This window comes from Aotus nancymaae, unplaced genomic scaffold, assembly GCF_030222135.1.
Source record: "Aotus nancymaae isolate 86718 unplaced genomic scaffold, 86718_ANA_hifiasm-v0.15.2.pri h1tg000065l, whole genome shotgun sequence".
In the NCBI taxonomy this organism is placed as follows: domain Eukaryota; kingdom Metazoa; phylum Chordata; class Mammalia; order Primates; family Aotidae; genus Aotus; species Aotus nancymaae.
This window is the reverse complement of record NW_026988480.1, coordinates 4,961,090-5,105,268: the sequence shown is the minus strand read 5'-3', so window position 1 is coordinate 5,105,268 and position 144,179 is coordinate 4,961,090. Positions and strand designations below refer to the sequence as shown.

Here is a 144,179-nt window from a genome sequence, read left to right as displayed (position 1 = left end):
CTGTAAGCAAAACAGAGACATGTTTTCAGCTGCCACCTGTCATGTCAGAAGCCAGGATGGTTCACTACGGAATAAGGAAGAAAAGGCCACCTAGTTGGAACCATGACTGACAGTTGCTTCTCTCCTACTCCTGTGCCCCTGCAGTCTCTCCTTTCATCCAGAACCCCTCTTCCCTTTTGCACCTGCCTACCTCCTTATTTAAGACTCAGCTGAGGGCCTGAAATGCACACTTTCCCCTGTAACCTCTTCCTGACTTTCCTCTGGCTTACAGGCCCCTGCACTGCACTGCCACAGCCTGTGGTCTGAGCCCCCAGAGGACAGAGCAATGTCTGCCCCCCATGTCTGGAGCCAGCAAAGAGTCTGGCAGCAGGAGGCACTCAGGGGATGCTCCTCAGCTTGAAGTCAGAAAGACCCTGGTCTGCTTCAGCTACCTGGTTGCAGAACAGTTAAAGAAGGAATATCTAGATCAGAGGTAGCCAGCTGAGGCCAGAGGTAGACTCTGCAGCCACCACCTTTAGGCCTGCCTGAGGCTGCAGTGAGCACCTCAGCTGACCACATTCAGCCTTCCTGACAGCAAGACTGGAGAGGCCAGCATGCCTTTGCAGCTGCCAATCAATTGTCCAGGGTAGGCACCCCTCCCAAGGCAGTGCCCCCAGTTTACGAGGCCTCTGCACTCTGTGACTTCTCCATTCTCACCGTGCGCTGTTACATGGGCAGCGATTAGCCACAATGCTCAGATGAGGAAACTGAGGTTCGAAGAGGTTACACCACACACTCAAGATCACATAACTCATAAAGACCAGACATATGAACGTATGAATGTTGATAAATCCAAGTCACTATGTTTTCGGTTGTTTTCTTTTCCCTAGCCACCCACTAAGCCTGGTGGCAGGAGCAGCTTTATGGGCCTGTGAGCAGTGCAGTCTCTCAGGGTTTTGCAGTTAATGCTCTGTGGTTGCAGTCTTGAAAGTGTGAATAAATTTATCTTGAATTTGTGTTTTGTCCATGAAGTCTGATGAACAATGGAGTATGCACTGGGGACTCAGAGTCTCTGCTCATGTGGGGCTCCCTTCCAGCCGCCTCCCCCTCCTGGGGATGGATTCCCAGCCACCTGCCCCAGCACCCCCCTCAGCAACCACTGCCATCTACTGGGAGGGGACCCAAGCATGTGCATGGGAATACTTGGGTCTCCACAGTTGTGAACAGACCCCTGGGTACCTGTGAGTTTCTGCAATCTCCCCATGAAATTTCCTCTGTCCAAGGGATATGACATTAAATAGCAAGTCAAAAACACCATGACAACTTAAGAGAGAGACCTGGAAAGGAGGAAAAACTGTTTTTCCTGCTATTTGAACAAGGAGTCCCCTAATTTCAGTTTGCACTGGACCCTATAAATTATGTAGCAGCCCTGTCTGGCAGAGGTGTGCCAGGTAACCCTGTATGTCCACTACCTGGCAAGATGGATGGTGGGGGATTGGCCCTTCCAGTGTCCCACAGGGTCTGGTATCTTAGATGATAGTCTTAAGGAATAGGGTAAAAGGAGGAACAGCAGCAGATGCCACCTTCATGATATGCTCTGGAGACTGACCTCCTTCCATCTCTCTCTCTCGAAACTCATGCTCTGCTAAGCCAAGGGCCTCAACCTGGCCAGCAAGTTGAGTTCAGGCCACCTCCCGCTCTAAGAAGAGGATAAAAAGTATTGTTGAATATCTAAGAGTTACATTTTTAACACTTGTGTCTAAAACAAGGTCACAATTTTGCATCTGCAATAATTTATGCCTGGAAATAAGGAAGTGAAATTCCCACCTACTGGAAAGACAGTTAGGAGGGCTGTTCCGTGGGGCAAGTGTGGCTTAGAGCTGTGCAAACACACATAGCAGGTGCAGGGAGACTCAGGAGCCATGAACAAGCAGCTGCCATGAGCACTACTGCTGGGTACAGACAGGGACCAGCCTTCTTTCCTCATTTGAAATGCAGGAAAGGGCAGGAGCACATACTTCACAGGCGGCAGGCAAGGTTTGAAGGAGACTAAGCCAGAGCAGGATTTGTCTGTGTGAGATGTGTGTCCCCACAGGGGCAGTCTGCACTGCCTGGCATCCCGTCCCAGGATTCTCACTGCCTGTTAAGATACTTGCAATCCTCCCCTGTTAGACTTTACATAAAATTGTGTAGCTTCTTTCTGTCCTACTCATTCTGGGTTCCTCTACTCGGCATCCTCATGTACTGTTCAGCCTTCATCTCCGCTGGAATTTCTTTCAGAAAACTCTGAGCTGAGATGATTGATACTGACTCCACCACTAGCTTAGGAGTGGCAGTGAGGGCTGATGCCCATCCTGGTGTCATACTATCTTGGTCTGGACAGAAATGGAATCTAATCAGAGCAAAATATATTTGCTGGGGCCTTGGAGAAAATGAAGCTTTGTCTTGTGGGGGAATTTTAAGCGTAAACGTCATCCATTTCTCTGAACGGTAAGGCATGAGAATACAAGGTCTGGATGTGAGGGCTACGATGATCCAAGGTCCACCAAGTGAAGTCCACCAGGCTGGCACTGTAGAAGGCAGATCACAAAAGTAGAGAGAAACTGAGCCATTCGTTTCACTGCCGATCCATTCACCTGATCCTGCCCCCTGGCATCTGCTCTCAACTTTTAAAATTGGAGCCGATACTTTCTCATATTGTTTAGACAAATTTCAGGTTTTATTAAATTTAAAAATGTTTACTCACATCATAGACATTAAATTATATGATGTTCAATTTGCATTTTCATACAGTAGTGATGTTAACTCGTAATTTTACCTCTTCTTGACCACATGGCACATGTTCGATTTGCATTTTCATAAAGTAGTGATGTTAACTCTTAATTTTATCTCTTTTTGATCACATGGCACATGGGGGTGCATCAATCACCCAGTCCATAGAGTAATCCCAGTGACCCTCATCCTTGTATGATCTCCTCCCCTTGGGTGTGAGCAGAATCTGTTGAATGTGTTGAGATAGCCACTGCTGCTCTTATGTTATGGTTCATGGCAAATGGGGTTTGCAGATAGAATTAAGGTTAATAACCAGTTGACTTTGAGTTAATCAAGTGAGATGTTATCTTGTTGAACAAGAGCCCTTTTCATCCATCTCTAGAGGTCAAAGATTGGAAGTGAGACACTCAAAGCATGAGAGAGATAAGACATGAGGGTGATTCTCCACAGCTGGCTTTGAACATGGAGGGGACCACCTGGCAAGGAATGTGGGCAGCAGTGGGAGCTGACAGCAGTCCCTGCTGAGGGCCAACAAAAAAAATGGGCTCAGTCTTACAACCCAGAGGAACTGAATCTACCAATAACCTGAATGACCTGAGAAGGTGGTTCTTTCCCAGAGCTTCCAGATGAGGACTCAGCACAGCCAGCATCTCAATTTCAACCTCAGGAAACCGAGCAGAAAGCCCACTCATGCTGTGACCAGCCTTCTACCCCTAGAATTGTGAGGTGGTAACTGGGAATTGTTTGAAGCCCCTAATTTAATGATAATTTGTTATGCATCAATAGGAAAGTAACACAGAGGGACAGACCCCAGCAACCTATCTGAAGTTTCATCCAGAGCTACAAGGCTATTTGTACCCTGGCTGTCACAGTTATTTGAAGAAATAGAGTCCTTTTTTGCCTAAGTTTATTGAAATTCAATTTCCATTCTTGGTGACCAAAAGTCCCCCAGTACAGTTCTTCAGTTCTTATAATCTTTTTTAATTTATATTTTATGATATGCTACAAATAATAAGGCAACCTGGACCAGAGATATTCAGATTTTTAGAAAACTTGCTGAGAATTTTTCATTGTTTTCCAAAAAAGTTATGTCAATATGTCCTGCCACCAAAAACAAAACAAAACTATCAATATACCAACAGCAGCATTAATCTACCATTATCACTGCTCTTGCATTATTTGGTTAAAAGGTGGTATTTATTTGTACCTGCATTTTGTTTTGTTTTTCAGCTTTCAAACTTAACATGTGCAATCAATTTGTGTGAACTCTCCATTCATTAATTATGCCCAACTTTCTACTGGGGTGCAGATTTTTTTTCTTACCATTTTTCAATGAGAATACTTATTAAATTTCTGTCATATGTAAACCATTTCTCAGTTTGTTTTCTTTGAATTTTATTTCTATTAAGTATATTATATTTGTTTAGTAGAAGTCTCTTATTTTATGTTTCATATCTGTTGTTTCCTTTAAGATTTCTTATATTGGCTCAAAATGTTGGAATCTTGAAAACTTCCTGATATGTACTTTACTTCTATATTCATTTCCAGGATTTGTCTATGTCATTTAGTTCTTCAAAGATTCATGTCTTAGATTTATTTATCTATTTTGTTTTTGTGTGTTTTCCATTTTTTTCTTTTATCACATTTTTAAGGTGACTTCAGTTGCCAGATACAGAAACTCAATTCAAATAGGCATGAACAACACTTGATGATTTATTTACAAGATGTTTGGGTAGTTGACAGATTCAAAGGCCAAGATGAAGAGTGACAAGGGTGGAGGAGGCCTGAAAGAGAAAACTCTCTGCCTCCTTCTCTGTTTCTCTCTTAACTACAGGAGTTCAGACTGTTTTTTTTCCATTGGCCAAAATTTAGCTCTGCTGAAGAAAACAGGGCATCTCAGGCCCGAAGCCCTGCATCTCCATTATTCAAGGCAATGATTAGCCCTCTGCCAGAAGCACCCAGTAAATTCCAGGGAAGGGCCCAACTGGCTCAGCTTGGGACACCTGCTGGCCCAGCAAATGGAATCAAATAATCACTGGTGAGTGTTGCCTCTTGAAGGCACTTCTTCATTCTCACCTAGTGAGAAGGCATCAAAACTCACCATTAGGTTTGAGCTCTTCATTGTATAAAGCCTCCTAGAAGTCTGAACCAGGCAACAGGCTGACGTCCAAAGTTAGGGAGAGGTCTCATTATTAAGAGGCTCTGGGAGGCCACGCCCTGCGTTCTCCTGGGAATGACCATGGGCACCTGCTACTGCTGTAGAGCAGGGATTTCCCAGGCTGCTGTAGGATGCAGGCTCCCAGGGAATCCCACATCTACCATTCATCCTTGGAAAGAGATTCTCTAAATTTGGACTCCTTGGTTTTATTTGGCCAAATTGAAAAGCTTTTGGATCAAGCTTTCTTTTGTTATTTTAACAAGAGCATGAAGACCAGGAAAGCAGTATTCTTTACACAATACTCTGCTTTGCCTGAATATCATGGTCTGCTCATGCTATTTACTACATAATAATTATTTAACAAATACCCTAGGCTCCCTTCTTAAATAAGTCCACTTCTTCAGTAATTCACTCCTCATGGGATGCCACATTGCAATACCTAATGATAACTTTTAAGACACATTTCTGGGAGGGGAGGATAACAAGCTTCTCTCTGCTCTCTTATGTACTTCTGTTTCTCCAGTTCATGTTGGTTAATTTTCTTTGCATCATTTGGGGTTTGATTTTAGTCAGCACTATTAATAATTTACTCTTTGACTTAATGGGGCTGCTGAGGGGATGAGACAGGTCTGGTTGAAGCAGTGTGAGCTCCCTGGTACGGACAGCTATGGGCACCGTGTGTGTTGCCAAGTGCATTACAGAGTAATAAATGTATAACGAGCTGGGCCGTCTGTGTGTGCTAAAAATGAACTCTGAGTTAAGTAAGAGAAGCATTTCCATTGTGCTGTCTGTGCTGGTAAGGAGCCCTTTCTGTGCACTGTCGTGAGCTAGAGACTTGTTCAGAATCCACTTCTGAGAATGGGCACAGTGTGTATAAATGGCTAGCCTTCATGCCTGTAAACCTTGAATTATTTTAGAAGTTGCTTCTAATTATTTAGAACTGTGTCTAAATAAGTTGCTTGAATCAGGAGAGACCCATACCCCTGTTCCTAACCATGCACCATGGAACAGATCTTTAGGTGTTACTAAAAATTTCTCCTTTCATTCATTTAGTTAGATGTGGTCTAAACTGCACCAGCGTAGCTCATGGGTGTGAAATGGTTAAACAGCAAAACTTCAAATGTGTGCAGCTGTGGGGTGGGAGGGCTGGGGTCTTCACCAGCTGGACACAGTCAATGTGGGAGAGAGAACCACATTCACAATGGGGGATAATTTATTGTCTATACTCTAGACAACTCTGGTTCCCCTCACACTAAATCCAGAGTAGTCTTCAGATCGGAGGGGGAAAACTCGTGTCCAGGTAACAATGCAGAACATTCTAGAAAGACTAAGCTAGAGAAAAGACTCTCCCTCATATTCAGTGGCAACCAAATAGATTTAAACACAGGAGCGGGTGACTGTCCTTAAGATATGAGTGCTGATCAGCTGTAGGGAGAGGCTGAGAATCTTTTCAGTTGGGGTGAAAAACTCCAGGCGAGAAAGAGCCCCCTTGTCATGGACAAGGTGTGGAGCAGGAGTAGGGGTCCTCCAAGGGGACTCAACAATGATGAAGACCTGAGAACTCCAGACACTGACAGAAAATAGGGCCAATATCATTCCTTTCACTGCACTCAGCTGAGAGCTTCACCAGCAGAGGGGGAGTGAAGGCTAATGTCAGACACACTAGTTATTTTTATACACACAATCATAAGAACCCCTGAGTTATGGTCATCTATCACAATCCAAATCTGGTAGGCCATCACCAGAAACCCAGTGTGCATGGAGTGCCCTGATGTCATACTTAATGACAACTTTTAGACACATTTTTTCCTAATCAACCTTTTTTTGATTATTTCAGTGAGAGTAAGGAGATCAGGAAAGCAGGTTTCTTTGAAGAATTTTGTCTGAATGTCACTGTCTGTTATTTAATTTACTACAGAGATATATTACAGGATTTCCAAATTTTAAAAAAAGGTGAAGCAGAATTAACTTTGCATTAAATTGTCTGCTATTTCAATATACTTCTGGGATTTCATTGTATTCAACACAGTGCTTCTCCAGCAGGCAGGAAGGAAAGGGACATTCAGCCCAGCCCTCTCAGCTCTCTGCTGTTGACTAACTCCATCCCTTACAGTGGGAATAGGTCGCATCTTCAATGCAGTTTGCTCAGGAGGAAGTGGGCAGGAAGATCAGTCACCCTCCAGCTATCCCCTCAGCAGTAAGGCAGGAGTTCTCCTCTGGCCACAAACCCTGTGGACGCTGAAGAACGGCAGCCCTCTTCACGATGTGGGGCCACGGAGACAAGATCAACCCGTGGGACCCTCATGCTGATGCTCCCACAAAGGGGTCCAAGTGGCAGCCTCTGAGTGCCAAGGACAGAATTAGCCACCATCCTGGAATAGGGACCCAATCTTTGTTTGCTCATCCAGTCAACATGTATTGAGTGCCTGTCCTGAATCTAGATCCAGAAGGAGGCTCTAGATCCAGGAGGAGGCTCTAGGTCCTTCTCTTGAAATCTCACACATCATGTTCACCAAAATCCTGGGCTTGTAAAGAAAGGGTAGGGAGGAGATCTAAGCAGCTCCATCTTGGAAGGACGATGGGGTCCCCGAAGGGGCTTTCTGAAACTTACTCTTCTCCTCCTGCAGAGTAAAGTTTAAACATTTGTCTTCAGAGACAGAGAAAACAAGCATAGCTGTGCAGAATAAACCCATTAAGTTCTTACAGAACAATCTATTTAATTAAGTGCTTGACATGTGCCAGGTATCATTCTAATCACTCTACACAACCGTTTAATCATCACTTTATACTGCCTTTGTACCAGGCATATTTCTGTGTACTTTAATAATATGAAATCATTCAATTCTCTAAGCAATCTTATGAAGGGTACTGTTATTATCCCCATTTTACAGATGAAAAAATTGAGAAGCTAAATAATTTGCCCAGGGACACACAGCAAGTAAGAAGAGCCAGGATTCAAACACAGGCAATCTCACTGTGGACTCCATGCTCCTAACCCCAGAGCCTAATCCCAGGTAGAGAAGCAGTGAGTGTCAGGCACAGAAGCAAGACTGAAGGTGTCTGTTTCAGTAAGAACCCATCCCTATTACCAGATGTACAAACAAGGAGACGGTTGTAGTACCTTCCACTGGGCTGTGGGGATGAGGAGAGAGTTTCTCATCGGAAAGGGAAAGTAAATTCATAACAGACATGGGAGTCAAGTCTTAGCTTCACAAACTACCAGCTGTTCTGAGCCTCAGTTTTACCCATCTGCAAAATGGGGATTATGATATGTGCCTTGTAGAGGTATGATGAGAATTCAGTGATGCATAAATAACTATTCACACAGTGCCTAGCAAAAATTTGGTGAGTAGAAAATATTCTCACTTCTATAGGCCAGATCATGCCTTCCTAGTTGGAGATTTACTGTGAAGTCAGATCAGGCAACACTCCTTCCTCAAGTGTCCCCAGCACATCTGTGGCACCTGAAAAGCTGCTGCTAACAGCTTCTGCTGAACACACAGACACAGAGGCTGTTCAGATCACAGTGATGTGACCAGGTAACATCTGAGGCTCCTTCTGGTTCAAACAACTCCAGGAATCAATATTATCATATTTATCCATAATTATCCACTTGTCATTATCATTGACAAGCTAATCAACAATCATAGAATAAAAATACATCTACATTGGAAAATCAGTTGAAGACTATCTTGGGCAAACTTCCTTTGCTTTATATATAATATATTAACAGGAAACCAATATTCTGAATGCAATATACTTGTTTAAATACAAGGAAAAATGAGTTATTACTCAATTCCAATAAAGTCCAGAAATAACTTGTGAAAAATGTGGTAGTGATGTTGGGGAAAGGAGAATCTTATTTGTTTAATGTCACCTTGTGAGATTGAAATTTTTACAAAATGAAGTAGAAGATTTAATACATTTTCAGAATGTCTAAACAGAAAACTTTTCTTTTAGTATTTTCTTTCTGTATAAAACTAAAAAAAAAGAAAAGTTTTAGCAGAAAAAAAATACATTGCTGCTGTCCAGATAGTGACAAATGATGTCAAATGTTAATACGTAGCAGCTGGTTATCATTACATATAAAACGGCTTTAATAGTCACTATGGAAGATTATATAAGTAAAGTGATTGGGAGAGGAGGAAGAAAAGAAAGAGAAAGGGAAGGTGAGGCAAGAGTTGATACGTTTTTCTAATCTGATTTTACAATGGCTCAATTACTCTCTTTTACACTTCATTTACTCTGTGCTTCTAAATTTATACAGCTCATGAATGGGCCCCACCTCCCAGGAATATTGCCCATCAGGCTCCATATCTTAAAACCCCACTCCTGCCAGAGCTCCTGACCCTCTTTAGTGGTCGGGCTGATTGATCTCTCATTAATTGGCAAAAATCTATTTATTTCTTCTCTAATAAATACTTCTTATTAATTCAATTAATCTCCTTCCTAGAACATATGCTAAATTTAGAGAAGGTCCTTCAACTGCAGAGGTACCATGATGCAGGAATATTTCTATAATAGCAAATTCGTTCTTTCCAGAACATTAGCCCAGAATTTTTAATAACCTTTCGGGAGCCATCAGCTTTGCACATTACGACAATGGCTAAGTCTCCAGCCCAATTTATCCTCTTACTCAGATACCCACTTTAACTAATTCACATGCTAGAAATGTATCCATTTTAAATTGGGAATTTAGAGGTCTCCTTGATAGAAAGCAGTAAAATAGTATGCTCTAATTTCAGGCATGTGTAATGGAAATCTTGTTCCTAAACTGTTATTAAATTACTGGAATATTGTGCTTGTAGCTTCTGTGACCCATTACATGTGGCAACATCTCTATTTAAATGTCATCTTGGGGCCATCTTTTCAAAGACACATCAAAAAATATAACAGAGTTATCACTAATAAAGAAACACATTTCCAAATAGTTCTCAATCAAATAAATTCTTTCCTTACTAGATGGTCACAAATTAAAACAAATAAGTGTTCATTAAGCATCATAGGGGTAGGAGGGCCTTTTTGCTCCAATCAACTCACCCTTGCCCTCCTTGCAGAAATGGATTGAAAAAGAATTTCATACCTCCTCTTCCTTTCTCATCTTTTTGTTTGTATATCTAATCCCTGGCTCCTGCCTTGTCTAATTACGCTCAATAACCATACAGAAAATGCAACTCCTGAGTTTTTCAGGAAAAAAAAAAACATACTAAATTGCTTATAACAGAATTCCATGTAAGAGAAATTTACATCTGGGCAGTGACTGGGTAGTAATAGAAGTTTTAGCAAGACTGAAGGACCCACTACTAGGGGGTAAGGGGCACACAGAAAGTCTTCGGTGTTTTAGAATCAGCCTGAATTCTGGAAGAAGATTCAGCCTCACAGAATGACTACTCACTCCTCTCCTATCTCACCCTCTGCCTTCTGTTTCTTTCCCTCTCCTTTTCTCTTGCATATTAGTTTAGCTGGCTGCTTTCTGGGCTCATCTTTGACCACATCAATGTCCTTAGCATCAAATGTTTACATGGGTTTGCTTGTTTTGTTAAACAAATGCACTTTCTTTCTTTTATTTTTTTAATTATTAAGATGCCTCAAAATTTTGTTGCATGAGAATAGCCAAAATTAAGAAAGAAAACTCTTAAATTTGTATCAACAGGGAAATAATTAAGTCAAAAATGATGTATCCATATGATGTCATGCTGTGCATTTTTTAAATGATGATATGGAATTGTGTGTTTGAAGTTCAAAAATTATTCATGTCGCTATAATTTCTTTTTTAATTACTGAGTAGACACAATATTATAAAATATACATAAAGTATAATGATTAGTCATCCAACAGTGATGAACTCACTTAGCACTTGAGAAAATACTCATCATCCTTACTTCGAGGCCCTGTGGGTGCCTCTAATCTCATTCCCTTCTGTACCTACTCACAGAAAATCATTATCCTGAATTTTAGGTTTATTTCCTTCTGTTCTTCAGAAAATTATTATTATTATTCCAACATCTATTAGACAATATTATTTATTATCTAAAAACATATTATTTTTCCAACATCTATTAGATAATTTTTGGCTTTTATATCTTTGGACTTCATAGGAATAGAAGTATAACTTTTTTCAGACTGCAGTGGCATGATCTCGGCTCACTGCAACCTTTGGCTCCCAGGTTCTAGCAATTCTCCTGCCTCAACCTCCCGAGTAGCTGGGACTACAGGCACACTTCACCACACCCAGCTAATGGAAGTATAACTTTCATAGTCTTTTGTGATTTGCTTTTTCCACTCAGGGCTAAGTTCCTGACATTCATCTGTATTGATGTATAGCATAGAGTCAGCTCACTTCACCTGTTTTGTAGCCTCCCATTGAAAGCATACATCACAATTTTTTAAAATATTCACCTCCCAGTGGACCTTCTGGTTTCTTAAAGCATTTGTTATTATGAAGAGTGCTACTAGAAATAATATTCTTGAATATTTTAATTTTTACTAATTTGGTGAGATACTCTAATACAGTTTTAATTTGCATTTCCCTAATTATGAATGAGATTGAACATCTTTTTATGTGCTTATGAATCATTTATGCTTCTCCTGGACCCCTTCCTTACACCTTATACAAAAATTAACTCAAGATGGCTTAAAGACTTAAATGTAAAACCCAAAACCATAAAAACCCTAGAAGAAAATGCAGGCAATATCGCATAGGCAAAGACTTCATGACTAAAACACCAAAAGCAACTTCAACAAAAGCCAAAATTGACAAATGGGACCTAATCAAATTAAAGAGCTTCTGCACAGCAAAAGAAATTATCATCAGAGTGAACAGGCAACCTACAAAATGGGAGAAAATTTTTGCAAGCTACCTGTCTGACAAAGGTATAATATCCAGAATCTACAAGGAACTTAAACAAATTTACAAGAAGAAAGCAAACAACTCCATTAAAAAGTGGGTGAAGGACATGAACAGACACTTCTCAAAAGAAGACATGCAGCCAACAAACAAATGAAAAAAAGCCATCATCACTGATCATTAGAGAAATGCAAATCAAAACCACAATGAGATGCCATCTCATACCAGTTAGAATGGTGATTATTAAAAAGTCAGGAAACAACAGATACTGGAAAGGCTGTGGAGAAATAGGAACGCTTTTACACTGTTGGTAGTAGTGTAAATAAGTTCAATCACTGTGGAAGACAGTGTGGTGACTCCTCAAGGATCTAGAACCAGAAATACCATTTGATTCAGCAATCCCGTTACTGGGTAGATGCCAAAGGATTATAAATTATTCTACTATAAAGAAATATATACCGTATGTTTACTACAGCACTATTTACAATAGCAAAGATTTGGAACAAACCCAAATCCCCAATGATGACAGACTGGATAAAGAAAATGTGGCCCATATACATCATGGAATACTATGCAGCCATTAAAAAGAATGAGTTCATGTCCTTTGCAGGGACTTGGATGAAGCTAAAAGCCATCCTTCTCAGCAAACTAACACAGGAACAGAAAACCAGACAATGGATGTACTCATTCATAAGTGGGAGTTGACAACTGAGAACACATGGACACAGGGAGGGGAACACCACACACTGGGGCCTGTTGTGGGGTAGAGGGCAGGGGGAGGGAGAGCATCATGACAAATACGTAACGCATGTGGGGCTTAAAACCTAGATGATGAGTTGATAGGTGCAGCAAACCACCATGGCACATGTATTCCTACATAGCAAACCTGCACATTCTGTACATGTATCCCCAGAACATAAAGTAAAATTAAAAAATAATAAGTAATTTATGTTCCTTTTTTTTGTGTCTATTCAAGCCTTTTGTCCATTTTGCTATTATTTTTATTATCAGTTTTAAAAATCTGACTTGGAGGGTAGATTTTCTTCTAAAGCAAATGCTTAGTAGTTTACAATTTTATCTGTATTGATTTTATTTTAGAGAAATGGACCAAGAAAAGGTTTAATTTTCATTTCTTTCCTATGTGGATAACAAATTAGTTATACCATATAGGTATAAGTGTGTTTCTGGGGTCTCTATTCTGTTCCATTGATCAGTTTGCCTAATTCCAATACCAATCATTATGTTATCCATACTTCTTGTGGACTGTTAAGGCATATAGCCCCACATTTTTGCTTAGGATTTTCTTAGCTATTCTTAACTCTTGGAGCTCCTAATATAAATATTAAAATTATCTTGTCAAATTCTTTAAAAAGAGGGAGTTTGATTGGGATTGCACTGAATTTCTAAATCAATTTGAAAAATTAGCATATTTAAAATATCGAGCTATTTGTTCTATGAACATGGTATACCTATTTAAGTGTGTGATAGTACCTTTACCTATATTTGCATCTAGACTTGTGTGTCCTTTTCTGTTTCTATATTATGAGGCTATTTCTTAGCGTAAAAGCTTGGAATAATTATATTTTTCTGATGAGGCCTTAACGACTCTCTTATTTTTTCATAATATCCTTTACCTTAGAGTCTCTTTTGTTTAGTAGGAATATACTGCACCTGTTTTTGTTTCTTTGTTTATTTGTTTTTGATTTTTATTATTTTGGTCTCTATTTGGCTATGATATCTTTTCCCACAGTTTGACTGTTAATCCTTCTGATAACTTGTGTTATATGTCTGTTGTAAAAAGTACATCACTTGCTTTGTCTTTAAAATCCACTCTGCAAATCTGGTTCAGTCTCAACTACAGAATTTGGCCTATTGAAACTTCTTTCAAGTAAGAACATATTCTAATTTATTTCTTTCACCTTATTTTTGTTTTCTATTTGTATTCCTTTTTATTTTTTTACTCTTTTCTTGCTTCCTTTTGCATTTAGTGTTTTCTTACTGGATTGGAAGTTATCTACCTTATTCCTACTTTTTAGTGGTCACCATAGAAGTGTTAACATGCATACATAATATGAAAAGTTAATAAATATTTTTATCTCAATTCAAATCATGCCAAGACCTGAGAACACCTCAGCTTCAGACCTTTTTCTCCTAATCCTGACATGCTATTGCCATAGTTGCAACTCAACAAAGGCTGGCCCGTGCCTTAGATTTCATCTAGATGGTACTTTTTCTGAAGCTGAAATTTATTTCCATATTGGCACTGCCTCACCTCTCTCCTCCCAGGATCTCCATTACCAACTTTGGATGGAACTAGATGGAGTTTATCCTCAGGCTTTGGTGAAATCAGAGAAAGTGAGAGGAGGAAACTGCTACTTGACTGCATCTTTGCCAGGATGAAGATGACCAGGGAATATTCTTGTACCCTATCTGCCCATCACTGAATGCAGTCCATGTGGGCTTAGACTGTAGAAATTAAGAGTTGTGTCAATTACATATTCTGTGCTCTTGAGCTCTATTTCTGGTTGTAAGAATATTCTAAGGTTCTTTTTAGAGAGGGGAACTTTGAAGCTCTAAGAGAGGAAGTGACTGAGGTCAACCAGGAGTCAGTTGGCAGAACCAAAAATAGACCCCAGGTCTCATTCTCAGTTCAGACAAGGCAGCATGTTCTGCTCTGATGCTGAGAGAGAACGAGAGGGGGAGAATTTTCAACAGACCGTATGTGTGAAGTGGAAGCAAGGGAATTATCTTCCTTAGAACATATGTTTCTTCTCTTCTTCCCCTCAAGCCCGTCTGAAAATCCTCTGCTAACTGGCTTGAGCACTTGGAATATTCCAGATGTAAGAAACACAGATTGGCAAGAGTGGCAGCCACCCTTCCCACAGCTGCAGCCCAGGTCTTGTGATTTCCGCCAGGCTCAAGCTTGGCCTCTTGGTTTCTCCTTGCCCCGTGTGCTGAGTGTGGGAAAATTCTGCGTGGACACGTCTTTCCTTCAGCACTCTAGGAGTTTGCCGCACTGGCCTCTCCCTCCCGAGGACGACAGCAGGCATGCACATCTGCTTAGGGGCAGAGCTGGCTGTTTCAGACCACCCTGGAAGCTGCAGTGAGAAGATCCAGTTCACTCTGAGCTTCCCTCTCATGCAGTTCTGAAGTCCCCAAGGTTAGGGCCTTTGAGAACAGAGAAAGTGTGGAGTGTTCTGCTCCCAAATTCATTGGGAGAAGAGGTTTCATTGTCTTTGGTTTCTTCTGTTTGTAAAACTTTTCTTCACTGGTGGAGTTGTTTGAGGCTCTCCGTGTGGTCTTTCAAAAAAGAGACCGAGGTTCACTCAGTGTGAGAGGAGAGAAATGAGCACAAGCTAAACGCAGTCCCTTCTAATGGTCTCTCTTTCCCAGAAATAAGAGGTTATAGAGAAAACACAAATGGAATCTAAATCTGGTAAGATTTGCAGAACCTCAGGGTTTCGCTGGGTCAGGAACAGGGTAAAAATAGTCTCTGAGGATGAATCCTGGCCAGGAAAATAGAGACAAGTGAAGGACAGGGAAATACATTGTAAAATTTCACTTTTTCCAGCTTCCTATTTGGTTTCACTCTGAATTTTCTCTGAATGATTTATTTCTCCCACCGCCTTCATAGCACCATGAGGAGCTGGCTACAGTACCAGAATCCAGAAGATGGAGGCATGGGGGCTTTTCAAATGTCCATTGGTAAAAGGTGTAGTAAAAATAGATCCCAGAAGAAGGAAACATGCCCACAAAGCTGGCCAGACAAAGTCCTGGGATGCAGGAACCCAGCCACTCAGCACAAAAGATAGCCATGGGGCTCGCAGTGCAGACTCGAGGGCCCCGAGAAGAGGAACAACCAAAGGTCACCTCGTTTTTGGAATGCTTCCAGCTATCCCAAACAAGCAAATGACGATCACATTTCTGAAAATCCTCACCATGGGGGCATTCCTGCTTCCCCTGATGGCTGGTTCCTTTCCTCTGGGCAGTTGTTTCAGACACTTACGTTAATTTTCCTGGGGGCAAGCCTGTTCCATTTCATCTAGTTCCTCATTCTCTCCAGATGGCCCCATTATGTGCTAGGGTCACAGAGCCAAACAGATGGACTTGAAGATACCATTCCTCTGCCATTATGATCATAATCATCTTTTTTAAAGGACTGCCCAAAGAACTTCAGCTGCGAAGGTCAGCGATAGCAACAATAACTCACAGTTCAACAATTCTCCCTTTGGATAATTAGGCAGGTGGAGAGTAACAGAGACCCATTCAGCTACCTAAAGTAAAAATTTGTGTTTGGTTTTATTCTCTTTGTTTCTTTCCAGAATGAGGTGAGTCCCATGGTGTCAAAGGGCAGAGAGGCACCCGAGGCCTTTTCAGAAGTTAGAATGAGAAACAAGAAAGTCCCAGTGAGCTCAGCAGAACCTCGGCCCCTCTCCTGCCTCCATCAGGCCTTAACAGAGTCTTCTCTCTTCCTCTCTAGGGCCTTTCATTCCTATAACTCTGCAAAAGGCACGTGCCTGCTGTGTTAAATATATGAACACATATGAAAGCCCAAATCTCTGTTTCACAGCCTTCCTTGGCTATCAATCAGCATGTGAGGTATTAATGCCAAATTCCTGGGGGTGAAAATCTAACTGACCCATTGGAGTTAGGGGGACAGCCCCAGGTCCAATAAACAAAGTTCAGAAGGTGTGAGGCTGCTGGATGAAATAGAGATACCTGCCCATTTTTTAGTGAGAACTATGTGGACTCCCAAAACCTATCCATTGCAGAGATTGGCTAAGAACTTTCACAGACTCAAAGTAGTTATAAACTACTACTTTGTCTATCCTTCTCTGTATAAGAAAATACCATCTTACACCAGTTAGAATGGCGATCATTAAAAAGTCAGAAGACAATTGATGCTGGAGAGGATGTGGAGAAATAAGAACACTTTAACACTGTTGGTGGGAGTGTAAATTAGTTCAACCATTGTGGAAGACAGTGTGGCGATTCCTCAAGGATCTAGAAACAGAAATACCATTTGACCCAGCAATCCCATTACTGGGTAGACACCCAAAGGATTGTAAATCATTCTATTCTAAAGACACATGCACACGTATGTTTATTGTGGCACTGTTCACAATAGCAAAGACTTGGAACCAACCCAAATGCCCATCAACGATAGTCTAGATAAAGAAAATGTGACACATACACACCATGGAATACTATGCAGCCATAAAAAAGGATGAGTTCATGTCCTTTGCAGGGACATGGAAACTATCAATCTCAACAAACTAACACAAGAACAGACAACCAAACACTGCATGTTCTCACTCATAAGTGGAAGTTGAACAATGAGAACACATGGACACAGGGAGGGGAACATCACACACTGGGGCCTGTCAGGGATGGGGAGCTAGGGGAGGGATAGCGTTAGGAGAAATTCCTAATGTAGATGATGAGGTGATAGATGCAGACAACCACCATGGCACGTGTATACCTATGCAACAAACCTGCACATTCTGCACATGTGCCCCAGAACTTAAAGTATAATATTTTTTTTTTAATGGCAGCTCCAGAACCTTGGAAGAGAGGTTACTTGAGCACTTAGATGCTTCCCTGGCACTCTTTATTTTTGCTAGGATTAAGCCTCAATAGGTGAGAAAGTTTTGAGTGGGTCTGAGCCCTCCCTGGGTGTAATCAGTGGTAGCCCACATCCTGTCTGCTGAGCAGATCAATGTGTTAATGGGCCATGGATCAGTTCACTTACGGATCAGTTAGTAGTAGGCTGGTCCTTTGCACAGGTTTGTCCCCAGTATTAACTCATTCCCGCTGTGCTGCTGGCCATAGGAATGTGTGGGCCAGTCAGTTTGGACAGCCAGCCTCCATCTGTCACTTGTCAGAAGGAAATTGCAAAGCCCAAGCACTCTGTATCATCTTGGTAAAGATGAAACAAGGAACTGAATTATTACTTGGAGGATAGAAGACAGGTAGAATACAAAGCCATGACGATGTCCAGATTTCAATAATCTCTTAATTCACCAAATGATTTATAAAGAAGCCCCTGACTTGCATATATCTCCTCTTCTGCATAGCATTTAACACCCTGAGTGCCATTTGATCTCACTTCTGTCTTCCTCAACAAGCACTGGTGTTCTTGAATAAAAGCAGTGTATTATAGCCTCTTGCAGGCTTAGGGGCCCAGCCCAGGACCTGGTATGTCACTATAAACAGTTAACAGTGGATGGATGAAGAAATGATGAATGGAGGGAAGCATTTAGGGATTAAAGGTTAGAAAGAAAATAGGAAGGGACTGATGGGGAAGGAAGGAGGGATGGAGGAAAGAAGGAAGGAAGGAAGGAGGGAAGGAAGGAAGGAGGGAAGGGAAGGAAGGAAGGGAAAGGAGGGAAGGAAGGAAGGGAGGGAGGAAGGGAAGGAAGGAAGGGAAGGAACGGAAGGGAGGGAGGAAGGGAAGGAAGGAAGGGAAGGAAGGGAAGGAAGGGAAGGAAGGGAAGGAAGGGAAGGAAGGGAAGGAAGGGAAGGAAGGGAAAGAGGGAAGGAGGGAAGGAGGGAGGGAGGAAGGGCATTCAGTAGGAAGTATAACACTCCCAGTGAGCACTGGGGTCATGCATCCTGAGATGCAGTGCCGCACACAGATGAGTTCCACCTCCTGGATCAAACCTCCCGGACAAACACGGAGCTGGGACTGGGCTTCACTCAAGAAGCAAATGAGTTTGACCCAAGGCTAAAAGATCTCAGTCTTCAGAGGAATCCTTCCTTGCCTCCTCTTTGTGTGCCCTTTCCTTCCACTCAGGCGGCAGTGCTCTTCTGGCATCCTCCCCAAATCAGAAGGGAAGTCACTGCCACTGGCCATTTGCTCTTATTGATGGATTACACTGCAGTGTAATATGTTTTATCAACTTTAGCCCAGTGGTTCTTAATCTTTTTTGGCAGAAGAAGAGAGAAGTTGGCTGGGTGCATCACAGACCTGCCCTGACATCTTGATAAAAGATATGGATCCTCTCCTCAGGGAAACCCACCTCCTACCACCCCTTAAATGCACAAGCTCAGTTTCAGGGGTTCCCAACTTGAGATCTGTTATCAGGGTCTCCTAGACCCTGTATTATTTGGCTCTGTATTTTTTTTTTTTCAGTTTTAAGCTTCTGATCTCTAATTTTGCAAGTCCCTTACTCAGAGGATTATCAGGAACCAATAACCAGATAGGGAGGAAGACATTACTCTGGTCAGAGTCAGACTTCAAAGTGCACAAATGGAATTCTGTTAGACGTCTGGGTAACAGAGAAGCAGTAAGGTAGCAGGGTGACGTAGGAGCACTTCTCCTGTACTCTGGGATCTCACTGGCCCTGTGCGCACTCTCTTTCTCTCTCACACATGCTAGCCACTGGATGGAAGTCCCAGAATATTAAAGCCCCTGGGAAGCCGCCCTCCATTAATGATTGATGTGTCACTGGTTAGCAGCCTTGCTTCCTAATTTTCTAGAATTATATACCTTTGGCCTTCCAGGACGACTATCACATACATAATTTTTAATAGATTTTTTTTTTCTTTTTGAGATGGAGTCTTGCTCTGTTGTCTAGGCTGTAGCGCAGTGGCACAATCTCGGCTCACTCCAACCTCCACCTCCTGGGTTCAAGCAATTCTCCTGCCTCAGCTTCCCAAGTAGCTGGAATTACAGATGCCCACCACCACGCCTGCTAATTTTTGTGTTTTTAGTAGAGACAGGATTTCACCATGTTGGCCAGGCTTGTCTCAAACTCCTGATCTCAACTGATCCACCCACCTCAGCCTCCCAAAGTGCTGGGATTACAGGAGTAAGCCATTGCACCCGGCCTGCACAGATTTTTTTAAAGACAGGGTCTCACTCTGTTGCTCAGGCTGGAGTGTAGTGGCACGACCACAGCTTGACCTTCTGCTGCGCTGAGTGTGTGTGTGTGTGTGAGTGTGTGTGCGTGTGTGTGTGTGCAGATGGGGTTTTGCCATGTTGCCCAGGATGGTTGCAAACTTCTGAGTTCAAGCGATCTTCCTGCCTTAGACTTCCAAAGTGCTGGGAGTCACTGTGCTCAGCTGGCTTTATTTTTTAGAGCAGTTTTAGGTTTACAGCAAAGTTGAGCAGAAGGTACACACTTGTTACAATTGATGAGCCTACACTAACATGTCATTATCACCCAAAGTCCATAGCTTACATTAGAGTTCGTGCTTGACGATGTAAATTCTATGGGTTATGACAAATATAGAAAGACACATATCCACCATTATTGTATCATACACATCGTTCCACTGCCCTAAAAGTCTCCTGTGCCCTCCTAATTCATCCCTCCCTCCTTGCTACCCCCAACACCTGGCAACCATTCATCTCTGTGCTGTCTCCATAATTTTACCTTTTCCAGACTATCATAGAATGGAAATCATACAGTATGTAGCCTTTTCAAACTGTCTTTTTTCACTTAATAATATGCCCTTAAGATTCCTCCATGTGTTTTCATGACTTGATAGATCATTTATTGTTAGCACCGAGTAATACTCCATTGTCTGGATATACCAGTTTATTTACCCATTCACCTACTGAAGGACATCTGCTTGCTCCCAAGTTCAGGCAGTTAAAAATAAAGCTGCTATAAATACTTATGTACAGGTTTTTGTGTGGACACCAGTTTTCAGTTCTTTTGGGTGAATATCAAGTGTGTGATTACTGAACTGTGTTTGGTAAGAGTATGTTTAAGTTTGTGGGAAACTGCCAGCTGAATTCCACGGTGGCTGAACCATTTTGCATTCTCCCCAGCAATGAGTGAGACGCCCTATTGCTCCACATCTCACACCTTTGCTGTTGTCAATACTGTGGATTTCCATCATTCTAATAGGTGTGTAGTATTATCTCATTGTTTTAATTTGCATCTCCTTAATGGCATATGATGTTGAGTACCTTTCATGTGCTAATGTGTCACCTGCATATCTTCTTTGGTGAGGCGTCTGTACTTCCACGCTGTTTATTCTACTGATAATGAAGTTTCTTACAGCAAATACTATAACCTTGTTTCTCATGAAATCGTTGTAACCCTTCTTTGTTTGCTTTTATTTTAGATCAATTTTCTCCAAATCTAAATTATGTCCCAATTTTATAAAATGAAAACCAAAATTAATTTAAGTATTTGGTTTGTCACCAGTTACTACTTTTACAGTTTATGAATTGAAACTACCTTATCATTTTTAGAATCATCCAGAATCTCTTTTTAAAGTTGATGACACTTTTTTTATTTCCTCTCTTCAATGAAGAAGTAATGGCTCAGCAGATAACTCCTTCCAATTCCTTGGGTATCAGGGAATGTAAGCCATGGGGTCCAATTGCAATGAACAAATTCAGCTTCACAGGTACTTTCTGGTCACTTTCTTTCCAATTCTAGTATACATTTCGTCTCCCCACATAAAGGCTTCTAGCTTTTAGGTCACAATTTTTTTTAAGAAAATAAAAATCATAAAATATCCATACTTTCCTAATTTTATCTTAAAGCTCTAAGTTCACCAAACAGGTTAAGAATATGCATTTTTAACAAGAACAAACTAAAAACAGACACTTTAATTTGAAATCTTTTGGGGAAAAATATTTAAGTAAATAATCATAAATTATAAAACATGCTGAGGATTCTGTTATCAAAACATTTGAATACTCAAAAATGCAGTTAAAATGACATTAAAATATGACATGGAAAGCACATCCAACAAAATAAAAAAATATATAAACAGAACTTCATCAAAATTAAAACCTGGGCTGGGCACAGTGGCGCATGCCTATAATCCCAGCACTTTGGAAGGCCAAAGTGGGCAGATCACCTGAGGTCGGCAATTCGAGACCAGCCTGACCAACATGGAGAAACCGTGTCTCTACTAAAAATACAAAATTAGCCAGGCATGGTGGCACATGCCTATAATTCCAGCTACTTGGGAGGCTGAGGCAGGAGAATCGCTTGAACCCAGGATGGGGAGGTTGGTGTGAGCCGAGATCGTGCCATTGCACTCCAGCCTAGGCAAGAAGAGTGAAACTCTGTCAAAAAAAAAAAAAACAAATAATTAAAACGTGTAGTGCATTGAGGCTACTATCAAGAGAGTGAAAAGACAGCCCACAGAACTGGAGAAAATATTTGCAAACCAGGTATCTGATATGATTCTCTATACTAGAATATATAAAGTCAAGTATATATTCAGAAGATATAAAGTATCCAGAGTATATAAAGAAACTTACAACTCAACAACAAAATGACAAAAAAACCCAGTTAAAACTGTGCAAAAGACTTGCTCATCATTTCTTTCAAGATATACAAGTGACCAATGAGCACATTAAAAGATGCTCCATGACATTAGTTATTAGGGAAATGTAAATTAAAACCACTTTACAGCCACTAGAATGGTTATAATTCAAAAAAAAAGAAAAGAAAGAATGGGCTTTGATAAGGATACGGAGAAACTGGAACACTATATATTGCTGGAAGGAATTAAAATGAATTACAATGTGGTCCTGCAATTCAACTCCTAGGTATGTACCCAAAAGAATTCAAAACAGGTGTTCAAGCAAAAACTTGTACATGAATGTTTATAACAGCTCTATTCACAATAGCCAAAAGGTAGAACCAACCTAAATGTTCATCAACAGATGAACAGATAAACCAAATGTGATGTATTCTTATAGTGGAATTTGCCCCACTCCACTATAAAACAGAATGGAATACTGATATGTGCTATAACATAGGTTAATTTCAAAAACATTATGCTAAGTAAAAGAAGCCACAGACAAAAGGCCACATAGTATATGCTCCCATTTGTATAAAATATCCAGAACAGGCAAATTAATAGAGACAGAAAACAGACTAGTTGCTGCCAGGGGCTGAGGGCAGCAGAAAATGGGAGTGACTGCTTAATGCGTATTGGAATGAAAAAGTTGTGGAAATAATAGATAGCAGCAATGGTTGCACAATACTGTGAATGTACTTAATGCCACTGAATTGCATACTATAAAATGGTTATGATGGTAAGCTCTATGTTATGTGTATTTTACCACAATAAAAGAGACAATAAATGTTTCAAAGGCATGATTTAAATTAGTTTTACTAGTGCATTTTGTTTCAGAAACTGGTGTTTACATTTTATAAAGATAGAGCTAATCCATGTTTTAAGCCTTTGTTCTAAATGGAGGAGAGAGAATGTTGAAATGTTTTTCACCTTCACCCTGTGTTCTTGGCATATTGGCTGCAAATGTACATTATTTTTTTCTCTAACTTAATTTGGCCTCCACAGTGATGCGTTATAGTTTGAAGTTCAAGATATAGGAGAGTTTCATCATAAATGCTTTTGGAATCATATTTATGAATTTTTCTAAACTTTGTATATGTCTGAGTTGTAGTTACTGTTTTACAGTAAACCCGGTCTTTCACTTTTCCGGTAAAGTTTATAACTATCAAAATCATTGGACTCATTTATCTCTTAGATTTAATTAAATTTTATGTATTTTCCTTCTCCTTCAAAAATGAATCAATTATTAGTTTCCAACATATTTTTGACCAAATTGAAGTTCTTGTTAATACTTCTTTAATTCTATAAAGCAAGTCAAGTGAGTTATCTCAACTATATTTTCATAACGTATGTAGACTTATTGATAATATTAAGTATTACTGCAATGGTTAATGTTATATGTCAACTTGACTGGGCTAAAGGATGCCCAGATGGCCGGGAAAGAATGATTTCTGGGTGTGTCTATGAGGGTGTTTCTGGAAGGAATCAGCACCTGAACCAGTGGACTGAGTAAAGATCAGCCTCACTGACGTGGGTAGCACCCATTCAATCTATTGAGGGCCCAAATAGGACAAAAAGGTAGAGGAAGGGCAAATTCTCTCCATACTCTCTCTCTCTCTCTGCTTAAGCTGGGACATCCATCCTCTCCTGCCCTCAGATATTGGCATGCTCCTGGTTCTCAGGCCTTGGACTGGCATCTACACCACCAGGTTTTCTTGGGCCCCAGCATGCAGATGGCAGATCATAGTGCTTCTCAGTCTCCATAATCATGTGAACCAATTACCTCATAATAAATCTCTTTAGATCTATGTCAGTATCTACACCTGGATGTATTCTATTGGTTCTGTTCTCTGGAGACCTGTTGATATGGTTTGGCTGTGTCCCCCCCGCACCCTGCAACCCAATCTCATCTTTAATTGTAATTCCCATAACCCCCACATGTGAGAGGGACCTCATGGAAGGTCATTTAATTATGGGAGCAGTTACCCTCATGCTGTTCTCATAGTAGTGAGTGAGTTCTTGCAAGATCTGTTGGTCTGGCTTTTCCCCTTTTGCTCATTCTTCTCTCTCCTGCTGTTATGTGAAGTCAGACTTGTTTGCTTCCCTTTCTGCCATGATTGTAAGTTTCCTGAGGTCTTCCCAGCCATGCTGAACTGTGAGTGAATTAAACCTCTTTCCTTTATAAATTATCCAGTCTCAGGTAAGTCTTTATTAGCAGCATGAGAACTAACTAATACACCTATAATGCAATTACTAATAAATGATAATGTAGTACAGTCAAGGAATATAGAAAATTATTAAGAGGAAAATATAAATCACTCAAGAACCTCTTACTCGCTGTTAACGTTAATATTTTAGTGAATAGCCTTCAGATATATATATGAGAGATATATAAAATGCTTAAAACAATCCTGCAATTTTCATTTTCACTCTACTATACATAGTAGATATCATTTCATCTTAGAAAATAGACATAAGTCATCTACTAATAGCTCAAAAATATTCATTTGTGGGAATAAATCAAATATGATTTCATTTGGGATGAGCATTCAGTTTTCAATTCTTGCTTCTGTGAACTTCATTCTAGTGAATGTTAAACACCCACACATGTATTTCCATATACAATCAGTTATCTTTGCAGGTATTTCTTGAGGTTATGAAGTAAAAGGCCTCATGCCTTCTATAGTTTGAATCCTATTGATATATAATGCTAACTTTCCTCTGATCTGCCCTAGGAATCCCAACACCAGACCCCAATCTCCATAACCTAAAGACAATCTTTTCATTGTAAATTAACAAATTACAGTTGTATATATTTATGAGGTACAAAGTGAGATTATGCTTTACAAGTAGATTGTAGAAAAACTAAATCAAGGTAATTAATATATCCATTACCTCAAATACCTTTCATTCTTTTGTGGTGAGAATGTTTATTCTTAGGGATTCTGAAAAGGTCCAATACACTATCACTAATTATATTCACCACACTGTACAACAGATCTCAGAAACCACCCTTATTTCTCTTGTCTAATTGAAGCATCATCTAACAGTTTATTTTAGTTTCTATCTTTTAACCCCTACTAAAGTTGAACATGTTTTTGCTTTCAGTGGTCTTTTGTATTTTTTTATAAATTATATAATCATGTTCTTCACCCACTGCTTATTGAGTTATTTCTTTTTTATTAATTTGCAAGAGCTCTTTGTATATTAGGAAATGTAACTCTTCTTTCATATTCATTGCAAATATTATCTCAAAATACCATTAGTATCTAATAATGGTCTTCTGGTCTTTTTCTTTCATAAAAATACTTTATCTCTGAAATTTTCAAATACATACATAGAGATAATTACATATGGAATCTCCATATAGCTATTACTCAGCTTCAATAATAATTGAAACTACTACCAATCCAGTTTTATCTGTCAACCACTCTTTTTCTTTGTTGTTTTAAACCAAGCTCATGCTACCCATAAATACATCTGTAGGCATCTCTAATTAATGTGAACATTTGGACTCATAACCATGTACCATGTTCCCAACTTGTCCACATGTAATACGATGGAAATTTCACCAACTCATGTAAAACCCTTTTGGATAGCATATACCCATTTCAAAACTTCTTACACCTATCCATACTGCTTCTCCTGGTCCGTCTCCTGAAGCTGTTTGGCCTATTAAATCAGAAACTATTTCATCCATCTACTTGTCATAGGTTCTTGAACAAATTTTCATAATGTTTATCAGATTCACTTTTTCCACAAAGGTTTTTTTCTTCATTCAGATGTTCTCCCCACATTGTTCACTTTCTCTTTTCTGTGCATCAGATGTTTGCAGGCTTTTGAACCTAAAGGCAGTTGTAATTCCTATATTCACTGCCTCTCCTCAATTGCAGCTCAATATTTTCAATTTAAGTGATAGTGTATGCTGAGATGGCAAGCTCTTCCTGTTAATTTTCCATGTTGTAGGCATTTACATAGGCATTTGGGGAAGTTAAGGGTTTTCCCCAAAGCATTTCCCACTTACCACAACTGTCCAACTCACAGCAGACTTTAGGATTTCCCCCAGATCAATACACTTATTTTAGTCTCATATTAACTCATCTTCATTAAATCTCCCTTTGCCTATGCAGCAAGCAGCCTGCCCCCAGAGTCCCAGTCTTCACCAGGTGTCTCTCCTCTTTTACTCAGGAGGACTTTCCGAGGAAAACCATGCCACTAGCCAAAACACACACACACACACACACACACACAAAAGGAAAACGTAAAACTTTTCTGTGAGGGATCTTTATCCCTAGAATGCTTCTGTTTTTTATTTCTTCTTCAGATTAGGAGAATTTGTGACTTCTTCACTCCTATTTACACAGTCCTGAAGTCAAACCATCCAAGTTTGACCGGGGGGTTAGTCAATATAGGTTAGCAGGTGATGGAGTTAGTGATTGTGTTTGTGCATATCTGAGGGTGTGATACGCTCTGGCTGGTTTTAGCACAGTTAGCTCTCGGTGCTTGGGTCCTTCTGGAATAGAATGGCATAAAAGCCAGGGAGGCCAGGTCCACTTAGCGATGATGGGGCAAGAACTTGCAAAGGTTTTCTCTAAATCTGTTCTCAGTTCCATATCAGCCTCCTAGAAATATGTTACCAAGGCCAAACTGAAGTCATAGAGTATCAGTTAGGGGGTTTCATAGTGATCATCTTGTCAACCTCTATCATCTAATGAATAAAACCAAAACTTAGGAAGGTGAACTGAATGACTTGCCCATAGTTGGAGAAAGAATCATGACCCAGACCAGGTCTCCTGAATCCTCCATCCACCAAACCAAACCAGACCATCTTTGGTGACACCCTCTGGCTACTGTGCTTTCTACTCAAGCACACAAGGCCACTGTTGACTCTACAAAGCATCACTTGTTACAGCAGAGCCTCAAACAACCTCCGTGGGACTAATTGCCGTAATCGAATTAACTCCAAGGGAATGAAACATACTTTCTCAATCTGGGGTCTCATCTGTCGCAATTCTAGAATCCCTCATGATGGACATCAGGGAAATGGAATTTAGTACAGCCCTGTTGGATGAACTAAAGTCTACTAAACAAAAGGGAATAGGGAGCATGGGACTAAGAAGAAAAATAGACTTCAAAGGAGAACAGATGATGAGCTTTGGTGCCTGCAGGAAGCCCCAGGACAAAGCTTCAGTCCCATCCTACCCTTGACCGGCCTCAGACCTTAAGGTAGTTGGTCTTTTGTCTGTAAAAAGACAACAGGATTGGGTCTCTAAGTGAAGAAATAAATAGTAAGTAGTTCTCCAGGTTTTCTGCAGCTATGTCTCATATTTGACAATCTTACACTCACCGACTTGACAGTCTGCTTTCACTAATCCATATGCATATAAGGTGTATATTACCCCCATGTCTACGAGATTCTCACTTAGCCAACGACATCTGTCTTTGAACTGTCACGAAATGCTAGAATGATTCTTTTTCTTTTGTGGTGTCAATTCCTCTTTCTGTCATTATTAACCTTGTTAAATACCCTCTTCCCTCCCCTTCTGAAAGGCATGAACTGAGTGCTAAGTTTCAAACATACCCCCTTAACACATCCAGATGGGGGGAAAAAAGCACATCTAGCTATCTACTTAATCAAACATCTACTTTCACTCCATCAACGGGGAGTAGGCCCTTTTGTACATTTAACAAATTCAAGCAATTTAGCAACTGGGTTAAAGTCTATGTAAAGTACTTCAACAACATGGGAAATGAAGACACTGGTCTTCTGTCTTAGAATTGGTTAATGGAAGACATGAAGTCTCAAAACGCGCACAACAGTGGGTTCTTACGGAGCTGCCTAATGCACTGCTGGGAAAACCTTGAGAAGTTTTCCATCACGGGGGGAGGGGAGTTGACAGTTTTTGCCTTTGCTGTCAGTTCCACTGCGGGATGCTCCTAAATTTATTATACCTGGGAAATGATTCTAGTGCAAACCCATCCTGAAAGAAGCCAAAGAGGTGAGGCATGCAGAACGCCCTTCTACAGGTAATATTGGTTCCTACCCCAAGTTACAGAGGCCGAGTGAAGGCGACTCCATGGGCCACGACCATGGGGCACTTTATCTAACTTAATCAAGGTGGAGCACAGCAAGAAATTGATCCTATTTGCCTTTCTACATCAATCAGTTTTCCAAGGCTTAACTGAAAAAAAAAAAAATGTTCAGCTCATAAAACAGAATTGTCACAGTGGAGTGGTGGTGTTTTCCATCAGCCACAATGTCTATAAACCATCCTTTCTATTGACTATCCAAAATGCTCAATGCCACCTGTTAGAAGCTCACATGTCAAACATTAGTTTTGGGTCATCAAGAAGCAGCTGTATTTCTTTAAAAAAAAAATTAAAAATAACTCTCCTTACTTTGGGGGACTCCTTTACCTCAGTTTCCTCACCCACAAAATAAGAATAATAATGTGGTCCAACTTCCTGGGGAGGAGAAGATTGATAAGTGCTTTTTGCTGATGAGCTCAAAAGCCACGCAAATATAAATCACTGAGTACTGCATGCATTGCCACACTGCTACGGAGGTGCTGGGAGCTTTCAATGAAATGAGCAGGAGCTCCAGGAATGCAGAAGAAATACGTACTGGGAGAGATGGGTCCAGAGCATTTTGGTGGTGCTTATTGAAGCACAGTGTTGTAGTAAAGGGGCAGCTGCTAAGTGTATGATTATCGACCGCTGCATTTGGATTTGCTCTGAGAACTCTGCTACATCAGGTAGTCCGGCTCAAAGGACATCCATCATTTGGTGCAACACTCCGTGTCTTATGGACTTAATGGCCTTTGAATCCGAAGGGCCAAAAGCTGCCCTCTGAAGTGAGCAAAGCGCTCTTCAAAGTCTGGAGGAATACAAGGAGGATGAACTGACTTTTGATTCACAAATAATAAAGAACCTAATAATAAAGTAATTAAAGTAGCATGCAGGTTCTGACCTTCAAAGGATCAATAAAAAAGTGCATATCTGTGCTCTACTCTTTAGCCCTGGAACCAAATCCCTGGGTTCTACCCTCAGCTGAGTCCCCCCGCTTAGTCATCTTTTAATGGCTGTGAAATGTATCCCCAACTACAGTCAACTATCTTACAAACACATATATGTCCTGTATTTCTGTTTGTACAAAGAATTGGCTCTTCATCCTGCATATTCTCTTTTCAAAAGTAGCCTTCGCTTATCATCGATAAATAAAAACAACATTATTCTTTCTTCCAAAATGCAGGGTCATTCAATACAACTTGTTGGAAATATCCTGCTTGGCTGAAAATATTTATGAGCTATAATCATGGAAAATAAAGGGATACTATAATGAGAAGTCAATCTTTCAGTTTAATTGCAGAACACTTTTTAAGCTAAAGAAAATTGTGAATTTGAGCTCTGAAGTGGAAATAAAGTTGCCAGCTTCAGACTGCATATCACAGAAAATGAGTTCTTTTTCTTCATTAGAAAAACATATCTGCAAGTAATAAGATATTATGAGTAAATATTAAAAGAATACATTGCACTGGGCTGTGTGTAGCTATAGAATACATTATATCTTTAAATTATTTCTAAATCACCAATTTAGAGAAAGTCTGCTCCTGGCCTTACTAAATTATAATCTGTATTCTTATCCGAAATAAAGAGGTATCACTCACTTAGGATAATTGCCTGCTACAACCAGAACAGGATTAGGGAAAATTCATTATGGTAGTGAAGTCTTGTATTTTGAAATTATTCTTTTCTTCCTTTTGGAAAAATAGCTTGAAAATGAGCAGAATAATGCACGTACATGGAAAGTGTGAACCAAAGTGTCAACTTTTAGTTGAAGGAAGGAAATTTGGAATATTCTGTACTGAAGCCTTTCCTGCTAAGAGAGCATTAAAAAGGTGAAGCAGAAACACGGCTAGTGCGTGATGTTGAGCCCCAGACAGGACAGAAGTTTGGGAAGGGAAGGGGGGACTTTCAGCTCTCAGGAGAGGAAAACACAGTCCCTCTGCATATTGGAAAACAAATGTGCCAACTCCTTGCCATGTTATGTAAACAAAAATGTTTTTCCCGAGTTACAAAAGTAAGATAAACCATTCAAAAGTAGCCCCATGAAATGGAACTATCTGTTGAGTATCTGCTCACTGTTCCAGGAACTGAGGAAACAGACAGAAGCCGAATCTCTACTTTCATGGAGAGCAAACAATAAAGGACACCAGTGAAAACCAGAGAGAAGGCAGGAGGAAAGGTGAGGCTTGGGAGGATCAAGGTTGCTCCCTTTCATGGAGAACAGACAATGACAACTCAACCACAATGACAATTGAGAAAACACTTGAAGCCAGCAAGAGGTAAGAAATCCAGGGGAGGACCTTCTAAGAGAGAGCAGTGAGTGCAAGGCAATGAGCCGGTCTGGAGCATTTGAGGACTACAAGGTAGGGCCCGGTGGCCAAATACGGGCAAGTGATCGGGAGAGTAGCCAGGCCCGCGTCGCGTCGTCAGGAGGGAGGAGTGAGAAAGGAGGGAAATCACACGCCCTCCTAGCACTTTGGCTTGGACTGGGGGAGGGGTCTGGTGTGCATTCCACACAGAAGCACCTCGATCTGACTCTGCTCTTCATCAAGCTCTCTCTGGATTCTGTGAGCGACAAGGGTGGAAGTAGAGAGACCCCTGAGGAGGCTGCTGCTATCTGCAGGTGAGAAGTGACCAGCCGGTCTACAATGGAGGGAGAGGAGGTTGGACCATGGATACCTGTTACATGCAGAGCTGGCGAGATCCCCCCATGGACTGGATGGCGAGGGAGACAGAGAGGCATCAAGAATGACTCCTAGGGTTTGGCCTCAGCAATTGCTAGTTGCTATTCAATGAGGTGAAGGAGTCTCAGTGAAGCAGGTGAGAGAGGAAGATCAGGGATTCAGCTGGGAGGTAGTAAATATGAGTTGCCTATTAGGCTTCCAAGTAAAGGCGTCAAGGAGGTGGGAGAGTTCAAACGGAGGTCTGAACAGCAGGTATAAATTTTTGGAGTAAGGGTACAGAGATGACACTGCAAATTGATTCTGGAGATGTTCCTTCAAGGAACTGACTGTGAAGGGAAACATGTCCAGGGTCTCCTCTGGAGAGCTGCATTCGTTTAGGAAAGAGACGGGAGAAAACAGCCAAGAATAGCATAGGAGAAAAGCTTGGCCAGTGGGGTGTCCTGAAGATCTACCTCACTAATATCAGGGTTCAATGAAGTGTTGGTGCAAGTTTTTGGTAAATTTTAAAATGCTAGATAAATGCTGACTTACTACTCTTGGGACCAGCTGGACTTTGCTCTATCCATTGAGATCATTCTTCCCAGCTCTTCTTAGATTTTAAAACAAAAAATCTACTTGCAACTTAGCCAAGGTTAGTTTCAGCTGAGAATCTGGAGACACATTCCCGGGAATCAGAGCTGCTGCCTTCTTTTGACTTGTTAGATAGCACTTTCTAAGAATCTTTACAGCCACCCATATGCAGGGGAAGGGGAGAAGGGTGAGCGGATAATGATTACTAGATATTACAATTGAAGATTTATGTTCATCCTTTTGTTTAATCCTAACCACAATTCCGCAAAGCAGGATTCATTTTCCCTGTTGCAGAAATGCAAATGTGATCCTCAGAGAAGGTGACATAACTCAGCTGAGTTCATGGAATGCCCTCGCCATGTACCTGTGGTCTAAGCTACATGGGAGGCTGAGGTGGACGGATCCCTTGAGCCCAGGAGGGGAGGTTGCAATGAGCCCAGATCATGCCACTGCACTCCAGCCTGGGTGATGGAGTGAGATCTTGTCTCAAAAAAAAAAAAAAGAAAGAAAGAAAAGAAAGGAAAAGAGAGTTGCTGTAATTCAAAAATAACTAGACTAAATTTCAGTGTACTTGATTGGCTGGAAAGGCTGTTCACATACCTTAATCTTTCCTGGACAGGTATATCCCATCCCACCCCTCTACCAAGACTGCTGTTTCTAAGATTGACAATTCGGCCTTAGGGGAAATAAAAAATTTTAAGAGAACTGGAGAAAAATGCTTCACCAGTTGGAGAAAGGTGTCTTTAACCAGCAGTCCCAACCTTTTTAGCACCAGGAACTGGTTTCAGGGAAGACAATTTTTTTTCACAGAGGTCAGGAAGGGATGGTTTGGGGATGATTCAAGAGCATTACATTTATTGTGTACCTTAGTTCTATTATTATTAAGTTGTAATATGTAATGAAATAACAACTAACCATAATGTAGAATCAGTGGGAACCCTGAACTTGTTTTCCCACAGCTAGATTGTCCCATCTAGGGGTGATGGGAGACAGTGACAGATTATCAGGCATTAGATTCTCATAAGGAGCATGCAACCTAGATCCCTCACATGCATAGTTCACAATAGGACTTGCGCTCCTAAGAGAATCTAATGCCACATTGATCTGATGGGAGGTGGAGCTCAGGCAGTAATGCAAGTGTTGGGGAGTGGCTGTAAATACAGATGAAGCTTTGCTTGCTCACCCACCGCTCATCTCCTGCTGTGCAGTCCTGTATCGGTCCACGGACATGAGGTTGGGAATTCCTGTCTTACAGGAATCAGTCCTTGGAGAGATCTCATTTCTGTGCTGGGAACTGTGGCATAAGCAGGAAGAAAGAACACAAGGATGGAGCCAGAGGAGGAGCCAGCATGATTCACAAGGTAATTTGAAAAGAGAGGGCAGAGGCATGGCTGAAGTATTACAACTGGGCAAGATTTGTATCCCAGCCTGGTCACATAAAAACTGAATGCTTCAAAGTCCTGAACACTTACCCAGTGCATGATATCTGCCAGGGAGCCATCGAAGTGTCCTTAATGTGCACTAACTCGTTTAGATCTCAAACATTTTCAAGGATGTTTGTGCCACAGTGATATTCCCATTTTACAGAAGAGGAAACTAAGGCACAGAGAAGCCTAGTCACTTTCAGAGCTAACTCCAATAGTTTGGCTCCAGAGTTTGTCACTTCACAGCCAGGCTCTGGGCTTTCCGTCAGCCCCTGGCGAGTCACCTGCCCTGAGCTTCAGTGTCCTCATGCGAAATGGGGACCACAGTGTTGGCTTTGCTGCATCATTAGATGGGAGATAATGCCTGAATGCCTGTCACAGAGCTGGGCTCAGGGCGGGGTGATTGGTACAATACTATTATTAATCTTTGGTTAAGCCTCTCTTTTGAGAGGGATGTTTCTAAGTACCCCACCCCCACCAGCCAGGTGTGAAGCAGAAAAGCATTTGCTCAGACCTCCTGAATGATCTCTCCTCCCCACTTCCCTCCTTGTGTTCATGAAGCCTCTTCCACCTCTGGCAACTCTTTAGTGCTGTCCTTTGTGTTCCATAAGGCTCATGTCAGAATTTATCGTGACATATTTTGCATGAGAATGAAACTATTAATTGTCCACGGACTTTACTAGATTGTGAGCTCCTTAAGGGACAAATCCTACCTTCTGCTTTCTTGTGACTACCTGCATCTCAAGTCTACCTGCAATGGTACACTCTCAATAAATGCAGGCTTTCTGAATACATAAATGAATACATGCCACCAGAATGTTTATGCTTTCAGAAATCCTGCTCCAATCCTATTCCTATCCAAAGAATCAACTAGGAGTGACACACAGCTCTGTTTTTCTTTGTTCTGATCTGTTCAGGTCAGATGAATATGTTATTTTTTATTACTCATCAAAAACATCTTCAGAAAGTTTTTTATATAAACCTACCTATCTCCTCCAAATCACTATATCTGACTCAGTGTGTTTTTTAATTTCTTCTAACCAAATGATATTGATAGAAATTTGTTGGTTTTGAGAACGTAAGTGTATTTCTCTTAAAATTTCAAAGGGAATACAGTGAAAGTATTATCAGGAAGTGGGAAGAATTCATATGTCAGCTGCAGCCCATCCTTGATTCAAAACCTACAGGCAGAGATGTGAGTGGTCAGTAGTGCTAAAGGATTTCTGTGGTTCCTGCAAACCAGGAGCCACTGAGGAACCAAGATAGGGCCTTACAGATGTTTCAGGAAACTGAGCGCCCAGAGGAGTGTCTTGCAGGGCTCACCAGGTGCTTCCTACCCAGGCACTGCCAGCAGGATAGCCCCAGCTCTGCACCAGCCCCCTGTCTCTCCTCTGCGTCCTGCTCCTTCACCTCCAGCAGCAGGTGGGAGCCAGTAGACTGTTCTTAGAAACGGCCAAACCAACGAGGGAGCCCAAGAAAAAAGATTGAGGACCTCGCCCTGTGTCAATGATCATTAGTTTTTAAAAACAGCAAAAGCAGAAGCTGGAGGTCATGAAAATTGGGAAAAAGAAAGCAAAGAAGCAGTGTCTTTGTTGCAACCATTTCATCCAAGTCCTGGGTCTTTCTTCTCCTGCTCCCTCCTCCTGTTCCTTTTCAGATGAAACTAAATGAGTTCTCTTAGCTTAACACTGTAGTAAGACAACTGGCTTTTATTTTTTAGCAAAAAGCAAAACAAAACAAAAACTTCTGCTGTAATTTAAAAATATTCTTGCTGTTTTACAACCATCAGAGGAAACATTCTCTTTATATTGCTGTTAACAGATTTTTTAATTGATGTAAAACACAATTGTAATAACTACTTCCATATATTATTTTATTTAATTTCACCTAATTCTATCAAGACCATTGTGAAGTAGATATGCTCTGCAGATAAGAAACTGAAGCTCAGGCTTTAACTTGCCAAACACAGTTAGAAACAAAACTATTAACCATATCATATCACTTGAGTCATCCTTTTACTTTCCTTTGAAAGTAAAAAACTCAATCTCCTTTGAAAATCCCATCCAGGCTTTACCTGGACAAAAGTGCCTAGCTACCTCTCTTTCCATAGTGAGCTCTGAATAAGTAGCCTTTGATTAATCCTATAGGTGGTCTCTATTCTTTCGATAATACAACCTCAAAAGAAGAAAAATTGGTGATTTAGCAATTATTTCCTGAATAAATTAAAGTGTTTTATTTAACACTCTAACATTATGAAGAGGGCAATACATAAATAAAATAAAATGACTTTAGACATAAAATGTCTACAAAACAGTTTTACATGTTTCAATTTCTCCCTATATGTTTTCCCATCCATTGTGTATTTTCCTGTTTTCCTAAAGGTTTGAACATTTGATTTATGTCACCTCTCTGATCCCTCTGAGTCTATCCATAGACCCCAGGTTACAATAATACAAGCTTGAGTTCCTTCAACTCCACCTGCTTGGGGGCAAGGGTAAGGTGTGGTGCCTGCAGCCAGCGACTGCTATTTTGGTTTTGAGACAGGGTCTTGCTCTGTCACCCAAGCTGGAGTGCAGTGGTGCCAATAATGGCTTACTGTAACCTCAAACTTCTGGGCTCAAGGGATCCTCCTGCCTCAGCCACCTACGTAGGTTGTTGGAACTGCAGGTGCATACCATGACGCCTAATTTTTAAATTTTTAATTAAAATGGGGTTTGATTTTTAAAGTTTAACTTTTTTTGTACAAACAGGGTCTTGCTTTGCTGCCCAGGCTCGTCTGGAACTCTTGGCTTGAAGTGATCTTCCTACCTTGGCCTCTAAATGCAGGTGTTAGTCACTGTACCCAGCCAAGAAGCCTCAGTCTTCACAGTACACTCCTCATCTCATTGGGAAATTGGTTGTGTTAGCAGGGAATAAATGTTCCTACTTGGAGTGTACTCCTCTCTGTCAAGCATGTGACAAGGTATTCCATATGTGATCTACTTAACCCACAAACAACTCCACCAGTAAGCTTATATTAACACCATCAATTTGCAGATGGGGAAAGGACCTCATTTTTGAGAGAAGAAGGACCTCAGTCAGAGTCATAAGCCCAAACTATCTGGGCTCATAGCCCCATGCGCTCCTGCTTCAGTGGGCTACATACACCTCGGTGAGATGCCTGCTTCGGTCCACCAGTCCACTCCTGAGGACCAGGGCACATATTTAGAGAGACGTAACAGCGGCTAAAGGTACTTCCGCATCCGAGAACTAGAGGAGTCCTGTGTCCCCTTCACAGCATTGCTGGCCTCCCTCTGGGCCTTGTACCTTATGTATATTGCCTCATTTAATCCAAGCAAGGACTCTTTAGGATTAGGGGCATGTATTCTTTTTATAGACAAGATGACACCCAGGAGTTTGAATAACCTGCCCAAGGGTCACGCAGTGGAGGAGAGGACTAGAAGGTAAATCAATGGACCTTTCACTACCCTCCCCTTCTCCCGGCTGCAGCAGTGAGTTAACTGGTTCAGGCTTGCCCAGCGGATTGTCCTTCAGGACACACTGAGTACTGTATTAAGAGCTATATAAGTGCCCAGGAAAAATGTGGCCAGACGCTGTGATTCACCAGTAGACGGGCCTTCTCCCAGGGGCAACAGAGGCAGATCCCTGTCTCTGCTGTGCCCGGGGCCTCAACTTGGCAGCGTCTTGGGCCAGGCCACAGCATTCCCAGGCGGCGACGGTCTCCAGCCACACTGAACTGCCCTGAAGGGACATTTCCTGCTTATTCCCTCGCCTGGCTGTGCCCTCTACCCGGAAGGCCTTGCCTTCTTCCCTTGCATGTCCGGCCCTTGGGAGGCTCCTTGGTCTTTCTTCAGGCCTTCCCGAGCCACTGCGCCCAAGCAGGAGCCCGCCCTAGGCCCCCTTCCCAGGGCGCTCCTCCTCACAGTGGTCCCCAGGATTTTTATTCTGTGCCTTCCTAGTGGCTCCTAAAAGTCTGGAAGGGCAGGAGCCGCATCTCACTCCTCTGGGTCCCCTCCCCTAGCGCCCGGCGGGATCCCAGGCTGCATTTGTGGAATTCATGACTTTTTCCCTCCTGCTCAAGCTGAACACACTGCTGGCTCCTGCTCGGTTGGAGCCGGGCTAATCAGAGTGAGGGGCTCCCCGTAGGGCGAAAGGGTGCGCTGTCAGAGGTGGCATTCCCGTTTTACGGAGACACACGGCTTCTTACACGCCAGGGAGAGGTCTGAGGCGCAAAGAGCCGTCGAGCGGACTGCGGGATTGCTCCGCTGTCATCTCTGCCTGCAGCCGCCCTTCCTCACGCACTTGCGTGTGCACCCAGGCCAACATGGAAGGCGCCATCCTAACTTCTGCCGTGAGCAGGTGGGAGGGAAGAGAGACGAGAGGTATTCCATTGGTTGTCTGGGAAAATGAATTGCACCTTCCCCTCCCTTACGGAGGATCAACTTTTCCCACCCCCTCGGGTGGGCACTCTCATCCTGGGGCCGGAGCCCGAACCCGGGAGCCAAGGGGCCCCAATTCCAGGGACGTGAAGCTGAGCGTGCAGCGGGCGCTCCCAGACACTGGGGAAAGTGCTTTATGGTGTCCCGAGTCCCTCGAGTAGTCGCCAGCTGGGCGAGCGTGCGGGTGCCCCGACCGGCTAGCGGCCCCGGGTGCAGGGTGGCGGGCCCGGCGGCGCGCGTCCCCCTCCCCTCCTCCTCCCGGCGGCCCGCACGTGTAGCCCGTGCCGCGCCCCCACGGGTTACGCGCGGGTCCCGCAGCGCCGCGGCCGAGCTGGGCTGCCCGGCCGTGGGCACAGCGCGGGCTGCCGCATCCCGTGCGGGACCGCGGCGCGATGCTGCGCTGGAATGAGGAAGCGCGGCGGCGAGGGGAGGGCCCGGGCGCGCTGCGCGCGGGGGTGGCGGCGGCGCGCCGAGCGGGCCCGGCGCGGGCGAGCGGGCTGCAGCCGGCGGCGGCGCCAGCAGGTACGGCCCGCGCCCGCCGCCGCCCCGGCGGCCTTTGGGGGCTGAGCCGGAGCCCGGCGCGGTTGCAAAGTTTGCGCGCGCGGCCCCGCTGGCCCGGAGTTGCGGCTGAGACGGGCGCCGCGCGAGCCGGGGGAGCCGGCGACGGGGCGGGGACGGGACGGCGCGCCCTCTCCGTGTCCCGCTCTGCGCCCCCCTGCGCTCCCCGCTCAGTGTACCAGAGCTGCGAGCCGGGCGACGGCCGAGCCGTACGCGCGGGGCCAAGCGGGCTGCGGGGCAAGTCGAGCAGGGACGGCCAGCGTGCGTCACCCCAAAGTTTGCGGAGCGCGGGGCGGCGGGGCGCGCGCTCGGGCCACCCGCCGCTCTGGGCGGCAGCAGGTGGCGACGCGAGGGCGCGGCGGGGGCGGCCGGCACGGAGAGGGCCAGGTACGCGGCCCGCGGGCGGCGCTGTGCGCGCGGGGCAGCCGGTCGGCCGGGAGCGCGAAAGCCGGGTCGGAGCCGGCTGGGGGCGGGGAGTGTGGCGGAGAAATGGGGAACAATGCGAGTGAGCAACTTCAGGAAGTCATTGTGAAAGAAAGCTGGGAAGAGCTCCGCGGCCAAGTTAGCAGGACACTCTAACAAGTGCCTGCGCGGCCCTCGCCCGGGGCGGTAACTGCGGCGACCCCCCTGGGTCCCCGCGCAGCGCAGCCGAGCCCGGACGGGACGCTCGGCCGCGGCGAGGCGGGCGAGCCCGGCAGGGCAGAGGGAGCCTCGGCTCCGAGGTTGCTCTTCGCACCCGAGGATCAGTCTTGGCCCCAAAGCGCGACGCACAAATCCACGTGAGTGTTTTCAAATTAAATTTCAATAGGAAAACTTGGGGTAACTGGTGAATTAAAATAAATGTAAAGAAAGGCGGTAAGATTGGTAATCCCTGGTGTCGCTCAGATCCGCCTCTTCTTTCTGAGGACAGTGAGAGCGTTGACTTCTGTCAAGGGTCTGCCGCTCTGCACTGTGCCCGCAGGTGCAGGACCAGGCCGGCATGGGACACTTCTGAGCAGCCCCGCTGTCACCAGAGGAGGAGGATCTAGCGCCCAGCCATATTTAAATTTATAGACCTACATAAACCCACAGAAGTCAGCCTTTGTAAAGTCATGTGTAAACAGTTTTCCTTATATTTGAGCCGAGAGCTTTCTTTTTATACTATAAAAATAATGAGATCGAGTCTGAACTTGATTTCTGAAAAAGAGGAATTATCCCGGCTTTGAAAAGTTAGTCCTTTTGCTGACTGCAGGTTTGGCTCTCAAGTCACCAAACCTTCTCAGGAAAACACTTAGTAATATTAAGGCATCAGGTTACTTGCGGTTACATTTGAAATGTATTTTAAATATTTGTCAAACATCGCTGGTGATGCCTAAGGAACCTCGTGAGGGCTTGATTGTTTTTCCTTCTAATTTGGAGGCACAGTGTAAGGCATCTAATGACCGAAAACCCTAGGGATTCCATAGGGTCTGACCAGGCACAGCTTTCAAATGCAGCTTCCCTCTTTCTAGGGGCTGCAGCCCACCCAGACTGAATTTCAATGCGGCACTTTCTGCTTGGGTTTCCCACTCACAATTTCCCACTGTGCTTCAGGCAGTATAATTCAGCTTTGAGATACCTTGCTTTAAACTTCCAGACAAAATAGTGTTGAAGAAATATCTTCTTATTAGTTCCATCAGCTTCTGTTAAAAAAGGAAAATCTATGGAAGTTGAAAATACTTCGTATGATATTTAAGCCTTCATAGAAATTCAGATGCTTTTAAGGACTGGTTCACTTTGGTTATGAGATGAGGAGGGAGAGAAACCCACAAAAAAATGTCCCAGGTCCTCCTGAATTTATTTATTTGTTTGAAGATGTTTGTTCAACCAGATTTATTGTACTCATCTTTTATATGGGGTTTTAAAAAGTAACGGTTTTAAAAATTAACAGTTTCAGTATTATTTATATTAGAATGTGTAAGAATTGTTTCTGTGACAAATCAGATCGTTTGGGCTGTGGCTTAAAATGTACACAAGGCGGGTATTTATGACAGGAAGGTTCACCAACTTAAACTGGCATCTTGTAAAACGCAGAACATGTTAAAGAAGTAATGTGTACACATACATATAAATAATGATGTCACATTAAAAATGCTATACGATTCTTGCTTGATTGAATGTATCTGATTTTAAATTTCACCATGAAGATATTTCATACCTTTTTTACATGAAGAAAAAATGTGCTTCTCAGTCTCACAGTCCACCAGAGCTGATGACCAGAACACTTTATTGAACTAAGTGGTCATGTTTTCTTCCCCTTTTGTTTCATGGTGAGAGTTGAAGGAAGGAGTTTAGGAACTCTCCAGTACTTTAATTCATCAGTGTTCTAATCAGAGTGCTACCTCTTGGAAAACTACATATCCCCATAATGCAGAACCATCTTAGCAATAATCGCCCACCCTTGGGGTCTTCAGGAGACCGCAAGGGCTACAGATAAAAGTGTGGATGTGTTAGGTTTGACCCTTTTGAAGAGTTTTACGCAGGCTCCTAAAGAGAAGATCAGCTGTGGCCATTTGCAGCCATTTCCCTTGTTGAAAAACTAAGATCGCAGTGAATGTATTGGCCAAGAGGTCTAAAGCCCCTTTGTGCCGCAGGCCAGTCTTCCTTGTTTGACTGGAGGCTTGGAGTTTGAAAACAGTGGTTCTTTGGTTTGGATACATTTTTGTTCTTGATTTGGATGTATGTGTTTCATGCATGGTTAATGTAGCATATTTTCAATATAAACATCAAAGATTTTGAAATTGGGAAGAACTCTATATACATTAATATACGTACACACACACACACTTCAAGATGATGCATATATTAACAGATACATGAAATAAAGAAATTCTATGTGCATATGCGTGTACACAGAGCATGCATATAGCGTGGAGTGAGAGGCATGGGGCAATGTGAAAGAATTTTAACGTCAGACTGACATGAAATTAGTATTAAAGGCCCCCTTTATTTTTAATCTTTTACTAAAACAAAATGGATTTCCCTATATTATATAATAGTAAGTTTTAGGCATAAATAACATTTTTTGAGTGTTTGCATAATGTTATGTAGTAATGTAATGTAACTGCAATTAACTAAGAATTCATCAAGGATAGCACTGTTTTGTGGCATTTTTTCCCTCCTCTAATCTTTGGAATTGTGAAATAATTTCATCATGATATAAGTGTTGGTTCTTGTGATATTCTAAGGCAGATTGATGTAAGTGGCTTCACTCCAGCTTACAGAAGGTAAACCTTTTTGTGTTCTCTGAAAACGCTTGCCTTCTGATGCCTCTGTTTCTAAGACTGACAAGCACTCTGGGGCACTGCAAGCCTGCTTCTAGCGGCAGAATTGCTGCAGCTCCTGCCCTGGCTGTGAACATTGTTCTCCGTCTGGTGTCTCTACGTTCATATTTACAGAGACTTCAGATCTATTCCATTTCATATTTGTGCTGAATAATCATTCCATTTTATGGGAGAAAACACAAGATGTAAAAGCAACAAGTGACCCATCCTTTGAAGCTTACAAGAGAAGAAATACGAATCTATTTCACATCTTAAAAACAGATCAGTTTTATTTTGCTCAAAAAGGGCACATGTACATTTTGACCTAGGTTTTAGAAACGTAGAGTTTCAAAGGATCAGCATTATACACACTGTCACTCGTACACGCACACTTAAAATTCAGATGAGGAACAAGATAGAAATGAAGTTTTATTAGGGACGTAGGGCACGTAAAACCAAAGGATCGCAATAGTAACAAAACCGTTCTACTGTGGTGCTCACTGAACACTCAGGCTTTCTTATATCTCTTTGCAGTTTAATAAATGACTTCATACCTAAGGTTACCTTTCCACATCTCCTGGAATATATGTTTATGTTCTTAGAGTTTCAGTGTCATCACTTTAGTAGCTTTAGTTTGAGTTTTTAAATGTTTGGTGATATTCCAACAAATATTTTTGAAGACCTTGTGAAACCTTATGAAGTGCTGCATATTACAAGTGAGATGCAACAGCAAACAAAAGAAGATTTGCAGAAGGTTTTTAAGTGGCGAAGCACGGGCCTGCCCATTTTGGTGTCTCCTTGGTGGTTACTCCTGAGAAGGCCTGGAGGAAGAGCAACTGAGGCCTAATCCCCAGGCAACTGCCAAACTGTTTCAGTTGGCGATTTTTCCCTCTCATGTTTGACGGTGATAAATAGGTAGATGCCAGAGGAGTCTTCAGCCAACCACTTGGTAATAAACTGTTAAAAGTGGTGCAAACCCCAGCTCACAGGTATGGGGGCCATGTGTCTTGTCTGTTAACAGGCCTGGCCCTAATTCTTTTCTCCCATGGCCATTTCTGCCTTTGGGGAACTCACAATTCCTGTTGACTAAAAGAGCGCCCTTTTCCACCACAAGCTTGACAAATCAGACGTCCACATAATTTCTGAACTCGTTTTGGTTAGGGCAGGAAGCACAGGCTCCCTTCCTGTCTGTGTTTTCCTAAGAGAAAACGGTCTTCCCTCCTTTTTTGCATATTTGGCAAGCAGTTCCACCTTTCTCTGCACCCTGGTGGAGTGTGAAGGCAGCGGTGGAAGCTTTTGGAGCAGGAGGAGGACACAGAGGCCCTGTAGCCAGGCACCAAGATCCCTCCCAGGTGGCTGAGTCTGAGGGGAATTCCGAGCAGCCCTGGGTCCTCAAAGTCTGGATTTGTGTGGAAAAGGCAGCTCTCACTTGGCCTTGGCCGGGACTCGGTTGGTTGGTGAGTGCCACATGGTTTCTTTGTGTGCTTGCCTGGATTGGAATAGCCAGTGTGTTCTTCCCTCTTCCCTGCTGGTGTTTCCGCAGTGGGTGGTCTGAGCCCAAAGCAGCCCCCCATACCCCTGTGCGGGCCGCCTGTCTTGGGTGATGGAGAGTATCATTAATGCTCCCTCTGCACACTCTGCTTTCGGATGGCCCCATGCTCCACCTCCTGATAGCTCATGGCGCAGGGCCACGGCTTAACGAATGGCTGGAAATGGGTCCTAATTAGTGGAAAAGTGCTTTCTTCATATTTTCTCACTCAAGTGTGCAGTGATTCATTTTTCTTCTGCAATCAGCTTATTGCTAAAGGAAATCTGACTCTCTTCCCGCCATTTCACACCAAAAGTTAAGTCTAATTGGTAGGAGGTTGGGCTTCTGGAGAGAGCAGTGCAGTAGGAAGAGGGGACCCAGCATGGGCTTGTCTGTCTGGTCTTCTTTTCTTCCTTTTTTCCTCCCTTCTCTTCTCTCTCTCCCTTCCCTCGACTTCCCTTTCCTTTCCTGTCCTTCCCTTCCCTCCCTGTTTTCTTTCTATAATTGGTGGGGGTTTGTACAGACTGTTGAAACACCAAGAACTGCATAAAGTGTTTTTGAATGACATTACACATATTGAACTAGATTTTTATGCTCCATTTTTGAGATCACACACTGAAACCTACACCTTTAAAGCATTTTCTGTTAGTTTGAATCTATTTGAAAATGAACAGTATGGTTTATAGTCCTGTTCTGAAGCTAGTAGTTCCACTATGAATATTGATTGATCAGTTTTTGATAAATGTTTGTTGTTATACCAGATTTTCACTGGCAAACCTAGAACAAGTAGAATTCCACATGAGATACTTCCCTAGACCTAATGGGAAAAATGTTTAATTTAGAGTCTTTAGGAGAAATGAGAATGAGGAATTGACCTTTTGTAAGCTTACTTCTCCGGCACTCTGAAGTGTGTTCCAGTGCTGTTAATGGAAACTAGGGAGAGCCAGCAACCCCCTAGTGTGAGCCCCACTTTTAACCTGAAAAAGTGACCTTTTCCTCTTCCTTTGTGCTGAGTTATGTGTAGGGCAGAAAATTAAGCTGATATTCAGAGACTCACTGCAAAAACATATTGATAAATTGTATATTCTATTTTATTAAATTAAAACCATACTGCTAATTATCTCAGGTTGTTAAAGATAAGGCAATTAATTATCATTTTAAAAATTGGTAGGAAATTGTGAGTACTTTTGCAGTACCAGTGTTTTCCCGTTCTAATATGAGGTTGTGTATGTTTCCTTGAATTGAAAGAATTTTCACTTTAAGAGCAGACAATGTTTTTGCTAAAGAAATGAAATTTGCTAAAAAGGAACATATAAAGTAAAACATTAAAATAAATAATTTCAATGTACCTAAGGGCTGCAGAAAAATGTGACTGCAGTGTTTAAAATGAGTTTTCCCGCATTTTCCTCTCTGATGGACAGGAGCACTTTCCGTCAGGTTATAAATAAAAGACATGCCCATTTTTGTAGTCCTACAAATGAGGAAGTTGTAAACTCTCTGAGGTTTTACTGATGAGCGCCCTCTCCCTGGCTGTGCATGAAGAGATCGTAGGCCACAAGCGAAGGACTATAGAATGGGGTCTAAACTATCCTGGTGGGGCCTGATACCCATGTTTTGCATGGACCTTGCAATGCGATGCATGGCTTTGGCACGAGTGTCTTAAGAACTCTTCCAGATTCGGGTTGTAGGACAGCCAGCGCTGAGCTCCCTATTGCAGAACAAAATAGGAATCTAGAACTTTCTTGCAAACAGGATCCACCTAAAACACCAAGTTAGATTCTCAAGTGATGTTCTTTTCTGTCATTATTTGATTGTTGTCAGTAGCAGTTATTGATACTAAGTCATTGATGCATTTCTTCTTCCCTTTGCCCTTTGAGACACGGCTTATTTTGACTTCAGTGGAACCCCTGAAGGTGGGGTAAGCAAGGTGAATTTCCAAAGTAATGCTACTAAGAGATCAAACTGCAATATAAGGAGATTTTTGAATCAACTTTAGTGTGTGATCTCATATACTATGAGCATAGTTCAAAAATGTTAGCATAGATTAATTTCTTATAGTTATGAAAAAAATCTCATTTTAATTGATGATAGCTGATAATTTTATGGATGTCCTAAACACAACAGAGCTCAGAATTCAGTCCCTTTGGAGAAATTTTTGATTAGTCTGGAAACCAAGTGGCCTCCCCTGGTTTGAAGACAGCAATCAGGATGTCTGCACCTTTTCATCCTCTCTGGAGCAAAGACTAAATACCCATTATTGTCTACGTGTTAGGCCAAAGCAGCTTTTTATATCACGTAGAGTAAGAGGTAAATAAATAGGTACCTGTGCACCAATGAACCCCTGACGTGTTCACTCTAGAACACATGTTCTCTCTGTTTATATGTAGATTTTGTAGATCTTGTCTTACCACCTGCTAATGGTAAATACTATATCTAAATAAAATGAAGAAAATTTATAGTACCTAGGAATGTGTCCTCAGTGGGCAAATCAATCAGTAATGACTCCCAGTTATTTTTAATAAATATGCACCTAGTGGGTTCATAAACAATGGGATATTCCTATGAAGATTTAAATAATTTTAATTCTTTGGGACTAAATAGAATATAGCTCTTACCAAATAAGCTCACACAAACACTTATTTTAATAGAAGTCAGATGGCTTTGCAGAAACTTCAATGTTACAGGTACCTTGTTTGAGATGTTATGGGTATGCAAGTGGATTTCTCTATTATGTGTAGTGTTAAGTTTGAGTTTTAAAATATCCACCTGAAATGATTTACTTGTACATTAAGATAATTTCACTGCTGAGAAGGCACGATAAAGCCTTCTTTGTGACACCATATGGCCTTGCTGAGGAAAAAACTTACTGTTATAACTCTGTGTTTATCGCTCTTTAAAAAATGAAAAAAAAAAAGAACTTTGAAAATAATGGAAACACAATTGTTCCTGGTCTCCTCCTCTATATTTTGTCTTCTTAATACGAATTTTAAAAAAGTCAAGACCTGGGGCATATCTGTGTAGACTCTTCTTTGGAGGCAGTTTCTGTGTTTTGTAAAGCTGTAGGTTTTATTTTCATTGCATTTCATTTTGTTGCACAGCCCCTGGCCATGCATGAAGGTCTTCTGAAATCAGTAAGAGGACAGAAGAAAATGATTCTAAATTTAGATTTTTTAACTTAAGTGATGAAGTGTGAAACACCATTTATATTTGAGGAAGCTACCTAGGAAGTGGCTGATGTCGATGGCCAAAATCAGGAGAGGGCCTGTAAAAGCCTCTGTCAGTTTTGACTGTGTATGCCTCTCCCATGGCTGCCCAATAAACAGCGGTAGTAGTTTGAGAGCAGATGGTACAGTAGTATAGACAGGAAGTCTCTCCTCTCCATGTGAACCGTGCACTCCTATGAGAGGGTAGAAACAATGCAATACACCTGTAACGTCAAGACAGACAGCCACAGCCAGCCAGCCAGCTCCAACTCCAGCTCTGGGCTTCTTGCAGCAACAAACGTAAACACAGAAGTCGGTCTCCAACTCCACTTTCTCTGTTTTTAAAACAACCTTTCGAATACAGTATCTGCCATCTTTTCTTATACCTCAGTTTGAGACAGGTGGCTCCGCTGTGGCATTTAAAATGTTCCGTTTCTTTTCCCTCTGTATCACATACCTCTTTACAAAGAAAACATTCAAACAGCATAGTTTTAAACTGTATTTTAAAAGGTTTCCTTAGTTCCCTTTGACCCTTCCTCTTTTGCATATCAGTTCCTGGCCGTAAAAATAAATAAATAAATAAATAAAATGCCAGGACAGAATCGCACATCTGGGCTGATTCGCCCTCAAAAAGAAGGTTCACAGTGGAACGAACCGCAGGAGGAGTTTTCTGTGGCTCAGTTAAATGTCGGGGGAGGGCGGTGTGAAAGCCAAATTGGATTCCTGCTTTCCTGTTTAAATCTTGTTTTTCATTGTTATTTGTACCAGCAACAGTCTGTGGAATAATCATGAAAATGTGTAGATTGGCAGCTAATTTTTGAAAAATGAAAAGAATCAGAAATGAAATAAGGTGCTCAGAAGTTTTTATGCTCTCTCAACCTATTTTGTCAAATTGTTACGAAAACCTGTAAGGTCTCTTTGACTAGATACAAAGACTTTGCATATTGCCTTAGCTTTCTCTTAAAGCATTTCCTTTTTTTAAAATACAGTGTAATTCACAGCGATAGGATAGATTTGCAAAAGCAAAATCTACCAGTCTGAAGATGAAAGGACTTGTCTCTTAGCAGGAATAATGGGTTTTATTAAAGAAGTCTCTGACCTAAGGCATTTTAAATAAATTAGAGGCTTGGTCCATGTCCCCCCATGTATCTACTCCCTTCAATATAAGCATCGTTGAGTATTTAAGGAAATAACCCAAAATGTAACTCTCGTGTAGCTTCACTTGTCAGGGAGGAAAAAGTAAATAGCATACATTTGGTCAAATAACCAGAACTTTACTGTGCTATAGAAGTTTAATGATGAAGTTTGCCTTTATTGCAGAGTATTACAAAGATCATGTTTGGTTTGTGGCAATATATAAGTAGCATCCATCCTCATCTGTCATACATTTGGAGTGCGTGACCCCTGCACTTGGCTGTGACATTCTGATGGGCAAGACTGCTAGGGAGAAAGAAGCATCACCGTCAGACTGAACGGGTTCGAGTCTCAGCTCTGTTGTTGATTAGCTATATGACCTGGGGAAAGCTATTTCTCTTAGCCTTGGTTCTCTTATCTATAAAATGGAGATGGTAATGCAGATGCCTTGGGTTTAATTGGGAGAGTTAAAGACACATTTACATATTTAGCAAATAGGTGGTGAATTTCAGCTCTACGTTGGACGCTATGCCAGGTGTTCAAATAAGCAAGTGGACAAGACAGACAATGCCCACGGTCTTACGAGGTTTAACCATTTGCCTCTTAAAAGAAACTTAGTAGGTTGCTTGGATAAAGCCAGTGGGTACCAGTATCCTTTGCTTTGCAACCTTTTCCTGGCATACTCAAAGTATTAATAAATGTTACAAAATATCACTGGACAAAGAATCCTCCATGGAGTACCAGTGGAGAAGGAAGGCATTTGCTTAAAAACAAATTAACAGAAAGACACTGTTAGACAGCTGTTTAAGTCTCAGAGAACTACAATTATTTTAAAGCTTGTAGAAGTACTGTGGGCTACCAACAGGCTAATTTTGAGTCACCCTCAGTACTTTGTACGATAACTTTGGGATGCTGTGTACTTAGTGGTTTTTTTAACAGCCGTAAATTTGGGCTGTTAGGAAAGCAGTACAGTTGTGATTCTTGACAGGCATCTGCATTTTCATTTTTACCTCATTTGTCTAGACTCGGCTTGTCAGAATTATGGAAGAGACTCCTTGTGTCACTGTGAAGAGAGGTATTCACTGTCAGAAAGCAGAGAGGAGCTGGAGGCAGCTCAGAGGCCTGAGATCACCCTCCACAGGGGCCCCAGCAGGCTCGACAGAGCTCTGACCAGATTCTCCTCTGGGGTGCTGCAGTTAGAATGAGTTCACTTCCCAGCCAGGCTTGCCAAGGCTCCTCACCTGGAAGCAGCAACTGCCCAGGGCTGTTGGATGTTTCTCCCCAGGACACAGCCAGGTCCCAGTCCCGCCTCAGTGTGGTAGGAGGAAAGGTAGGGTCCAGGAAGCTGTTTCAGGACAGGCCTGAGGTCCCCCAGGGACACCTCGCAGGGTCAGCGGGGGCTGTAAGTCAGCACCGCCCACGCGGCCTGGAAGAGGCCCCTGTGCTGTTGGCTTGCCTGGCTCCTAGTCTGGCTTCTGCTCCTCCTTTGTAAAGTTATGGGTGTGCTATCAGTTTCCAACTGAAACTAGGAAAGTAAGTCCTGTTTGGTCAGAAAGAGGGAGAGAAAGGAGAAGGACAGAGAGAGACTGAGAGAGAGACAGTCTCTCTCAGACAAAGGGAGACAGAGGGAGGGAGGGAGGGAGAGAAAGAGAAAGAGATGGGAGGTGGGTGTAGTAGGAGGGAGAGATGCAGAAGACAGAGGAAAGACAGAGATTTGGACCTCCCAAGTCAGTGGGCAATCCGGAGTGGGAGCGGGGGGTGGTGGCTTGTGACTGCAGAATCTGCTCCCCGCTCCTTGAGGCGCAGCCATGGACAGCTTCTGTCACGTTGGTCCTACACTTATCTCTGCATCTATTTCCCCTTGTGCATGATTCAGAACTGCGTGCTCCTAGAAAACAATAATAGCATTCATGTTCATAAGAACTGTGCAGGTGAAAGGTAGTTTGCTGATATTGTTGTATTTTCTACTATTGATTCTTTTAGCTCTTGCCTGAAATTGTTTGGATTTCCCAGGCAAAGTAGAAAACTGTGGTCTGTTTCTGTGAAATAATTATTCCTTCTGGCATCTCCCTTTACAGACCTACTGATTTGAGTTTTTCATTTAGGTGAAAGTTTGTGAAACCACGCCATTAGTTTGCTTTTGTGATTAACTCCTTTTACTGAATGTAAGCACTTTTAAGCTGAGGCCATATCAATCTTAAATTCCATGTTTTACTTTACACTGTGTTTCTTCCGTGTGGGAGAAGAAGGGCTGCGTTAAGTGCTTGTAAATTACACAGCCAAAGTGCTGCACGTGCTGACAAGGGAGCATGGTGGGACTTCAGTGCCCTTCGGAACACTTCAGGCTTCCCTTTGTAAGCTGTCTTGGAAGAGGCCACGTTTTCTTTCCCTCAAACACTTTCCCATTGCTTGATTATTCCTTTAGCCTTTCTCTGGAAGCAAAGCCACTTTTACGGAAAAAGTCACTGCTTTTTCATCTTAAGAGATGCAAGTTTGGAGTCTGGGAAAGTTTTCGGGAGCTCATCAGCTCATCCCTTATGATGTCAGATGAGTCAGGCCACAGAATTCATAGGGCCCAGTGCGGACTGAAAACTTGAGGCCCCTTATTCAGAAATCATTCAGAATTTTGGTGAACATCACCCCAAGCAAAGAGACCCCCTAAGCACCAGCCCCCAAGCAACTGTACTGACAAGCCCATGAAGCCCCTTGCCATCAGAAGCAGTGTGGTTGAGATTGTGTATGAACTTGGAAGTGAGGTGGATTATGAAACACAGGTCTCCATGCTGGGGCAGGAGGTGGGGATAGGGCATCTAGTGGAAATGCCCACCCAGCAGGCCCATGTGCGGAAACACAGAGCTCTCTGGCTCTGCAGACTTGGCTGCTGACACTGAACTTGCTCCAGGAAGGTGCTCACTGTGGTGTGATCTGCTGCCCACCCTCAGCTCCCTCCAGGAGACTGGTGCCTGTACTATTTGCAAATGACTACAAAAGGAAGGAGGTTCCTACAGAGCAGAGCTTGATCTGGGGACCAGCCGAGGGCAGTTTGTCAGGATTCCTGCTTGAAACTGTTCTCACATCTCAGCCCCTGAAAGGATCAGTGTGTCCAGAGGACTCAGCATCGATCACCTCTGTCTCCATGCAGGAAACCCAGGGGTTCAGGCCACATTCTACTACTAGAAGGGCATTTGCCCATGGTGCTTAGATGGAAGAGCCTTGACTGTGCCTTAGGAAATATATTTTTTTTAATTTTAATTGAAAATAACGAGTATGCAACAATAGGGCATTGGTTGTATAAATGAGTTGAGTAGTGTGTAGCCAATAAAATGCTGCTGCTGATGTATATTTGTTAAATAAAAAGATATATATAGTATTAAGTTAAAAAATATTTTAAAGCAGTGTATTTGTAATCTGTTTAGTGTCCTCTTTTTATAAAGTACAGATAAATACATATACAGAAAAGAAATTAGTAGTCCTAAGTGGTAGAAATTATGAGCATTTTCTTGCCTTTAAAAGAGGTTGTAAAAAATGATATCATTTATGTAGCAAAAAGTTTAAAGTCACCATTCTAAAAATTTCCTGTTGGTATAGTTGCTGTGACAAGATTTAACTTCTGCATGCTTCACCAATCAATATAGAGGCATTTAAGACCTGGCGTGTGATAGGCCACATTAAAATACCATACATGTCTTCAGAAAACTAAAGCACTAAGTTCTAACTTCTTCTACTAGTGCGGCATGGTGATTAGAAAGATTTTTCTCATTTGAGTCTATCTTGTTTCTTTATCATTGTTTTGACAGTTTCAGAAGCATCATGGCTTTTCCCTTTTTTAACAGTAAAGGTATTTGAGACTCTCGATGTATTGCTTTTTTGGTAGTGCTTGTGCTGGTCACATGCTTGTGTCTGGGCTAGTGTGTCTGGCTTCCGTGTGCTGGAGGATGCTTACTCTCGTTTCTGAAACACATTTTCTGTACGGTGGCCGCTGGCTGTGCTCCTAAGCCACACACCCACCTTGAAAATTCGTGCCACTTTTAGAAATAGATAAAAACCCTCCCATCCAGAAAAAGTGACTATCATGTATATCCTCATCATGACTAATACTGATATTCCTGAAATTGAAAATACATATTCCATATGTACCATAAAAGGTATTAAAGATATGTGGAGTGATAGACGTATTATATATAACACTTCTACCCACACAGTTTTCAGCCTAATTGAGAGAGTAAGGTCCCTGAATCATACATCAGTTTTCAGGTCTCTGCTGAAAGCAGGCCTCAGCTCAGATCCGCACATCTGAACCAAAGAGATAGAGGTGGCCAAGAAAAAAAGGGGAACTGGGTAACAACCTGGTTTAAAGTCAACACATAGACTCAGTTTTCTGATTAGCAAAGGAGCTCTTCGGAAAATCATTTACCAGAGCATAAATGAGTAGTTTCCTTGAGGTCACCTTCTGCTGGCCACAGCTTTCTTATCCATGGAGCTGCCAGCTGGCATCCACTTTGGGGCACCTGAGACTGCCGAGTGGTAGGCCAGGACCCCAAGTGTGAAACACACAGCACACCTTTTTGTTTCTACTCCACTGATGCTGGGGTTCTCTCCCTGGTGTCTATGGCTCGTAGTGCACTTTGTGGAACATTCACTGTGACCACCGAAGGACAGCATCTTCCAGTTGTTTTTTTTTTAATTTAAACCAATCTGAGAAGTCAGCCATCTGTCAGCAAAACAGGAAGGCTTGGGCCCTCTCCTGGGCTCATTTTGCTGCCGTAGTGAGCTTCACTTCTCCCCGTGTAAGAGCGCTAGCGAAGGCTGAGGCAAGGGCCCAGAAAGATTGAGGGACAAAGACAGGAGCGCCCGTATTGCCCATCTGCCAGGCTGGAGGTGTATTCATTATTGATGGAGGTAGTGCAGTTGCTGCTCAGATATGCAGCCCTGCCTGGGTAAATGAGACATTCTTCAGCAAATTGCTTCGTTTTTTGATTGCTGATTGTACGCGTGTCACCAAGCTGACTCAAGGTTCATCGATGCATGCTCAGTAAATTAGAAAGAACATAACTATGGATCAGCCAAGAGAATGAATTCTGTGCCTACAATGACCCAGGGCCATTTAATTTTCTGCTTAATTTTGTTGCAGTCAGTTTGCATTTTGGGTTATTATGCAGTAGGAAATTAACAATAAATAACAAATTTGGTCCTCCTGTGCTTGTAATGATATTTTTATAAATCTTTGTAATGCTGTTTTTAAAAGGATCAAGGTCTGTGCCAGTCTGATACTCCGGCAAGTATGTGAGGAAAAAAATGCATTATTCTTGCTAGATAACCTTGTTGTTAAATAGCATAGGAGTTCTTTATATCTCTCTCTCTCTTTCTCATATCTTATTAGTATTTTTGCTTTTAACTAAAATCCCTTCCTCTCTTTCTCAGATAACCTGAGGACAATGGATGCTGATGAGGGTCAAGACATGTCCCAAGTTTCAGGTGAGACCTTAAGAGATACCTGTGTGGGGAGTTCATGAGAAAAGCTTCCCAGGGGCCAGAAGTCAGGATGCTTGGTGTGCTCATGGGGGAGGAATAGGGGCTATTCTGCAAAAGAAAAGACCATGATAGAACTTGCCTGAGTGTTTCATTCACCTGTTACAAATTATCCAACTTTGAGAAGCTGAACAGAAAGTTTTAAGAAGAAATTAGTTTTACTATTAAACCTCAGGAAACAAAAATGGAAAGAGCTAAATACATATTTGTACTGTTGGAAGGAGAAATGGCTGATTGATCTGCCCTAAAACCCAAACACATGCCGATGATGGTACTTAAAAAGAGAGAGAGAGGAAGAGGAAGAAGGAGAGAGAGAGAAGGAGAAAGTAGCTTGAAAAACATAACTGTTGGGCATGGTCATGACTTTTTGTTCATTAAGTGTGGATACAATATTGCTCCCCTTTGCCATATATCTTTTCAAGTCATATTGGACATAGCTTTTCTCATCCAGGAGACTCAGGAAGTGGAGAAGTCTGTAGTGGGAAAAACCTAAGGGTGGGTCACAGACTGACCATTTGGCAGTACTGAGAATGGATCGCCAGCCATTCCAGCAAAACTGCACAGTTCCCCAGTGCATGGACAGAGGAAGATAGCTTTCTGTCTGGCCCTGTATCCAGAGGCATCAGCCCCAGTAGCAGCTTCCATGGACTTTGGGGTTTTTGGTATTTCATATTTTCGTGCCTCATGGGGTCACAGCCAGCCGCAGAGGCTGCCCTCTATTCAAGAAAAGTCTCTCAGTGGCATCTCGCCTTGGCTGAGTGCCCTCGTGTTTTGAAGTTTCTATGGGATTCCACATGTCAGTGCTCCTGATGAAGATCAGGACCAGTGTGTGGCTGCTCCCCTGCTTGCTGGCCTCCCTGGAGAAGGTGAAGGAGAGAATCTTCTGAGTTCCATGGAAATGAAGATAGATCTACCAATCACAGACCTCCCTCTCCATTGCTCCTTCAGCCACTCTATTCATGTTTTAGGTTTTGGACTTTTAACTCTCCCAGATGCGAAGAACAAACAAAGGCTAGATTATTTTTCTCTTAGAGTTAGGGTTCATATTTATTACAATATAATTTTCATATTCTTTATGTAATTCTCATATTCTGTATCTTAAGTGTAACTCACATATGAGAATTATGTAATTCTCTTTGTATATCATTGAATATTTTCACTTAATTTTTAAATTTTTTAAATCGACATAAAATAATTGTGTACCTGGAAAATAATTGGGCACTTAGTGATGTTGAGATACATACAATGTATAGTAATCGGATCAGGTAAATCAGCATATACATCGTCTCAAACATGTATCTTTGTGTTGGGGACATTCAACATCTTCCTTCTAGCTGTTTGAAACTATATATTATTGTTAACTACAGTCATCCTGCAACGGTGTAGAACTCTAGAACTTATTCCTCCTATCTAGCTGTAATTTTATCTCCTTTAACAAATCTCTCCCTATCTTCCCCTCCTCCCACCCTTCCCAGCCTCTAGTAGCCTCTGTCCTACTTTTTACTTTGATGACAGCAGCATTTGTTAGCTTCCACATATGAGTGAGAACATGTGGCTTTTGAACTTTTAGAATGTGGTGTTCAGGCACTTCGTGGTACAGTTGGTAGAAGTGGAAATGTGTCCAAAAGTTTGTGATTATCTGTATAAACTAAAATTGTATAAATCCAACAATCTATCAACTTTGCATTGAAGAACTTACCTTAGAGGTATAGTCTCACAAGTGCACAGAACATTTAAGCATTTGTTCATTGCAGCAGTTATCAATATTTTAAAACTATGGTACATACGTGTACTACCACATACAGCTCTTAAAAATAAGGAGGATGTGAATGAACTAGTATGAAAGGAAGTCCAAAATACACGTGAAAGTGACAAAAGCATGGTTCTTGATGGTATGCAAAGTGTGATCCCATTCTTTAAAAAGGAAATAAATTACATACACATACACATTTTCCATATGCTTGCACATATGCTTAGGACAATTCTGGACTTCCTCTTGGAAGATTGGTGGTAGAAGGAAGTGGGTGAGTTAGGGAAGAGGAGGAGGAGAAGGAAAACTTTGCTTTTCATCTTCTACCTTTTAGCATTATTTGAATTTATTTTCCTTAAGCACATACTTTGTTTTTTAAACAAAAAAGCACAACGACAAAAAACTAGTTAAATGGGGGAGCAAAAAGCAGTTTAACTCTCTGTTGGCTTCGCCAACCTCTCATGCAGCCTAGGAGAGCTGGTCTAGGAAACATTGGTGCATGAGGACTATGATCCTCACTCATGCAAGAGGGTCTCATTCACTGGGTTTTCTGACTGTGACTAGAAGTGATAGAGTCAGAAAACCCAAAGATATTACAAATTTCCAGAGGCAAAAAGATGCTTTCATCGTTTCTGCTCTTCTGCTTTTCCCTGTCACTTTCACTTTGGGTAGCTTCTAATTGGTATTTTGCATGGCGCATTTGAAGAAAATGAAACCCCTTTGGCCAATGCAGGGCTCTACACTCTGATATTCTAGAGTCAAAGCTGAATGCTGACGCCTAGGGATTCATCTCTAGAATGTTTCTATAAGGAATAGCCACTCAATATTCTGATCTCAGGTCTTAGTAACAAAACTAACAAAAGCCTGATTTTCCTCTGGTGGTTTTCTGGTCCCTACTACTATACAAAATAAGTGATTTGTTCTGCACTCTGACTGTTTAAAGGATAGAGTAGCTGGGGGTGGGGATAAGAATGGGGGCCTTATTACACAAGACTTCCTGAAAAAGGAGACTCTTTTTTTGTTGGAAATGATTTGGTCTGAAATTTAGTTTGTATACACTTACCAAAGGAATTCCTATTTCTAAAACACTCATGGTACTTTTGATTTCTGTTAGCCTTTGAGTACTCTACATAGTGATGAGAGCACTCAAAGAGTCATGTCACTTTTAGAAAGAATTAAAGGATACTTTTTCTACTTCTTGGAGTTTCGTCTCTGCTTCTCCAGTTAAAACCAGTATTTGTTTTTCATTTCTAAAATCGGAATAAGGATGTACATTTAACCAAATAGGAGTTGACATTCTTGATAAGAAATCTCAGGAATATGTTACTGAATCATCCTCTTTTCCCATAAAGTATTTAAGTATCAGCAATTTCATAGGATTCAACCTAATATATGTGAAATGCTTGATAAACAGATAAAGACTTAATATCTGTTTTTTGTTGTTGTTGTTTTTCTTTTTAAGCGCTGAGTTCTTTGTTCCTTGAGATTTATCCTAAATGTGGGCTGTGTCCTGGCTTACTGTGTCTTGCAGATGTGTAGTAGTAGACACTCCATAAGTGTTTAGTGACTTGAATCCACAGGGTATTGAGAAAATGCTATTGATAGACTTGGAGGAGAGCATATCTAAAGCAGGGTACCCTTTAGGGCACAGCTCATAATTTTTGGGTAAAGCATATTTTTCCTTTCTTTGTGTTTTTGGCCATCTTTCCAAAATATGTGTTATAACTCTGCATTATTTTTTGGTTTGGTTTCTAAAGAAAGAGTCAGCCAGTGGGAAAGTGAAGTATATGGGAGCTGAGAGACTTGCATCAGCATCCCATCTCTGCCTCCCACGATGGGAACTGAGACAGTTATCTTTGCCTCCTGGACCACTGTAGTATTATCTATAACAGGAGGGACTTGAGCCAGTTGATCTCTAAGGTTCCTCTGGCACCTCTGACCCTAAATACATATTGGATTTTTACTTAATGCTATTTGTAGTTTTGTTGGGATATGGAAACCAGAAGTACACCCTTAGATATATATAATCTGCTTAGGTAAAGAATGTTTGTATATATTACAGTGTTAATGGCAATATTTGATCTAGTTAAGCATAGTAAATCACATTGATTGAATGCTTTGTATTTACCAAACTTACACGAAGTTCTCATTTCAAACTCACAAAGTCCCACAGAAGAAAACACAGTTATCATCTCCAACTTGCAGGGAACTGAGACCCAGAGAATTTAAGTAACTGACCACAAGTCCAGTAGGGAGTCAGAGATGACTCTGGGGTGTGATCCCTACTTGGACCCTAGAGTTCAAGCTCCTCCACTACTTATAGAGTTGAGATTCTATGTTTTGAGCTTATATTTACCCAGGGAATTGTGCCCCCTTGGGCAATTGTATATAATAAATCCGAATGCATTTGGGTGGGGGGGATCACAGAACTTTGTGGAGTGAATTATAATTTACTTGATAAATTATTTGCTTACAGTTTATAAGCTAATTGTGCAATATCTCACTCAGTTTTCCCAAAACACTTCTCATAGGTAATGCTTTATTTGAAACATAGGCCATAGGTAAGTTAAACATAAATTTTTATTTTTGTAATTTAGCCAGAAGGTTATTTCATTTTTCTAAATAAGTGAATTGTATGGCATCTTCTAAATTATTCTGTTTAAACACTTGATGTCTTGCTATCTCCGTCTCTGTGTGTTTGCTGGGAGCTTGGTGAAATACATGCCTTATGTTTCTGTGTGCACATAGTTTACCAAATAATGCCATAAGCTTACTTAGCATATTAGAGTCCATGCACATTATTTTTATTTTATCTTTACCGCAACCATGTGAGATAGACCAAAATCATGTTTTTCAGTCTCCTTTTTCCACTTGAGGAAATGAGTCTTAAAAAGGTGACCAGTCTCATGTTCCCATTGGTCTTACAACTAATTGGTGAAGGCAAAAAGCCAAAATTATGTCCTGGGTCAACTAACGTGTAGTCACTGTGTGTTAGTATTTGAGATGTGTTGGCTTGATTTAATCACTTATTTTTTAGTGTTTTTTAACCTTTGCATAATTTTACATTCTAAATGGTTAACCAGACAAATTCATTTAAAGTCAATGCATAAAAATACTGTGCCTGTTATGACAGGTTTCATGAAGTGATAACTTTTCATCATGGAGATCCTCAGCTGTCACAGACGATGAGGGGCCCTGGGTACAGAGGCTCACATGAGGGATGAAAGTCTCAGCAGCCTGGACTCACACTTTGGGGCTTTTAGGCAAATCAGACAACCTCTTAAGAACTATCACGGAGTTGAGGCAAGGCGAGCTTGAATTAACGCAGCGCCCTTGGTGAGCATGTGAATATATCTCACTTCACGCCCATCCAGTTCTGACTCTTTACTAGATGCCCCTATATGTACCAAGGCTGATTGTTTATTCTCCCTTCTCCCCATGTGGTTTCTTCTGCATAGAGAGTTTCTATTGATCAGGCTGACCCATGGTATTTTGGAATTGCGATCCCTACTGTTTCATTATTCCTTTTCCTCCCCCATGTTGAAAAAAATAAATGTCCTGAGATGCAAGATCAGGGACAGCGGAGCACTGACATTTAGTTCAGTGCAGGAACTGAAGGCAGATGTAATTCTTAAGAAGCACACCTGTTATTATGAACCATCCTCAACAAATTGTAGGGGATCCTCTTCTCTCATAGACACAGCATTTAATTCTTTTGGAAAAAGTAGGAGTTATTTGGATGTATTTTAGCGTGCACTGAGCAGAAAGGATGGTGTTCCTTCACTGAGTAACTCCTGATTCTTTATGATCCTCTTTTGGTTCCAGGGCGCCATGCACCTAAGGGCGTCTCAGAGCATCTTTCAGTGCTCCAGCGTGATCACAAGGAAAAGCCATAGGAGGAAAAGAGTCAATAAAGTTTAGTTTCCCAACCTCCCACCCCCACCCATAACGATGACAGCTAGTTAATCATGAAACACGTGCACACCGGACACGCTCTGTACACATTTACTCATTGGGATAGCATGTCAGGCCTGGAGGCTCCATGGTCATTTCTATGAAGGTACTTTAGCAGGTCTTCAAGAAGGGAAATGCCGTAGGTTCCTGCCTCCCCAAATTGCAAGGTCCCCACTTTACACAGAAGACCTGTTGTGTATATATTAAAGTTCTGTGTAAGATTATTTTGTTATTCTTACCCCCTGCCCCCCGCCCCACAGAAAAAAGCTTCCTCTTCCTGAAGTCCTGGAAGTTTGAACATCATTGCTCTAGGAAGACATCTTACACAAAAATAAGAGTTGTCAGGTGGTTCATTTACCTCCTGTGTTCTCCTATGTGGAGTTTTTCCCCATTTATGAAAGAGGTGAAAACACTAAGATATTTAGCAATTGTCACTTTAAAATTTTTCTATTTATAGCATGAAAATAGTAATGACTTAATGTACATTTCCAAGGCTTTAACATAACATGAGGACATTCAATCAATGTCTCTCTTGCGTTTGTTTTTCCTTGGGAAATTCTTATAATCCTGCTCCATCTTTAACTATTCATTTTGTATTGGCTATCCAAATATACCGAATAATGCTCTTTCTGAAAATATGCCAATTGTGGTAATTACAGTTAAGCTGGAATATTAAATTGTGATGTCTGTTTTCTAGAGAGTGAAGTAGTATTCCCCAGAGCATAGGCTTGGTGCCTGTGCAGGTTCTATTTTAAATATTCCAGTAAGGGTTGTTTTATATACTGAGGATGATTTTACTGGTCTTGCCAGTCAACTGAAATGCTGGTGTTACTCTTCTGGGAGGTTTATTCAAACAAGCAAGAACATTGCACACAGTACCTACTCATATTTTTCAGACATTTTAATACTTGGTTTATCATTTGCACACACTCTTAAAAATCTAGCTTTGTCTCTGTGTTCATGTCATTTTGCCTGTTGCTAGCTCAGTCAGCAGACACACACTGCCAGGCTGTTGCCATTTCATTAGACTTCTTCAGGACCTTCATCTAAAACAGTCTTCCACACCTAGCTATACAGCATTAGTTCACATCATCTGTTTCTTGCATGTGGGTTGTGTCTCACCTCAAGTTTAAGTTAGATTGGAATGGCAGAAGCTATAGGAGTTGCAGCTTCAATGGAAAAAAAAAAAAAAGCATTTTCTACTAGTCATGGCTTCCCAAGGAAGGTTGGATTCCTCAGAGTAGGAGCGATTCCACATTGCCAGAGCCTCTGGTCCAATTTAATTCTAATCCAGTCAAAATAATATAGGTATTCTGTAAAACCCAATTTCATTTTCTAAATCCTACTTTGTATAGTATAAGCAATTTTTGTATTTATGTGGATTGTGTTTTATTTTCCTATTTCAAAGAAAAGAATTTGTGTTGGCCGACTCCCTTTGCATGCAGAAGGAGTCATTTTTCCAGTGGGCATGGGGTTCCCTTCCATTCTCTGTTCAGTCTTCTGCTCCCCACCAAGTTAAGTCTAACTAAGCAGCTGGTAAGATATTCACTGGCGCTTGAAAAGAAAGTGAGCAGATAGCAGAATGTATGGCTCTAAGCAGCGTACCTACTCTGGTGTCGTCAAACACAAATTGATAGGAAGGTGTGGCGCGACAAGCTCATTGGGGTAGTTGGGGTGGGAGGGTAAATTGGAACAAGCTTACAGGGGAGAAAGTTGACAAAAGATAGGGAGAACCTTAAAACTATACATGCCTTTTGATGCAGTGATAAAACGTCTAGCTATTTATACTGTGGTGATTGTTAGGGATATGAGCAAAGATTGGCTATTAGGATGTTCATTACAGTGTTGCTTAATAATAAAAAAAAGAACACAATATGAGCTCCAAAATAGGAAAAGAATTTAAATAAATCCTAGTGTACCCGTTATGAATCAAACTATGGAAATATGGCCCCTAGCATGGAAATATGTTTCTGAGAATGTCTAAAATCTAATTTATTTTGTAGAAGAAAATATGTCATCTCATATTATTTATAGTATATAGAGGTGATTTTAAGATTGGCAGTGTCTGGGATTACAGGTGATTTTATTTCTTCCCTTTTGCACATCTGGGTTCTCTCATTTGTTTTGTGTGAGGAGCAGTGACTTTTTTTACAAAAAGAAAAAGGTATTTGTATCTCAGCAGAGAAAGCACTGGCTCCACCCAGTACCTGCCACCTCATACCACCCTCTCAAGCCAAGCCAAGGGGAAGCCCAGGCACCTTGACAATGAACGCCCAAGACTCAAGCTCCTTCTTTATCCTCAGGGAAGGAAAGCCCCCCTGTAAGTGATACTCCAGATGAGGGCGATGAGCCCATGCCGATCCCCGAGGACCTCTCCACCACCTCGGGAGGACAGCAAAGCTCCAAGAGTGACAGAGTTGTGGGTAAGTGGGTCACCAGCCACCTCCATGCTTGTGAAACCTTTATCTCTTTGTATTTGGATGCAAGTCATTTTATCCATTGTGTTCCCTCAACTGGCATATTAGAGAAATATGGCACAGAGATCGGCAGGATGGGGGTCCTCTGCTATGTGGGAGGATGGACACTCACAGGCCAGTTTGACCGTGAGAGCCACACACACCCCATAAAATGTCCGAGTGGAGGAGCAGTCTTCCCCAGGGATTCGTCTCTGTTACTGTCCCCTGTCCTCACTGCCCTTTCAGGAATATCGAATGTTATGGATTGTGTTTTGGCAATAGTGTTTCAGTGTTTGGGGTTAGAAGAAGCCACATCTGGCCATTTTGTGTTATCCCTCTAATCCCTAGTTCCTACATTTCAGATTTAACTGAAAATAGAAAGTTTCATAAATGGTAATTTTTAAATGTTAGAAAAAAATCTAAGCACAGATTTACATGCCTTTTCCATAAAATGTATGTATGGAAGCATCATGTGCAAGTCCACTGGCTAACTTACACATGCGACAGTCTGTGTTTGGAACGCTTCACCCACCCGCTTTATTTCAAGAAATCAAAGACTGAGAGAAGTTAATTAACCAAGGTCAAATGACAGAGTCAGAATTGAACCGAATTTCTGACTCAAAGACTAGTCAGAAATTCAGTTATACCATGTTCTCATGAGCTAATGAGTCAACAGTTCCTTGGAATACCTGTTTTCTTCTTTCAAAAGACAAAAAGCCATGATACTGAGAGCCATCTATTAACACAAAAGAGTATCATGAAGGACATACAGGTAAAATGAGGTAGACTGGATCAATGTGGGTCAGCTACATAAGCCCCCATAGCCAAGGAGGGAACATGGGTGTAAAATTCTCAGGCTTATACAAATCACCTCACTGTCTGCCTGTAGGACATCCTAGTGTAATAATGGGAAATTGCGATAACTGAGAATTTTATCGACATGTATAGAAAACATACTTTATATGTTTTTTATGTGTATTAGAAACCAAGTAGACTAGGTATAATGGTTCTTTTTTTTTAACTCAGCAGTACAGTTAATGACACAAACAGATAAAGATAGTGGCTAAAGCCATTTGGTGTAGATGATTCCAGAAAACAGGTACATTTATGAATTATTTTACCCTATAGGAAAATGGCTACGATAAGCAAGAAAGCAGAGGGGAAGAGAAATGAACTTGTGGCTCATCAGCTCTATTCTACCCAAGAAAGATACATATATCATTTCAGGGCTTTCCAACGTTGGGACGCAAATGATTATGTTTGATTTCAACTCAGGTTTTTATTTTTGAGATTATCTTCTATGTATTGCAAGTGATACTGGTTTTACCATACACTGTACCGTTATAAGGGTTCCTTTGAAAACATATTTATATAAGTTAAAAAATCAAATGAAATGAAAACATTAAGTCACTAGTAGTACATAGATATGATAAAAGTTTGCAAAAGTGGCGCAGGAATAGCCATTTGGAGGGTGATGTTACCTGACTTGTTTAGTCCCTGAAGCACCCAGCGCCAAGGGTACTGTTCTCCCTGCTTAACACAGGAGCAAACAGATGCTCACACCCTGCCTGAGAATACAGAGAGGCTCAGGGACTGAGCCAGAATAAATGACCCACTAACCATGTAAATGAGAGTCTGGATGTCAGAGTGAGGACGCCGGGTTGGGTCACTGTGGAGAAAGATATGGGTTCTCCCTGGAATCCCTGCAGCTGCCCTTAGAGGCTATGAGCCATCGTGGCTGGGGGCATCCTTTAGAGAACTGAAAGTCAGGCTGATTCCTGGAGAGTGAAGACTAGCACACATGCCTTCAAAACTGTGTCAGTATCCTGTCCCTTATGGACTTCACATTGTTGGTAGGTTTTCCTGGATGGGCGATCACCCAGCACCTGGTTGGCATTACTGACAAGTTCCCAGAGCTGTGTCTCTTGGTTCAGAGTCCCGCCCTTGGTCCTAGCTGCACCCAGCACAGGCATCACCTTGGAGTCAGGGGCAGGTTTGTAATTGCCCAAAGACTCTGACCCTACCCTTTATCATGTTTGACATGATTTTCAGTCTACTTTTTCTTCAGGATGAAGTTGAGAAAATATGACTTCAAAATTGTGAAATTAAAAAGCCCTGGAAAACCTCTTTGCTTGGCTTGTAAATAGCAGTTGATGCAGCCCTGTGGATGGGTAGGGACAGCCATGTGACCTGGGCACTGAGATGATTTAGGAGAATGGGAGAATGAATGCTTCTCAGTGGAGCTGGAGGATGGGTTACTGCAGCTGGAGGATGGGAGCTGGAGGATAGGAGTGATGGGTTACTGCAAAGAAAGCAAAAAATATGAAGGCCTGCACGACAAACTGGGCACCACACAAAGGACAGGCTTGAGAAGAGGAAGTGAGGGAGGGAGAGGATCTCACAAGACTCAAGCGCCCAGGAGACATGAAGGGAAGAGAGGGCTCTTCACAGAGCTGAGTTAGAGACTACCCTCGATGGTTCTGGAAGGAAACCAGCCGGCTTTCGTATGTGGTGACAGGCTGTTCATTAATTTGTAGTGTATAGCATTAAATAAATCAAGTATGTAGAGAACATTAGGAAGCAATATAAAAAGGTAAGGAAATTCGTGGATAAAGGAAATAAACTGGGTACTATATTTCATCAAATTATTCCATGGGAATAAGTCATCAGAGCAAAGGACTGTAAAGAGTGCACAGCAGGAAATGAGAAGACAGCCCTCCCCGGGGACAGAAGCCATGGGGCCGGCAGGAGGAAGTGGAGTTGCTTAAGTGCAGGGTGAGCATCGGGGTTGGAGAGTGCCGTGTGGGTAAGGCACACCTCGGAAGGGACAGGTCCGGGCCCCCTCCTCCCTGGCCTGGAGCTTCTGGCAAGGCTTTTCTTCTCTGAGCCTCAGTTTCCTCTTTTGAAGGTAGCAGTAGCAACTGAACCCATGTCAGAGTAGCAAAGACACAAAGTAAAAAGGACAGGAAAAGAAGTGCAATTTGTGCAAGACAGAAATTTCAGAGATTTATGAGAAGGGTAAAGGAAACTGCTGGAGCTTCGGTTGGGAAAAGGGAGAGAATAGGTGACCATGTAACACCAAGGATAGAAAAAGGATTTCTTACTTTAAAAAAAAAGGGTCCAAAGAATAAGCACACTGAAAACAGCCAGAAGAGAAAGGAGGAACTCGTTAGAATAGGGCAAGACCAAAGGACAGCCCCACCTGACCAAGTCGAGCCGGCTGTCGCTGTTGAAATTTCAAGGAGAAATGGTGAGAGGCTAAAAGATGAAAAAAATAAAGGTGGAAAGTTATTTGCTAATAATAGATTACAAGGATGTCTTCTTTAGAAAGAGACAAGGAATGCTTTTGGAAAGCCGTGAGCTGTTATGACCACTGGCATCCTTCAGTTTTAGACAAATCTAATCTCAACAAGGATAACAGACCATATTGATAAACAAATTGATGGGAATGGTGGAAATCGGTCCCCTGTGATGAGGGTGTGAGGATATACTGATTGGTGAGTCACTCCCAGAATAAGCAAGTAATGGTTTCACACCTCATTGCTTATTCAATGTGGAAGGAACATTCTAGGTTTGTGTATAAGTTTGGGGAGAAGGAGACAGAGCCAGGAGGGAGAACAGCCCTGCAGCCATGAATTGGCCTAAAAACAAAGGATTTAAAGTGCTGCTTGGTGAATTTAAGTTAGACTTAAAGGAGAGAGATGTAGTCTTGACTATCCTTTTGGCAAGAGGAGATTTAGTCATCAGAATGGTCTATTTAATGAGACTCTAGCTTGTTCTTCTGAAGTGGTCTTTTTAAAAACTAGAGAACTCTCACCTCTCTGAAGTGGTTGTGTCTGAAACTGTTTCAAGCTGAGCATGCACTCAGTGACCTCTTCAGGCAACCCCCAATTTACTCAGTCAGCCATGGCACACATACTAGAAAAGTAGAAACATGAATTCAGGCTTATTCTGAAAACTCTTTGAGCAGGGGCTCTTAAAAGTGTTTCATTTAGGAATTATGTCAGAGTTGGAGTCTGGAGAGCAGATAAGTGTTTTGGATGAGAAAAGTAACAGCTTAGTTATTTTCTTATTCAGTAATACCTCCATTTTTTCCCTCCTTCTCTATACATCCCTTTTTGCCAGTTACTGACTTCTCTCTTGTACACATTTCCATGTCCTAAATTAACCATGGTTCCTCAACTAGGATTCTGTTGACAAGCACACAGGTCTGGAGGTGTAAGGGCATTCCTCCCCCATGAATTCAGGCAGCAGGGGAGGTATTTGGGTGGGTGGAACAGAGGAACAAAAGACCAGAGGATAGAGAAAAAAGATTCCAGGTTAGAAAATGGGATGGCTGCCCCAGAGAAAGAAGACAGGCTAATTTAGGGCTTAGAGTAAAACTGAAGAAAAAAACGCAGGGCAGAGGCACAGGGATGCTGTAGAACTGAATTGGGACCATGACTGACGTAAGCAGAGATGGGTTGGTTGAATTCGTGCAAGGAGGAAGGATGGAGGCCCCTATGGGCCTGGGACAGGGCCTACTAAATGACTTGCTAATCGGGACAACCTCAGGCAGTAGTTACTCAGGTGGGAGGAAACGTGAGTTTGAATATAGGGAGATAATGTATATTTCTATATGCCCCGGTACGTTCTAGAATGTGCTTCTTTGGCTCTGTACACTGGAGCAGCCAGCTCCTCAAGTTGTAAGGAGATCACTATGATTTCACGAGCGGTTTATTTCAGCTTGAATCTCACAGTGTGGTTCAGAGGCACAGGCTCTAGGCGCCCTGAGAGAAACTGAATCGGTACAATTTAGGTTCTTCACGTTGAATAGTTTGAACAGTATTTGATTTACCCTAGCACAACTGAAAAAAAAACAGTTGAAAAAAAATCTAGATATTTTCCCCCTGGACAACAGAACAAATGATTGAGTGTGTAAAAGCATAAATCTTTTTTTTAAATTCATTCAATCGAAGTGAAAATTTCTTTACTCAGCCTTGAGTTCTAGGACTGCAGTGGGAATTATAAGAGGATTACTATATTTTTAATTGGCTATTCTGTTGCCAGATCTCCCCTTCATTTTACAGTGTCAGGCAGGAGACCAGCACAGTACTAGGGGGTAGACAAATGGTGGTAACAGTCCTCTACAGCCTGGGAGGGAAGGAGCGGTGCTGGGGACAGCTTTCACCATGGAAAGAAAGCAGCTGCTCTGGTCTAATTGGAGATTGGGCAGCAGGCTTTTGAGCACGGATGCGGAGCCTGCTTATCTAATCAGCAGCTAGAGGAAGTTGTTTTTATCTGCGAAATGCATCTCTTCTGAACCGATAAACCCCATTTTAGCTGGGGAGAAATATTATCTAGCAACATCTGAACATTAGCTGCAGCTGAGCTCAAGCATATTCAAATGTGAGAGAAGTCTCAAGCCGAGAACTATTTGCCGAGCTCAAGTGGCTGGAGTATTGGCTTTCAGGTTTTCTTTTTTCTTCTTCTTTAAGGAATAACTGAAAGCATATTGTTTGGATTCTTGTTCACCTTGCTTTTTTAGTTCCTTTCCCCCTTCATAGTTGAATTATTATTCAGTGGTCCATAGAGCAAATTTTGAAAATTCTGTGTTACTCATCTTGCAATTTACTACCTCTATCTTGGAATGGCTTGTGAAGACAGCAGGTAGTGTCAGCACGAACATATCCAAACCAGAAAATGCCAGTTGGAAACCTCCTCTTTTTCAAATTCCCCAAACACGAGATATAGCATCACAAAATAATCTGCCCATCTCTAAGCTTTTCCATGTTCGACAAGAGAGGCTATCATGTAACAGGTTCATTGCTTTGCATTTCAAAGTAAATTTTAATTTACAATCTTCTAGTTTGCCTTTTGGGTAGGTTTTTTATGACTGCTAATTTGTCAAAAAGTTCAGAATGTTTAGGGATCACGATGTCTTCCACAGAACCTCATGACAGCTTTGACTTTAGATTAAAGTAAGTGACTTTTGTGCTATATCAGATATCATCTTGTACTAGGTTTTGGAATAGACCAGTGAGATCAGACAGCAGAAGTTTAATCACTTTCCTTGGAAAACTGAAATTGATGTGTGTGTATTTGTGTATATGTGCATGTGGTAAATGTGTCTTGTGTGTGCAAGTGTCTGTATATATGTGGGGGGTATATGTGGTGTATGATGTATATATATGTGTGTTTGTGTGTGGCATGTGTATGTATCTGTACGTACATGTGTGTTTATGCATGTAGTTGTATGTGGTGTGCATGTATATGTTTGTGTGTGCATGCATGTGTGCGCTGTGTGTATATGTATGTGAGGTGTATATGTTTATGCTGCGTATATGTATATGGGATGTGTATGTGTGTGATGTGTGTATATGAATGGGATGTTTAGTGTATATGTGTGTTGTGTATATGTGTATGGGATGTGTGGTGTGTAGTGTGTATATGTGTATATGATATGTGATGTGTATGTATACTGTGCAGGATGCGTGGTGTGTGGTGTATATGTGTGTATGGGATATGTGGTGTGTATATGTGGTGTGTGTGGGCATGGAATTTGTAGTGTGTGGTGTGTGTGTGTGTGTGGGATGTGTGGTGTATAGTGCATATATGTGTATGGGATATACGGTGTGTATGCGTGGTGTGTGTGCACATGATGTGTATATTTCTGCAGGATGTGTGGGGTGTGGTGTATATATGTGCATTGGATGTGTGGTGAGTATATGTGGTGTATATGGTATGTATGTTTGCATGGGATGTGTGGTGTGTATGTGTGTATGGGATGTGTGGTATGTATATGTATATGAGATGTGGTAGGTATGTGTGTGAGATATGTGGTGTGCATGTGTGGTGTGTATATGTATGGGATGTGTGGTGTGTGGTGTGCAAGTGTGTATGGAGTGTGTGGTGTGTATGTGTGGTGCATTGTGTGTGAGCTGTGGTGTGCATGTGTGGTGTGTATATGTATGGGATGTGTGGTGTGTGGTGTGCAAGTGTGTATGGAGTGTGTGGTGTGTATGTGTGGTGCGTTGTATGTGTGTGAGATATGTGGTGTGCATGTGTGCTGTGTATATGTATGGGATGTGTGGTGTGTGGTGTGCAAGTGTGTATGGAGTGTGTGGTGTGTATGTGTGGTGCGTTGTATGTGTGTGAGATATGTGGTGTGCATGTGTGGCGTGTATATGGATGGGATGTGTGGTGTGTGGTGTGCAAGTGTGTATGGAGTGTGTGGTGTGTATGTGTGGTGCATTGTATGTGTGTGAGATATGTGGTGTGCATGTGTGGCGTGTATATGGATGGGATGTGTGGTGTGTGGTGTGCAAGTGTGTATGGAGTGTGTGGTGTGTATGTGTGGTGCATTGTGTGTGAGATGTGTGCATGTGTGGTGTGTATATGGATGGGGTGTGTGGTGTGTGGTGTGCAAGTGTGTATGGAGTGTGTGGTGTGTATGTGTGGTACGTTGTATGTGTGTGAGATATATGGTGTGCATGTGTGGTGTGTATATGTATGGGATGTGTGGTGTGTGGTGTGCAAGTGTGTATGGAGTGTGTGGTGTGTATGTGTGGTGCGTTGTATGTGTGTGAGATATGTGGTGTGCATGTGTGGTGTGTATGTATGTGGGATGTGTGGTGTATGATATGTGTGTGTGTTGTATGTGTATGGGATGTGTGTATGTGTGTATGTATGGGATGTGTGGTGTGTATGTGTGGTACGTTGTATGTGTAGGGGATGTGTGGTGTATGATGTGTATGTGTGTTGTATGTGTATGGGATACATGGTATGTGTGTGTGTATGGGATGTGGTATGTATGTGTGTTGTATGTGTATGGGATGTGTGTATGTGTGTATGTATGGGATGTGTGGTGTGTATGTGTGGTACGTTGTATGTGTAGGGGATGTGTGGTGTATGATGTGTATGTGTGTTGTATGTGTATGGGATACATGGTATGTGTGTGTGTATGGGATGTGGTATGTATGTGTGTTGTATGTGTATGGGATGTGTGTATGTGTGTATGTATGGGATGTGTGGTGTGTATGTGTGGTACGTTGTATGTGTAGGGGATGCATGGCATGTATGTGTGTATGGGGTGTGTGGTGTGGATGTGTGTATGGGATGTGTGGTGTGTGGTGTGTATGTATGGGATGTGTGGTGTGTGGTGTGTGTATGGGATGTGTGGTGTGTGGTGTGTGTATGGGATGTGTGGTGTGTATGTGTGTTATATGTGTATGGCATGTGTGGTGTGCCTGTGGTGTATGTGTGCACATGCATGTGGCAGCTGAGCCACAGGGTGTTGCTGTGCCCGGGAGTAGGCCATGTGGATAGGCAGGCCCAGCTCTGTCATTTCCTAGCTGTTGGCCCTGGTATGTGGCTCTGCCATTCCTGCACTGTGAGGTGAGGGCATTCCCCCGATCCTGGCTGTCATGTCTGTGAAGCCTGACCCAGAGGAGCACAGCATAGACCGCCGTCTCGGGCAGCCGCGCTGACGTTATCATCTGCATTTTGGCATGCTCCATGTCAGACATCCCTGTTAAGCAGGTGGCTTAGGGAGAAGCCCTGACTCACTGATCCCAACAAAAAGCTTTCAATTCCTTGGTGATTAAAACAAAAGGTGGAGAGGGAGCAGCTTGTGGCCAGTCTGGCAAGGCCCACAGGGTCCCGGAGAGAGCTTGGTTGGCAAAGCCATGTGGTTGCCACAGCTGGAAGCAGTGGAGCAGGAGGATCCCTGTCTAGCCCCGGGGAGACAAAGGGAGGGACAAGTCATTTTGCCACAGACGTGCATGTGCTGTTAGCGGGGTGTGCATGTGGACCTTAGTGACACCTCAGCTGTCTCCTTCTTTAGGAAGGTGTGAAGGTGGCAGGAGTGGGGTGGGCTCCAGCTCAGGCTCAGAGGCACAGGAGGCCCGCACTTGCTGTGCAGCTGAGGAATGAATGGTGCACTGCTGGGAAGGGAAACCTTAAATGCGCTGATCTGGGAATAACCCTTCAGGTGGCCTATCAGATAGCTCATCTTCGGGACAGGCAGCAGCCAGTGGCCAGGAGGCCTTTGGTGCAGAGGAGAGGTGGGCCAGGAGGCACGGCAGGAGGGTAAAAGGGGCAGGGAGGGGTGTCCCAGCAGCCCCGTGGTGTTTGCCCTTTTGAGGCAGCTCCATCCGTTGGTGCAGTGTTCACCTCAGTGGGTAAGTGGGGCCACAGTGATTCCACTGAATGCAGTGGGAACAGCCCAGAATAGGGGTTAGTGTGAGACCCAGGGATGGTGCCTAGCCTTGGAACCATCCGGATGGTGGGGATGTAAGCCGTGGGTGAGTTCCAGCTGTAGGACACCATCAGCTCAGGAGGGACAGCCAGCGAAACAGCAGGACCACAGGGGCTCTGGGGAGTAAATACCTTTAACTGTCTAAGGGAGGAGCGGAGAAGGAGATAGAGAGTAAGTTGTGTGATTTGAGCAAAATTTCTAGAAACAAACGTGGCAGGGAAGCCTGGGACAGCGATTTTAGCGAAGGCGAAAGGAATTGCCGGGGACAGGATGGTGCCCAAGAAAGAGGTGTCTGGGGGGTCAGTGGTGGGTTTCCCACAAGCAGCTCAGTAGGGTTGGGGCAGAAACCAACCTTGTGAGAGGGACCAGGAGCAGCACAGGAGAGGAGGCAGCAGCTGTGGGCTGGCGGTGGCATCAGGAGCTAAGGGAAAAAGACAAGGAGTTGGTTGGGGTCAGGGGTCGAAGGGGACGGTATTTACAGAGTAGTGTTTTTAGGGGAAAGTTTAAATGTGATTGAAGGCCCGTAAGTGGGAGCTAGCGGGGAAGAAAGGATTAAAATCGAACCAGCAGCCCCAGGGTAGGCTGGCATGAGTCACCTATAAGCTGGGCCTGGTCCGTCTCCTCCTGGCGCTCTCCTCCCTTCGCTCAGGGCTCTGTGCAGAGGTCCCGCACAGAGAGGTCTTCCTGGACACATGCTGTAAGATAGTGTTCTTGCCCTGCTTTATAGCAGTAATGTCACCACTCACAGGTGAAGGACTCAGCTCTGATTTGCTCCCTGTGCGATCCCCAGCACCTGGGCATCCCCCAGCCTACAGTAGGTTGGTATCCGATACATGAGTATTGAATGAGTGAATGGAATGTGGCATTGCTCTCTCAAAGATGAGGGCAAATAGAGCATGTAGGACAGTAGAGAGAACTTTCTAAGTGAGAGGAGAGAATTTAAGACTGCATCTGACGGTTCATCATTTTATTTTAGGTCAGTGTTTCTCAGTGGACACAGTGATACCTGGGGTAGAGGGGCACTTCTTCGGGTGAGACTCCCCTTCCCATTGCAGGATTTTTAGCCACCAACATCACAGGTGGTACCATGGTGATTGTGACACCCCAAATGTCTTCCCATTTCCCAGGTGAGGTTGCTGCTGGAAAAGCCATCATATAGCCCAGACTCATTCATCCTCACTTCCTTCAGTACCTCCCACTCAGAAGAGCTTTGAAAATTCAGAGGGACATCCTTGGCAGATTTTTTGGTTTTTTACTATAGCAAGTAATGTTCCAGAATCTGACATGTGAATTTAAAAAAAAAAAAATCTGTAGAGAAATTAGACCAGAAAAGTCTGAAAAATGCAAACGTTGCATTTTCAACCATGTTTGCAGTGGTGACTACGTGTCTTCAAAAGTGCAGATTAACTACGAAAAGTTGCTTATTTTTATTAACAAAAACCAACATTAGTCTTAATCTTCATTTTATTTTGATGCCTTCAATTCAAGATCACATTGAACCTAATTGGTTTAATTAGTGGAAGCAACTTCTAGAAAATACAGAGATCTTCAGATTAAAAGTGCTGTCAGAGTAGATAGAGAACGTTTTCTGTTGCCGGGTTTTTGGTCCCAGTTTTATTTTCTGCTTTGTTCCATCTGCGTTGAAAGAATAGTTAGCTCTGCGTATAAAACAACCAACCGACATTTCGTTAACTTTCCTTCTACATGGGGTTTCAGAAAGAAATGGGAAAATAAAGCGGGGAGGGGTTGAGCTGTGGTTGCCAGTTGCCACCTGTCCCCCTATCTGGTTAGGGCATTTTCTGATTTGGGAAGTGTAAATATAACCCAGAAAAAACAGCTTCCCCTCCTTTTATGCAAAAGTAGAAAGGCTTGAACAGAGTACAGCCTTAACATTGCCCCGGAAAGTTTCCGCAGAACGCATTAGACTAAATGAAAGCCCTTGCTCTGGGGGAGTCGGCCATGCCAGGAAGCTGCCTGCCAAGCCCTTTCTTGCTGGCAATTCAGGGCTGGGCCTGGGCTACTGTCTCCCACCAGATAAGCCTAGTTTTCTTCAAGGCCCTAACAGGAACCTACATTTCACAAATGACCGCAGACCTACTCATCATTTTAAATTCTTTGCCTGTTAGGATCAGTGAGATAACAGAAACTTATGGGAAACTCAGAAAGCATGCTCCAGTGAACAGTGAGCCACCTAGAATCAGCCAACTGCTAATACTCAGAAAATCTGCCAGGCTGTTGGTAAACTTTTGGTAGCTTGAAGTTGACTGTGGTTGGGAGTATTTACAGCACAGAAATTGGTGAATGCTGCAAATCCGGGCTTTTTCTTTTTCTTTTTGAGAACCGGTTTATCCGCACACCACTGACTTAAATACACTTTTAATGTCCTGACAGCTGAAATTTGACAGTGCAATTTGAAAGGAGGAATTTGTGTGGGGTAGGGGTGTGTGTGCGTGTGTGTGTGTGTGTGTGGCGGAGGAGGAGCTGGGAAAGGGTGACTCTATTGGGGAGGACTGTGGGGTACATATATATAATCTGTCCAACAAGAGTTGGTTCCAAATGACCCTTTGCTGTTGGTATCACAAACTGGAAATGCTGGAGCAACTAGACTCTCCATATTCTAAACAAAACACTTCTTTAGCATTTAGTTTCGTTGCTGGGGGAGTATGATTAGAAAGGTATTCTGTGTCTTATTTATGAGATATTATTATTGCTATTGCTATTATTTGGAGCTGGATGATTTTTATTTGGGGCTGAATGATATTTAAATGTAAAGCGAGATGTCTAAATTACATTAATATGTCACTAAATTCATATGATTTTTCCAGAAAAATATTAGCCCATGGAATATTCTTTAATTCCTGTGATTAACTTGGTCTTCTGCAAAGAAATTTCTGTTGACTTCCTTAGATGAAATGCAGCCCTGAGATGGGTGTGCAGGCCCAGGAAGTGGCCTGTGCAGTTCTCCCTGTGCCTGCAGGGGTGGCTTCGTGAGGGCACGTTCTCAGTAAGGGCTTAGCAATACGTGCATGTGTAGGGAGACTATCAGAAAACTTCCTCTATTGCAGAAGGGTTGGAGACACTGTATTTTTGTGCTTTGAAGCACCTGACACTTGCTGCAACTCCATTAACTGAAGACCGAGCCGTTTGGTGCCCTAGTTTCAGGAGTGAGTTCAGCTGCAGGGATCTCAGAGAGACAGGTCTAGGGTGTGTCTCTGCAAGGCCTGCTGCCAGGAGAGTACTTCCCCCACAGGGGATGTGGCTGCAGGCTGTCAATTTCCACTGAAATCACCGGGCGATGATTCCGGTGAAGCCCTGAACATCCGGTGTCACTCCTCACCAGGCTGGGTGTGATCGATGGAAGGCCTCCAGCACAGCCCCTTGCTGCATGGTGGAGCCCAGTGGCAGATGTGGCCGTTCTGTTTTTCAGAATGAAGGACTGTTACCCTAGAAGTGAAATCCTGCTGAAATGAGAAAAGGGCTGTTATTATATTTCTACAGGCAGCTATATGATCATTTTTATTATTATTCTTGGAACCTGGCAGAATTTTGACTGCTTTTGCAATATCTCTATGCTCTCCAGTTGAACTTGGTGGCAATAAAAATAAGAATCTTCCAGTGCCCCTGAGCATTTCTACTCTGTCCATAATGTTTAGTGACAATTAACTATTACCAGGTGTAGCTACCTTTACTTAATCTTAGCGTTACGGTGTAAGTAATCTTTAGTGAAATTATTGTTCTATAGACGATGCTGTGATCTAAGGGAAGTGACTTTCATCCTGAGATGATAATGGAGTTGCTTTTGTCATTTCAAAGGCTGCATTTACTCACTGTTTTAAAGTATTATTGCTACTCATGTATGGTCTCAACACTGATTTTTATATTTGACTTTGTAGCTTTAAGTGTAAAAATTTCTCTTAAGAGTTTATATGTGTTAGTTAATTTTTCCCATTTCAATAACCATGTTTATTATTGATGGAGTCTCCTAAAATATACCCTTAAAATCTGCTTGCCCTGTGCACATTTTAAATGTTAGGGGTTCTTTTTTTTTTGAGACAGTTTCACTCTGCATCCCAGGCTGCGGCGCAGTGGTGCAATCTTGGCTCACTGCAGCTTTCGCCTCCTGGGTTCAAGCAATTCTCCTGTCCCAGCCTCCCAAGCAGCTGGGATTACAAGTACCCACCACCAAGCCCAGTTACTTTTTTGTGTTTTCAATAGAGATAGGGTTTCACTATGTTGGCCAGGCTGGTCTCAAATTCCAGACCTTGAGTGATCCACACGCCTCAGCCTTCCAAAGTGCTAGGATTACAGCCATGAGCCACCGTGCCCAGCCAGTATGGAGTCTTTCTAATCAGAACATAGGCAGACTGTCCTAGCCCAGCTTTATGCCTTATGAGACGCAACAACCTTGAACAGTCATTGTTTGAGGGACAGAGGTTTTACAGATAGATGATAGCTAGCATCTGTGGAACATTATTTGTGAAGTATAGGAATCTGATATTACAAGGTAGCACTGTCCAATGGGAACATAATTTGACCTGCATATGCACTTGTCCATTTCTTAGAAGCCACATTCAAAAAGAAAAATGACACAGGTGAAATTAATCTGAATATATTTTCTTTTTTTTTTTTTGAGACAGAGTTTCGCTCTTGTTACCCAGGCTGGAGTGCAATGGTGCGATGAGTATATTTTCTTAACTGAGTATACCTAGATATTATTTAAATATGTACTCAGTATAAGCGATTGTTAATGAAATATTTCACTCTTTTTGAACTATGTCTTTGAAACCCAGGGTGTATTTTTTTAATCCTCACCACGCACTTCAGTTTGGGTTGGTCACATTTCAGGTGCTCAGGAGTCACATGGGTCTAGGGGTTACCTGTTGGACAGGGCAGATCTTGAAAATTCCAAATAACTATGTGTCATTATATTGTGGGGGGTGGGGGCTTTTTAGATTAACCCTTATTGAATGTTAGCCAAAGACTAGTCACTTATCAGCTCTCTAAAAGTAGTTTTTAAATCAGTTTGCTTTTCAAAACATTTTCTCAGTGTTCAATCACAAATATTTGTGAACACCTGCTTTTTAATTCTTTCATGTTTTGCCCACATTTGACTTAAAGAAAATCTAGGTCCAGTCCAGTTTTAACCATTGGGTTTATTTTATGTAGCTGTGTTTTAAGTATAGGTCTTGTACTTGTAGGCATTTTGGTTAAGTACAAAGTAACGAGAATACAGCAAATACAGCAACATGTAAACATGTCAAACAAAGCAGTTTTTCAAAGCTAAGTAGCTGAATTAAATGTAGAAGTACATGACATTTAGCTTTTGTCTTCATCACCTTCATTTTATTCCCGTGTACTCTATGGTAACTTTTTAAAGTTGGGAAGTCCTCTTTACATTTTTGAAATGAGGTAGGCCGCTTTATAGACATGAGGCAGGTTCCCTGAGAGTGCTCTTGGGGACAGACTCTAAGTAAACTAAGCTGCAAAGACAGACACCATCACACCTATGGAACTGTTTTGCAAAAGTGTGGAGAGTAATGCCTCTTGATACTTCCTAAAAGATGCTTTTGCAACCTGATGAAGCAACAGAGGAGAGGTGATGAAGGAAAGGTTGTGTTTTGTCTTTTTTTTTTTTCAAAGAGAGAAAGATAAAGCAGCGAGCTGCTTGCCTGCAGCCTGAGAAAGCGGTTCCACCTTGGCACCCATGTCCTCATAGCCCAAGCGGGGCCACCCTGGCATGTGAATCTCCTCCGCAGTGCGCAGCCCAGACCCCAGCCTTCCTGTGTAAGGGACACCTCCTGCCTCTAACCGCTGCTCTTCCTGCAGTTCAGGAGACAGAGTGTGCTCCTGTGGCGGCTGTATTTCCTGAGTACACCATGATCCAAAAAGGCACAGATTCGTCATGGAGGCTTTGATTGGGCTGTTACTGTCTTTTGACCTTTCTTGTTTGCCTACCTGTTTTTTTCCTTCTTCCTTTTTCCTTCTTTCTTCTGTCTTTTTTCCTCTTCCTTCTTCTCTTCCTTTTTATCTTTCTTTTCCCTCCTTCTCTTTCTCCTTTCTTTCTTTCCTTTCTTCCACTTTCTTTCCCTCCCTCCTTTTCTCCCTCCCTCCTTTCCTCCCTCTCTCCTTCCTTCCTTCCCTCTTTCCTTCCCTACCTCCCTCCCTTTGTTCCTTTCTTCCTTCTCTTCTTTCTTTGGCTTTCATCCATTCTTCCTTCCTTCCTCTCTTCTTTTCTCCCTCCCTTTCTTCCTTTTAACATTTGATCAGGGGTATTATTTCATCAGGATTCTGTTACTTGGGTCCAAGAACTAGTGACCAAATTGTTTTTTCCGGGAGTAAACTTTTCTACAAGACATAGAGAAAAGGCTGCCAGTACCATCAGGCACACCATTCTGTGTGATAGGTAACCTAAAATATTAGTACAGCTGGGAATAACTGGAAAGCTACCCAAATTTCTTGCATTTTCCTGCTCATTAAATGAATTAGGGATTTCCTGGCTTGAGATTTGTGAACAAGGAGAACTACTTCTTTGTACAAGAGGCTTGTGCCAGGAGAAGACACACCATGGTGAAAATGTTACTGTCTCTAGCTATGGTCATCTCGTGTCTTTAACTGAGTGTACGCAGAGTGTAGTACATGCAGATGGATGGGCTGAAGGCCTGAGGCACCAGCATACATGCCCCGCAGACTCAACCTTGGGGGTCCGCATTTTTTCCATCACTCACGTTTATTTTGCATCTCCCTCTTTTGATTACCTTCAGAGACCCAAGCACTTGCTTTTGTATATTTGAGTCTGTGTTTCATTTTTCTTTTAAAAATAGTCCAAAATCCTTTTAGAACTTAGACCTTTGAATAAAGTGTTGACTTAAACCAGGGAATGCTGTTTTTGTTCACAAATAAGGCTTAATTGTGAAGTTGTGAGAATTGCTTTCTGAGCTGACTTATAAATTTACCCACCTCTTTTTTCCCCAACCCCCAAAAAACCTCCAGAAGGTGAGCCCAGCTTGTTGTAAAAGATTTTTGAAAAGGGCGTCCTGGTTTTAAGTTTCAGTTCTCTGCCTTACCAGAATCAGGATGTGTGGGGCAGGCCTACCTTCTCTTTCTTCATCTGCAAAATACATTGAATGAAATTGTATTTTTTCATAAATATATGATATGTAAAGTGGTATTTCAAAAACGCATTAATCTACATGACCAGGTCGGAAAGGATGCACTGTTTGCCTTGTGTCTAGTGTGTCACTGTCCTCATATGCAGATGCTCAGGCCACATCTGTTGATGTCCTCTGCCTTCACTTCTTTGTCCCTTCCAAAGACTCCTTTACAAACTCATTCAGCAGTGTTTATAAGCCAAGTTCCTTCTCTTCACACGTCACCAACCGTAGGGCAAGTCATCCACATTTCACCTCTATATTTTTTTGTGCTTTGGGAAACACATTTTACAACTTGCAGACTGGTTTCCTAAGTTCATTTGAGCACATCTAGAATTTTTCCAGTCCTCTGCATCAGTGCTAAAAGTACACACGTTGCGTATAAGCTGTTATACTCTAGTTATTTTGTACCTCGTGTGCAGGTAGATTGCAGGATCCTTGCAGGCAGGTACCACATCTACTTGAATTGCTTCATGGTCATGTAACACAATGCAGTGGAAAAAGTAGAAACGTAATTAACATCTTGACTTAACAGAAACACTAAATTCAATGTATTGTGATGATGCCTTTCTATGAGATAGACTTTAGAAATAGAAAACCATCTTAGTTGGAATTGAAAGTTAGGAAGCAACATCTTAACTAAGAGATGAAAATACTTAAAAGGGAAAGGAGCAGTCCTTATACAGTTGAGGGGGAAAAATAAAATGTGTCATCTAAAAACTTAAATATATTAGGTTGGTGCAAAAGTAATTGCGGTTTTTGCCGTTGAACGTAATGGCAAAAACCGACATTCCTTTGCAGCAAACTAATAGATGGGAAAAGTAAGAGGAATGAATATTTTAAGCTTTGTTATATAACTAGAATATTCTTAGAAGTCTGCAGTCTGTGAAGGTCACAGCCTCTGGTCTTCTCCCAGCCCTTAGGGTGTAAATAGTCTGAATTGACAGTACCCTGGGATCTCAGAAATTATTAGCACATCCCACATTGAATTACCACCTTACTAAAATACTCGTGGGTATATATTACGAATTTGTTTCATCCTATTTGGTTGTAAAAACCATAAAGAAATCTTCAGGCTTATTAACATATTACTCAGAACCATATTGTCTCCAAAGCACAAACCAAATCAGTTATAAGATATTGGACTCAATCATGGCAAATAGGAGGTATATAAGACCTGTTTCTCTTGAGGAGCTAAACAAACCGCAGAGACCTAAAGGGAAGCCTTGCACCACACTCTACTTTAGGTTTGGAGCTCAGGTTTTGAGTGGTGTCAGCACTTCAGAATGCATGGGACCCCCTGGGAGGTGGAAATTGAGCTGGCTTTGGAGGATCAACTAATGAGACAGATGCATGTTAACTATCTGCTGTGGCCCAGGCACTCTGCTAGGCAGAGGGGTGAACCAGAAAGATGAGATTCATGGGGCCAAAGAGTTTGCCTTCTGGTGCAAGAAAAGATAGATGTAGCTTGGCAGAAAGAAAAAAAAAAGGTAAAAGATAGAAATGAAATAGAGAATAATCTATCTCCTTGTCCCTCAAGCAATTCTGCCTGGTTTTGAACATCTGATTCAGTTAAAATACTTCATGAAAATATTTAACTTGATGCATTGAAGTCTTTGGCTGCTTTTGTGGGACACACTGATTTCAGTCTGACTGTTCTCCTAGTGGAAAGGGGAGCGGTAGCTTCTGTCTGCATGTGCATGAAACAGATGGAAATTAGAAGTGCTTCTAATGCTGACACCTTCATCCCACCCCCACTGCCCAGAGCTAGCCAGTGTGTTTGAACAGTGTTATATTGCTGCTGTTCAAAGAGATCCCCAGGCCCATAAAACTGCCAAGATGATCATCAGGAAGGCTGCCAAGAGATCATCAGGCCCCAGTGCATAAGTTCTTTGTGGGCATCCTTAACAGGTGATCAGCTCACCTGTTGAGACCCCTCAGGAGGCAGCCCGCTGTGAGTTTAGGGAAGCACTGATGATTAGAAAAGCCCTAAACTTCTGCTTCTCTCTAAAGCCAGCCCTGCAGATGTCTGCAGTGTAATTGCTTTCTCTTCTGTCAAGCAGAACTGCCCTTCAAATCATTGACAACAGCTCTATAAGTCTCTCTAAATAGCCTGTTCTCAGCCGGGCACAGTGGCTCACGCCTGTAATCCCAGCACTTTTGGAGACAGAGGCCGGTGGATCACAAGGTCAGTAGATCGAGACCATCCTGGCCAACATGGTAAAACCATGTCTCTACTAAAATACAAAAAATTAGCCGGGCGTGGTGGTGCACACCTGTAGTCCCAGCTACTCAGGAGGCTGAGGCAGGGGAATTGCTTGAACCCAGGAGGCGGAAGTTGCAGTGAGCCGAGATCACACCACTGCACTCCAGCCTGGTGGCAGAACAAGACTCCATCTCAAAAAAACAAACAAACAAACAAGCAAAAATAGCCTGTTCTTTTGGCTAAACTGTTGGTTTCCTCAGAATTTAATGAAGCAGACACCATGATAGCTTTTCCTTGCTGCTTCTTGCTGGTCTCACTCTTCCCTGGCGTTCTTCAATGTGCCCAAGTCCTTCCTAGAACATTGCACCTAAAGGGCCTTCCTGGCTTTGCCAGGGAACGCAGAATGAAAAAGAAAGCCCAGCCCCTGCCTCCAAAGGAGCTTGCCTGTGTGTAAATCTGCCTTTCCCCTCAGGGTGTAATGGCAAACAGTTTCCCAAAGCTGACTGTGTAATTCCACACAACTCACTGCCTTTAGTCTGAGAAAGCATGGCACATTAAACTCATTTTCCATGCTTCCCACCTTTATTTACCATTCCAGTTCTGAGGGGCAGAGAGCTGAGCAGGAATAACACCTTCCTCGCTCCTCCCAGTAGGGCACATGCGCACGTATAAAATTGTGTTCAATTTCTGCAGCCACAACCCACATTAACTGTCAACTAAGAAGTCATGAGTCAGTTTCTCGGGAACAGCCCTGAAGACATTATCTCCCGATTCTTGTATTTGTGCCTTTGATATTTGGAGGGAAGGGTAGGATCTGGCAATTATCGTTATCTCATTTGGTTCAGTGTGTTTCATTTCAGCCTGTTAAGATCTTCTGGAAATACTGTATGTGCTAGTTACAGGGACAGTGATAAATAAGGCAGCATTCCTGCCCTTGAGATGCTATTTCCACAGCTCCGTAAGATGCCTAGCTAAAAACAGAGCCTTTTTTGAAAACAGCCTAATAATCTATTAAAATAATAATTGAAAGAAGATAAAGTTGCATACCTGAGCTGCTAGGGATGCCTCCTGTTCTGATCCCTGACAAGGATCAGATCCCAGAGCCTCTGAGATCGCTGGCCTCCCTGTCTGCACAAGCCCTCGCGGAAGGAGAAATAGTTTATGATGATTTGTCAGTGAACCAAGCTAAAATCAAAGTCATACCCTTTAAACCATTGGAAACCAAGTTTTTGCGAGTTGCCTAAAGGGGGCAAAAATCCCACGATGCAACTGACACAAGCAGGAAAGCAGACCACTGTCTCCCCGGGAGCCCTCCTTGACATCTACTTTACTTTATCCATTGACGCTAGTCCTACAAGTAGCTTTGTCCATCCAATTTTTAATTGAATTTCGTTTTTATTTTCATGAGTGTAAATACTATCTTTAAACAAATCAGTCCTCTCCTGAAATCCAGAATTCCCGGAGCTCAGTTTACATGTTTGACCCGTGTCACATGATTCCACAAGTCACTCAAGGGCAGGTGGATTACCATCGATACGGAAAGATTTCTTAGAAAGCTTAAGTGAAAGGGAAACTAGGGAGAGAGTGTGCTTCGTGAGAACAGGTATGCGGATGGCTGTTTGTGACGCTCTGTGCAGCCCTGTTTGTGTTGAACCAAGCTGTGCTGCAGATGGGGGCCCATCCCATTTCCCCCACTCGCACCAGAGAAGCTCAAGTTGCAAGGTCCACAGAGGGGACCGCAGAGCAAGGAGCCATGCAGGGGAGCGAGGGACATTTTAGTGTAATCAAAGCATGAAATATGCACTTTCCTTTATTTAGAAAGAATAAAGAAAATCCCAGGGTTTCCCTCCGATATGCTAGGGACATTTCCAAGAAAATTCCTTTTTTGAGAGAAATCTCCGTTGATATCCCATCAGTCAGCCATACCTGCATAATTGTTAGATAGTGAAAGAAATTCATTTTTAAGTTTGTCAGAAAAATAAATTATTTGAAGTCTTAAATTGCTGTCTCTGGACATGACGTATCTGGCTCTTCCAGAATCCATATTAGTCATAGCTGAGGAAGAAGGAGAAAGAGAGGGGGGTTTGTTGATTATTGATTTCGTAAGATGCCCCACAGGTTGGCTGTTAGCAGAATTCTCACCTCCAAAAGGAAAATGAGTGTGAGCTATGTTCAAAGAGAAACAGTTATTTTTGGCACATTCTTTGAGGTAAAACACCTCCTTAAGCTGCTGTTTCCTCATTGCTGTGGGACCAAGATTAGAGCAAGAACATAGTGGTTTTGAGAGCCTAGACATCATCCACGGCTACTGCAGAGGCCCTGCCCTCTTGATAATGAGACGGGCCACCATTTTTTCTTCAAGAATGAACAAAGTGAACCACCATACCAGATGCGGTTAAGTCAGCAGCTCTTCTGAAGATGGACATGAGCTGGTCAGGGTAGAGCAATCTCAATCAGCGACTTGTTATTTTGCACAGCAGTGTAACCACTCATTGAATAAAATGCACCAGAACCATGTACTGCAGATGCTAAGGAGAGTTGTCTTTCAATAAGGGAGACAGGCTGTGCTGGCCGCGGGGCACGGTTTATGTAACTTGGTCCTTGTCATGGGCAGGCATGACCCTCTCTCAGCTTCACAGATGAGGAAGGTCCCCAGCACAGACCCAGTCTCCAGCATGGCCTAGAGGTGTCAGGCACTACTTAGCATCATCAGCCTCCTGCTTAGTCACGGGGTCAGCCAGTTTGTAACATAAATGGAGGTTAACGAACTGATCTTTCCATCACACAACTGATGTGAACCCATGTCTTCTGATTCTAAATCTTTTGCTCGTTAACTCTTAGTCATTACCACTTTTTGGTGTAGCCCTGTGTGTTCATGGCCTTTGTTGCCATCAAAAGATCAACTATTAGCTGAATAACATGCTGAGACATGTTGGTGTTGTGTTCTAAATAGCACTAGGAAACTGATAGGGAAATCTGACCATGATGGCTACTATCCAGTCTAGTTTGTCTTGCGAAGTGTTTGTTGAGTGTGTAATAAGGAGTAAGGAGGATGAATAAGAAATGGTCTGAGTCTTTCTAAGGGGGCAGCATTTACAAAATAAGCAAGGAGAGAAATTGGCTTTGTTGAGAAACGCATGGGCTTTTTAGAAGATAGGACATGTATTCTGTACCTTCAAGAAGGGGTAGAATTTTAGAAGAGATTGATGGGGAAAAGGAACAGGGAGTGGGAACCAAACGTGGACCACGGAAGAGCAGGTGTAACCGTGGAAGCCCAAGCCCCGGCTTTGGTTTATCATGGGCCAAGAGGGGCCTGTGGGGAGGGCTGGCCGCAGGGAGGCCTTCCAGAAGTCTATCCTGCAGGCAGTAACAACCAGCCAGTCTATAAGCTGAGTGGGCTTGGGGGTGATGGGGAATGGGTGGGGAGTCATTAGGGTGGTTTACTCACCCCAAAATGTTAGCTAGTTGGAACCATTTCTTCTATTGCCTTTTATCAAGAAATCTTACAGCAAGTATCATCCTAGTGAAAACCTTGTCACATTGAGAGCATCTGTGCTTATGTTTTAATACATGTTATTGAGTCTATGAAAAATAAGGCTGGAACCTATGAGCACCCTCCATGCAAAGTTTCCTTCAAGGCTTTGAAAACAAGACAGTGTCTTACTCATGTTATAAATTCATTCAGAAAGCTGTAGGTTTGAAAATTCCAAAGTTAAATGCAAGAAGCTCTGAGGCACACATGAAATTATCTCCACATCAGTAGAAGTGTCTCAGCGGAGATGGGAAGAGGGGCAGCAGGGTGTAGGGAGGCAGGGCGGCCCCGGTGTGAGCCTTGCAGGCTGGGCTGAATCCCATGGCCACCACCGTCCACTGCGAGGCCCAGAGCCAACTGGACCCTCTCTGATCAGCACATATTGATGCCATCTCCTCAAGGGTACCACGGTCTGACATCTCGGGATGCAGACCTGAACCCAGCACCCGCAAGGTCTGCACATTCCCTCTTTGAGGCAAAGCCCAGCTCCAGAGGCTGGTCCCTGACTCTGTTTCTCAAGAAGCCTGTGCAGATGTTCCCCTCAACACTGTTTCCAGTCACCTTTGGCTTTCATGGTGCAGATACTAAGTTTGGTTTTTCAAGGTCCATCTGGGAATTCAGCGAACTGAATGGGTAGCACTTCTGAACCCACCAGTGACCCATGCCCTCCGCACTGATTTTGAAAGAGAGTTTGCTTTAGGTGACTTTGCAGCCGGGTAGAGAATCCTGGGGCAGGATTCCGAGGCAGGAGCATGAACGAGGATAAATTGGGTTTTGATGGCATGTTACACCAGTGGACTCTAACGACGACCTCACCTCGCGCACAGATAACTCTGCCTTGTGCTTAACCGTTAGAAATGTGTCACTGAAGTGTGAACGTATTTATGCTGTTAGATTTCCCATCATCTCTGTTCTTTCATTCCTTCTCATTTGCATTGGTTACTCATAAATGTAGATCTTTGGTACGATTTGTACAACTGCTGGGTGTCAATCTGTGAAATTGCGGAGCAAGCTGGGCTCTGGTAGCGCTTTATCCCTGCGTGCTGGCTTGCCCCGGTTGACTCAAAGGCAGTCTCACATTCAGCTGTGCTGGGTCCAAGGACCCAGGGAGCCAAATGTGCTTCTGTTTTCTGTATTTACCAATTTAAGACCTGCATTTAAATACTAGCGATGCATTCTAGCAAAAGAGGTTTATATTTTAATACAGTAACCCTAATTGTTTAATTCAGTTTGTGTATTACCTCTCAGAATAAAATAGTAGAAACCAATTAACTATAGACTTCCTAGGTTTTAATTTAAGATCACCAAAACATTTACCACGTCACAATGTTCATTACATGCTGTGTCTTTTTTAATGTCGTTTTTATAATATGGGAGTGGGGGTGTGGATTTAACCGTTATATTTTTATGATATTGGGGGTAGATTTAACCATTATGTAAATTGGTTTTTTTAATTTAAAAAAAGTCACTTATCTTGATGTAAAATCATATGTCTTCATAACCTTGATAAACTAAGTTTTGCATGATTACACCTTAAGGTTAAAACATATTTCATTTCATCATTTCCCAGAAGGGGCACTGAATTCACCCATTTCCTGTTTTTCATATCAGAATGTTCTGTTTCCTCCATATCTACTTTCCCGGCAGCAGGACCCTGGAAGCAGTCACACCAACCTCATTTACCCCACCTGAGATGTATGCACTTTGAACAGAGTTGCAGTCAAATCAGCAATATCTTTGCTCAGAAATGGATATGGGAGGTAAAATGTGCTGCCCCAATCATTAGGTATGAAATCATTCAGCAAGCTGGCCAGCGAGCCCTTCATTGCAACAAACATTTTTCTAGCGCCCCTGCGCTCTCTCGGGCTATGCCAGGCTTCACACTCCTGCTCACACGTTCGGAGGCGGTCTCGGCCAGTATTTCCTTAAATCAGCGTTTAGGGGAGGGAGTATTTCAAGACTAGATTTTCTAAATGACTCAAGCGGACCCCCATTTTACGACCTTTGGATGAGGACTCTTCCTAGAACCTACTAACAATCCCCCCAGCTCCCGCGCCAAGATTCTTTAAAGACTATATTGAAAACGCTTCAACCTTTTCTTCTTAGCTCAAGAGTTCTATCCTAAATACTAACTCTGGCATTACAAGGAGATTAATTTGTGGGCACACTGTAAATTATAAATCCCTTAAACAGGGAAGATCGTATTATGTTTTTATTACTTTTCTCATTGATTCCTTCAACAAACATTTCTATTGCCTCCAGTGCAGCAGAGGAATTGACTTCTAGAATTTCCACAACAGTCCAGATTTCAACTGTGTAGTCCTCTTTCAGCCAGAAAGTATACTTGTGTTTCCCTGCCCATAGGTCCTGAACCTCACTTCAGAAAAGTCATTGTGCATAGAGAGCTAATAACTGCACCCGGCATGATCCTGCTTTGAATTCTCTTATCTATTTGGATAGTATTATCTGTCTCTTCCTCTGCATTCTAATTTGCTACATCTAATCTGCTGGGAATTACAATAAGAAAGAACCATTTAATCATTTTCACAACTGTACATAAAGCAAGTGTGCGTAAGTGCCAAGAGAGCGTACGAGGGACTTGCCCATGAGTAAATGCACGAATCTTAGGCCAAGGGTTTTTTGCTTCTCTTTTGGTTGATGACCTCAGAGATTAGTTTTACTTTCTTTCTCACTCTTGACCTGTCATCACTAGCAGATATGGATGATGTGTACAACTTCTGAGTAAGAATAATGTCCATGGGATGGGATGGGATTGGCTGGTGTTTCTGTTGATCTTAAAGTTTATATATTTTAAGTTTAGTGTTTCAGAATAAGACCAAAGGGGTGACATTTTCAATCTCTTTGGTCCGTCTTCAATTTTTTCATTTTAAGTTTTTGTTGTGCTTCTATCACTTAAAGGAAGCCTCCAAGTTGAAATCAAATACTAATGACATTTTGTCTAATGTATAAATATGTTATTATTATTTATTAGGAAATTTATTTTACTTAGCCCTCAACCATGTGTCATGACATAATCACTATCCTAAATTTGAATATCTTATCCTTGCATAAGGTAAGGCTTTCTATGAATTACATGTGGTATGTGTTTTCCCCTCTTACATATTTTAAAAATTTTTTTATACTTTGTTTTCTGCAAATGACTTATTGCCCGTAACCAAGGTGATGGCTGCGCACGCCTCTTTTCCCCTGCTTACCCTTGTCTAGATCTTATGGTAGAATCTTTTCAAATAGAAGACTCAGAAAGACATGAAAGAAAGAGCTGGAGAAGCCTGAGGGGCTGATCAGGTGGTCTACTAGGACACTGTGCCACAGCCCAGCCACAGGAGGCAGGGAGAGCAACAGGGCCCTTCCCTTCCACCAGCATTCAACAGAATTTGCAGTTCCGTGTTTCCAAGGCTCCCAGGACACTTGCATTTAAAGAGAGAGAGCCAGCAAGCTGCCTTTCCTCTTCCTCAGTTCTGCCAGCCATACTCTTGCCATGATGAGCAGTTTCATCCAACATCTCCTTCCCCTGCCCTCACACCTCCTGCAAGGCCTGAGGTCTGGAAGCCGCCTGAGCCTGCTGGCCTCTCCTTTCTTGTTTCTGCAATGGATGCCATGGCCCTGTGAGGGAGAAGAGAAAAAGAAGTTGCCCTCCTCCCTCCGTCCTTACTTCCTGCCATGCTCTCACCCTCATAAGAGAGAAGGACTGACCATCCAGGCTAGTCCTCCAGTGACTCAGGAGAGGACATCCCGGCCAGAAGAGTTGGAGCTTCAGGAGAGCTCAGGTGGGTCAGCCCCTGAGGCTGTGAAGAGCCCAGGGGCCAGTGGATGCCACTTTTGCTCCAGGAAGAATTTTCAACTGTGTCCTTTTTATTTAAGGGACTCTCTTTACAGTGAATCTCTAGATTTACTAGTCACAAACACCTGCATTTATTTAAAAGTATCCACATCCTCTTACATGTTTCTCTCCAGGAGCATCACATTTCTGAGGACCCTGCGCCTGTTTTCTGCAGGAAGTTGCTATTGTCCCAGTTCCCCCTGCCCTCAGTGACTCTGTTACTACACGAAGGAGACCCTTCCTGCCACACTGGGATCCAGCCGGGCCCTGAGCTAGGATGCTGGGATCTTAGTAAAGGTCCAAATGATGTCAGGACATAGAGGAGGCAGAATTCCTCTCCCCGCCCACCCCCCACCCCCCGGTAGCATCCTCCTGGAGGGCGCTGATGTGTGTGTTCCGCCAGGCTCATCTGTAACTGGGGATTTACGAGCCCCAGGTATGGTGTGCCTTCTGTGCCTGCAAGGTGCGTCTTTAGCAGTTCTCCCTGGCGTGGAAGGATCAGTGGTTCTTGCAGCCTGGGTGTCCTCCACAGCAAGCCCAACACAGGTGCTGTGAGCAGCTAGTTCATGAGTGGTGATCCTGGGGGAAAGGGAAGGATGAAGGGGGAAAACCAGTGCAAAGGTGAGTCACCCAGTTGGTCACTGCTGTGAGTGCCTGGGCTTCCATCTCACCAGAGCCCCCACTAGCCATGGCAGCCTGGCAGAGGTGAGAATCATTCTGCTTTCTGGCTGTACCTGTGTGCACAGAGCCCGTTCCAAGTGTCCCAGGCACAGAGCAGACATCGAGCAAGGGGCAGAGCTGGAGCGAGGGCCCTGGGTGACCCCTTTATTAAACACAGACCTGAAGGGAGCCTGAGAGGCGGCCGGTGGGAGATACTACAAGGCAGAAAGAAAGACAAGGCAGCAGTCTTTGAACTGTATGCTTTTGTTTTTTAAGAAAGAACAAAAAGTCAAGGTTGAGAGATGAGAAACCTTCTTGCCAAAAAGAGAACACCAAAATCCTGGAGTCACAGGTCTTCCGTTACCCTCTCTAGCATTTCTGCCTGTCTCTTCCCTAGTATTGGTGAAGAATTTTTAAAGTAACTAATCCATACCCTTGGTTACAGGCCCTGTGGTCACCGGGCTGTCTCCCCATGATGGGGATGAAGAGTGGTTAGTGCAGAAAGTTAGACCCCGCCCCCCAGCTTGTTGAAAGCACTGATGTCTATCTAGGAGGGAGGATGCTCAAGCATGGGATTTCACTGATGCATTTGGACAGCATCAGCCTTATGCTTTAGCGTCAAAATCGTCACATTGGGTGGGAACGATACATAATGCATGGAAATGCCTTTTGTGACATTTATTCAGGAGATTCCTGTAGGAAGCTTCGGAGGCAGAGTCCTCAAGTGAGGAGGGGAATAGGCCTGAGTCTTGGGGGAAGGTGGAGATGACCGGCCTCGTGCCTCTCTCCCTGGTGGCCTCAGGCTCCACCAGGCAAATCTTGAGCAGCCTCCTCCATTCTGCGGGCAAATGACTGAGATGTCTGAGCTCTCCTTCCCGACAGGCAGAAATTCACATGGGAAGAGGGCACCTGTGAATGGCCTTCTAGAACTATCAGGAAGTTCTGGATCTAGTACCCTGTGGGAGCAGTTGGCCTGGGTTGCATTCGGATGCTCCCGCCCAGCCGGCTGGACCACAGAGTGGTCATCATCATCAGTGAGCTTTTGAGGTGTTGAGAGCAGTCAAACAGTGTCGTGTATAGGATGGGTCGGGGTTCTGGCCAACCCCCACCTTGAGGCCTGGCTGCCAGATGGGAGGCAGGAGCACAGGAGAGCCCTGGCTGGGTCTGCCCCCTCTGCAGGGCCACACTGTCCACTGGAAACTCTGTGCCCACTAGGCTGTGTGCTAAGGGGCTGTGGCCAGTGTTCTTGTCCAGATTTTACTGGATCTGCAGTCTCTCTTGTTTTAATTCACTCCAGAGTTTAATGTGTTCGCTTGCAAATAAATAAATAAAGGGAAAGAAACAGTCCTCACAAAGTCCCAGCCAAATTTAAATTTCAGCAGACGATCAGCAGTTTCCTCTAAGAACAGTGAGAGTTCTGGGGCTAGCCAGTTTTTCTCTTGGAAAATAAGGAAGAGGGAAAGCGTTGCGTTCATTTAAAAACCTGCACTAGGGAGGCAGCGTTCCCTGTGAACTCGGAGGCTGCAGTGAGCAGAGCAGGCTGGAGGCCTCCCGGCTATCCTGCCCCTCCTGCCGCATGCCTGTGAAAATGCTAGATAAGAACTTTTGCTCAGCGACCTCCACACTCCTCCAGTGGCGATGTCTTTGACTCAGAGCTCTGCCACTGGTTATCTCCACAAACAGAAAATGCCACAGATGGGTTAATTCACTGTGTTGTTCTCATTTTCCCTCAGTTTCAGGCTTTTCTCTCTTTGCCTGTTTTCCTCACTTAGAAAATGATTCGGGGGTCCCTAAATGCATCTGCCCCGATAGATCTATGTTTTCTGTTCCGTTAGTCCACTTTGCATCTCAGCCCTAAAATTAAGTTTTTGATTATAATGTAAGGAAATTTTACCGTATTTTAACTCTGGCTCTTTAAATACAAAAGAAAAATAACAGAATGGACTTCTAGAACGATCAGGGAGTTCTGGATCTAGTACCCGGTGGGGGCAGATGGTCCTGGGCGGGTGCACTTGGATGGGCTCTCCCAGCCAGCTGGACCATAGAGTGAACTTGTCACTGTCCCTCCAGGGCTGGGAACTAAGAGCCCATACTTTTTTAGCAGTTTGATTCAGACCTGAGAAAGGCTGTGTGTGTGTGAATTTGTGAGTGTGTGAGAGTCTCTGTGCCTGTGTGTCTGTGTATGTCTGTGTGTACCTGTGTGTCTGTGGGGCATGTCTGTGTGTGTGCCTGGCTGTGTGTGTGTTTGCGTGTGCATGGCTGTGTCTGTGTGTGTGCGCACGCGCACTCTGCTAAGCCACTCGATGCAATTCCTTACTCTTACTTCCCTTTCTGTCACTTCTCCATAATTCTTTGTATTTCGGTTGGGCTGGTATCTCGCGGCGGCTTCCTCTTTTCCTGCATTCCTATATTTCATTATTTGCTCTTGTTCCTCTTCTAGGGCTTTTACAATACAGCCAGGAGGATGTGGAAACCCAGTTACAAGATGACACACAAGTGCAGTGTCACAATCGTGGTGCTTGGGCCCTACGCTCCTGGAGACCAGGGCGGGACGGTGCCTCTGGATGAGGAGGGAAGGGCGGAAGATCACGGGGTGGCAGAAGGCCTGACTGTCGGGTCTTCTGGAGGCTGGGGTCTTGTGGTTGCTGGGCTGGTGGTACTCTAAACTCTAGAGTAACCGAGAGCAGGATGACCGCACCCCTGACTGCCGACTCACTGGGCTCCGTTCGGCTATGGGTGTGTGATTCTACTTGTGATCCTCCTACTTCCCCGCCCATCCTGCTGGCCCCCCACTTCTCTCTCTCTCTCTGTGGAGTGTTATGACTGACTCCTTCTCCCAGGCACCTCCATCCCAACCCCAGACCAGTTCCCTTTAACCATCTCCCACCACAGGACCCCAGAAGCGGGGACCTCGCACAGTTCCTGTTGCCTGGGGACTTCGTCTCAGCTTCCAAGGCCTCTGGAACTGGGCCCTGCATCCTGGGGATCACTGTCCCCGTGTCTCCCTGGGCCAGCCACGCCCCTGCCCCCCCAACAACACTGCTGGCCCCGCTGCGGCCCTGCACCTCCACTTGTTGAGATTCCCTCTTCCTGCTTCTCATTTTGAATGTTACCCTTCTGTGACTTCTCACAACCCCCCGCCACCCCTCCCTCCAGTGGACACGCCTTGTCTTCCTAAGAAACCCCTCCGTGTGCAGCCTCCCGGTACCTGGGGCTGCTGTGCACCGTGGTGCATGAGTTTGGGCTCATTTTCCTCCTGCTGCTTATAGACTGCAGCATCCCTGGACAGAGCCTGGATTTTCCCTCTATAACTTCTCTGGAGACTCCCTTGGGGCTCTGCACACACACATCTGTGGAATGCCCATGTCAGAGATGGTCTCCCCTGATGTGTAGTGTGGGCTATTCAGCGGGCCACATCTCATAAACTCATTAACAGCTAGGACAAGAAGACTTGCAGAAGTCAGCTCAGGACCTGCAGAGAGACGGGGAGGCAGCAAGTGAAGAAATGGGCCTCGGAGTGCCACAAATTTGGGCTCCACTCTGATCTACTACTGTCTTACCTGGCCTTGGGCAGGTCGGGTGACCGTTCTGAGTCTGATTTTCTCTCATTTGTAAAGTGGGGTGATATTTTTCTCGCAGGGCCACTTCAAGCGTTAACAAAGTTCATGCCTAGGAAGGACATGGCATGGCACCTTCTCCTGGTGCAGGTGCCTGGAGTCACATGGCGACAGTGGTTGCACCAGGTAAATGACTCGACTTAGATGTTACACGCTGTCACTTCTTGGATTTGTAAATGGGAAGAATGTGTGACCTAAATTAGTCGCTTCCAGATACTTCCTGGTAAATGGTTATTGAATCACAAAACTAGAAAGATGGGAAAGAAAGGGAGGAACCCCCCTTACTTCGAAGAACTGTTGTGATGTGAGGGACAGGACTTTTTGAGACACTCTCATCCTAAGAAACAGCTGATATCTACTAGGAAAAAACATGACATTTGAAGGTTCTTCCCAAGAGATCTGAGGTTTTGACAGAAGTGCCAGGAAGCAGAGGTGTGTGAGTCTTGGGCCAGTCTCATGTGGAGGCTGTGGGATGGGGCAGGAGAGGGGCAGCCAGCATTTCCTGAGCACCAGCTGACGGCGGGGACCTGGCGCCTTTGCTCTGTGACTCTCCAGCTGTATAGTGACATGAGGCTGGCGTTTTCTTTGGTTTCATACGTGAGGAAGCCAAGGCTTGGTGATGTCCTGGGCGTGGCTCAGGCCCCAGAGCTACTCAGAGGCAGAGGCTCTCTGTAAACACTTACAGTTGGCTGGAGGCAGGGTGCTGTGGCCAGTGCTGATTTGCTCACATGCCGAGGCTTTATTGTCAGGAATAAATAAAATAACATATGCCTGGCATTTATATAACACGGGGCTTTTTAGGAAATAATGACGGCATTGGGGAGAGATGGAGGAAGAGAGAAGGGAAAGAAGAAAGAGAAAAAAAAGTCTTAAAGAGTTCCTTAAGAGAACTATAAATTACAAAGTCCTTGGAGTTTATTTTTCCCTGGTTAGAAATAAGTTTACGTGAAACGTTAAACGGCTTAAAATATCCCCATCTCCTTCCTGATGTCTTCTCACAGACACTGTGTGAGTTTCTTATTGAGATACAGAATTCTGGCCAGGTGCAGTGGCTCACGCCTGTAATCCCAGCACTTTGGGAGACTGAGGTGGGAGGATCACATGTACTCAGGAGTTTGAGACCAACCTAGGCAATATGGCGAAACCCTATCTCTACCAAAAAAAAAAAAATAGCCTGGCATGGTGGCATATGCCGGTAGTGCCAGGTACTCGGGAGGGTGAAGAAGGAGGATCGCTTGAGCTCAGGAGGTTGAGACTGCAGTGAGCTGTGATCACGCCACTGCACTCCAGCCTGGGCCACAGAGCAAGATCCCGTCTCAAAAAATAAAATAATTTTGCCACAAGTCACAATTCCTTGCTCAGAAATCTCTACAGGGTTGCTTACTGGTTAAGAAATGGAGGAAGTATGCATTTCGTCCTGACTTCTGAGTCTTCTAGAGACCAGATCTGACTCCTGCGGCCTTCTGCCCGTAGAGCTGGCAGGCGGGGGAATGTGCACAGAGTGACAAGGAGCTGGTCCGACGTTCAGAACAGTGGAGACGGCTGTCTCTTTGTCTTCGCTGCTGTCCTTCTGCAGGGAAATGTCGTTGTAAATAATGAACTCTCTACCTCTGAGTCGATTTTACTGAGCTGCCTTTTTAAATATGTGTGTAGAAAGGGCGATCTCTGTGTGTCATTTGCACATGTGCATACATATGTGCACACATGCACACGTGATCATTCATGTGAACATGTGTGTGTACCACTACACCAGACCAGAGGCACACACCCCAGTCCATGCTCCTCAGCCCCTTGCTTCCTTCTGCAGGCAGTTCAGCTACAGCTATGCCAGATTGCCTGCACTCTGATCTTTACCATCACCAGGTTCACAGCTTGAGCTCGTGCCTGAGAAATTCACTTTCTGGGAAGAGACTGCCAAGGCAGGACTGAAGTCTTCACCTCCACCTGTAGAGGGGTCAGGTCACCAGGGGCTGGCTGACTCCCCAGGATTTCTCAGCAGGATTACTACACAAATTACCCCTTCCTTAAAGATTAGCGACCACTTAAAGACACAAATTGTGCAGGACTGCACCCGTGGCCAAGAGCCGAGGGTTGACGAGGGTGACTGCATTGTTCTTCCCGTCCCTCCTCCTCTGTGCTGAGTCACCTTCTGCATGGAATTCTGACAGGGACCCGTTGGGCTTCTGGAAGGGAGGGACAGGACGGCAGAGGATCCACCCTCTGTGTGTCCTGGGGGAGATTACTTATCTCTGGCCTCCCTGAAGCAGGGCCTGCACTTCTGGAATCTTTGGGGCTGACACCGTGCCAGCCCTGGGGATGAGAGGGAATGGCCATGTCTGTCTGCAGAGCCTAAGGAGGAGCCACGCGCAGCCTCTGGAGTTCTTTTCAGTTGATCGCTTAAGAGTACAAAGGCCACAGATGTGGATTTAAAGTCCTCAGTCCTTTCTTTGCGTGTTTTATTTTTCATTTGAAGTCAGGAGTGATAGGTCCTACACCTGAAGAATGTGTGAAATGCACATACAGTAACCCCATTTCAGGAAGCCAGGTCCAGCTTAACAGTGAAAACACTTCCTTCAGTCTTTAGTCCTTCACTTTGCCGAACTCCCTTTTACACCGGCAGCAACAGTTTCACCTGTTGCTTCTGTAAGAGTGTGCTACCAGGAAAACCACATCTGAAACATGTGTGCAGTTACATCAGCCAGAGCACATGCCAAACAGTTGATCAAAGGCTCTCGCCTGTGCCCCACGCTGCAGACACTCTGATGGCTGCCAAGCTCCGCAGCCCCAGGTCCCTTCCGCGCACTGCCTACTGCGCCCCGCCTCTCCATGCTGCGGGGAACACCGCCACCCATCTCCATGTGGCTCGGCCCAGCACTCCCCTCACATGTCCTGCTGAGTCCTACAAATGTAAAGGTTGCTGTCCATCCACACATTCTCACCCCTCCTGCACACCGCGTGGCCCACACTCTCCTGGGCAGCCCAGTTATTTTGTAGAATTTCTCTTCCTTATCATTTTGGCCCCTGTGATCCAGTATAAATCTCCTTTATTGGAATAAAATTTGGAATGACAAAATATTTTTCACTTATATTGAGGAGCTCACACTCTGCCACCCCGCTGTGATCCCTGACAAGAGCCTTCTGATCTAATCGGAAACTAGAACTACAGCCCTCTTAATTTTCTTCAGCCTTTCTTGATGCCTGAATGTCCCTTTCCCGTTTCTCCTTTTAAAGCATGAGCTAAGCTCTATTACTCCGTTCTCACTATTATTTTTCCATTTTCTTCTTTGCACATGTTTCTCCTTAAATTATAAGACTTGTGGGTAATTTCTGGAAGTGCCATCATAATGCTTCTCGGTAGCTTTAGAATAAGCAAATATCATTTTTACAAAAAAGTAGTATTCCTTCCAAAGGAAGGATACAACATTGGAAAAATACCCCTAAGCCTGTTCTTCACCCCGTTGAATGTTTTCCCCAAAAGTGTTATATGAAGATCCTGGACCCGGTAGTCGGCTGCCATGAAACAGGCCTAGCAGGGCGGCTGAGGAAGTGCTCCCACCTCAGGATTTAGGAAGATTGCACATGGCACCAAAACAATCATTTAAAAGCTAATCTCATAAAAGAACCATCATTTTGAACCTGCTGTTTTCTTTCTTGGACTCTTGAGAAGTGTCCATTTCTCCCTTTCTAAGCCATAGGTGCATTAATTGGAGCTTTTTCTATCTTAATTCATTGTGAAAAATTAACATTGTGTTAGTAATTATTAACATAAACAAAAATAGGACAGGTGCCTATTTGTTGTGCTATGAAGAGAGAAAGGGCCGGACGTTGGTTTATCCTGCTTTTCTGTTAAGTTCTCCAAATCATCTGCTCCGGAAGGTAGCTCTGACAGCTAGGACTTGAAGTAAAGCACAGTGACTTTGACCATCACTGAAATGTCCCATGTGAAGCAGCCAAAATGGTCCCTCGACCTGACACTTGTCCCTGAAACACCATGAGGGTAAGTGAGGCCCTACGGAAGTTCCACTCAACCCCTTTCCTAGATAGAGTAAGTGTCTGCCAGGGGCATGTGGAGCTGAAGGGGAGACAGACTCAGGGTTTGCTGGCACTGGAGGCATTTTCCTGCCTTTTTCACCTTCAGCGGACTAGCAAAGCACTAGCCCTATTGTCTTTCCCATCAGGGAAACATGGTGAATGTTAGTCAGTTGTAGCTAATCCTATGGGTCTTGAAGTCTTCGCTGACAAGAAGGTAGATATTACCTTTATCTGCCTATGGCTTTCTACTGAAAAACTAGCTACGGGGCTCTCTTTTTTGTTTTAAAGCATTTTTCCATAAGGTTCATCCACTTGCTTATCTGAATAATATTACCTGCTGAGAAGTTTATTGTCATTGCTCACCAGTTGTAGGGGGATTTTGACACAGGAGTGGACATTGTTTCCTCGTCATAACGATGCAGACCCATGGAAAATTTGGAAGCAGATGTGACCGGATAAAAGCAGGTTGAGGATGATAATCTTAGGGCAATCAGCACGGTGACCGAAAGGGGTGACTGAAAGCGAGGTCCTCATGATGCAAACAAACCAACTTATTTGCCAGACGGTGGACAGGAAACACGGGCAGGATGTGGTGCCAGCTGGGCTGCCTTAGCCGGGCGAAGGCAGGGGCTTCATGGCCATGCTGGGATGTGATGCGGATGGAAAACAATACGAACGGAGACCTCTCCAAAGACCTCAGATGTAATTTGGCCATGAGAGGCAAGGGTAGAGGCGAGCCCCGTGTGGGTTAGAATGTATGGAGTCCAGATGAGGCCCCATCAGCATGCATGGGCTGCATAGGAGAGCTGGGTCTGGGGGTAAAGATAGGGGTTTGGGTTTGGCTGAGCATGTTCTGGGCATGAAGGGAAGAATGGGCAGATTGCCGAGGATGGAGCCCTGGTGGAGCCCACCAACGGGGTCCTGGGCGTATTTTCACTTGCCGCCTTCTCCAACCTTTTTGTGTGCCTGCTGCGTGGGCTCTGCTGGGGTCACACAGGACCCAGAGTGGTGTAAGACACCATGGCCTGCGCGGCGTGACCCTGGACTTCTGAAAAGAAGGGGCTGGTAGAGTGGGAAGGAGACAAGTGGCAGCAGAGCTGAAACCCTCAGGACTGACTGTAGGACAAGCAATGAAAGGAGCCACTGAGGGGTTACGCAGCCCCCTGGGGAGCTTAGATGTGAGACCCTCACCAGCCAGCACTGCCCAGCTCCGTGTCCCCGGGTCTGACTGAACTTGATTGCATTTTAGCTGCCTCTTTTGTAAGACTGGATCAACTATACCTTCCTTGAGTGTGCAGTCCGTAGATGGCAGCCAGTGTTCTCTTCCCGTGAGGAGACTCGGAGCCTCCTAACTAGAGGGTGGTCTAAAAGCAAATGTATCCATCCACAGAAGGTCTGAAAGGTTTTCATAGACTCTTGACTTGGTAGGTCTTCACGATCTAACTAGTACTTTCTAGAAGTGTGGCCTGTGGAGCTCTGTCTAGGGTACTTGCTCCTCCCATCCACCTCCACCTTGCTGTCCTGTGCTGTGACTCTCACTAGCTCAGCCATGGGGTCAGGAAGCCCCACCATGAAATGCTAAATTTGGAGGCATTGCCAGGGTCACCACAAACCATATTCAAACAAGGTAATATAGACTAATGATCTGACTGTGACTAACAGGTTAATGTGATTAAAAGAATATATACAAACAAAAGCATTTTTCTAAATTCTCCTAAATACAAATCTGAATGTGTTTACCTTTAGAAAGATTTTCCGAGAAAATTATCCGTGTTCTTGCATTTGAAAATAGATCAGATCTCCTCTCTCTTGTTTTGAAAATCTCAAGCATGTTAGCCTCTCCCCAGAGTGACAGCGGCACAAGAAGTTTATAATCTTATGCACAGCTAAATGCAAACTGAGAAGTGTGGTTTGCGGGTATTTCATTTTCCCCATTATGTTCATCAATTTCGCGATTCAGATAGGATTCAGAATCCAAGGTATTCACAGCATTTTATATGAAAATGTGCATGAGAGTTTGGGGAATAGAAATTCCTACCAATGAGTTAAATTTGCTCTGGATAAGAATATATTTTATAAAATGTAGAAAACTGAGAACAATGTTCAACACCTTTTTCATGTGCACCCTTTTATCAAACAATGGCCTGAATTTACTAAAGGAAAGAGAACAAGGTTGAGAGGTAATCACAGAATAATAGCTTCCCTAATCCCACAGTGACTGTTTCTTATGACAAGCAAGAGGGTCAACTTAGAGGCAGGACTGTCTTCATGGGCAAGGCAAGTCAGCACCTGCAAACCTCTCCAAGTGAGCGAGAAAAAGCAGGTTGTATGGCTCATTTTTCAGCTTGCCGGAAGCAAGGTGGGAATATTGTCAGACTGCACAGCCCCTGGGGCCAGCCGGCTCCTGGAGTGCATTCGAGGAGCTCTCAGCGACCGCTGTGCATACTCACCTGCTGTGACTTTGTTCAGTCCCTACCCTGGATGTGCAGTGTGCCAGACTCAGCTGCTGGAACAGTGAGGTCCCTGGGGAGGTGGGGCTAGGAGGTGTAGCAGCCACACTTGCCCAATTGTTGGTTCACTGGTTGGGAATTTGTTCATTGGGGGACACCATTACTCCCCATGCCTCACGTGTAGGTGAGTGTGTGTATATTTGCATTAACACACAAACACACTTAATGCGTGTCCCTGTGTGTGCAGCTGTAGTACCTTACACACCTTCTAGTGCCTCTCAAGCATCATAAATACAGCTTCCACAAACCCTCTGCTACCCACCTGGCATCAATAGAGCTTCCAGTGAATGGCTCCCACGAGATACTGGACTTTAGCATGGAACGGAGTGAGTTTCCACATTTCCTGTTGTACATAATTACCTGTTCGGCTAGAATAGTACACGCTTCAGTTTCTGAGCTCAGAAGTTTATGTGCGTGAACATGGATGCTACAGGAACAAGAATGAGCTCTTATCAATTCAGCATTACTGTGGAGACATGAAACAAACTAGAAAGTACAGCTATATTTTGTTTTTTAAACAATTTTGTGACTTTTAGGGAACCACATATTTGGGATAAAAATCAACAAATAAATTTGAATTACACTAGGCAAAGAACTGATTATTTTCAAACATGATTGACATTCAATATCCAACTTTCCAAAAGAAGGCATCCATGTGGCCAACAATCATATGAAATAAAGCTCAACATCACTGACCATTAGAGAAATGCGAATCAAAACCACAGTGACATACCATCTCACACCAGTCAGAATGGTTATTAATAAAAAGTCAAAAAATAACAGATACTGGTGAGTTGTAGAGAAAAAGGAATGTTTATACACTGTTGGTGAGATTGTAAATTAGTTTAACCATGTGGAAGAAGACAGTGGGGCAATTCGTCAAAGACCTAGACACCATTTGACCCAGCAATCCAATTACTGCATATATACCCAAAGAAAAATGAATCATTCTACCATAAGTCACATGCACTCATATGTTCATTGCAGCACTATTCACAATAGCAAAAACACGGAATCAACCTACATGCCCATCAATGGTAGACTGGATAAAGAAAATGTGGTCGACATACACCGTGGAATACTATGCAGCCATAAAAAAATGAGATCATGTCCTTTGCAGGAACATAGATGGAGCTGGAAGCCATTATCCTTAGCAAACTAACCCAGGAACAGAAAACCAAGTACACATGTTCTCACTTTTAAGTGTGAGCTAAATGAGGAGAACACATGGACACATAGAGGAGACCAACATACACTGAGGCCTGTCAGAGAGTGGAGGGTGGGAGAAGGAGGAGGATTAGGAAAAATAATAAGTAGTAGACTTAATACCTGGGTGGCAAAACAATCTGTGTAACAAACTGCCATGACATGAGTTTACCTATGTAACACACCTGCATATGTACCCCTGAGTCTAAAAGTTAAATTTTTAAAAAATTTAATGTCTATTGCAGTATTCTTTATATTAAATGGTAATGTGTGGAGTGGGTAGTGTCTTGACAGAATTCAGTATTTCAAGGCTTACGCTTTGACTACCCAAGACTGCAAAAGGCTACATTTTCTACTGGTGAGACAAATTTGAGACACATTGTATTCAGATCTAATCTCTTAACTCCCTAATCTCCAGTGTATTCAGTGTATCGGTAAACACGAAGCCTCCCCAGTGCTGTAGTCATCATCATACGTACAACAGGTGGCTGAACTCTGGCTGTAGAGCTGCAGGGATATATTAGGAAGTTAGCTCTCAAAGCAAGTCATCTTCAAGCACCATATCAGCATTATCAGCAGTATAAGCAGTATCTCAGCGCTTTGCTGTTCAGTCAGTTTTGTACTCTATCACTATTGTAATGTTCCCATTTGCAAAAGGTAATACATACCCTTTAAAACATCTTTGCCTTTTCTCCCATTATCTGAGATGCTAGCAAATCCATGAAGCAGAATAAGGGCAAACAGATTATATAAAGGGCTGGAGCTCAATGAAGATGACAAGCGCAGCAAAGGTTATTGCAAAATTGGCTCTTTGCAGGCCAACGAGCACGTCCCCATGGAGGCAATTTATGCTACCTGTGTTTGATGGGACTCGTAATATTGACTTATCCATTAGATTTGGACTAAATAAAATAAGCAGATAAAGAGTAAAGATTTGCTAGGAAATGATTCAACGAGTCACTTCGAGAAACAGCTTTCAAAATGTCTCTTAAACTATGATGCCCGTTATCCCAATAATTTATTTCCCAATAATTTCATGGGGAAAGAAGGAGGGTCTGTGGTCAGATAAGTCTGGAAAACACTGGTTTAAGCAAAGTTCAATAGGTCTGCTTCCTGCAGGTCACCTCAGAGTCTTTACTCTGCTAACCTAGGAACTCACCAACAAGTTGAATTTAGCAGCCACACTGTGTATGTAACTTCAACAGTTGCTGAGATGTGACTCTTGGAGGGAAAATTTTGTGTGTGTGTACACGTGTGTGCACATGTGCAGAATCTGCCAAATCTTAAGGAAAAGGAATATGCTGGGAAACTGTCCTGTGAAAGAGAATAGGAACCTGAAGACTTGAGGCAGGGATAGCATTTATGAAAGCAGCTGATAAGGACGACTCACCAAAATGGGTAGCTGTTTTGTGGGTTGGGGAAAACAATAATTTTCCCCCACCCAATGTGCTGCATTTTCTAATTTTCTATGAACGCTTTCTAAGAAAAAGCTGAATGAAGAACATTTGCGATGCAATCAGCTCATTAAGAAACACGCACTTTTGTGGAGATAACGTGCTGTCCCAGGAGACGCTCTGCGAGGAGCCTGAGGTTTTGGATCGGAGCTGCTGAATGGTTTCTCAGAGTTCTAGAATGTTTGGAGCTGCACCCTCTAAGATGTCAAAGCCATCTGTAATTGCTCCAAACCACTTTATGGGATATGATGCTGTGAGTTGAGACCTGAGGGGATTGTGGTCCTGTTCATGAGTAATTACTTTTCTGTTGCCTGTAGGGGGGCCAGCAATAGCAGATGAGTAGCTGAACAGTGGTTTTGAGTAATAAAACGTTCTTTTTAGAAAAGTAATGCTTTCTGTTAAACTCTGACTGTATCTCTCTACTGGTATCACAACCCAGCTTTCTTTTTGCCTTCTTTATTGCAGTTACATATGGGGCTGATGACTTTAGGGATTTCCATGCAATAATTCCCAAATCTTTCTCTCGTAAGTATTTACCTTGCTTCTGGAAAACAAAAGCATGCCTTCATCTCAGTCCATCATGTAAATATCTTGTGTGCATGTTCCTTCATTAATGCCTTTCTCACACTTGAAAGAAAGGAGATACATTAAATATTCACTGTTCTATTCGTTAGACACCTAATATATCATTTATGGGTATTTATACCATGAAGTTGCAAAAGGAAGGTCTAGGCAGCTGTGTGCTGTGCTGGGAGCATGGCAGTGGAGTCACAGTGAGGGCTGGAGTTGCAGTAGCACTGATGGGATTGTCACTTCGCTGGTGCTGCTGGAGAGCTTTGAGATTATTGTTGTGATGATCTCCTTTTTATTGAGTGTGAGCATAACATGGCCATACTTTCAGTCACCAACGAAGAACTGAACATGGTTTCAGATAGTTTTTTACAATTTTGTGGGACAGGAGAAAGAGACAGGCTCTTCATCTGTGGCTTTGGAGTATTAATTTCAGAACTGAGAAGAGAAAATCGCAGGCCTCCAGGCCGTTTTTCTGTGGCGCGTTGCTGCTGGAGCCAACGTTCTGTTCATGCTTAGTGCCCACAGGACCTTCTCTGATCTGAGCTGTTAAACCAAAAACAGATGTGAATTTCATTTTTCTTTTTTAGGTATTGAGAGCTGATAAATGATAAATATATTTGTGTAACATCCTCAAAGGAGTACTTTAAAGAACAGAGAGTGCTTTTTAAAAATGTATAGAGAGCTGAATATTTAAAGTCACACAAGTTGATAATCCCTTTAGGATCTGTATTAGTAAATTCTCTAATACTGTAAAGCAACATCAGAAAACAGGTCGCCTTTGTTAACACTGTGGCAGTCATAATTACAGGCTCTAATTCAAAAGTGCCAGTAACAGCTAAAGATAGGTTTCTGACATCCTTGTTATCAAAAAACTATCTGGTGTCTAAGGAATTTAATAGTATCAATCTAAGTGTACCCTTTTGCTTATAAACTAGATTGGCTACCTTTCCAGTCTATAAAAGTTATAGAATCTTTCTTTTACTGATATTTCTTTGATTCCACTTTAAACGATAGCTTGATGCCTACTGTGAGATGTCTATGTATGTACATGTAAATGCTTATATGTGTGTATCTGTTTACATGTAAGCTTATATAAACATATAAAACATTACAGTATTGGGCAGAGAACTAATATTGATCTGAAGAATCACATTGTTGAAGGGTTTTGAGAAGTCAGATGCACTTGAGAGTAAGCTAATGCATCCTCAAACCTGTTTCTGTGAAGTCTGAGGAAGGTGTCAGCCAGAGCACATTGAAGTGTTGAAGCAGACTCCAGTGAAGACTTCAGACTGTGAGAATCACTGCATGTACAGGTGTATTATTATGATACTTACAGTTTTTATAAAAGAGATGATATACACTTGGATACACTTTCTGTCTGTATATTTATGCAACTGTGTCCATAAAGTATTGGTGTCTCTCTTTCCCCTTCTTCCCAGCGTTGGAATTGGGACTGTCCTCTTCACACAAGCGGTTAGTTGGTCTTGATGCCTTTCCCCCAAAACAGCAACCAAACTGTTCTGGGCCAATATCACCACCTTGTGGTCGTAATGAAGAATTGCCCTCTTTGCCCTGAACACCTCTTCTTAAAAATTAAAAACAACCTCTTTGACCCTCTCTACTGTCCTCATTCCGGTCTGTGTACCCAGCTGCTGGAGGAAAGAGAACGTCTATATGCTTGTAGCTTGCTCTTTTTTAACCTGTTTATCTTTTTACTCTCTCTCTTTTCTTTTCTCTCCCTGACCTTATTCCATTTAACGATCTTAAATTGCAAATAAGGAGAAAATATTTTCTAATAATGTAGCCTGGTGGGACTAAAACAACCATCTACATTTTAAATGATATTAAGTTATAATAAATGGTTCCATTAACCTTAAAATGCTTAAAAGTTTTATAAATCTCTTTTAGAGGCAACACAAAAATATCTCTGCGTATCTCCTCTTCATCTCAAATTTTCATTTAATTACCGTGATTCAAGAGATATCTAATTTTCATTTCATTTGCTTTTTACTTACTAGTCCCCAGTGTTGCAAGAATGTTTCTGTCTACCAGTTGTCGAGTGAAATATTGAGCATTTCAAGCTTACGTGGCCTAAACCCACACTGGAGTGACTATTTCGGACTATCTTTCCAATGGAAAAATGCATTCTGAGTACCAAACATTTACTTTTTCAGTAAATATGAAGACACATTCTAAAACGGAAAGGAAAATGAGGAGGAAGCATAACTCATTGGTCAGGTGGGGCTGACAGTGTACATTATACCTATGCATTAAAAAATGTTTAATTATCCATGAGCACATACGGTGCCTGCCACAGATTCAGGCCTCTTGGCTCCTGTTGGCATCTCAGTTCCTTGAATTACCCAGATTCTTCAATCCAAACTCGTCTATCTACCAGAGTTCACCTTCAATATAGGGGTGTGGGGTCTCTCTTAGTCTACTGTTGGGTGCCAATGGCATAGAAGGCCTCCAAGATAGGACAATGAAATTTTAATTTTTCCCAATTTTATATAGCATCTGAGAAGGAAAGCAGCTCTTGACTAGGACTTTGAAAGCGTCCGCTCTTCATATTTATTGCTGCATTTATTGAATAATAAGACTGGGCTCTTGTCCATGATCTCTTCGTCAGTGAAAGAGCCCAGGGTGGGCCTGAGCCAGAGTGTTCTGAGGAAAGAGAGGACCAGTCTCCACTTCATGTTCTATATTTAATCAGTTCATTTCAGCACCTTACTGAGTTTGGCATTTTTCTAAGTCATGGGGTGATGGGTTACAAAATATTTATAAGTATCTTTCCTGTCTTCAGGGAGATGTACCATTTCACTGAAGCAATACCATAGCTAAGCAGTTCCAGCTCCGAGTACCAGAGGAGGGAGTGAGCGGTTTAGGAACTCACAGAAGGGCATGGCCAGGCAACTCGGGCCCTGGCAAATGTTCCATAGAGACAGCATCCATAGAGTTGGACCAAGCACAATGCCTGCAAATCAAGGGCAGGCAGGTTTATGGAACTGATTCTGGGGCAGGTATGATCAGCACCATTTAAGGAATGACAGTTGTTAGGAAACTGAAGGAATTTCTCATATGTCATTTTCAACAGAATTAAGCAGGAGCCTTGGATATATCCCTTTGGGTGGGCTCTGGGGTATTATGAAGCTGCCAGCAGGTGGGCAGCTTCAGTAAGGACTATTCCTTCCCACCTCCTCCGTCATTAGTGGAAGCAACAGCTGGTGTCATTGTCTTCTGCAGGATGATGGATTTCAAAATGAAGGGAAGGGCCCACAAAACTCACACTCTCGCGGAGCCTCCTTCACAAGTGGATGTGTTCACTGCCATCAACAGTCCAAGCCCACTTGTTCTCTTCTTTTAGGTAAAGGGAAAGGCCTGCAAGACAAAGGCGCTGAACTCCTCACTCCTTGAATGGGAGGCATATTGGTGGAGGCTGTCACACAACTACGGTGGCAGGCACCTGCCATCAGGGCTCCCACCAGCTTCCAGGGCTTGCTTCTCTGCCCTCTGTGTGGACGCCTTCCACCGCTGCAGACCCCTCTCTCAGAAGAACCCCTTCTTGCACTCACCTCCCACTTGCCTCTCCTGGGCACCTTCTTCACTCTCAGGGGCCGAACTGAGAAAGTGTGAGTCCTGTGCCACCAATCTTGTTCTCAAGAGTTAGTTTCATGCCCCACCGATTGACTTTCTTCCAAACCTGCACCAGCCTGTGCTACCCTTTTTAAAGGAGGCATACATATGGCCTGGCTGGTATAGAAGATTCTAGGTTTCAGTGAGTACAGGACTCCATGACCCCTTCTTCTGTCTTTCTTTTTTCTGTCCACATCTCTGATTGAGCTTACCTTCAAGGGAAAACCCCAGAAGCCTTTTTCACACTTAAATGGGAAGCCAAGACACTCTCATTCTGGGCTTGTGTTTTTAAAATGTGTATTTTAAGTTCACAGGTCCTTACATTTATGACTAATCGGTTTCAGATTTTGAGATCCAGTCTATAGTTGCAACTTATGAAGATAGTTTCAAGCCCTGATTTCTGTCCTCTATAAAAACCATAAGCAAGTTGTTGGTATTCTCCTCCTAGCTAGATAAGAGACCCCCATTTTCCTGGACAGCCTCCTCGAGTGGACAGAAGTCTCTTGATCTCATCTATGTAACCAGCACCCAGTCTGCATTTTTCCACAAAGAAACGAGTACCTTAACCCTATTTACGGGAAATCCACACACTGCTTGAATCTAACGTGCCCCATGGGGACAGTGTTGGCCACTCTGTTCCCACCAAATCCTGCCAGCACCCGGCAGTCATCCAGTCCCTGTCTTAGACTTCACAGACCTTTCCTGTCATAACATGGCTTAGAACTTGTCTGAATAGCGCTGGAAGCTTCCAGGCCTGGAACGCTCAGCATCTGCCATCTAACTCCTATTTAAAAGGTGTTGAGCATTTGCTAACACAGGCTTCTCTGTCCTTTTTCCATTGTTTTCGGGTTTTTGCCCTCTCCCACAGTGATCCGTGGATATTGTCTGCATACTCTTTTGGAAACCTAGAGTATCTCAGTATTCTTAATTTTCCTCTTCGAACTCTATCTCTTCCTGAGTTGAGCATCCCTACTGCCGTTTCTACAGACCTGTGTGACCTATCTTCTATAGATGTCCTTACACCTAGCCATCTAGGTGGAGAAGCAGGTACCTATCTCCCTAAGATTGTACTTGGTATCCACATTGATCTCAGGACAGCACATGATAGCCTCTTCTGCCTCTTGAGCCTCTGTCTCTTTTGGTTCTGTTCCATCTCTCGGAGACAGTGTCATGAAGGCTAACAAGGACAGAGTGCTGCTTTCAGCCACCATTTGTCCAACGAGTGACTCATCTCCAGGCTTCTGGCTTTGAGGACGTCTGTAATATCTAAGGCAGCATCCATTGTGGGCTTTCCCCACGCTTCTGCTTCCTTCCTGACACATAGCTTTGCCTCCACATGCAAGCAGCCTGCTATAGCAGAACTGGTGCTCCTGATGCCAGAAACCCAAAGGTCGTGTCCAATGCTTCCCTGCTGTTCTGCTCCCTGCCTGCAAGTGCCCACACATTCATCAACAGCACACGCCATAGAGCATGCCAAAGAATCCCAGAAATACTCGTTCTTAATGATCCAGAAGAACAATTGATAGCTTCTGGCAAGTTCTAGTAGGCCGTATGTGCCCATGGGAAAGCAAGAGTCAATTCTCTGTAGCTGGTTGCCTCTGCATTTATGAAGTCAAGCTGAGTAGGGTAACATGCCAGGGGGATTATCCCAATGCCCATTCTTCTGCGTGCTGTCCTTTTTCTAGCCTCTGAAGCACTCAGCCTACACCTTCACTATGGCCCTTGTCTTAGCGCCTGTATTTGAAAAACTTGCCACTCCAATCTGAATTTGCTCCATTGTGCTCTAATCTCATTTTTTCCAACAACAAGATAAATGATTAAAAATATATATATTTTTGAGACAGAGTCTCACTCTGTCACCCAGGCTGGAGTGCAGTGGCACAATCTTGGCTCACTGCAATCTTCACCTCCTTCAGGCAATTCTCCTGCCTCAGCCTTCTGAGTAGCTGAGATTACAGGCGCATGCCACCATGCCTGGCTAATTTTTGTATTTTTAGTAGGAACGGGGGTTTCACCATGTTGGTCAGGCTGGTCTTGAACTGCTGACCTCGTGACCCACCTGCCTTGGCCTCCCAAAGTTCTGGGATTACAGGCGTGAGCCACCACACCCAGCCCTAAAAATAATCTTAGATTAAGGAGTACACAGATCTTTGCAGCCTCATTGTGTTTCCAGAGCAGGCTAGTGTAGACACTGGTGAGCAAGGAGGGCCTAGAGAATTAGGTTCCTCCCAAAAAGATGCACAGCCCCTACCTGAGAGTACCGATTCCAGAGAACTCAATGGTCGTTAAGAACCATTGCCTCTACAGCCAACCAGCCTCACCTGCCTGCCTGTCTCCTTTGTTTTCCAAGAATCTCATCCCTGGCAGTGGGGAGAGGATAGCAGGAGGCTGCTCAGATGCTCTGAGGCTCTGATTCTCAGAATCTGAAGGGGAGAGCATTTGGAGAATCCTCACTGCTGGATTTCTCAGGATGATCCTGCATAATGCCAGGATCTGATGGAGGAGACAGGCAGCTCTGTTCAGCTTCCGGAGCATCCTCACTTCAGCGCTCTCCAAGTCCACCATGTCCCAATTAATATATTTCACGTCCTTATTCATCTGTTAAGTCATTTCCCTAAAGAGCTAATGGGAAAACACTGGAGTACAGTCAGCCCTCTATATCCGTGGGTCCAGCCTCTGCAGATTCAACTCACCATGGCTTGAAAAAACAGTATTCAAGAGACACAGAACCTGTGGGTATGGACGGCTGGTTTTTTGTATCCATAGGTTCTCTAGCACCAATTTAAGGACTTGCGCATCCATGGACCTTCAGAACTTTCAGAACCAATGCACTGCAGTTACCAAGGGATGACTGTATAAGGGGTTAGGAATTTGGATGTTGCCTTCCAGCTCTGCCACTTGCTAGCTATGTGACCTTAGCAAGTTGTTCAATCTCTCTGTGCCTTGGCTTCTTCAACTGTAAAACAGGATAATGATAGCATTGCCCTTATGGAGTTGTTGTGAAGGTTAAATAGCAGAGTGCAATTAACGTGCTGTGTGCCCAGCACGTGGTGTTGGGGTTAGGTAGAAAACTGTACTGGAACCACTAGGGGTGAGCTTCCACATGCCATGCGCCAGCCCCTGTCCTCAGCTGACTTCTCATCTGTCAGCCCTGTTAGGCTGGTGCTATAATAATTCCCATTTTCATGGATGAGGAAATCAAGGCGCAGAGAAGTTACATGACTTGCCTAAGATCTCAGAGTTTTCTAAATAGTACAGCTAAGACTCCAGACTAGGCATTTTTATTTGTGTCTGGATTGTAGTTCTCTAAATCAAGAGGAACTCGCTGAATAAAATAAGCTGGGAGTGTTATTAACCAAGTTGGTTATTTAAAACAATTGCTCTCAGTCCCCAGTGTGCCTTAGAATCTTCTGGAGGATTCATTAAAACAGACTGCTGGGCCCACCGCTGAGCTCCTGAGCCAGCAGCTCTGGGGTGAGCCTGAGAGTCTGTGCTTCTAGCAAGTTATCAGGTGACGCCGATGCTGCTTCTCCAGGGACCAAACTTGGAGAACCATTGATTGAAAATGTTGATCAAAAATTATGTAGTTTAGGCTGAGCACAGTGGCTCACACCTGTAATCCCAACACTCTGGGAGGCCAAGACATGTAGATCACCGAGCTCAGGAGTTTGAGACCAGCCTGGGCAACATGGCAACACCCATCTCTACAAAAAAATACCAAAAAAAAAAAAAAATTGGCCAGATATGATGTTAAACAACTTTAGTCACAACTACCAAGGAGGTTGAGGTGGGAGGATCACTTAAGCCTGGGAGATAGAGGCTGCAGTGAACCGTGCCACTGCACTCCAGCCTGGGTGACAGAGCAAGACCCTGTCTCAAAAATACATATATATATATATGTTTAGTCTTGATTTTCATCTATCTCATTGATCATTTTACTTGGCAGAATTTACCTACCAACTCTTACTAGTCTGTAACAATGATTATTAAAATGATGGCTTTCAGTGTAACTACAAATTCTCTTAGTCATTACAGTGCTGGATTCACCAATGTATCATCAGTCAGTTTTCTGAAGTGTGCAAATGAAATATCTCCTATCTTTTTTAGGAAGGAAAATATTTGAATGATGTAATCACCCTAAGATGTGTGACTTAAAGGAAACAGTAATGCAGAGTCAGTAGTGGTCATTATATTCAAGACACAAAAAGTTCACCTCCCATCCCCACCCCACACAAGCTTCTTTCTCTTTGGAAGAAAAGCTCTTCCAGATATCTACGTTCATAAACTATCCCAATTAACCCTTCAGCAAGTAGAAGTGGTGGAAGAAATGACACTGTTCCTTTAGAACGCAGGGTTCATTTACGTTATTTAAGATAAACAGGAATTCAAATAGTCATGTACCAAAGAAACAGAAACATCTTCCAGAAATCCGAAAGAGAACTGTGGTCAGAACTCTGAGCATTTTTGTGTTTACTGAGTTTTGTCCCAAGATTTATTAATGTTTACATGGCACAAGGAAAGATAGCCTCACAAGTAACAGACGTTTTCAGGCTTGATAACCACTTACTAGGTATTTTGCCAAACAAGTTCACACATCTTAGAGAGTTGGATTGTGTGACCCAGTACCCCCCCCAGGGCAAGGTGCCCATCTGGCTGGGTGGAGGAGTTCGCCTCAGACCACTCGTGAGGTTCCATGAGGCTGCGGATTGGTGGCGTGAACCTGCTTAAAGTGAAGGCCCAACTCTAAAGTGGGAACTATGTAAACACCTTTCTAGCACGTATTCAGACACTCGCCATTGGGGCCTATGGAGAGGGCTGGCAGATCCCCCTGTAACCCCAGGTGCATCCCGAGGCCCGCCACCAAAGCCTTCGAGGCTGAATGCATGGGGATTTCAGGCTGCTCTCCCCTTGGAGCCAAGAACTTCTGTTTAGTAGCTCTCCACGCCTATTTGACTGTCTTTTTGCTGCTGTGTTGTTTTGTTGCGTCTCTTTTTTTTGCAATGACACTGAGTGGCCTCCTGTATTGTTTCTTTCAGCCAGTAATGTTAAAGTAGAGACTCAGAGTGATGAAGAGAATGGGCGTGCCTGTGAAATGAATGGGGAAGAATGTGCGGAGGATTTACGAATGCTTGATGCCTCAGGAGAGAAAATGAATGGCTCCCACAGGGACCAAGGCAGCTCGGCTTTGTCAGGAGTTGGAGGCATTCGACTTCCTAACGGAAAACTAAAGTGTGATATCTGTGGGATCATTTGCATCGGGCCCAATGTGCTCATGGTTCACAAAAGAAGCCACACTGGTAAGGCCTGGCTCAGTTTTTACTTTAGTGGCCTGAGAAGGTCCATGGGGTTTGAAGGAGGAAAGCATCCTGTCTTCCTTGAGTGTTCTGAGCATGTTTCAAATTGACTAGTAGCTCAGTTGTTGAAAGCGATTGGTTCCAAGTGGTACTGAGTTATAGAGTTCTTATTCTGGGACAGCCTTGGAAAGGACTTCTCAACATGTACCAATTCCACCCTATAAATAAAACAAGAGAAAAGTGAACAGTATCACATGAGAGGCCTGACAAGGGCCTATTATATTAACACGTACTAAGTAGTCTCAGCTGAGCCCTCAGGGTACGTGTGCAAAGTGATCACCCTCCACAAAACAAGACAAAAAGTCCTGATACGCCAAAACTTACTCCTCAAAATTTCCACTGAGAAAAATGTGTGTTTTATTTGTATTCAGACTAACAGGGATTGATTTTTAGAAACAATACTGAATGATGGAATAGTAGAAAAATCGAGTTTTCAGAAAGACTTCAGATGAGCTTTCAAATGGCTTGCCCTCCAACAGGGGAGACTTTGAATCAGATGCTTTTATTGCCACTGGTTATCAGCTCAAATTCCTGAAGAACTCCCAAATCCCCTGTCTTGATGAAAGGTTTACTGGAGGTATAAGAGAATGTCATGTTCTGTGTCCAGAAAGGAAGGAACACGGGCACCCTAGTCTCAGGCTCGCAGGAAGCCCCCTCACCAGGGGCGTGGGAAGCATGGGAAGCCCCCGCTGGCCGCGCTCTGCCAGTCCACGTGTCTCTCTCTAATAGTCGGTCACGTTGATGGAACTGTCACAGAGTTGTCCAACAGAACTGTCCAGTCACTGCCACTCATGATGCTGAAGTCTTAGAAGTAAAATATGAATGGCACACACTTATTTAACTGCAGGCAGGAGGTTTCTTATGAACTGAACAGAATCTTTTCTTCATGTGGGGAGCTGTTCTAAAGTTGGGTAAAACACAATAGATCCACCACCTCTCGCAGTCACTGAAAGCTGGAACATGGAGACCCTGAACCATCACTGCCTCTGAGCTGGCATCATCAGGTCATCATAAAGCTAGCGTCTGCCACTGCAAAAGAGGAAAAAAATAGTTGAAAATCCTGTTTTAAAGGCCTAGCAGATTCTGTAAGATACCTCAGGAAAGTGATGATGATGACTTGAAATCAGACCCTTGTGTGCTGCTTCTGTGGGACCAAACAAAAATATGTTTATCAAAAATTAAGCAGGAATTCAAAAATTTCATGAGCCAAAAAGCTGTGTAATCAGGAAATGCAGATATCTGTGCAGTGGTAATTTTTATATTTGAATCAGGGCAGTTTCCAAAATGATTTATTCCATTTGTAGTATACTGAAAAACTATAAAAATAAGTTGATATCAATAGATATCAATCTTCAATAAAAATTCAACTTCTAAAATTAAGCTAACTTTGCTTTTTCGAATGGCCTCTTTAACCTCAAATTATCCAGTGAAATAGACCCATCACACTCAGCCCTAAGTGAAGCAAGCATGCACGAGGGTGGTCCCAGCCTCGCCTTTGTAATGAGGTGGAAATTAACATGAAGGTAGGCTCCCCTGTGATAGACACTTAACAGGATACTCCAGAACCCATGGTAATACATCCCTGATGAGGAACAGACCTCACAAATGAATTACTTTCCTGTTAATTCATGTAAAGCCTGACTGTACAGTGAAAATTCTCTTAAATAAATATTTGATAAGTGACTCAAATTCTGGCATACTAAATTGCCAAAATATAATGACTGCCTGCCTTGATAAAAAGAATAATTACATTTAATGAATAAACCTGCCAAGTACAGATATGCCGGGTGTTACCTGCTGTTTGCTGCTCACTTCTCCCAACAAATAGCGGCTAGGTGCCACCTGCACACCAATAAGCTGAGTTTTTCACTTACAGAACAAATAACTTTCAGAAGTCAGTTTGATAGTTTCTGCCTTGCCCTTTATTAAAGAAATAAACACACTTGAAGCAATGAACTCATGAATTGTCTTCATCATGCATTTCCACTTGCCTAAATATGGAGGGTCCCAGGTAGATACAGAAATACCTGGTTTGACCAAACTTAGTTTGAATAACTAGACATGCTAGAATTTTCATTTTCCTGGGATCTGAGAGGAATATGTTAGAAAAGGAGTGGTTTCTCAATCCTCTATGCTTAAAATATTTCGAGAGCAGTGCTTCTCAAACTTGAAAGAGCCTGTAAATCACTTGAGGTCTTGTGAACATGCAGCTCTGCTTCAGACCTGGGGAGGGGCAGAACAGGCGTTCCTACCAAGTTCCCAAGGTGTGGAGCACTGAGCCTCCTGAGGCAGCCCGGCAGTGCAGCTGAGCAGTGACACTAGCAGGGCCGTTCAGTGGGCTCTCCATCTGGGGCTTAGGTATGACACGAATCCCCGCAGGACAGGCTGGGACTTGCACCGTGACCAGTGTTCCTCCTTTTGCCCGTGGCTGAGTCAGCTTCCCAGTCCCTTCTGGGATACACTGAGGGGATTCAGGGGGCAGTCTCGCCTCTGCCCGTATCCCCATGTTGGTGAAGTACCTCTGGTGCCATTTTCTAATCAGCTCATCGGCACCAGCACGTCACTTCCTCTGTTGTTCAGCTCAGTTTTATATTTTTGACTCGGGTGTAATGGCCTTCCCCACCAATGTCTCAGGGCTAGTGTGAGAACCGCGGGGAGAGAGGCAGGAAGGAAGCAGGAAATGCAGAGTGCAAATACACTGCATTATTATTCTAAATGAGGGGTTTTTAATAACAGAGACCAAGAAGAGTATCTGTGCCTACTTACTTCCCATCTGTAAGATAAAAAGGCGCAGTCCCCAAGCTTCCTAAACACAGCTCCCTAGTGGCACTGCTCTTCCTAGGTATGGTTACGGTAGACCTACATCAGTTCTTGCAGTTCAAACATATTTTTTTCACTTTCTTCTGGTATGCCCTCAAATTCTATGATGTAGGCATCCTTGAAGACTTCCGTTTTTACCCAGTGAAGTTATTAGAGGGGGCTCAAACATTCTTACAGACGGTTCCTAAAATGGGAGATCTGTGGAGTCACTGGGATTAAAAATTAAATTTCAAATTCATGACATCAAAGTCCTCATCATCCCAACGAAATAAAAGTAAATAAAACCTTGGGGAAACTTGACCTACTCAGTTGCAATAGCTGTTGACTTTCAGAAGGCAAATGATGGCCCCCAGCCATACAAGAACACACATGGCATGGGCTGTTCTTGTGCTTCAGCTCCATGGACGTGTCTTCTTAGCTGCAGAACCCCCTAAAGGAAACTGCTTGAGTAGAGTGCTCTGTATTGTCACTTTTGGGAATGCTCTCTTAAGACCCCATGCCTTGTGCTATGTGTTCATGCCAGCATAGGCACTCAGAAGCAAAAAAGGTTTCCAGTGAAATTTGTTTGCAGGCAGATATTAAGACACCAGGCACAGCAGGGTCCAAGCGAACTCATGCCTGCCTGCCCCGCTCTGCTCTGCAGAAAGGCAATGTGTCTGTGGCAGTCTGCCCTTTCTGTCTGTGACGGACAGAGACCCTGGCTCTGCCTCCTGTTTTCCCTGGAGCCCTCCAGACCTGGGGAGAGACACTGGACTCCAGCACCTGCCCAGCACGGGAGGGGGTCTTTCCCAGGTGTAAGTGCAGGGCTGGAGTCACTAGCTTAGGATCATACCACAGACACTGTTGTGTCACCAGGATTTTCCCACATCCTTTTGTGAGCATTTCTGTGACATGAGCTTTCTCCTGGGGGCCACCTGTCCAAATGAGAGCTGTGGTTGGGGGCGTGTCCATCTCACATTGTCTGGGTCTTCCTGCACCAGCTCACTCTACTGTTCCTTTTATATCCACTTGGAGTTAAATGCACACATTTATGCTCAAGTGCACAGAAGGCCCAGAAGTGTTCCTAATAGATAATTAAATGATCTCTCTCCAGTGGAAACGCTCCTAGGCTACCTGGCTGCTAGCTGTTGTAGTCTCTTTATTCAGTACTGATTTACATGTATGGGTTTGTAATTCAGAGAGTATATTTAGTTAGTTAGTTAGTTTCACCATCACCTTCCAACCTGCTTACATTTAAACTCCTCTCTGCTTAACCAAGACCAATTTCTATGGGGATTTGCAGAAATACTAGATACCTCCGGGTTAGTATCAGGACCCCTCCAATTGGCCTATAATTGAGTATCACTGTAAATTAGTTCCAGCTTTTACAGTAGTGCATCTAACCTGCCAGCTTAAAAAAAGTGATAATCATGAAATTCAAGTGTCAATATAGACTTTTAAATTTAATCTGGTGTGGATGTTAATAGTGCCAGGTATGCTTCTGTGTAATCATTTTTGAGAAGTGCTGTCTTCTTTACCATAATCACATTAATCAGTCAGGAAAATGGTTAAATAGACATTTTAATACATTGTCTCTTCCTGAGAAAAAAGTGACTCCAGGAAATATGTTGATATGGTATCTCAACACCAGGAATTGTGGTCACATAGCATTCTTCCTCTAAATAAAGCATTTGTTTTTCAAAAGAGTTTCATGTTTACTTAAACATGACAAATATATCACTCTTCGAAGTAAGAGTTAAATGACATGTTCCCTGATTTGGATTCTAAAACCTGTGACTACCCAGTAGGACAACAGTGTATTTCTTTTTCTCAGATACCTGTTTATCCCTTTATCAGCTCCAGAATGGAGACACACGTGCTGTCACACAGAGCAGAGGGTCAGGTGTTTTCTTAGTCACAAATGCAACAGTACCACCCCTGAAAGAATTCCTTCATAACAACTAAATTGCATCTCTTAGAATACCTCTACTTATAATTTTTCTTCTATGGATATAGAGAAATAATAGCTTAAATGTTTTAGGATTTGTAAAGAAAGAAAAAGCTAGAAATCTCAATGCTACTCTGACTTGTATTCCCTGCCATAGGGAGGTTTGGGACTTTTCTTTGGAAGACGGGGAGCTTCCTTCACAGTTTCTTAACTTCTCATTTTATTCAATCTTTCTCCATCTCTCTCTCTCTTTCTCTCATCCTCACGCTCTCTGTCTGTCTCTCTCCTGATTTGCCTGCTTAGGGACAGACAGGTAATGGAGAAGAAATTGAAAGGGAAAATACAGGGAAAATGTAAATGAAAAGAAGTTATTATAACTGTTATAATGAAGTGCCTTTCATTTAAATATAAGAATGTAACGCTGAAATGAACTTGTGATCCTGAAATGCATTTTTAATGAGTTTCCTTTTTATTTTGCTGCTTCAGTGGCATATTTTAAAGACCCTTTGAAAAAAGCCACATTAAAAACCCCACCAAATGCCACAACACGCAAAATTGGATATTGGTTTATTCCAAAACTGCTGATCAGGAAGAGTGGCTCTTCATCACAAAATGTTGCAGTCACTTTATTTAAATGAGTTTGAATTTGCATTGTGATGTGCCATTCTGATTTAGGGAAAAAAAATTAGATTTTCAGATCAAATTGACCCAGCCAGTGAAGCGTTAAGGAGCTGGCAGGTTTAGTCTGAAAGCCTCATGTTCTATCAAACCTGCAGCCGGTGGAAGTCACCAAGCCCCCGTGGGAAACAACTTTCTCGTAGCGTTGTCCTCCTGTCCCCACGCTGAGTTTAGTTCTCACCAGCTCTCCTCTCTCCGTCCCAGGAGAACGGCCCTTCCAGTGCAATCAGTGCGGGGCCTCCTTCACCCAGAAGGGCAACCTTCTGCGGCACATCAAGCTGCATTCCGGGGAGAAACCCTTCAAATGCCACCTCTGCAACTACGCCTGCCGCCGGAGGGACGCCCTCACCGGCCACCTGAGGACACACTCCGGTAGGTCCCCTGGACGCAGTCCGGGGCTGTCCGAGTGTCTGGGGCTCCTCTGCTATGCCCTCAAGGGTCCCAGATTGCATCCTGGCTGGCTGACCCTGAGGCCCTCCCAGCTCGCAGCCCTGCATCCGGTGTGGGCTGACACTTCCTTGACATTGCCCCCCCTCATATTCTACTTTCCCCATCGCACCAGGGGGATTGGGCGCCGGGACCCCCATGCACAAACACACACACACGCACACACACATGTCTCACCTTAGGTAATGTGTTTCAGAACAGGCCTCCTCATCCCATTTGTCAGGCTAGTGGGGTTTCCATAAAGAATTGTGTAGGAAATGTTTTCACCACATGTACTGCTAAGACCAAAAACGTTTGCAAGTACAATTTGTTATGTCAGTTGTTAAGTTACACTTTGGAGTGTTTTACACAGGTATGATGGGATAGCTATTTTGCAGAACTGGTAGGCAAGAGTGATTTAGGGCACACCCACCCAGACTGAGCCCAGTGTAGCTCTGACACCAAAAACCAGCCGAGGCCACAGTTGCAGAGGCCAGTCTGGGGCTGTTACCAGATTTTAGACAGCAGCCTTTCTCTTTGAATTAGACAGATAAAGTACAACCCAAATAATCTGGAGTCTTGGCAAGATCATCAGAGGCATAAATGCTCCATCATTCTCAAAACACTCCCATCCTGTGAAGCCCAAATCCACTAAAGTTTGGTTCGGTCCCCTTCCTCTGCCTCCTGAGAAATAGTCCGGGGTGTTTCATTATCCAGCAGCTCCATAATTCCACGGAGCAGAGGAAAAGCGGGCTCTTGGCCAGCCTGTCACGGATCATGTTTGCCTGAGTGTGGTCTACACAACATGACACCCACAGGTCTCCTTCATACTGTCCAGTCGGGGATATTTGTTATCGTACACTGCATGGGGCTTGTGGGTGGGAGGTTGATGGCCTATATCCTTCCCCTCGAAGAGCCTCCTGCCCCAGCCAGCCACCAGCCAGGGCCCTTCTCCAAGCAGTAGTCTCTCTAAGCAGGTGCCCTGGGGAATGGCAATGCTTCAGACCAGCTGCTCCTCACCCTCCCCGGGTGGCAGGATAAGGAGGAGCCTCCCTCAGGGAGGCAGGGAAGTGTGCTCTTTGTGAAAGGTCTGCAGCGGCCCAGGCCATCTCTTCCCAAATGTGACATGTGGATTTGATGGTTGGGGGTTTTAGAGGCTGCTCATTGCGTCCATCTCTTTATCACACATTTACTGAGCACCCTGGGGTGACCATTCTGCACGGGAGACCACAGGTGCACACAAGGAAAGCACCAATGTGTTATAGGAGGCATGACATTGAATCCGAGGGGACGGAGGGAGCATAAGGAAGGGGACAGTGGGTCCCGGGGTGAAAAGTCAGGAGAGACTTCCCATAGAAGGAAGGGACTTCTGAAGTACATGCTAGAAGGCGAGTGTCTGAAGTTTGCTTTAGAGAAGTTCTAAACCAGTGTGTGAGTCAGCAGTAATCCCAGAAAGGGGTGTGGCCCCCATATTGGCAAGAATTCAGTCTCTCTCCTGGTGGGTGATCCCTGCAGTTGTCCACCCAATTGGCTTGAGACAAAAAGGAGAGGAGTCGCAGAGACCGGTGCACCCCCTCCTCTCCATCCTGACCTCCTTCCTGGTGGTGCACATGGAGAAGGATCCCCACATGCTCTCGATCAGAAAATTATGAGGATTTGGGTGATTTGACTTTCTAAAAACTTCCAAGAAAGTGGCTATACCATGAGGAGTTGCTTCCCCCAGAAGGCAGGTGGGTCAGCAGGGGGTTATGAAGTGGGACACTTGCCTTGTTCCAGGGCGCAGGGAGAACAGGTGGCTCCCCTGAGATGGGAAGACAGTAGCATGACAGTGAGCATCTGTAGATGTTCACCTGGGCGATGAGCATGGATGGTGGTTCCACCTGGAGCCAAAAGTGGTGCCTGGGGATGACAAGCAATGGGCCTCAGCTGAGAGGACTGTGCAGTCTCTGTGCCGTGCTAACAAGTGATCTAGGAAGAAGCCTCACAGCTGTCGTTTCTAAGTGGTCATGGAGACACAGACAGAGTTGGCAGCAATATTACCTTGGGTTAGTGGGAAGCGCCACTTCCCATGTCAGTGGAAAACACAAACACTCATTTTTAGGTTGACACCAACCCTAGGTCATCATCATTCCCAGATTACTCTGATTGCAATGGAATCTCTCATGTACATCAGTCCTTAAAAGGAGAGCTGCTCTCTTTCCTTTCCTGTGTGGAGTTAGGAATATCTAGTGGAGTGTTTTATGTTATTCTGGCTCCAGGCCTGTATATTTCTTTTCAGGCATGATGGTATCCTACTCTAAACACTGCAAATTACTTGAGTAATTATAGAACAGTGGTAGACTTTGGACCGTGTATTTCTATTCTGGTTTCACGGATGAGCAAGTGGAGAAAACCTTCATGGGTGCAGGGCTGCTGGGAATCTGTCTATCCAAAAATGCTGTGGAGACACACACTGCTCTTGGGGAAAGAAGCAGTGATGATTTCTTCAAAATGATTTCACTGAGGTGAAATAAGGACTTCGGCCTTCGTCTGGCAAATACAAATGTGGTCACACTCTACTCCATTGTGGAATGACTATTCCCCTGTCCCATTAAAAACCAGGATCAATATCACAGCTTTCCCTAGCAGCTGGTGGTGGCCTGAGGTCTTATGGACCAGCAAGTTAGCAGAAATAGAGAATTTGTCCCATGCTGACAGCAGGAGGGGGCTGGGGGATTTGGAGGGGTAGAGAAGAGATCTCCCTTCCTGCCTCGTGGCTTCCTTTGAAAGTTGCAAGCTTAGACCTTCTTTCCTACAGAATATTGGGCTATGCTTCAAGATACTCTTGAGCTCAGTTGCTTATAGTGAACATGCTTCATATGTTCCAGAGTTAAAAATCAATTGTATTTTCAGAAAAATGGATATTCAGACACCATAGCATATATACCGGAAACAATTTGATCATGAAATTTACTGAAGTCACAGCTTTTTCAGGAAAAGACACTGAGTGGTTATCTATATCCTATTAATTTCTAAAAGCAATACTCAATAAAATGTGCAATTTTAGGCAATATTCTATATTGCAACATTATTTCTTGATGTCGGGGGTACACTTTATATAAATAAAGAGAGATCCTTTTCATTCTCTATTAAATGGTCCAGAAGTCAAGTTTTGGCTACCATGTTGATCTTCTTACTGTGGCTTCTGTTCACCTAAGAAAGAGATTTAACCTGTATAAGCTTTGGCTAAACCACTTTACCAAACATTCCTATTTGGATGGTCTTAATTTTTCTGCAATACTTTGAAATATGATCAATCAAACAACATGAGAAAGAAGTAGAAGATTCTACTGTTAGGTTGGAAATTTATATTCCTTATAGAAGTGATTAAAGATACTTTATTCAGTTTATCTCTTAAGATGGTATCTACTGAAGTCCTTAAACTTGAGCATGATATGAAGTCCTGGCTAGTCTTTCTTTTTCCTAAAATATCACTCAATAAAATCCGGGAAGGACTAAAACTCATTATGTAGAACTGCACTGCCCCATACAGTACCTACTACCTACATGTAGTATGTTTAATAACAATTTAAAATTAAACAAAATTAAAATTTCAGTCTTCAGTGGCACTAGCCACACTTTTTATGTCCAATAGCTACATGTGGCTGCTGGCTACCATATTGGACAGCACTAATGGACAGCATTTCTATCATCATAGTAAGTTCTGTTGGACAGGGCTAATCTGGAAGCTACGCCATCTTAAAGCTCTTTGGCAAGAAAGCAGAGCTTTTCCATAAGCTCTGTTTGTGAAAAATACATTTTGTGTTATCTATGTATATGTATTATATATGAAAATATGTATATGAAAATACATATACATAGAAATATACATATATGTAGAATAAAAATACATATACATAGAAAATACAAAATATTTTGTATTATATCTACACATACATGGGAAATACAAAATATTTTGTGTTATATAATAATGTAAGATACATTTATATTATGTAAGAAAGTATATTTTAGAAATAAAATGCTCATTTCATTCAAGCGTATTTGTCCAGCACGGTTTCTTAGAGACCTCAAGTTATCCAGTGTAGCACCTGGAACTGAATTCCCTCTGGCTGCATTCAGCGTAGCCCCAGCATCGTGGCAGATCCGGCCCACAGCATAGACTGAGGTCTACTTTGGAAGTGAATCTGAAGACAATGTGGCCAACACACAGGCCTTCCTCACATCTGTGTCCAGTCACTGGTATCCGCATTGTAACACAGCAGTGGCTCGTTTCCGCCAGTTGAAGGATAGGCTTCAGTGATTGAGGAGGAGAGAATTTGGTAGTCAGTAAAGCAGACAAATTAAGACAAAATAAGAGTCTCGTGAGTTCTTGGTACAATGAAAGAAACCCTCGTGCACTAACATTTTTAAATTCAGTAATTTTGACCAAGTCCATAACACTTTCAGCCCTCAAGGGTAGAATTTTTTTTTAACTTTTTTTGGTAATAATTGTATTGCATGCATTCCCCTTACACATAAGGCTGACATTTAATTGGGGTCTTGAACTCAATTGTGTTTTCTGCAGTTGGTAAACCTCACAAATGTGGATATTGTGGCCGAAGCTATAAACAGCGAAGCTCTTTAGAGGAACATAAAGAGCGCTGCCACAACTACTTGGAAAGCATGGGCCTTCCGGGCACACTGTACCCAGGTAAGCGCTGCTGCTCGGAGGCCAGCCTGGTCGGCTCTCCCCCCAGCACGGCGGGGAAGGAGGGCGCTCTGCAAGCAGCCTTAGGAGCAGAGCCACGGGCCTGCTTCCCGCCTGGGCTGGGAGGGAGGGAAGTTTTTGGCCAGTATCATCACAGTTTCACCAGAAGCACACTGTGCTTCCCAGCTTTCTAGGTCCTCGTCTGACCAGAGAGAGCTTGATTTTAAAACCCTTCCCGCTTCCAATCAGGAGAAATGAGGATAGCAGTGACCTTAAAAGTTTTGGGGTTGTTTCTTGGATGTTGGTGGTTTTAAAACAACAACAACAACAAAAAAAAACACCTCAAGTAGTGATCATTTCTTTGTAAACAAAATAAAATGTAAAATCCTGTTTTAAAACAATGTTTTAACAGAGTTGATCAAATAAGAACTTTGAAGCTGTGATTTTAAGCGTCAGTTCGGACTGAGGGTGCGGTATCCACCCCCGCCTGGAGTGTGAGGCTGAAGTTGGTTGGAAGTCCCCCGTAGTTGATAGTATTGAGGCTGTTGAAGGATGAGAGGGAAAATCACTTCTTTTGTAGGAGCTGTGATGCTCTGCTGTGTGTTGCATAACGAGATGGGACTGGATTCTGACCCCAGAGGCTGTAGAGTAAATGATGTGGAGAGTACTGAGGAAGGCTGGATTCACCCGGGGAATGGCAGTGTTATAAAAGGTTCCTTCCTAATTGTTTAAAGGATAAGCAATTTATAAAGAGATCAAATAAAGTTAATCTCTTTCAAAACAGTATTCACCTAGCACTACCCCTGGAAAAATCATCACTAGACTGTGAAGTTGAAATTCAGCAAATGGTGGAGAATTTATTAAGTAAGCCTCATTCACCTTTCTGACTTTAACAAATGATTCTAAAGGGAAAATTCACCAGAGTACCCTCAGATTATTAATGGCAGATGAGAGCAGGAAAAAACAATGTTGAGAATGGCTAAAAATGGATTCTGATTAGTCTTGGCATGGAGAGGCAGCATCTCATCTGGCCAGAGCTCTGCACCCAGATGCTGTCTCCTCTGCCATTCAGCCAGGGACCCGGGGCTCACAGGCGATTCCTCCGGGCCTCAATTTTCTCACCTGTGAAATGGGAAGATACCATTAAATCATCATTTGGCTTCTTTCAAAATCTCAGGCCTAGAATGGAAAGGTATTGAGGGTGAGTGGAAGAGAAGAAACTGGATATTAAAATAATAATAGTAGTAATTTAACAGTTATTTATTCAAATGATGAGACCCCAAGACAGAAGACTAATGGATGAGGAGATGATTATGTTCCTTTGAAATAAAATGTCAACACTCAAATACCATTTTCTCTATAAAAAAATTAATGAATGGGTCTTGGAAGTAAGTGCTCCTAATGATGTAGTTTACATATTAATGCTTAATAAGCCATTTTATTTACTCAACGAATATTTACTGAGGACTTCTAATTGATAATACCAAGCCCTATTGAATACAGTAATCTGATATGCACATAGAATTGAAAAGACAAAATGAACAAAAGAAACAGACAGTATATTGTTTCTGTCTGTTTCCTCCACTGTTTTCATTACTAAAGAAACAAGCTGCAGTGCACGGCCGGCTGAGAGGGGCTGCTCGGGGAGCAGGAGAAGCAGCACTCATTTCACTGAGACCTGGGTTTGGGTTTTCTGTTTTTGAATGTGACTCAGAGCTCGTCACTTAAATGTGAGTGATAATTCATGCCTAGCCACCCTCACAGCAACGCTCTGAGAGAAACGTGAGGGAGTGGATCCAGGTGTGAACAGGAGCGTAGACATGTGTCAGGTACTTACCTAAACATGGACGTTTCGGCCACTGACATACTGACACCTTCAAGCTAATCCTTCTCTGTTGGTCTCTTTGTCAGTAAGATTATGTCCCAGTATGTGTATTAAATATTACCCTGTGATGAGTGTCAATTTCACCCTAAGATGTTAATTTATTCCCTTTGATGGTTAAGTTACTTGGACTACCACAGTGATGCCTCTACGTCCCCACACTCAGGAAGCATGAAAGCTTCTCTAGGAAGGAGCAGTGATCTGGTCTCAGTGTGGCAGCAGACAGAGCCAGGCCCACACTTAATTACGTTAAATTGTTTCTGTCTGGTGTGGCATCAAAAGGTGCAAAATGATCATAAACACCTTTCAACAGTCACCTTTGGTTTTTGCCCTTGCCAACACCTAACCCTGGTAGTTCCTGCTGGTTTAAGGAACTTGAAGTATTGAGGAGATCCATAAAAGGACTTGGACGGAAGTCCTCCTGAACTATGCTTGGGGCCAGGAAGACAAGCAGGGGCTTGGTCATTTCAGCTGTGCTGAGCTTGGGTGGGTGGAACTGTGCCTTCTGATGCATCTTTCCTCCTCTGTCCCCCTCTGAGAACCCCTCATCTCTGCTCAGAGGGGTGGGCCAGTAGTCTCTTCCCCCACCCTTAAAGCCCCATTAGGTTGGGTGGTTTCAGTAAAATCAAAGCCTCAGCTAGGTGATATAGGAAAAGATGAATTTTTCTGAATATAATTTTCTTTAGTAAAAGGCTTTTGGGTCACCTGTTACAATTTCTCAATGTCTTTATATAAAAAAATAAGTTTCTCTTGAGCCTCTGATATAGAGAGTCACCAGCCTTTGGAGGTGCATGTATCTAAGGACAGAGTAGCCCGTGACTCGGGAGCATCAGGCTCACTTGTTCCTTGCTGTGATCGACTCTGGGGGTAGAGGCTTTTGGGAAGCCCTGTGCCATGGTGCAGAGGAAGACCCCTGCTTGCTGGGAGCCCTGGGCAGGCTGTGTGCGCGGCTTTGCAGAGAAGGATGGACATGTCAGAAAGCACATTAGCTTAACAGATGAAGTGTGTGACCAGTGGAATTGGATTTTATGGATTTATGTTTATCTTGCATATAAATCAGGATGTGGGCTATATATGTTGCCTATTTATAAAAAACACATATTTCAAATGTTAAAAATATACCAGCAACAATAGCCGATTTGAAATATGTGTTTTCAAAGTTACATTTATACTAGCAATGAAAACATAAAATACTTAGAAATGAGGAAAATCAACAAACCATACTGAGGTAAGAAAGAAAATGTGGGAGGTTGGAGAGGTGGAGAGGGCTGGATGCTGTCCATGTGCCCCTGCCCAAATTACAGTATCACTTCAGCATAAAACTGGCCTATAAATCTTACTGGAATCTGGTAACCATGTATCCTCAAGTATCTGGATATATACATGAGATAATTGGCAACGTTTTAAAAGAAGAGTAATGTCAAGTGATGTATGAAAATGTGGCTAAAATGGATGGAACTCTTTGAAGAATAGGCAGACAAATCAATAATAGAGATGGATAAACCTACCGAAGACCCCGTGATAAATCAGCGTGAAATACCTGAGGCAGGAGGAAGCATAAGGCAGGAACAGTATAGGAAGAATTGATCAGGCATTTAAGGTAATCAGTTTACATTATCAGCTCCTTATACACGAGGATAAATTGCAGGGAAATGAGTTATATTTTTAGAACTCCAACCACAATAACTAGATGTAAAGATAGATGCAGCTACGCAGGATATAAAGTTGTACCTTCAATTATGGAAAGAGATGACATAGAACAATCAAGAATGACTAGAAATGGGCCACACATCAACATTCACCTCCGTAATTTCTAAATTCTCTACAGTAGTCAGGGATGCTTTGAGTTTCAGGAATTTGCCGTGTGTTCAGAGATAAGGCGTTCTGGTTTTTTCTCCACATTGCCCAGATCTGCTGTAGTACTTTGGGGGCCACATTTTTGTATCTCAGTTCACTGTGCTGGTCCGTGAAGTCAGACCTTAGGTCAGACAGTTCTTTGCATCTCAGAGGGCTACTATTAGGACTGAGTGAGGTAGCGGATTTGGGAGTATTTTGAAAGTTAAAAGGACTTGTCCAAGGGACATCATCGCTTAATCCAGTCCAGCCTCTGGCGATGGTGGTGGTGGTGCCTGTGCATTTGGACGTAAAGGGAACGATGTGTGGTGAGCAGCTGTTGGAGGAAGAACCCTTTGCAGGTGGCTGGTCGTTGGCATTGCTGGGGCTGCCTCTGCCTGTCTGGCAGTGTTGCTGGGAAGATTAGAATTAACTCTAGGAAGGGCCTGGCTCTTGTAGGCACTTAACAGATGTCAGATTTCACATTGGACGTGACTGAACCCTTTAAATATAAGGCATTTCTAAACTGGCCTCTTTAACTGTCTTTGACTTTAGTCATTAAAGAAGAAACTAATCACAGTGAGATGGCAGAAGACCTGTGCAAGATAGGATCAGAGAGATCCCTCGTGCTGGACAGACTAGCAAGTAACGTCGCCAAGCGTAAGAGCTCTATGCCTCAGAAATTTCTTGGTAAGAGTTAAATGTTTGCTGTCTCTTAAAAAACAACTATGCGGGTGTTTTAGGTGCAAGTGGAAGTGAGTTGAGGGTAGAAGAAAGGGAAAAAAGTGAGGCTTTTTTCAAAAGCAAAAATTGGTAAGCTATATCATTCCTTAAATATCTTAGAATGTTTTCCAGTAAGTGTCTTAGAAATAACAAATCTCCTGCCAGTTTTTCCTAGATGTGATTGTGTAGTGTCTGCGGCCTGCACTGTGATCTGCCTGTGAGCATCGACCCTAAGGGGAGGTTGGGCCACCGTGCACCCGGTGGAGAGTGTAGGCCTGGCTCAGCTGGGGGACATCACACTGCAGGACACCCCAGGCCTAGCCGGCTTCTCCGAGCTTCAGATCCTCATTTTTCACATGAAGCTCCTAACGTTCACCTTATGGGGACTCTGAAGGGTTCATGGGAGGAATTGTACAGTGACTGACCCCTGAGAAGTGTCTGCTGAAGACAGTTTAGCTAGGATTGCTGTTTTGCCTAATGCTTTGAGAGATAAAAAGGAAGAACAAGATCATGCTTCTCTCTGGGAGCATTGCCCAGAGTAGGTGATAGGCACACCAACACCGCCATCCAGCCAGACACCACTGGGATGGAGCCAGGGTCCGAGTGGAAAAGCGCTAGCTTTGGGGACCAGTGCAGAGTCAGTACAGAGCCACTGACACTCGTCAACTCCGCTGCCTTGGTTCCATGCTTCAGCATCTCACGGCGTGATTGTGAACATCCCATGACTGCCAGGATGTGAGAACATTTGGAAACCCTCAGTGTGAAGGTTAACTCTGTCCAGGAAAGAGGACCAGTAAGCGCTTCATGAAGCTGAGGTGCACCTGGGAAGAGGGATAGGGTTTCGGCACATTCTAGGTGTTGGAAGAATGGGGCAATCTAGGCAGATGGATAAAATCAGTGAGAAACCGGAATGCTGACCACGAGGGCTGGAGTGAGGGCCTGAGAACATGACGGAGGAGCACGGCGTGTTCCCAGCTTAACTCAGGTACCCATGGGGAGGCAGGAAAAGTGAAGCTGTCCCAGGCAGCTCTACCGCAGGATGAATGGCTTCCGACACCAGGTAAGAGAGGGAACCTTCATTCAGTGAGCAGGAAAGAAGCGTTGGCATATTTTTGATGAGTGCAACGGCTAGGACAGTAAAAACAGCAAGTACCAAAAATGACTGGAAAAGGGGGAGTGTGGAGGCGGCGGCAGCGGGCTTGGAAAGAGGCTTGTGAAGGGGAAGAGTTGGTGTCGGAGGAACGCAGCGGTGAGGGCAGGGATTGGGTGAAGGAAACCGTGAGTCACACACACTGAAGAAGTAGTGTGCCCTTGATGGAAAGGATAACACCAGGTTCTGGGAAAAGACGGGGTTCTGATTTTGACATGTTGATTTTCAAGGACCTCTGGCGTCTGTGACACATGGGGAAATTGTGGTGGGAAAGAGGTGGGGCCAGAACAGGGGCTAGTGAGGCCAGGGGTCCCAGAGGGCACCTGTTGACCTGCAGGATGGCAGGAAGGGGGAAGGACAGAGGCAAGGCCACATCCTGGGCACCAGCCTCAGTTTCAAACAGGGGTCCCTTTTGACCTTTGGATTAAATAGAGGTTTGTCATAGGTTGGGGATCGAGAGGATTAAGGGAGAGAAGGATTCAGTTTACAAAAGTAATGAAAGCCACTGGCTGAGGCAGTGAGGAGTTGTCCACATACGCTTGAGCCTTTGGACCATGAGAACGAGGGAGACCCTGCCTTCCTGAACAGAGCAGGAGTGAGGTCCTGTGCCGAGCATAAGTGGTGGGATTCCAACAGCAGTGGGCACAGGGCCCACAGGCTGCCCCCTGAGCAGCCGGCATCTGCTTGGAGGCCCCCTGGGGTGGACATAGTGACAGAGAGATGGGTGTTGACTGGAAGACGGGCAAAGATAAGGCAGTGAGGGTGTGCAAGGGGAATGAAGGGTTGCTGACCTTGAGAAGCAGGGACAGCATCCTCTGTCAAGTGAGGAGCCTGCAGAATGCCTCGGTGAATGAACATTCGCAGCCCCTTTTAGCTTTGGAGACTTGAAAACAAATGAGAAAATTGTCTGTGAAACTACTGGAGCCACTCCCCAACCCCTGCCGCTGTGAGACCACAATGTGGGCGTTGGCTTGAGATGCTTCTGCGTTGGTAGACGAACTAAGCAACACAGCGCTCTGATGGGGCAAAGCAAAGAGGAAAAAGGAGTCCCCAGGGGACACAGTGGGAACAGTGGGCAAGGGTAGCAGAAGAGGAGTTAGGAGCAAAAGACTCACAAGCAGCTGCGTGATCTGTTGGTGATTGGCAGTTCATTTGTAAAATAATGCCTCTTCCTGCCCTAAAATGCCTACCTTACCCCCACTTCAACTTGATGAGATTTCCATCAGTCATTCCTAATGTGTCACAGCTTCTGCAGCCCTAAAATGAAAAGGCCAGTGAGTCTCTAAGGCCTTGCCCCACTTCTCAGGTGCCGAGTTTAGCCTTCATGTGAACTTGGAAAGAGAGTAGGAATAGCTGTTCTCATACAAGCTGGCCCAGTAGTGCTTTAGTTGAGAGCTCCATGCTTCAGAGTCAGCTCCAGCCAGGAGTGACCGGTGGTGGCCTTGAGCATGGTGCTGGGCTCAGTGTTGCCATCTGTGGAATGGGTGTGGACCTATTGCCCTAGCTTCTCCCAGAGCTATCCTGAGGCTCAGAAGGGGTGATGGATGTGACAGTGCTGTCAACACTAGAAAGCATCTTAAGAATGAAAGATGGGGAAGATTTTCATGTTGACCATTGCTCAGTGGCATATAGTTGTGCTTTATTCATCTATAACCTGTGGTTAAAATTCTTACCTGAAACTTTGACATGAGTATGAATAAGTATTTGTTTTGCCAGCAACATTCCTCACCATTGGGGCCATTAAAGATCTCCTCCTCTGAGATCATCAAATACAGGAGAACAGGACTGATTCATCTAGTTAGAAAAGGGATTATATAAAATAGTAATACTTGTTGTTTTTAGTCTGGTGTGTGAGGTAGGAACATTTTTGACATAGAGAAAAGCACAAAGAGGAAAACAACAATTACTGATATTCCTGCTACCCTTTATCATTACCTTGGTATATTTTCTTCTTTTATAAGAAGAAGAAACCCTGTTATATTATTAAAGTAACACAAAGTTAATATAAGGAATTTTAATGCAAAGATAAATGTTTTCAAATCATCACAAATCCCAACACCCAGAAATTACCAATATTAAAAACAGGGAAGCATCATTCCAAATGTCTTCCTATGCATATGTATGTGAGTGGATAGGCTGATGGATTGATGGATAGGTAAATAGGAAATAAATATCTTCATAAAGATTCCAACATATTATACATGCCTTAAATTCAAGAGGTGAAAAAAGACCCAAACAAAACTGGAGAACTGGCTTATCTTAAATATTCTCTCACATAAAGGAATATTATTTTTAAAGGCTCCTCTAAGATTAAAAATATGTATTATGTATTAAAAACATTAAGAAATTTGAATTATTTTTTAAATCCATTTGTTTCAATTTAAACAGTATCTACTGGCTCACTGCTTTGAAAAATAAAGACAGTATTTCAGTTCGCATTCAGCGTTCCAGTGTTCACGGTATCTTACTATTTTTACATTGTTCAACTTTGTAATATTCACATTCTGTTCTGTAATCATAATTCACAGTAGTTTATTTATTACTAACTCTATTTAAATAGATTCAAGGATCAGACCCTGCCCTTTTATCCCTATTTCTGTTTATTTTGATTAATCTCTTAATTGATTGGACTTTACATTCAAGCAACTTTTTTCAAAAAGTTTCTATAGGTGTTCTGTGATTGCATAGTGTTTGAGGACGTGGCCTGCTGCCTCTGTTTTTGATGAGCGTTTTGACAGAGCCTAGGGTCTTGGGTCGCTGTTTTGTTTTGTTTTCTCCCTTGAGAACTCTTTAGATTTTGCTGATGGCATTGCTTGTTGAATGTTGCTATGGAGACATCAAAGTCTAGTGTAACTGTTTCTTCTTTAAGGTGATTTGCATTTTATTCCTGAATGCCTGAGGGTTCTTTCTTTAACCTTGAAGTTAAATACCCTAATTAGGATGTATCTTGGTCTATTCATTCCGAATAAAAATTTCCTACCATTTTATCTAGAGAGTCCCTTTTTTCTCTATTTCTGGGAAATTCTCTTTTATAGAAACATGTTTTGTTCCATCTATTGTGATCTCTGTTGAGGGATACCAGTTGTCCGTATGTTAATTTGTCTTCCATATCTGTTAACAGTTCTTTACGTTTTTTGTTTATTTCTTTGTCTATTTTTACATTACTCACTGTTCTCTTGTGGTTTTCCTCTGTCAGTAATTTAATTTTTAGTAGTTCCTGTTCTATTACTTGCTATTTTTAATCCAGGCATTAATTCTGTAATAATATTATTTTTCTCCTTATTTTGTTTTCTGAAATCTGAAATCTCTTTCTTCCTCTTATTCTGTTGCTTTTGCATTTTATTTTGCGTATTTTTAAAATTGGTTCCATGTTGTGAAGCAATTATGAGGCATTTCCTCTCTTCTTGGAATTAAGGACTTTTTTCCCCTAGGATGGACTCAGTGGTCTGTGTTTTACTTCCTTTCTTTCCCTGTATTGCTAGAAAATATTTTCATAGTAACCATGACATTTCTTTTCATCTTGCTTGTTCTACTTGGTCTGATATAGTTTGATTGACGTTTCAACCTTCTTCCCACTATATATTTTTTTTTCCTGTGAGAGCTATTGAGTTTTCTAAATCCTGAATGAATGCCGAAGATGGGGTTGGAGGAGTTTGGTGAGGAAAAGTGCAGTCTTTGTTAAAATACTTTTCCTTTGCCTTCTCTCCCTCATCTGAAATTTAGCTAAATGCCCTAAGCCATCAGCACTGAACCAACTTGGGGAATGCTTCATCCCCACAGGAGATACTCTGGGGCCTTGGGCCATCTGCTTCTTCAGTGTAGACCACGGAGGACTTTGCTTCTGTCCCAGGGAGCCGGCAGGGGCTCACTTCTCCATGGTCATCTGATTCTTGCCAGCCAAGGTTTCAACTGCTGTTTTGATCAGGACAGGAAACACATACCTATTTGAATCATGTCTGTATAAATATGAGGCTATGAGAATGCTGAGGTTATTGTTGACTTGTACCTAAAGATTTGGAAATGAGATTAGCAGCCAAGCTTTGCCCTACATCTCATGCCAGAATTCTGTTTCTTTCCAGTCTTTGGGGGGTGTGTGTGTGTGTGTGTGTGTGTGTGTGTGTGTGTACTCATACACACCATAATGAAATACATATTATATATGTAGTTATATATATGTATTCGACGTCTATATGTGACATGTTCTTTCAGCTGATTGCTGTTGGTGAAATTTATAGGTTTTTATTTTTCTTGTTTTGTTGGATAGTAGGGAAGAGAAATTCTATGGGTAATTTCCATGTGCCACAGTAATCTGGCATATATGTTGATTTTTTTTCCTACACCCATTTGTTGTGATACCAAGTTTTGAAAACAACAGATTTCAGTGGTTGCTTGGGAAACCATGGAACCATGACTTGGGGAGAGACAGGATGATTAGGTGGGAAAGCATCTTTCTGGTGGGTCTGTAAAGACTTTCATGTTTAGCAAAATTGGCTACGAAGTCCATTCCCCTCCTTTTCTTGCCTTGATTCGGTAGAGGGATAGACTTGGATACAAACTAGAATGGATTTGTCCTGCTCTATAGTAAGAGTAACAGAACATTTAGTTGCTCAACACAAAAAAAAATGTGTTTGGTTTCAGCAATGTTATACAATTACTTTTTCTGACCTTTAATGGAGAGAAACACCACGTCTTTGGTCCCTACCATTGGCTTCATAGAGTTTTCATCCTGTTCTGTTTCTGGGAGGGTATAACTGGCCATGCACAAGTTTTCTTTCTGTAATCAGAGTATGTGCCACTTCTGACCACCAGTAGATGAAAACAGACAGAAAAGCTATCGTATGTTACATATCCATTACAAAAGACATGAAACTCAAAGGTACTTTATAGTATAATGGGGCATATATTCCTGGAAGATTCTTAACGGTCACAGAATCCATAAAAGGACTATTAGTAAATTTGTGAATTACAGGGTAGTTTATCTTTCTATTAGTAAGAACCAGCTGAAGGCCTCAGTGTCAGGTGCAGCGTGGGAGGTGGTGGAACCTTCCCTTGTCACCACCCCCATGAGCCACCATCAGCCATAACCTGCACTTTGGAGAAGTCTCGAATTATCCCTCACTCTTGCCCCTTTTCAATCTGTTCTTTCCACAGTGAATGAGAAGGCCACTTCTTCCTTCAAACCCTTCAGTGGTTTTCATTTTCCTTTAGACAAAGTATCTGCCTGGCTGGCCTCTGCCTGTCTCTCCTGCGTATCTCTCCAGCACTGCCCCCACCTGGGGCTCTGGTTCCCTGACCTTCACCTGGTCCTGCCACACCTCCTAGCCTCTTCTCCCTTCAGAACCTTCCTTCTTGTTATCCCCGACACTGGGACACAAAACCCTCCTTGTCTGGCTGACTCTTACAAGATCAGAAGCCTGTGCAATGCTCTCATAGCAAGCTCCCCTTGTCTTCATGGATTTCTCAGATGGAAGGAATTATCTGTGCGATCATGCATGAACTTCTACCTACCCTCCCGTGGTAGCTGTCTGCTGCTTAGGATGGGGACCACTCTCACTTGCTCACCGTTCTGTCCCTCTGTCCCGTCCAGATGTGTTGAAGAAAGGAAATATACAGAATAGGGGTAAAATATAAACTGTTCAGACATTCCCTGGATGGGCTCGTGTGCTTTGATTCATTAATGTACCACCACTGAGAGTAGAACACAGCTACAGTCTTGCCAGTAAGGGTGCAGTTACTGTCATTAATGAATTTCCTAATTAAGCCATGATTGTTGAGAAGGTGTGTCTTCAAGAAATTTTTTTTTTAGTAAGATGTTTACTCCAAAGCAAATTGAACAAGCCAAATCTAGGCTCCTGTTTCACCATTGTCAGGGAAATGAGCTCATGGACTCCTGTGAACTGATGATGTTACATCAGAAGTTTCTCGAGGCCAGGGCCCAATCACTGCTGACGCCTCTACAGTAGTTACATCAGTAGTTCTCAGTACTTTTTTAAAATAACAGATGAATAGCAAGTGTTTTCCCCATAGCTTCCTTGCCGCGCCTCCTGCCTTCCATCGCATGTTTCTGCGGAGCCCTGCTTCAGGCCTGCCAACTACAGAAACCTGCTTTTAAGTCTGAGTATCCTTTCCGCTCTCATCACAGATCAGAGCTCATCTACCTTTCGGTTGTTTGTCAAAAATGTGTCATTTTATTATAAAAAATATACGGTCATCACGGATCTCGATTAAATTTTATGCCAGATCATTAAAATTATTAAATGTAATTATTAAAATTACTAAACATCCCATATTTTAAATATATTGTATATAATGAATAATGATAATTATTGTGTATTTTAAATCAATAAATGTAGAATTTAGTTGTGAATTACTGAGAACACTCTACTGAAAATGCATCATTTAAAATACGCTATTTCAAACATGAAATGAAATACAGTAATATAATTCAATTCAAGTCAATTAATCTTTGGTTCCCCTATTTACTCATTCATCCAACAAAATCTCTTTAAGTGCCTATGATGGGTAGGTCCTGGCTCGTTGCCCCCCTAGACAGATGCATGGGGTGTGGTGCAGGTGTGATGTGTCCACAGGTGTGTGTGTAGGTGTGCAGGTGTGGGGTCCGCAGGCGCGCTAGACCCCCAGGCAGTGTTCTCCTTCCCCTCCCCAGGCGTAGATTTCAGCTGGGACCTGACCGGTTCCAGAGGTGGTCGCCCTCCACTCACTGTCACCTGCTTCCCACAGGGGAGAAGGGCCTGTCCGACATGCCCTATGACAGCAGCGCCAGCTACGAGAAGGAGAACGAGATGATGAAGTCCCACGTGATGGACCAAGCCATCAACAACGCCATCAACTACCTGGGGGCCGAGTCCCTGCGCCCGCTGGTGCAAACGCCCCCAGGCGGCCCCGAGGTAGTCCCGGTCATCAGCTCCATGTACCAGCTGCACAAGCCGCTCGCGGAGGGCACCCCGCGCTCCAACCACTCAGCCCAGGACAGCGCCGTGGAGAACCTGCTGCTGCTCTCCAAGGCCAAGTCGGTGCCCTCGGAGCGCGAGGCGTCCCCGAGCAACAGCTGCCAAGACTCCACGGACACCGAGAGCAACAACGAGGAGCAGCGCGGCGGCCTCATCTACCTGACCAACCACATCGCCCCGCACGCGCGCAACGGGCTGTCGCTCAAGGAGGAGCACCGCGCCTACGACCTGCTGCGCGCCGCCTCCGAGAACTCGCAGGACGCGCTCCGCGTGGTCAGCACCAGCGGGGAGCAGATGAAGGTGTACAAGTGCGAACACTGCCGGGTGCTCTTCCTGGATCACGTCATGTACACCATCCACATGGGCTGCCACGGCTTCCGTGATCCTTTTGAGTGCAACATGTGCGGCTACCACAGCCAGGACCGGTACGAGTTCTCGTCGCACATAACGCGGGGGGAGCATCGCTTCCACATGAGCTAAAGCACCCCGCGCCCCCCGACCCACCCCCAGGAAAAGCACAAGGACTGCCGCCTCCTCGCTCCCGCCAGCAGCATAGACTGGACTGGACCAGATAACGTTGTGCTTGGATTTGTAGCTGTTTTTCGTTTTATGTTTGAGTTGGTTGGGGTTTCATTTGCTTTTGAAAAGATTTTTATTTTTAGAGGCAGGGCTGCATTGGGAGCACCCAGAACTGCTACCTTCCTCGATGTTTCCCCAGACTGCTGGCTGAGATTCCCTCACCTGTTGCTTCCTAGAATCCCCTTCTCCAAATGATTAGTCTAAATTTTCAGAGAGAAATAGATAAAACAGGCCACAGCCCGGGAAGGAGCATGCTGGTCTCTGTGCTAAGCACGGGGTTCACACGCCAGGTCTTTTCCAGTCCCCAGACACAGGGAGCACAGCCCCTGTCTGTGGCTCTGCCAGTGAGCAGACAGACAGGACAGATGTGCCACCACCCAAGTGCCCATACAGCAGGGCCAACAGTCTGTGCCCAGGCCAGCTTCGGGCCACATGCAGCTAGGGCTGAGAGGCTGCACTTTTGAGAGAAAATGCTATTTTAAGTCATATTCTGCATAGGAAAATAAACCGTTTGGGGAAAGTCCTGTCTGTCTAACTGCCCTGGGTGGAGGGAGAGGTCAGGCTAGGGCCTTTCAGCTCCTCCTGGATTTGCTGGCTTTGCAGAAACTGCTCAGATGGCCTGAGCCTCCCAAGGCTTGCTGCCGGCATAGGAGGAGCCAGTCTTCCTGTGGGCATATCTGGGGAGCCCAGTTCCCCACTTTTTCACTCCCATGCCTTTAATGGCCCCCAAAGTCTATCACTACAATTTAAACACCAGTCCCGAAATTTGGATCTTCATTATTTTTGAACCTCTCAAACGGCAACATTCGTTGGAAACCAAAGCTTTATTTCAGATCTGTTCCTTCCCTGACTGGTTCCACCTAAGAGCAGAAGAAGCCTCTTTTCCTGAAGAAATCCAGTCCTAGTCCTCATTTTAGTTACGTACATCTGTTTGTAGCCACAAGCCTGAATTTCTCAGTGTTGGTAAATTTCTTTTCCTCTTCTCACTGTATATTATTCTCATTTCAAAGCCCATAAAAGAGTGATTTAGAATGATCATTAATTTTCAGCTTAATGAAATATGTGAAGCCCAGCATGTCTCTTGCTCACACAAAGAACTCACCTGTTTGAAACTAAGCTTTCAAGCTCTTTTCCGTAAAGGCAAAGCAGCATATGTGATCACATATACATAGGACGGCTGGCTCTGCACCTGTGGGATATTGGAACGCACAGGGCAACCGAGGGACTGAGCCAGACCCTCGGATAGTAATGCCACCAGATCCCTCAGGAAAGAGGAGGCAGGTGGCACTGCAAGTGAGAACCCCGCCAATCCATGCTATGACATGGAGGCACTGAAGCCCAAGAAAGGTGTGTGGAGATTCTAATCCCAACCAGCAAAGGTCTCCTTCAAAATTAATGCTGTCATTAAGGTCATTACTCTCAACCACCTAGGCAATGAAGAATATACCATTTCAAATATTTACAACACTTCACCAACACTGTCCCAAGATGAAGCAGCAGAGGGGAAATTGTACATAAGCACCTCAGCATTTAATCCAAACAGGGGTACTTAGTCTCAGCACTATGACATTTCGGGCTGAATACTTATTTGATGGGAGGGAGCTCTCCTGTGCATCGTAGGATATTTAGCAGCATCCCTGGTCACTACCCAGTAGATGCCAGTAGCACCCCAAATTGACAACCCAAACTGTATCCATGTATCACCAACTGTTCCCTTTGAGGAGAAATCACTCCTGTTGGAGAGCCACGGACCTAAATGAATTCTAAACCCATCAAAGGTCTGGGAAGCCTTCCAAGAAAAAAATAAAATAAAATAAAATAAAGCACTTGAAGAATATTCTCAATATTCCCAGTCAGCAGTATCAAGCCTGACTTGTGATCCTGTGGAATCATTATAAATTCTATAAATGAATTATTCCCCTTCAGTCTTCAAAAACATATTTCCTCATAAACATTTGAGTTTTGTGGAAAGGATGGAGTTTACAAAGATACCATTCTTGAGTCATGGATTTCTCTGCTTACGGAAGGGTGTGGCATTTGGAAGCTGGAATAAACAACATTGCCGCACCAATGCACTGAGTGGAGGAAGAGAGAGGAGCAAGGGCTTTAGACAGCACTCATTCAATATGCAATTACAGAGAAAGATGCGCCTTATCCAAGTTAACATCTCTAAGGTGAGAGCCTTCTTAGGGTCTCTCTAAGAGACTCTCTTGAGTTTGTTGCAAATTTCACCTACTCTGTCCTTTTCCGTTCATCCCACTGTGTCAATTGGTTGAAGGGAGTTATTTTTTCAAGTGGAATTGAAACAAAGCTCCAACCAGAACTGTAAATAGTGGCTGCAGGAATTCTTTTCTAAACTGCTTTGCCCTTTCCTCTCACTGCCTTTTATAGCCAATATAAATGTCTCTTTCCATACCTTCTGTTGTGGTTTTATAGTGTCACACCATTTTTCTTTGAAACTATTGTATTTAAAGTAAGGTTTCATATTATGTCAGCAAGTAATTAACTTATGTTTGAAAGGTGGTCATATCATGTACCAAAAGTTGCTGAAGTTTCTCTTCTAGCTGGTAAAAGTAGGAGTTTGCATGACCTCACACTTTTCGTTGTGTAGTTTGTTCTGTTGTATGATGGCGTGAGTGTGTGTCTTGGGTACCGCTGTGTACTGCTGTGTGCCTAGATGCCATGCACTCTCATTGTGTTTGAAGTAAATATTGGAGACAGGAGGGTTACCCACAACAGCTTGGCCTGTTGATTACAGCTAGAAATCACTGTTTTTTGTTCCCTCCCGCTCCCTGCCATCCAGCTTCCCAGGATGTGGATAGCCTGAATCTCAGCTCCTCGCCTCATATTCCTTCTGTAATTTGTACCTAGGGAGTGTGATTATCCTAATCCAAGAGTCACTAAAAATCGTCGCATTATCATTGCATTATCACCAAAGGACAAGTCCTAGCACCAGTTGCTTCAGATAGCAGCATGTCCCATTTCAAATTTAGAATGAGCCACATAATAAAATCTTAGAATCTTCCTTGAGAAAGAGCTACCTGAGATGTAGGTTTGTTATATGGTTTTCCCCCATTTTGTGCTTTTCTCTCTTTTTTTTTTTTTTTTGTTTTGACTGCACTATGAGTTTTGTCGTGTCCTTTTCTTGCCAAAACAAACACGAGATGAACTGGACTTATTCAGAAAAATCATGACACCAGTGTATCCTTCATTTCTTCAGTTCCAGCAATAATGAATGGTAAACTCTTTTAAAATCCGTATCTCTCTCATTCATTTCAATGTATTTTTACTTTAAGATGAACCAAAATTATTAGACTTATTTAAGATGTACAGGCATCAGAAAAAAAGAAGCACATAAGCTTTCGGTGCGATGGCACTCACTGTGAACATGTGTAACCACATATTAATATGCAATATTGTTTCCAATACTTTCTAATACACTTTTTTATAATGTTGTGTGTGGTGATTGTTCAGGTCGAATCTGTTGTATCCAGTACAGCTTTAGGTCTTCAGCTGCCCTTCTGGCGAGTACATGCACAGGATTGTAAATGAGAAATTCAGTCATAATATTTCCAGTCTGCCTCTATGATGATGTTAAATTATTGCTGTTTACCTGTGAACAAGGGATGTACCACTGGAGGAATAGAGTATCCTTTTGTACACATTTTGAAATGCTTCTTCTGTAGTGATAGAACAAATAAATGCAACGAATACTCTGTTTGCCCTATCCCATGAAGTCCGCACTGCCATGAGAGAAGACCCAGCAGCAGAGCAGGAATCTGCCTACACTTTCTCCCAGTGAGATCCCAGTATGAGAGGGAGAAGAGATGGGACAGCGGCAGTACCACTTGGGAACATGTGTGGTATCGTGTGGCTGGTGCAGCAGCTCAGCGCAGCAGACCTCCCGTCTGCAACAGTGCTGGGCAAGGGGATTCTAAGTCCCAGTCTTGAGAGTGGGTGGTGATAGAGGGCAACAAGAGATACATTTCCAGTTCTCCACTGCAGTATGCGGCAGTCATTCCCTGAGTGGCCGGGCCCAGGGTGGTGGCAGCACAGAGGGCAGAGTGACCACAGTGAGTACACCTTCAGCATAGCCACTTTGCAGAGCCGCAAGGGCTGGGCCAGTGCTGGGAGGTTCGTCTGGGCTCTGCTGTGAAATCTCACTACTGCAGACTCTCTGGTGAAAATCCTTGTGCCTTTCGAATGAAGAGCCAGATATCATTTGGGTTCAGATCTAGCCAATCAAGTCAGGTGACTACCTTTAGTGTGGCACAACATCAGGTCCGAACAAGACGAAACTCCAGTGAAATAAACTGTATTGGGTTTCACATCAGGGCCTGGCACCACTACCCAAGCAGGACTTTTGAAAATGTCTTTGCCAAGGCAGCATCTTTAGGTTATCTCATTGAGGGATCATGTTGTATCTATGTACATATACATATAATGATATATCTGTTTACAAATCTGTTCAGCCATTTTTATAGCTACACCTTGCATATTTCCCAGTGATCACGGTGCAAAAAAAATAAAGAATATCTACAGTTAGTTAAAACATAGCCTGGACTCAAACTAAGAGGGAAAAGTAATTTAGAAGGGTGGGGGTAGAACAAGAAGATGATAAAGATGTTGATGTATATTTTTGTAACACTGTAAAATACAGGCTAGCAGCTCAATGCCTTAGGAAGCTAGACCAGCAACATACTGACATGAAAAAGAGGTTCCAGAACTCTTTTAGGAGCCACAGGAAGGATGACAGGCTTCATTTGTTAGTTTTCACTACTTTGTCTTTTGCAGAAGAATTATCCTCAACATAGCCTTTTGATGCTATAAATCTTCAGTGTTCATTTACCCTCTCTGGTCTCCTGGAAACAGCTGCCAGCCGCATTTCACTTCTCTTCCTGAGGAGTGGGGTAAATATAAAAGTCAAGCTATAGTTTAGATGTTACTATAGAATTTTGGAATTGGAAATTTAAAATCAGGACTGGGGACTAGGAGACCCAAAATTCCTGATCTCATTTCTGATGAATTTGCCTCATTTTCTGTCAAAATAAAGTGTCGGAGGTTGTGACTCCTTGGTGAAACCCTCTCACACTCTCATTGGAAGCACATGGGTTCTCAAGGAACAAAATCCCTTTGACTGTTTGCAAAACTCATGTCTTGTCTTCTACAGCCTCTCAACTCCAACACAGGGCCAGGCACAAAAGAGACACTCAAGGTATTGAGCAATAAAGACCTGGAGGAAGTTCTCAGACAACCAAAGCAGAAACTCCATGTTCCTCCAAAGCCCAGGATATCCATCTGAAAACTTCTGGCCTTTTCTCTGCACTAGAACCCAGAACTGCTGGCACAGGGTTGCTGTGCAGAGCTGAAGTCAAAATGTTGCTGTTGCCTGTACAGATCTGTCTTCTCTGCCTTTTTGCAAATCATCTGCCCGTAACTTCCTCTAAGGAGGCAGAAAGGGATTCCCCGTGGCTCTTAGAATAGCAACCCTGCCCTCAGCATCCTAGGCTCCCATTGGCTTCTCCTGCCATTAAACAGGCCTGAGCAAAACCACCCCCCAGTTTTGGGCTGCCATGAGACTCCCTCATGGACTGCAGTCTTGCCCAGGCTCCATTGCCTTCAGTCATCTCCCAGGATTTTATTTCCCAAATGCAGCTCAGAATCACCTGAGTGGCTATTAAAACTGCAGCTTTCAGAAACCTCCTTCTGAACATTCTGGAGCTGGAGGTCTGGACACAGCCCACCCACGAGGTGTGGGACTAGCCCCCAAATTGTGCTAAGCAGATTTCCAGTCCATTCCTCCTTGAGACATTTACACCCTTGCCTCACTTCCTGGGCCTAAACCCATTTTTGTAGGGAAGGAAAGGAATCAATAATAGTCTCTTTTTTTTTTCCTCCCAAGTTTGAAACAACCCAGATATTATACATAAAAGAAGCAACAAGTGGGAAACAAAAAAAAAATAGCTTTCTTACTCATAAAACTGAGAGGAGAGGACATAGCTTCACGGTGTGACCCCAGCGGGCATTACACCCGTCCTGCGTTAGATAGACTTGCCACCTGGCCACAGGTAGCAATTAAGCTCAGGAGCCCCCAGCAAAGGCTGAGCCCTGCCCTACAGGATGGGGAGAGGGGACCAGACTCTGCACGCTACAGGTGGCAGAACCCCTTGGAGCAAGAGGAAGTGCACTGGGTTCCTACAACCAGACTCAAGTTCAAGCCACTCCTTTCCTCCTGGGGTCCAACAAGGGGCTTTACCAAAGTCCATCCACATGGAAACAGGAGGCAAGAAAAGAGAGTCCACAGCCATCCCCGCATCACCCCCTGGATCTCAGCGTGTTTCCCCTAGTGGAGAAGCCAAGCCTGTTCATCTGGACCTCCATGGTCCACTAAGATGGGAGGCCATGCCTCAGCTGCCATTGGCCTCCGCAGTGACTCTCAGTGTCACAGTGCCTCTCTCTGGCTGCACTTCAGTGGGAGCCTCCTAAAGGCCTCCCTGCCCCCTCAATCTCCTTAGTCCAACCAAGCCTTCTGAGTTCTCAATAGTGATTGTGTTAAAGCAGGAAACTGATCAGTCACTGACCCTGCCCTGCACACAGATCTCCCCTGGTTTCCTGCTACTTCAAAACCAAGTGCCATTTTCTCAGCCAGGAGCTCAAGGAGGCCCTGCCTTAGAGGTGTCCCTCTGGCCACGTTGAGATGTGCATATGGCATGGTGGTTAGGAACAGGACTCTGGAGCTGCCAAGCCTGGGTTTGAATGTCTGCTCCATACATTAAGGCTTTATGACATTGGACACATGGCCTAACCTCTCTGAGCCCCAGTTTTCTCCTTACTGAAAGCCGTGAGGGTTATAGCGAGCAAGGATTAAATCCTCAATGTCTGTGGAGCACTGGGCTCTGTGTTGCGGGAGTGGCTGCTCAGCCTTTCTTGCCTCGCCCGACGTTTGTATAGCACCGTCTAGCCCCCTTATCTCACTCCAGCTGCGTGACAGCCAAGCAAGACAGAGACCATCCACATCCCCCTTAGAGATCAGACAGTTGTGCCTGGGAAGCACCAAACCGCCTTTGTAGCCACACTCATGTTCTGCATGAGCCTGGGGAAGATGATATGTGCCCCATCGTAAAGTGAAAGAAGCATCTCAGGGCTCCACAGAGCACTCAGAGTCCAGTGCAGCAGAGGCAGAATGGGCCCAGGCCCCTCAGTCCCTGTCTTCTCCTGGTTCCCATTCCATCTCGGCAGTGCCACCTCCAGGGAGGATATGGGATTTGATACACAGGAATGACAGGTTTTGCAATCCCATGGCTTCTGAATTCCAGGGAGGGGAGGAGAAAGCTGCGGGTGAAAACCCGCTTCAGAGGAGTTTCCCTTGGCTGCCTCCTCAACCAAACTCATCCACAAATTGCACATCAAGTTTCCCAGCCTCCATCTCAGTGAGCAGGCCCCTTCACTTCAGAGAATTCAGAGGCCTCTCCAGGGCATATGCCAGGGCAGGCACAGAGCGAGGACGTGGGGTTGGGGGTTCGGGAGGGCTCTGGTCCCCTCCAGCCCCGCAGAGCATGCAAGGCAGTTGAGCTACCGGAGAGCTGGTCCCTGAGAGTATGGAGAATGCATGAATCTGAACTAGAAACAGAAGGGCGGGAGGACCAGAAAAAGAAATGCGAGCCAAACAGAGGCTGGGCAATGAAGGGCTATTTCAGAGCGCTGGAAACACAAGCTAAGCTAAGCATCAGGGGCCTGGGAGAGCTCTGCAAAATATCAGGAAGCCTAAAAGCATCTAGTCAAAGATGAGCGCAATTACAAGTACACTGAAGACCAAGGACAAGAGCAGGAGCGTTTCCCCAATTAGACAGTGTCCCTTCTGTGTCCCTGCCACCAACACACAATGACACATTTGACTTTTGACTTCATTCTGTTGTCTCTGCACTGCATCTTATCCCTGGCTCTTCCTAATCTTAAGATCCTTCACTGGTTTGCTGAATAACTTGAGCTGCAAAGGGGGAAACTGGGAAGTAGGGAATAAAGTAAATCAATTTCTTCTTGACACAAGAGACACTCCTGACGTCACATAATGACCTGACCTACTCACATCACATCACTCCTGAGCCCTCAGTGCCTGGCTGTGTGCTGGGATCAAGGCTCACAGCATCACAGGGGTTGGGGACTGTAACCACCTGCTTGTGCCATGTGTACTCCCTGTCTGTCTCTATGAATACCATTGTCACCTCCAGTTCTGCAGATGAGGATTTTGAAGCTTGGAAAAGCTGAGTAACCTGCCTGGGGTCACACAGCTGAAAAGTACTAGGACCAGCTCTTGCCCCTGGGCGTCTGGCTCCCGTGCCTGCCCTCCAGAAAGCACGGGGAGAAATGACCCAGCACAAACGTGATTATGAAGCAAGGTGCAGTGAAAAGTGTTCTAAAGTGATAAAGCCCAGTGGAAGGAAACGTCACTTCTCCCTGGAAGAGATCTTGTCTGATTCCAGCTTTTCAGAATGACTGGGATTTTGACATTGGAAGCAGCGGGGCAGCAAATATGAATGAAATCTATTGTGTGTCAGAACCAGAAGTCCAGCGGCAGTAGCCCCGTTTGTCTGGGAAGGAGTACTCAAGGAGAAAAAAATGGGAGATCAATTCAGAAATGTAGATTGAGGACAGACAGGAGGAGTTTGAGCAGGTGAGTAGGGAGGCATCCAGGAGCCTTAGGAGGTGAGAAGGAGGGGGTGTGCAACAGGAACTCTGGAGACAGGGATGGGGGCCATGCCGTCCCGGCAGAAGAGAGGCGTTACCCAGAGCAGGTGTGCTGACGCCAGCCAGCAGAAGACAGGAGAGGAGAGAAGCAGAAGGAGAGGACCAGACTCTGTCACAAGGACGCAGGCTTCATGAGCAGGGATTTTTTTTTTTTTTAATTTAGTGCCATATCCTCAGTGTCAAAAAGAGTACCTGGAACATAGTAGATGTTCAATAAACATTTGTTGCGTAACATCTATTTAAGATAATTAAATCTATTTTTCTTTGAAGAGAGGTGAGGAGTTGAAACCTAGTCTCAGAGCGTATATGAGCCATCACTGAGAAAAGGGAAAATGGGCAGAGGATTTGAGGAGGGGAACTTGGTTTTGTGTAAGCACGAGTGGGACAGCCGGGTCCCCGTGGATGGCTGATGCATTTGGGAGTCATGAGGCATGGGTTCACATAACAGGGGCTGTGACAGGCACATGTCACCTCAGGAAAAAGGTGGAGGCACGGGATGACTCTGGGGAGCATGGGGAGAGGAGAAACAGGAGGAATTGGGCAAAGGAAATAAGTGGCTGCTCCAGGTAGGAAGGCCGTTGGGGACAGCATCTCAGATTTGCTTTTTTAATTCAAAAAGAGAGGCCCATAAATAGGTTCAATAAAGCAGATGGAATGAGGAAGGGGGCAGAGATGAGGCCACTGGACCAGGTATTTAGGATACTGGCAATGACCTTCAAGTGGTGGGCAGCAGCAGGCTGCAAGGGTGGCAGAGGCGGGCTCTGGAGAGCAGCCAGCAGAGAAGACGGGACCCTGCAGCGCAGCCCAGGCCGCGTGGGGGCTGATGCTTTAGAAAGGCCAGGTTCTTGGCTGCATTTTCCTAAGGAGAAAGGTCTCATGAGGACGTTCCCTTGCTTTTCCAGCTTTTTGACACGGTCAAGACAGTAACAAGGTGGCCATCCCTTGAACTCTGCCTCCTGTCCATGTCTGGGATCTGGGCTGCTCAAGGCAGGCTGCATCACCTTCCAGCTCCAGGAGTGGCCCGGCAGGTCCTGGAGCAGCAGCCTGGCCCCTGCCCATGGCCCTCCTCCCTGGCATTAGGCCCTGGGCCTGGGCTGAGCAGATGGCCCTGGCGACTCAGTGAATCGGCACCATGGGAAGCAGATGCACCCGCCATGGGTCCCCGGGCACAACTGGAACCTGCTGGGGGAGGAAATTTGCATAATAAGGATAATTTGGTACCAAAACTGTCCCCTGAACTGAACTGCATGGATCTCGATACAGTGAACAAATTTCACTTCTTCTTTCCCATGTTTTGTCAAACCAACTGGTTGTGACGTTGAGTGTGTGAATTGTCCCAAGGTTTCTCTTTCTCTGCCCCATGAGTCAGCCCTGGCCTCTCTCTCCAGTTGGCTACCCCCAACCCAAGGAGGCGCCATGCACACGTATTTGGGCCTCTCCCGAACAAGGCCACCCCAAGACCTCCCTCTGTGGGCGCGACCACGCGGGATCCCAGGCTCCCAGAAGGCCTCAGTGGCTGTGGCCTCCTTTCCGCCACCGTCTCACGGTGCTGTTCCTCCCCAGGCACCTGCGAGAGCTTCCTCATTGTCATCCTCCCTCCAGCTTCCTGTGGGTAGAGGGTGGGCTGGGCCCCACAGTAAGGAGGCTGTGCAGTTTCAGGGCCCCTCAATTCAATTCCCCTTTCAGGGACCTCCTCCCTCTGGGCACTGCCCTGATCCCCACCCTCAGTGGGCACTGACCTTTGTAAAACCCTCTGTAAATCCCCTCTGCCCACACCCACTTCCCACCTCTGCGAGCACCACGATTCCTTTTTTAAGTTGGTTTCATACCACCCCATGGGAGAACAGTGGTGTGTTTACATGCATTGATAGGAAATTAAAGCCGGTACGCATGGAGGCAGGGACCCTGAGAGCTGCGGGAAGCTGGTCAGCTGGTGTCCCGGGTCAGATCCCCATCTCCAGGAAAGCATTGAGCCTCAGTGAGATGTGAATGCAAATGATCCCTCCAGCTTCCTCCCAACATCCAAATCACACCTGATTCCCAGGTTCCCTCTCACCACAGGGACCTGCTGGGCCTGGGAAGTCTTCCCGTGCCCGGCTGCCTGCTGAGTTCTTCTGGGACAAGGCAGAACTTATTGCATC

The 144,179-nt window shown here is 43.7% G+C and overlaps 1 protein-coding gene across 14 annotated transcripts; it reads left to right on the top strand.

Moving 5' to 3' along the window:
• Positions 1–37,718: 37,718 nt before the first annotated feature.
• Positions 37,719–137,020, top strand: IKZF1 (IKAROS family zinc finger 1). 14 transcript variants are annotated; one of them, XM_064366679.1, is made up of 9 exons: positions 37,719–37,742; positions 52,346–52,399; positions 60,461–60,580; positions 100,523–100,582; positions 109,300–109,560; positions 115,247–115,414; positions 120,033–120,158; positions 124,426–124,560; positions 132,485–137,020. In XM_064366679.1, the coding sequence occupies exons 2-9, from the start codon at positions 52,360–52,362 to the stop codon at positions 133,192–133,194; spliced, it is 1,620 nt and encodes a 539-aa protein (XP_064222749.1). In that variant the 5' UTR covers positions 37,719–37,742; positions 52,346–52,359; the 3' UTR covers positions 133,195–137,020. The 14 variants fall into 14 exon arrangements, with proteins under 14 accessions (XP_064222749.1, XP_064222748.1, XP_012314185.2 ...); XM_064366678.1 differs by lacking the exon at positions 37,719–37,742 and adding an exon at positions 38,136–38,165; XM_012458762.2 differs by lacking the exon at positions 37,719–37,742 and adding an exon at positions 38,295–38,557.
• The last annotated feature ends 7,159 nt before the right edge of the window (positions 137,021–144,179 follow it).

What these genes read in the sequence shown, in the direction of transcription:
- IKZF1 (XM_064366676.1), top strand. An exon ending in AATTCCCAAATCTTTCTCTC is followed by an intron (nt 100,583 to 109,299) that starts GTAAGTATTTAC and finishes TGTTTCTTTCAG; the next exon opens with CCAGTAATGTTAAAGTAGAG. An exon ending in TATGCCTCAGAAATTTCTTG is followed by an intron (nt 124,561 to 132,484) that starts GTAAGAGTTAAA and finishes TGCTTCCCACAG; the next exon opens with GGGAGAAGGGCCTGTCCGAC.